The 104,333-nt window shown below is 39.6% G+C and overlaps 1 protein-coding gene and 2 long non-coding RNA genes across 17 annotated transcripts; 1 reads left to right on the plus strand and 2 right to left on the minus strand.

Moving 5' to 3' along the window:
* Positions 1-311: 311 nt before the first annotated feature.
* mast4 (microtubule associated serine/threonine kinase family member 4) lies at positions 312-97,977 on the minus strand. 15 transcript variants are annotated; one of them, XM_035991155.1, is made up of 31 exons: positions 97,442-97,977; positions 78,251-78,404; positions 68,731-68,864; positions 48,806-48,837; positions 24,295-24,383; positions 21,895-21,964; positions 21,592-21,612; positions 21,078-21,156; positions 20,070-20,206; positions 19,897-19,972; positions 19,596-19,805; positions 18,813-18,914; positions 18,192-18,324; positions 17,045-17,106; positions 16,833-16,924; positions 16,346-16,554; positions 16,104-16,242; positions 15,320-15,452; positions 15,064-15,229; positions 12,801-12,902; positions 12,058-12,180; positions 11,477-11,586; positions 10,718-10,839; positions 9,699-9,913; positions 8,772-8,972; positions 8,089-8,315; positions 7,585-7,719; positions 7,272-7,408; positions 6,405-6,589; positions 2,623-6,313; positions 312-2,507 (listed from the first exon to the last, which is right to left on the minus strand). In XM_035991155.1, exons 1-31 carry the CDS (start codon positions 97,649-97,651, stop codon positions 2,480-2,482), a joined length of 7,524 nt encoding a protein of 2,507 aa, XP_035847048.1. In that variant the 5' UTR covers positions 97,652-97,977; the 3' UTR covers positions 312-2,479. The 15 variants fall into 15 exon arrangements, with proteins under 15 accessions (XP_035847048.1, XP_035847047.1, XP_035847052.1 ...); XM_035991154.1 differs by having other exon boundaries at positions 7,597-7,719; positions 20,070-20,224; XM_035991159.1 differs by having other exon boundaries at positions 6,495-6,589; positions 20,070-20,224.
* Positions 70,374-87,553, plus strand: LOC116062770. Its single transcript, XR_004108091.1, has 4 exons — positions 70,374-70,384; positions 74,953-74,956; positions 75,587-75,595; positions 87,169-87,553. It is a non-coding gene; the product is annotated as an uncharacterized LOC116062770 (long non-coding RNA).
* LOC116062769 lies at positions 80,309-84,487 on the minus strand. Its single transcript, XR_004108090.1, has 3 exons — positions 84,398-84,487; positions 80,574-80,576; positions 80,309-80,320 (listed from the first exon to the last, which is right to left on the minus strand). It is a non-coding gene; the product is annotated as an uncharacterized LOC116062769 (long non-coding RNA).
* Positions 97,978-104,333: the final 6,356 nt, after the last annotated feature.

Genomic DNA, 104,333 nt, shown 5'->3' on the forward strand with positions numbered 1-104,333 from the left:
ATACATTAACTATCTAATGCGAGTAAACATCAGACTACTTTAACATTAAAATCTCTGCAATCAATCTCACGTTTCAGTTTCCTTCTGGGATACAGTATGCTATTTAGATAAACTTTATTCTGTGTCATGTTTAACTCATCAACATAAGAGTATACGTAGTAGACAAGAGTATTGTTTTTACATAGCCAGCACAACAGAGAAAATACTGCATTACATACCTAATGTCCTAGGCTACCTCCTGGTTGTCATTTAGGGTTTGCAATTTAAAGGCATCTACCGTATAGAAACACGTGTGTGTGTGTGTGTGCGTGTGTGTGCGTGAGTAAATTGCAAAAAGTGAATGCAGATATACGACAGCCTATACGTATAGTACCAAGTATTTAACATCAAATGTGTGTTGTGCATGTGAACTACGCAATGCGAATAATCAGGATTCATTGTATAAAATCTTTATCCAGGTGAAGCTTTAAGCCAGCTGCTGCTCATTATGAAGAGTCCTTTAAAACATCGAAACACTCACACACACGACTTAAACAACACAGACCTAAGACCTGACATCGAAACCCTGACGATGAAGCTCTCTGTGTACTTGTAACCTTATCTTATTCACGTGATTGATCTTACATCACTCTGCACAGACGTGGACATAACCAGGGTGATGCCTAAAGCCTTCAGAAACCTACTACAGTAATTATTGGCAAACAGAACACCTGGTTCATCTCATTAATCAAACACAATAGTTCATATTGTACACTCTCTAAAGGGATAGTTTGGATGTTTTGAAGTGGGGTTGTATAAGTTACTAATCCATAGTCAGTGTATAACTTACAGTAAATGGCCGTCGGCACGCCAGCAAGGAGGAGTCCCAAAACAGAAGCTAAGCTGTGGACAGGGCCACACAGCAAAACATTTTATTAAGACACCTAAAAAGAGCATTATATTAGAACCTTACTTTCCCTGCTTTACCTTGCTGTCAGACAGCCCTTAACATCGTGGGAAATGAAGCTGTTGTATACATCTATGGTCTTTTCAAAGCTACCAGACTTCTTTGACAAAAAACATTTTACCTTGCATAGAGTTGCTGGTCTACCGCTTCCTTGAACAGTTCATTTGTTAGTTTTCTTAGTTCCTAACCCTCTAAAACACAATAACAAAAACACAAACTAACCGATCAAGGCAGCAGTAGACCAGCAACTACAGAGGTACAACTACTGTTTTTGTCAAAGGAGTCTGGTGGCTTTGAAGAGAGTGATGTAACAGCTTCAGTTCCCCATTGTAAAGGCGCTGTTTGACGGCAAGGTAAAGCACTGAAAATATTCTAAATATAGTGTACACTTAAATAATATTGATTTTGTTAGGTGGTCCTTGTTTTTAGGTGTCTTGAAATACGTTTTGCTGCTCTCCCTGTACACAGCACTACATTGCTTAGCTTCCAGTGTCTCCAAACTGGGGGCGTGCTGACCGCCATCTACTGTAAGTAATACACTGACTCATACAACCTCACTTTAAAAGTGTACTATCCATTTAAACCGTGGTCAGCCAGCAAACACATCAACAATAAAGACATTCTTGGGAAAAGCTGACAGCCCTCACAGTTTTCTTATATAATGCTACATTTTTAGAAAAGCCCAGTTACCCCCTGATGCCTTTTCTTCTCTCTTGACAAGTTAATTTTGGAACATGTGAAAACATGTTAAAAGTCACAAAGAAGAGGATGTCTTTGACGAGATACATCACAGTAGCTTACTTTAGACCACAGAGTTATCAAGCAGATACTCTTAATATTGAGCATACAAACAAATGGCATCGCAAAATCTATACATATAATACAAACGACAATCATGGAAGCCCATGAATCCCAGTTTTACAGTGTTATCATATTTACACCATATTGCATAAAAATCAAAAATTTATGTACAGATGTCAAAGGAATGTGAATAAACACCACACCTTGCTAAGAACAGCAAGTTTTTTATTTCCCATGATTTTAAGGCCCCTTCACTAATTTATGATTTCTAGAACCGTGAGAGGATTTTAGGTTAAGTTTAAGGTGAAACGCACAGGACATTCCCTCTGTGTACCACTGCACAAAAACCCAACATAACAATAATCGGATTGTACTGAACTGAATTGCTGAGCAAAATTGAGTGGTCTTCGGCATTAAAAGACTTTAGGTCCTCCGAGTCTAGAAGTAAGAGTGCAATTAAAAATTATTTATGGCACTGACTCTACAGTACATCCCAACCTGTGTAAGGCTCCTCCCTGCTGCCTCTGACATACTGATTGCACAAAGCAGAAACAAAACTTCCAAACATTCATCTTGATGTAAAAACTACTAGAAATGATCAGCAAATGATTGCCTACATTCAGACCTAGAAACATCTACACGTGTTGTCATACGTCATCTTATTAAACACACACACACACCCACCCACCCACACACACACACACACACACACACACACACACACACACCTCTCTACCAGCATGTAACAGCTTGCCCGGTCCTCAAAAAAAAAAAGAAGGCATGATGATGTTTGCACAAACCATTTTCTATCATTATATTACATGTGGATTCTCTGGAGCGACAATGTCGGACATTATTTTAACTTCCCTCCTTACTTTTTGTTACTAGAACTACGTGGTGACTCCTTCTGCTGCTTCCTGCCAGTGTCTCTGTCAGGGGCAGCAGCTCTGGATGCGTTTTTTGCGTTTTTCTGTGCAGACGTGATCTCTTGAACAGCCTCTTTTTTCTTCCTCTCAGCCGGCTCCTTCTTGCTGGAGGACACCTGTTTATCAGGGGTAGTGGTTTTGGTATCCGGGCCCTTGTGACTGTCCGGTTTGAGTGTTTCAGACTTGGGGTTTTCCTTGGATACCTTGACGACAGTCTCCTGGGGTGCACAGCTGGAGATCCTGCCTGAGAGGACGCCACTGCTCGAGGTTTCTTTTTTCACTGCAGGTTTCGGCAGCACTGGTGGCGGATCAGGCTGGGAGGGAACATCTGATGGCAGCAGATGTTGAGGTGCAGTAAGAGCTGAAGCAACTTCTTTTGGTTTTGAGCCATGGTTGTTTCCAACGACCGGGGCTTGATTTTTGGGTGAGGGGTCTTTATGTCTGGCATCAAGACTTTGTTTAATAATTGGCGTTGGAGGTACAGAAGTTTTTAGAGTTGACGATGAAGGGGCAGTTTTAGGAGGGGGTGATTTTAGCTTTGAATCTGTGTTTTTTTTAACTGTATGAGCTGAGGTTGCTACAGAGCTTTTGAGCTGGGATTCTCTTTGCTTCACGTCAGCAAGAGTGGTAGAATGTGTCAGCTGCACCGATTCCTCCCGCTTGGATGGCAACGAGGCTTCTTTCAGTTTAGAGTCATGGGTTACTTGAATGTTTGAAGTGGTGAGTGCAGATTCTTTAGACAGATCTCTCTGTTTTGAATTTGGACTGCCCTTGACTGCTGGGACGGGAGGAGCCGCACTGTGAGATTTCACTTCAAGCGTTTTTGTCTCCGTCTTCACAGCGGTGTGTGGTACAGGCTGTGGGTCAGGCCTTGACTTACTTTTGGGAATCCACACATTTTCATTTGCAGTTGCTGAGGATGAACATTTCTGTTTTGCAGCGTTTTCTTTCACACTGATAACTGTTTCATCTTTTTTATTGGTGAAGTATTCTGAATCAGATGATTTGTGTTGTGCTTTTTCAGCTGGATAGTTTTTTGATTGCTGCTCTGAATGTTTCACATTGTCTTTATTCTTTGTCTTTGGTGAGATGGGATCCTCTTTTTTCTGCAGCAACATGCTACTACTATCTATTGCACCAACAGCGTCATCCTTTTGATTTACGCTCAGTGTAACATTATTTAATGAGGCGACCATGTTTACTGTAGAAACTTCTCTCTTCTGCTCCACTTTTGGGTTTGCCTCCACTTTTGCAAATGCGACACACGTGTTGACGTCCTTCTTTGAGCCTGAGCTGCCTGTATCACTGACCACTTTCACAGCTAATCTGTTAGATTGCACACCGTTATGAACGGATCTTTCCGAGCAGTCCCGATCTTCTGATTTTAAACTGCAGGTTTTATTTCCGTGCACAGAAGCAGATGTGATAGAAGCCTGCGTTTCTGTATTTGAAGAGCAGATGGTCAACGGCTGCTGTTTATAAAGCTTGTTCTCTGAAACGCGTACAGATGCAGAGTTGTTCTGTACAGTCACTTCAGTAACAGAGGTCAGGTTTGAGCTCTGTGCAGTAGCTGTTTTTCTCTCACAGCTCTGATGCTGACCTGTATCCAAACCACAGTTTATACTCTGCTTCGGCAACACAGGTAATGGTTCGCTGGCAGCTGTAGCCGGAGTCTCCGCAGTTTTAATGTCCACCTCCAGCTTTGCTGAAGTCAAAGAGACTACTGTCTTGCAGCTGTCGGTATATGGTGATGTAGTGTGTGGTGTGACTTCCTGCTCCACTTCATCCTCCTGATCTTCATTGCTGACTTCCCGTATGGAGGGTGTTTTTCCACAGGAGGAGAAGTGGGAGCTGTGTCGAGGGCCTCTGTGTTCATGAGCCAGTGAGGAAGTGGACTTCATACCCGCCCTGCTCTCTTGTTTAACAGTAAAGCTTGAGGCCTCTACTTTACTGGTTTGAGCCTTTACTGATTCACTATGTCTATCCTGTGTTTTCTCGCTACTTGTACTGATTTTCACCTCTGTGGCAGCATTATTTGACTGATCTTTGGAGGCAACTGTGCTGTTTAAATAAGAAACAGCTTCAGGGCTTGCCGAACAAGTCAGGGGGCTCTTCAGCTTGTCTGTAGTTTTCAGTTGGGGGATGGTTATTTGTCTCTCAGCAGGGGTCTGGAGCCAAATTGGAGGACTCAAAGCAACACCGTCGCTTGTGTTCTCCGCCATCTTAGATAAACAGGTTTCTGTTTTCGAGACTCTGGGCCCTGAGAGCAGACCAATATCCAGGGTGCCTTCCAGAGGTTTGAGAGAGGAGACGTGACGTCCTTCAAGTTTATATTCAGAAGATGTCTTTCGAAGCGGAGACTCTGCGGAGGAGATGAGCTGGAGTTTTTCCACAGCGCTCTCTCCTCTACCGGAGAAAAGCTTGGGGGACAGACCTTCCGGGATGGAGTGAACACTTCCTAGCCCTGCTTTCATGTGCTCATGAGACATGGCCGTGTCCAGCTGGAGGCTCTTAGACCTGGTGGAGCCAAAGTGCAAGTTCTCGTGGATGCTGGAGGACAACCGACACATGCAGTCTTCTCGTTCTTCAAACGACAGCCTCTTCCTAGTGAACTCAATATTGGGAGCTTTGAAGTCCAATCTGTCTGGCTTCATGTTATCTTTACCCTGTCTGGAGTGCTGCCACTCGGGGTGAATAGAGCAGAGAGTTGATCTGAGTCCTCCGTCATTTTCACAGCAGCCGCCAGATGTTTCAGCGATGCCCTCAGAGACACGTGTGTTAAGTTTCTTATATAGCACATCTTTGAGGGTTGTGCTAGCAGCTTTGGCCTCCTTAGGGCCAGAGTCTGGGATGCTCTGGGTTTTGTTTTGGCCTCGAACCAGAAAAGTTTCATCCCTGTCATCACCACACAAGGGGGATGAGTCAGATTCACGCAGGGCATCTTGCTTCTGTAGAGACTCCCTCCTCTCTGACCAGTCCTGTCTCTTTACAACCATCTTAGACTTAAGCTTTTCCTTGTCAAGCTCCTCAACAGACTCTTGCCGGCCCATCTTGCGACTGACGGGCCTCTTTAAGCATCCCTGCTCAACAGGTCGAATACGGTTGATTGCCAGCGGCTCACAGAATGTTTCTTCCACACTCTGCAAGATGGTGTAATCCCGCTCCGCAGGCCTCAGTTCCTCATCGTGCACCTCCTCTTGGGTCACCTCCAGGCTGTGTTTTCTGGGACACAGGTGCTTCTTATCTCCTGTGTAAGAGGGGGACAGCTTCTCCTCAGACTGGACACGTTTTAGCAGGGGAGAGCGAGGTGGCTCAGCACTTTTGGGGCGCACAATATGACGTACAATTGTGGGTGGGGAATGTATCTTGGCTTGGTTTGTCTTGGAAATGGCAACAGGGTGCCCACTGAGAAGGGGAGAGGGTGAGCGCTGAGGAGATGTTGGCTGGGGGGTTGGTGAAGGTGTGCGAGCCAAAGGAGAAAGGGGAATGCTGCTGGCAGACTTGCGGCGCCCCTGGCGAAGCCTTTGACCTGGCAGTTTGGGGCCCAGGCCATGGAGGGTGCTGGGACGAATGTGGCCTGAGCCTGCAGGGGAGTTTGGAGCACTGGAGCTGGGGGAGCTACTCTGGGAGGAGTTGCCACCTGGAAGTAAAAAGGACAAAAAAATGGATATCAGTAATTTAACATATTATATATGAAATGAAATGAACAATTTCTTAGTTAAAATCTCCACCTGACTGGGTGAAGTCTGGTGTGTGGCGGAAGGTAGCAGTAGGGGAAAGAGGGGAGAGACTGTGGGTGGGGGAGCCAGGGAGACTCTCACCAGATGACAGAGAGTGGTTGAGAGAGGAGAAACTGCGGCTTGTGTGCAGGAGAGGAGAGGGCTGCATGGCGAAACGCCTGAAAAGGGAGCGGCGCCTGGAAAAAAGCAAAGTAAGACAACGAAAAAATAAATCAGTCCAGACTCCTTTGCCTGTTGTTAAAAGCCTTTATAAAACAATACAACCACACAACTGTAGAGTATAATAACTACTAATAAAGGACATTAGTACTACTTAATATTACTACTAAAATGACCTTCAATTACTCACTACTTCCTTACATTTTTTGTAATGAATTACTTCCTTAATTGATTTTAGCAGTTGTAGTTGCAGGAATGAAAAAAACAAACAAACATGCAGTACACAAAACAAACAAAAAAAGAGTTAGAGTTGCATTATGACTCAACATAAACATGCTCCTTTTGGTTTTTACTTCATTTCTTAGAAAGAAATTATTTGTAATGAGTAGGTACAATTTTGCCCTTGCATTTCTATATTATTGCATTATTTGCTTTTCTCACATCATCTTGCACATTTCCAGTCTCCTTTAATCCTTGATCCTGTAGGCACTCACATGTTCAGCTAGATAACACTGAGGGAGTGTTATCTAGCTGCCCCCTAGAGGCTAAAAGGAAACATAGTAATGTCTACACACTTGAAATCAGATCATTTACTCCCCAAACACAGAGGTATGAAAAAGGACATTTAAGATTAAATCCAAAACAATTTTTTTTACATCTACAGTAAATAAAATCTATGTTTCCGTAGAAGATTTGTACCTTTCTGGTGTCTTCTCCTTCTTGGGCTTTTTGGCACATCTCACCATCTTGCTCCTGTAGCTGTTCCTCCTGGCTGGACCAGTTTTTATCGAAGTATTTTCAAAGGGGGTTGTGGAGATGGCCACTTTGCTACCACTCTGAAAAGGAAGGATGAAACTTTAGAGGACATTTTTTATCCAAAACAAGGTTTACTACTGCATTATTGTGGTTTATGTGCATATTTGAAAGATTAAAACTTCAGTCAGACTACAGGACTGTTCAATTTAGAGTTTTTTAACTGAATTTGTGAGCTGCAGTTTAAGGATAAACATACATTATCATTTACCTTGAGCAGGAGCTCCACCACTTCAGTGTGGACAAGACCGTGAACTGGTTCTCCGTTCACATGAGTAATGAGGTCTCCAGCTTTGAGTCCTGCTTTATGTGCAGGACCACCGTCTTCTACATTCTGATTAACAGACACATAAGAGACATGTATTATTATCATCATCATCATCTATTTTTCTTTAAAGCCCATTAAAAGTTTAAAATAGTTCGGTTCATTTGGTCCAGACTGAGGGAAAAAATTGAAAACATTGTTTGTGTTCACACTGACTTAATGCAAACAAACCAAGAGTTGTAAATATTAAGTCCAGTGGACTGACAGTTTGGACATTAATTGGACAGTTCTGGCGCCCGTTATCCTGCATCATCATCACTACATGGACCCATGAGGGGGAATCAGATTCCGGTGACTGACAGCACTTTACTGAACCATATATGTTTATGTATCTTCTCTGGTGTCAGTCAGTCTACTACAGGCTGAAATACTCCTTACCCAGACCATATGGTAGACGGTGTAGATGTCACCGTCACAAGCGTACACCCGGATTGCCCTCAGTGTGAAGCCGAACTTCTTCCCTGAGCTGTGGATGATGACGGGCTGCCGTGGGTTGGTCGTACAGAGGGAGGAGTCTCGGCTTGGAGAGGAGTCTCGTGAGGACGGGTCTGAGGAGAGGGAGTACGGAGAGAGGGGGCTGGCCAGCGGAGACACCCCGAAGATATCTGGAAAATTAAGAGTTCATCACCACCTGAGCAGGTTCTTTTATTCAATCAATCAGACCTTGACTAGCCCTCGAGTCCATAGTGCAGTGTGTCTATAAAGCTCATGAGCCCAGTTTATGCTGCTCCTGCTGTGGGTGAAACTAACAGGATTTCACTCTTGCAGCAGTGAAGACCTCTCGCTCCTGCCCTGCCTGCTTACTTTCCTTGTTAGCGGCTTGTACTCGGCTACTTGCCCGCAGCTTCTCTGTAAAATGGAACTCCCAGCAGGTGTCATGCTGGGCCAATTTTGCACAGATCTATATAGCATGCTTTTATCTATTATTCTTTTTGAACAAAGTCTGTTGCTCTTATTGTAATTCTTATAACGTTGCTCTGACATACTTCAACCTTCTACAAAATGCATCATATTTTTGAGTGTACACGTGTCTGCACGTCAGTGTGTGTTCTTCGTCTTACCCCCAGGGATCATGAGGGACAGGGCACCAGTTGAGACAGACTTTGGGACTTTTGCCACAGCTCCGGTCTTCTCTGCAGCACTCTCAGGCCGCAGAGAGCTAGTCTGAGCCCCCTGGTCTGCCGAGGTATGACTGGTACTGTCGGGGCTCTCCACCACCTCACCTCTGGGTGTCAACTGGTCCAGATGTTCTGAGAAGCTTCCTAATTATTACAAAAGATGAGCATGGAGTGAAGCACACAACTATACCAAACAAATGCTGACAGTATTTAGCAGTGGTTGCTGCTAGAGAAGCATCCTGATCATTTGAATTTCACTTTTTAAATATTATTTCATTGATTAAAGATATAATTCTTCCATACTTAAAACAACAAATATGCTTATTTGCTTCCTTGTCATAAGTTAGATGAGACGGTTGATACCACTCTCATGTCTGTCCGTTATATATGAAGCTACAGCCATCAGCCGTTTAGCTTAGCACAAAGACTGGAAGCAGGGGGAAACAGCTAGCATGGCTCTTTCTGAACTTAACAAAATTTCCAAAGTATATTATTTGGCTTGGAGTTAATTATTGTGGGACTCCAAGGAGTCACAGAAGTTGGATGGAATAATATATTTAATGACTATTGCTTCATATTTAGAGAGACAATATGAAAGTGCTATCAATCTTCTCATCTAACTCTCGGCACAAAAGCAAATTTGCATTGTTACAGAAACATCAAACTATTCCTTTAAGTATTCCTAGACTATCAAAGTAGCTTGACTAAAAAAAAATAGTCAAAATGCAACAAAGAAACAACTGAAGGCCATCAATATAAACATTATATTCTACACTAGTCCTAACAGAATACACTTCTGTAGTTTCATTGTTTCATGGACTTTAGAACTTGCATGAACATGTATTATATACAGTAGTTGTCATTTCGTACCAGAGAGCGTGGCTCCACTGTGAGTGCTGCCTGGAGTGGTAGCGTCAGGCTCATCCTGCAGTAGCTCTCCGGTGGAGAAGGAGGTCTTGCTGGGGTCACCGAGGCCTGAGGTCTCGTCTCCTTCACTCTCTGCTGAGATGGCAAACTTTGGCAACAAGTTGGGAAGAGGGCCCTGATTCAGACCGTCTGCGTCTGTAGAGTGGGACAGCGAGGGCCTGGTGGAAGGAGAGAACAGATTTTTACTTCCTGTAAGAAGTTTGAATATACTGTTTATCTTAATGTCATGGATAGCTTTACTTGAGAATGACTAGACTACTTTGACAAAAACAGTATTTTTACCTCACAGAACACTGGCGTTGCTGGTCTACCTCGATTGGCTAGTTTGTCTGTTTTATTGTGTGACTTTGGTAAATCCAAACTAACCCTTTAAAACACCAAAGTCACACAATAACAACACCTAACTAACTAAAAACAATCAGTCAATCAAAGGAGACTGGTAGTTTTGAATAGATGAATATAAAGGTTTCAGTTCCCCATCGTAAAGGTCTGTTGGATGGCAAGGTAAAGCGGTGAAAAATATTCTGAATATGACATACACTTAAACAGATATGTTTTTTAGGCAGCTAAAATATGTTTACCTGCTGCCCCCGTTCACAGCAGTACATTGCTTAGCTTCTGCACTCCTGTCTGATTCTCTAAACTGGGGGCTTGCTGACCACCATGTACTGTAGCTAATACACTGACTATGCATAAGTACCTCATATAACCATGTTTCAAAAGATCCAAACTATCCCTTCCAATGCAAAGGTCTTCTTTTAACCAGCAGTGGCTGGCCACATTCTAAAAAAAGATTACATTTCTGTTACTATTTCTGTCTGTAAACAAAAAGGTCTTTTCATCTGGTGTTTAATGTGATATCTGAATTCAAGCTTTATGTACTGAACTGCTTATTTAATCTCTGCTTCATTCTGTATTGTGTTTATGTGCAGAGGTTTAATGAACGCAAGTTTCAAGCATACATTTCAGCAAAGTCTGGTGTCCAGCTGAGAGAGTCAACAGTCAGTGGGCTCTCACTCTTCTTCCCCTCCGTCTCTCCCTTCTCCTCCAGGTGCCCACGGGACAAATCCAGGCTGCTGTAAACCTGACAACCACAAAAAAAACAATGATTCACGTCAGTACATGCAGGCTATTAAGGCAAAATGATATTTAAAAACACACATGTTCAGAGGCAGAATTAGCTACAAAGATTGATTGATAAAATAATGGTAAATAATGTATACATTTATAATGAAGAAGCAACCAGAAACACTGTGCTGTCTGTGTTTATGCAGACTTCATCATGTCTTACAAGCATGGAGTTTTAGGTGCAGCTGAGGAAAAAAGATTCAGTGCAGCTCAACACTTCCTCCAAGACGCCCCACTGCTTTTTGAGACACTGTAATGCTTTGTTTTGATATGAGCGGGAAGCATACTGCAATGCAGCACAACAATGACTCCCAGCTTGTATGACTGTATTGTGTATTGTGTTCCACATTACCAAAAAAGAAAAAAGAAACAGATCTGATTAGCAAGCGGAAAATATATGCAAAGCCGAAATCTACATTTAATACTGTAGGGGTGGAGGGACAGCGGGTTGTGTTTTCTAGACTTGCTCTTGCTTTCTTTCCCATGAGAAAAGGAGCAGGACAGATGAGGGCATCAACTCATTTACATTACTAACATCTTTGGCGGTAATGATGATGAATATGTGTTAGTCTGAGAAATTTGAGGAGACACACCTTAGAGAATCTGTGAGAACAAGAGGAGAACTGCCGCAGCTCCACATTGAAGTCTTCATCATTTGTATCCTCTTCCTCTGTCTCCAGGTGATGGTATCTCTCAGAGCGGGCTGGGGATGATGGGAGGTTTAGATTTTAGATGTTTATTTTTTTATTGCACTCAGTTGTTTCAGGTAGTGCCAAATGGTGATTTAAAGCTTGGTGTTTGGATGGTTCTTGCCAAAATGCACCTTGGGAGTCATAGGTAACTTCTACCTTGGATTTTGTATGTACACAAGCTTGCATCTTTAACTTTTTCATCAAAGAAACAGATATTTTGTGGTAATATTTTGTACTGATATGTAATGAGGATACAAGCCATAGCAATGATCCACATAATATTGTCTATGGGAAACATTAATGGGACTTTTACTTCTAGAACCAGGTGTGACCAAAATAGCAAATAGAAAACTTCTAAACATGATTATGAGGCGAGATCGTAAGTTATCAGGAGCGTATATTTTATATGAATTCTAAGCGGCTCTATGGACACAGTAAACTAATCCATTGAGAAAAATTGATGATTTGATTAGATGACTCACTGTCGAAGTAGCTGGTGTCATCTTCAGACTCCAGCTGAGGAATAAACTCAGCCTTAAGCCTCAGCAGGCTGTTCCAGTCCAGGTTGTCGAAAAACTGATGCTGCTTCACTTCGGCAACTCCGCCTGCAGACAAAATAAGTAGAAAAAGTAGTTTGAATACAATTTTTAGGACAAATGTTAAAATTGCTGGTGAAGAAAACACTGGGTCTCAACAATGAATGGCTCAGAGAGACACAGGAGGTGAAGAAACGCTTACGCTATGTTTTCCTTTTCCCTTGTGGCTGCGGGCCAAACGCATATCATGACTATAAATTATGCAGGACAATTTCCTGCCTGTGACCTTTCGTGGAACAGCTGGAGACTTGGTGAATGGTAGTCTGTCGAGGGGAGAGCTACGTGAACAAGAAGGTCAAGCTGTCCCCGGACTGAACCGGCTATGTGCATCCCTCTGATTTCCCTCTTTGTCCCAGGTCATGGCCACTTTTGCAGTCCACAGATCTACACACTTTTAGTGCCTGATCATGCAAGGAACTAGATTCATGGACTGGCAAGGAAATAATTGCAATTGATCAAAGGGAAGAGGTGAGGAGGCCACAGGATAAACTGCTCTGCTGTTGGATGACCTCAATTTCTTCCCGGGTGACTTGGAATTATGAGTGGTGCTGAGGTGGCACAAAGGGTCGCATGGGAATTGATGGTGGCCTGCTGAGCCTCTCTGGTCCTAACCGAGTTACTGTTTGTACCTGAACCCATCCTTTCCAGAGGATTCTGTCGGAGGAGCAAGGTGATGAGCTCCTGAGAGTCAGGAGGTGGGGCATCCTCTCCCTCAGGCCAGTTGATCTCATCTGTAAACACAATGCACGCAATCAGTTTGAATTAAAAAATATTCCGACAAACAAGAAACCCATGAAGCTCAATTGCTATTATTTTAGTAAGTTGTGGTTTTGGAGTTGGACATCAGGCTTTGCTCAGGAAATACATAGATGTGTTTCAGAGTAACGTCACCTTAACAAAAAAAAAAAAAAAACAGGCTTTAATGCCTTACTACAGAACATAATTAGCGGTTTGCATTTAGCAATCTGGTAAAAGGTGGTGAATTTGCACAGAAACTGATGAGAGACAATGTTTTAATGTAAGACAGCTCACACTGTTAATATGTGTTTGTAACTGTTAAATAAATATAGCAAATGTTTGTCAGGCTCTATAACCAAGTCTGGTGATTTGACATGAGTTGAAAATTTCAGTGTGTGACTTGGTGACAAGCTGATAGAGATGCACACTGATGGCTTTTTAGGGAAAATGCATCACCTATACTTACAGGTGTGCAGAGTCTCTTCATGATTCTGTGTGGCTGAGAAATAATACTGGTTAAATTTAAATTCTACGAGGTTTTGAACTTACGTAACAGATGTGGCATATATCTAATTTCTGGTATAGTTTGACAGTCAACAGCAGAATGTTCAGACATGCTGATGTTAAAACATGTAATATCCAGAATATTATATCAGTTACTTGTGCAGCAGGTAAACAACAGATTTTGTGGTTTGGGACACACAGGTTATTTCTGTAGAGCTGACTTTGTGTAGTCTTGGATAGCATTATTACTGCTACGAGCTGCTATTTACGACTAGAATTTTATTTGTCATGTTAGCTAGCAAGAGCAGAGACAGATGTCAATATAAAAATGTGAAAAGCGAGGATGAGTGCCACATATACCTTTACATCTAAGTTTGCAGCAAGTTGTTGATTTCTAAGCACTGAGTTTTCTACCTCCATGCTGTAAGCGCATCTTTTATTGTTTGTAAAGAGAAATCTGTTTATAGGAACAATAACATTACAAGCATAAAGGTATGTAAGATTTTATAATTCTATTTTATTTAATACCTTCACCTGATTGTGACATTTGTAACACTCTACTCTGAAGTGCTCAGTTCAAAATATCTTCACCGACAAAGTCAGACAAAACTAAGTTAGTGCTAAGGATTTGAGCATAATGATGAATGAGACAATTTACATGTGCTCTAGCTTTTAGTGAAAAGCCTCATGGATAAGCAATGAAAAGGGGAGCAAAGTATGTCTGTGTCACGCTGATTGTCTGCTCTGTGCACCATTTGTTTTAATCAAATTTGGGAGGGGAGCTATGAATATGTATGCGCGGCCTGAGGCCACGGTGGCATGCATTCAGTGTGTTCAGGCCCCTTTAATTAACAGTCACTCTCAGAGGCTTGGTACAATTTGATTGAGATAGATAGAGGCTGTTATCCATCAACTCCAAATAATACAATTCATCTGAGCCACACCGCTGACAAGATAAAAGCTCTTGTTTTCAAGATTAAGATTTTCTCTGTGCTGCTTGTCACCATGAGACTACAAGAAGAGGACAAAGTAATATTATCAGAATTATTAAAACTTCAATTGAGGTCTAAAGTCAAGCTGAATCCACTTACTGCCATCTGTTTTGCTACTGGCCCTCAGGGAAATCTCAGTCTCCAATAAATTGCGAAATATGCACACCGACTAATTCCATGTGGTCACTATGTAAATGTTTAATTCATATCTGAATGAGATTTGGGAATTCCTCCTCATGTGCTCAACAGAATCTACGAGCCAGATGCTGTGAAACTATTTAAAATATATTCGGTAAACTGACATAAATACATAAGTATAGTTAATTTTCATCTTTAAATACAAACATCAAAGAACAGATTAGGTGATTAAAAATAAGGCAGTTCATTTTTATTTTAAACAATGTATGTCTCAGTGAAATTTCATGCTATGCCCTGTAGTTAAAAAAAACAACATGTAATGGTTGGGAGAAATAAAAAAGCTTAATTTACTAAAATCTGCAAGAAAATCTGTTTGCATCGAAGGCTAACTGATAGCGTTGGACTGTGGATCATACATCTATCAGTAAGTTTTCAGCATCAGTCATTGTTTTACAAAAATATTAAAAGAATATTACAGAAACGTTACATCATCTGAGAAGAAAAGGGAGGTAGCACTGACCACTGATGACCTGTCCGAACAGCTCCTCTGGTGTGTCTCCAAAAAAAGGCACACAGCCCACAAGGAACTCATAGAGGATGATGCCCATCGCCCACCAGTCCACCGGCTTCCCGTAGCCTTGTCTCAGGATCACTTCTGGTGCAATATACTCTGGGGTTCCACATACCTAATAATTAAAATACAAGAAATATTCTAAACATGATGTAGTTTGTGGGAAATGTATTGTCACTACTGTCAGTTAAATTTAAAGATTTACCTGCTTATCAGAGAACTCCCTTGCATCTTTCTCTATATGTCCCTCATACAGGTTCGTGGTCATGTTCATCAGCCCAACTTTGGACAACCCAAAATCTGTCAGCTTAATGTGTCCCATTGATGTAACCAGCAAACTGTGAAGAAGACAGATGTGGGAGGAGGAAGGAGGACAATAATGAAAACGTTACAATAAATTGTGATAATGAAAAACAACAGTCAGCAAACATTTAGGTAGTCAAGGTTTCAGACAGTGATCATTATCAATGGCTGCACAGGTTACTTGTGTTCCTAGCATCATTAGTAGTATTTCTTGTATTATAAAAATGTGGAAAAAGTGTTAGACCCTTTACTTCAGTAACAGTAGTAATACCACAATGTAAAAAGTATTCTATTACAAGTAAAACTCCTGCATGCAACATTTCATTTAAAGCTATAGCGCATAGTTTCTGTCTCCCCCATGAGGAATTCTAAGTAATGACAACAAAACTGCCAGCGCATCCACATGATACACAAGCCTTCCGTGATTGCGCACCCCCCCAACCCTCCTCCACAAAGTTGCTAGTAGCCAAGGAGGACACAGAGGATTAAAAAAACATGATGGACTCTACGGAAGAGGTCATTATCTTATAGATGAAACTATAGCGAAAATAACAGTAATTTTGCGAGCCGGAAAACCAAAACAATGAGATGAAAGACACTAAAGCGCTCTGTAGAGCTGTAGGGAACTGCGGAGATCAGGTGATAATTTTTTATGGGTTCATCACTAAAATTTTGCGAGGTCTCACTTGTCTGGTTTGAGGTCCCTGTGGACGATGCCATAGTTGTGGAGATACTCCAGAGCCAGCACTGTCTCTGCAAAGTACATCCTGGCCATATCCACAGGCAGGGGACCCATGTTCTTCAAAAGGGTTGCACAGTCTCCACCTGTAAAGATCAATGGACTGATGTGATTGAGAGAACACACAGGAGACATTGTTCAAATTGCTTTCAGCCGCAGCACTATGCACTAAAAAACCTAGCTGCTGACCTTCAACATATTCCATGACCATACACAGGTGCCGCCTCGTCTCAAAGGAGCAGTACATGGACACCACAAAAGGGTTCTCGGCAAAGGTAAGGATGTCTCTCTCCACAAAGGCTTGTTGTATCTGATTCCTCAAAATCAGGTTCTGCTTGTTGATCTTTTTCATGGCAAACCGCTGCTTCGTTTCCTTGTGCCGAACCAGGTAAACAGCTCTGTGGAATAAAAAGTTCACTGTTAGCTGGCGGAAATAACAGATGTTAAAACCACTCCACTTGGAAGAACAAGTTGTCCAATTGGGGTTGATCAAATTTGTTTTATTGTCTATTATTAATAATGTCTGGTGGACACAGAGAGGGAAGAGGCAATATGCAAGGGAGATAACTCAAAACAAGTTGAGAAAAAAATCTGTTCTAACTGAAATTGTTGGGGCTGTAACAAACCATATATTATCAGAGATTAGATAATCAGATATAAAATAAGATGTCCTTACCCATAGGCACCATTGCTGATGAGTTTTGTCATCTCAAAGTCCAATTCACAGGGTTTACGCCGGCACCGCAAGGCTGTGCTGAGGCTGTGAGACTGAGGGCAAGAAGAGAGACAAATGCTAAAACAAATCAAAAAGATAAAATCTGGACTTTGCTGATACACTGGCGGTAAAGATGGATGGAGTAGATCAATGAAAACAAATTGAATGCTTACAGAGTCGTCCGTTTCTGGTGTTTCTGCAATACCGCTGTCACAGCTGGTCAGCTGAGCGATTTCTACAGGAAAATAAATAAAGAAAAAGAAGCTGTTTCAATATAAAAAAAAACTAGTTGCTAGTGTATCATAAATCTATAACTTCATGCGAGGCCCATGTACATGTTCTGCAGTGCAGTTTTTGAAACAAAAGTTACATAAATGCTGAGAAATCAGGACTTATCAACAAAACAAAAAACAGCAGCCTTTATTAACCTATTAGGTTTGAGGTGCTGACTCCAAGATAATCTGAATTGAGAATAAATGGGGCGGAAATAAGATGTTGCAACACAAACACATTTTGAAAATCACCACTCTAGAACAAGTGCTCATTAAAAACCACCTTGCATCTTTTACTTTTTTTCTGTGTGTTTGTGTGCAATCATGCCAAAGTCAATGTGTGTAGTTTCACAGTGGGGTGTTTGTCTTGTCCCCAGAGAGCCTGTAAACACATTTCCACTGCTATTTAACATCTGTCCTTCCTTGTAAGGTTCGCTTCAGGCACACAAGGCACTCGGCAAATGAAACACAGGAGACACTCGGGGGAAATGAATGGAGAGATTGGCTGATGAGCCAGCCTGTGTGGATCTGTATAAGGTCTTTGGGGAGGCCATTCCTTTCTAATTAGTCATAATGAATGTTGTTTGTTACTGAATCTAGAGAGACAGAGGGTCATTAGAAAGACAGTCTGTTTAGTACAGGACATTAGTCAAAAGTATCTTTGTCTTTTAGTTCCTTCATTCCTTTACAGCCACACCACAACGGTTTCCTGGTGTTCCTTTACAGCATCACTGACAAATGTAATACTCAGCACTTCAATGGATGGTTATATAAGATAAGAGTGCAATGAATGCACGGATACTTCTGGAAGTACAATTTATTATTTTTATTCTTTACAAACCCTAGAGAAGGAACTAGATTACTATGATTTGCTTCCAACTGCCAAATTAAATGCATTAATGGTGGAATAACTGAACTTTACCCCATTTTTCATAATAACATTTCATGCCGTTATGCCATTTAAGCATCTTGTTTGAGAATGCCAGCAGCTCTAACCAGAGTGGTTTGTATTGTATAGTCACTGATGAGGACCATACACTTCCCATACCTTCCAGAGGATCTCTTGTGAGTCCCAGCTGGCTGATGATGTAACGAGGGATGTCCGTTTTGATGCCTTGGCCCTCTTTAGCGTGTCCTTCTGCGGCCTCCAAAAGGTGGTAAAATTCCTCTGGGTCAAACTCCTGAACACACACAGCAGCACACTTTAGTATATGAACAATGTTTTAAAATGAGGTAAACAACAAATCTGTAGTTTTTGTTTTCTGTGGTTTTTACTTGTTTTTTTAGACACACTCACAGATGCCTTTTATAAGTCTTAGTGAGCAGTTTGAAGGTTTGATGAATGATGACATTATCATAGTTTATGTGAATTATACAGTAGGATGTCTAAGGGATCAAGTGGCAGCTCTGCTCAAGGTAGATAAATACACCTTTGCACTGCTCTAACATTGGCAGGCACACCTACTAGCTATTTTAGTTACACACGATAAAATATAAAATTTCTGATCTACTTCCTGTTTAAAAGCGCTCATGAAAGAGACATCTAAACCTGTAATAAGAATATAAGAGTTCTATTCAAAAATTTAATACAAAAGATCCGTGGAACACGATAATTACAGGGGTAAACATACAGTAAATTTCAGAAGTTGTTCAGTGATACGAAACATACCAGGCATTCCAGCAGTCGAGCAGGTCGGGCTATGATGATGAGGATCTTCTTCACCAGCTCTCTGATGAAGTTTACCTCCTCGCTTTCTGATCTTTCTGTGGACTACACAGCAAGATACAAGATCTCAGTTTTTAACATGTTATCGTGGACTGGAAAAATGCAGCATGTTCCTCCTGTATCACAGTTTGTGCCTCTCGTGTATGACTGTCACGTTTGAGCTCTAAACATCTGATTTATCCAGTGATCTTTGAAAACCCAGAAGGTCATTTAACAACACTTACTATTCTGAAGTTATTTCCAGAATCCTGGAAGCATCTAGATGATGCAATTATTCTGTCTGTGCATTTTTTTACTTAATCCAAGCAAAGATGGTAGCCAGTAATAACATATGCCCTTGCTCAATTTGTTCAATGTGAAAAAAAAATAAAATAAAAACATTTATATTATATTACTATATATTACTATTTTGCTTATGTATTCCTTAGAGAAAGTACAGCTACCTGGAATAGAAAACATATTTGCAACCTGAGTAAGAAGTTCATAACCTTTTTTTTTTTATCTTGCAACAGACTAAATATTTTTTCATCCAGATGGTAAAAGAAAAATTTGGATAATTATTTTTCCCAATGTCAAATGCTTAGTTCTGTGAGTCAAACACAAACTGGGGCTTGGTCCTCCTGCTGTAAAGATCTAAAACGGCACATTTTCCACAACATGTTCATGCTTTTTTTATTGGTGTAATGTCTTTGAAAACATCTCTATGATTTCAGAAGACGTGCTTACCTCCTGAACAAGCCTCTCCAGCTTGTCAGTGAGCTCGCAGAAGTAGCTGGAGGTGATGAGTCCTAGCCGGCTCTTCTCCAGACAGTCACGGGCCAGTTCAATTATCTGGTGGTGGGCAAAGCCAAGCACACCATCTGCCAAAGGGAGGACGCTCTCTGGAGAGTTGCTGCGGATGATGTCCTGAATCCTTTCCTCCATCTGAGCTGTGGCCTGCAGGAAGAAAGGGAAGGTGTCAGTTTGGTAATGTAAAAGATAATTAATGGCCAGACCCGGCTGTAGCAAACATATTGTGAGCTCTTACTCTAGGAAACCGCTCCTTGTAGACGTGATTCATCATGATAATCTCATGGTCGAAACATGATGGAGATCTTCCAGGGCTGAAATATAAATTGGAGTAAAATCAGTATCTGAGTGGCAACGATGTCCAACGAATGCATTACCACGTTAGGATGATCTGCAGAGGTAAACAAATACCTGAGACTGCGTGAGCGGGGTCGCATGGCCGTCGCTCTGCGGCATTCATCCCCGGAGATACTCTCAGTGCAGAAGTGCTTGGAGAGAAAGTGCAGTTCATCAGGCGTAGGCTGGAAGGGCAGCTGGTGCAGCTTCTCCTGTGATGAACAGGATGACTGGAAATGAAACACATATATATTCAACATGAAAAGAAAAAAAATAGATGGCATTTTTTTGTGTGGATAAAAAAAAAACATCAAGTGGCAAGTTTTTCCCAATTCAAGTGGACAGATACCGATAGCTAGATTTCAAGTACTCCGTTATGTTGATATATTTTGTTCTGTTTAGCTGAAACTAGTGTGGTGCCCGCTCTAAATGCACCTGTTTGGAATGGGCCAATTGCTTGGCCTGTGGTATTGCTAAGAAATGGGGGAAGGCAATGAAAATAAAGAGTTTTAGTGTTTTTTTGTCTTTTAGTCAACAATACATTCTGATATTGCCACAATCAGCGTTTAATGACGGCGGTGCTATACTCGTCTCGCTGGGTATTCTGCCGACGGTAATGTTAGCAGCACACTTAATTAACCCGACCCAGGGTCAGTCTGATGAAGACTGCTGTCTTTGCCCGGTCAGCTTCGAGATAGTCTTGCATTGCCAGACCTATCTCCACGCTCCGAGATTAAGTTATGTTCTGCCGTCTGTTTAGAAGTGGTGAATTTACAGCTCACAGCAACTACATACAATATAGTGTCTGGCTTTTGTTTGATATTTAGTGTTGGCAAAATGGCTTATTATTGAGTTTCCTCTTAGTGAAATGCTCTGAGTGAACTTAAGCTGGGCTTTTATTGTGAAGGGCAGACACGGAAGAGCCAGCGTTATAGTAGCACCTTTTTGAACACAACACAACAGCTGCGATGTTCCTGTAAGCTATCCGCTCTTACTCCAGGGGAAAGTGAAGAAAAGTTTGGTTGGTAGAGGATGGATTAGGCTGACCTGTTGTGTCAGACTGGGTGAGTGCATGATGCTTACAGAGACGGTGGAGCTGGGCGTGTTGGTTCCATATCCAGAGGATGGAAGGGAGGCCAACGACCAGCGGCGACCATCAGTCCTGTCACACAACAGCAAAGAATGAACTGAATCAATAAATGAACAATTAGTTACGATGCTAGCCAGTGACAAAAATGTGCTTTGTTCAAAGACAGATTTGCCTTTAGAAACATGAAATATGCATAATTTCCATGTTTGTATTCAAAACATGTAAATTGCCTTCTACAATCCTAATAAAAACATGGTTATAGATTAATCTTTGCTGTTGTCCAAAATGATTCTATTAGTAACACGACATGGGAAAGCAGAAATGAGAGAAACAAGAACTGAATGTAGAACTGAAACTAGATGCCAGAATGATTTAAAAGAAAACTTCTTATGAGACAAACTAATGAGGGGTGTGTGTGTGTGTGTGTGTGTGTGTGTGTTATGAACCATGAAGTCATGTGTGACAAATGAAAATTCAAAGGTAAATAAAAGCCTGACATGAAGTTACCTGTCTGCTCTGTAGCAATGACTGTGGATTGTAATAAAAATACAATTACATGATATCATGTTGAGAAATGGTATAAAATAAATAACTGATGTTTTTGGAAGTAGAAATATACTAAATAAGCTTAACATTTAGAGAAAATATGAAGGCCTTTATTGGCTAACATTGTTGAAGGGCTACAACTCAGAGCACAGCATACTCTCTTTTTTTATTTTGAATGAATCTGTATCTGATAAGTCTCCCTCTGGTCTTTACTGGCTGATTTGTTCAGCTGCAAATCAAGTAAATATTCATGGTTGTGTATACCTTCGTGCAAAGGAGAAATGAGCAGAGGCACTAGGAGAGAAATTTCTAGGACTGTCTTGTGGGCTTGTTCCTGCAAGAAAAACACAACATAAAACACATTTTGTGGACATTTTCTAGAAAAACAGAAAGCCTGTTGTCTTAATGTCAAATGTCATCTCTTATCCTACCTTCCATTTGCTAGTAATTGTCAAACAGTATGTTTTAGCGAATTTGTTTTTAAATGCCTCACAGCATGCCAAGATGTGTCTGAATGTCAAATGTGTGATGCCTGATGGCAGCGTACGGGGTAGTTTAATACGCTTCTCACTGATCCTAAACGGTTAAACTTCTGAGACATGTAGTGATAGTTGTAAACCTGGAAAAGGCACAAAACTTATCAAAACTGCCTTGATGTTGTTATAAAAACTCAAGTGCTAGAGAGATAAAAAGGCTGGTATTTGATGTGGGTTTTGCTAAAATGCAGCTTCAACAGTTTATTTAAAGTGCGCAAGAGTATCTGCACACGTTACAGGTTAAAATAGAACATTAGAAATACTACGAGACTTTACATGTACAAATACACTAACATACAGGCAGAATCCCAAACATAGAGGCGATAATGTTAATATAAGAACAGGACTTTATTAAAAAAAAGAAGAGCTTGATAAGCAATCTTTTAAATCTACTGTAGGAACCTTCAAATAATCATTATCAAGACAACATAAAGGACGTCATGGTGTAGTAAGAAAGCAAAGACATCAGGACAGGTGTTATATGATCAAACTTCTTAGTTTTAGACCCAATGCAGACCTTTTATTGTCATGGGTAGGCTGGGTGGGTTAGTTGATGCTGGAGATTAAAAGCAAAGTTGAATATTTTGGCTATATTATGTCAATTAAAGAAGGCAGTTTTCTTTAGACCTGCACGATATAAGGGAAAATATCTAATTGTGATTATTTTGACTGATATTGCGATTGCGATATGATTCACGATATTGGAGAGAATGATCATTTTTGTATCATTATTCTCATTTTCATTGAAAAATCTTAATATATATGATTATAGTGTGATTTTTGTGAGGATCTGTACCGAACGAAGATTTTAGTCTGTAGGATAGGACTTCTAGGCTGGGACGTCTCTGCAGCACCACGATACTTAATTCAGAATGGTTTAACACATATTTTGCCTTTAACAAATATTGCGACCCCCTGCGATTTGGATATTGCACTAGTCCATATTGCGATTTCGATAAAATTGCTATTAATTGTGCAGCACTAGTAAAATATCTATATATGTCACTATGTCCTCCAATAACCATGCAGGACTCCCTCTTTTTAATTAGACATTATCCATAACAATGATAGCGCCATTGACCTGGTTAGTGATGAATGTCACCTATTTGATTGCACCGTAATCTTAAACACAGCCTATTAAAGATGATTACCTCCTCCTTTGGGAGTTAGACTGTACCTGAAGAGACAGACTATCTACTGACTGTTAAGAAGTGAGAGGAATAACAGGAAATATGGTTCAAGCTAATGCTGTTTATGAAATTATTCATGATCATGAGCAAAGGTTTGATCGGTTACAGTAGAGTACAGAGCCAAGAACAGAATTCAGAAGAAAATCATCAAATCTATGTAGAAACTTTCTTAAATATATTAAAGTATTCAGTGTATATGTACTCAGGTATATGCCTTCTGTAAATGGAACCGAAAAGGGTTTTTCCTTACCTTTGGTACCAATATTACGACTGAGTCACAGTGTTAGGTCATCCCAGCGCTGAACACATTAATTAGCAGAAACTTGGCTTTCTGAGTCCATATTAAAGACTGGGTCCCTTTGTTAGGTTGAAGTACAGACCAAACACTGTGAGTTGCGGCTCTAACTTTGCTGACCAATGCCAGGAAATAAAACGCCCTGTGGTAAATGAGGCCTGCCCTCCCTCTGCTCCTGTGCATTTCCTCCCTGCAGGCCACCACTTCCTCACCCAGCACAATCACTGCCCTTCAACTTGCCACTGTACGATTTAATTCTCACCCAAACATCACAGAACTGACCTGACAAAGATTCTCACAATACTATTTTAATAACAAGCCTTTAGAGCTTTGCTCTCTGTCATTGCTTTTTGTGCCAGACAAGCCTCAGCATCCCACGTTTAACTTTTTAGCTTTTGTCCATTTGATGATAACAATATTCTAGGAGTGTCAGATAAGTGCTGGTTTAAAGCTATGAAGAGGGAAAAAGCAGGAGGATTATATTTCTACTTGCATTTTCTGGTATTTTATATTACATTGGACTGCATTCCTCTTAGAGAACATTGTGAATTAATGGCTCACCCTCTGTGCACTTACCAGTATGTGAGGAAACAGTGTATACACATTCATTAACAGATATGCATGTTACCACACATAGACTTACCTGTAAGAGATGAGAGAGGGGAGTGAGGTCGCTGTAAACCTGAAGACTGACCGCTTCCTATCAGGCTTTTTCTGTTGCTCGTTCTGCAACTGTAAAACCACAGAGTCAAATATTAGGCAGGGCACTGGACAAAGAAATTATTTATAGCATAGTTACTTATTGACAACATTGGCAACATCTCAATGTGTTCATATTAGTATTTATATTTTAATTTGTACTTTGGCAAATTTGTCTTAATTTCAACAGAATATTCTGTTGATTGTTAAGGCCTTTCTTTGCTTCCATAAATATTATCTCAACACATTTGTGTCAACAGTAACTAAATGACAAGCTCATGTTTTATTTGCTCTGGCAGATGCATCTGGTCCTCCCCCCGTTGAGACAGATTTCCAGCTGACCAGATGCTGGCTGGGCCAATCACAACCGGTTATCTCACATGGGGCGGGTTTCAGATGATGACAACTTGCAGTCTTCGTGCGCTACGCAAAATACAAGACATGTCATTTTTGACTGTGCACCCACGCGCTGGGGACACTACGGCGAGCATGAACATAGCTTAGTAAAGAAGGGTGCTGCTGAGGCATTTTCAAAAACAACCAAGATGGCTGGTGCTGCTGTGAAACTTTCTGTTGAAGTACTATTTTCAAATTCTGATGCCAAAACCGGCAACACCTGTTCACAGTAAATATTGATGTTACACTATCACATCTCATATCTGCACACTGTGGTCTGTTTTACATTTGTCTGTCGCTCAGTGCTATGTCACGTTTCATTGCTCTGATTGGTTGTAGGTCTATCCAATCACGTCCAGAGGTATTTAGCCATTAATTACGCCCCTTGGAAATCGAAAATGAACCAAATCAAAAATGCAAGTTAGTCTGGTACCTAACTCACATTTGTGATTTAGTCTGGCGATGTCAGGCTATAAATGACATCTATGATGACCAATGACATTACTGTATCACTTCAGTTTTGCAAAACAATTTTTCCTCTGTGAAACTAAATAAAGAGAAAATGTTGACTTCAAAATATTGGCTTTTTTCCCTTAAGTGCATTTAATAAATTATTTACACACATTTTTGAGGCATTTTTGCATGCCATTTTTTTTTTTTTTTTTTTTTTAAACCTTTCCTACAATGCAAAAAGAGCCCCCTCTACAGCCACCACCTCTTTACACATCCAACTACACTTATTACAAACACAAATTACATGTATTTCTGACCACATACTCTATTACAATACCAAAACATGGCTTCTAACACTCAAGGGTCAACAGTAAATATTGGTGCATACAGTGCCATGAAAACAAGAGACAAGGACATCCTGATTCAGTCACCAAAAAGCAGGTTCTCTGTGCAGCATTCAGATTTTTTTGTTTGTTGATCATGTTAATGCAGGACTGTGACTCACCAGGGACCACTGTGATCAACAACATGTGACTCATGTAAGCCCATTTTTAACCTTGAGAGAAAAATGAACTATTTCAACAAAAAACGGCAGCTTCTGTGTTCAATGTCCCGATTAGTCGTGGGTTTATACTTTTAAATTAGAGGCAGAAGAGTCAGTAGAAACACACAATGCCTGAAAAGCATGAATTCAATTCAAGGTCAGAGACTCAATGACATTGTTACATAACCTCCTCACAGAACTGAACCATTTCCAACTGAATTTTTAAGATGTTATTCAATAATAATTCCATCCTGTGCATAATACAAACACAACTAAAACACATTTACTCTCCAGTTTCTCTCAGTATTTGAATATTGAAGCTTGTGTGTGTGTGTGTGTGTGTGTGTGTGTGTGTGTGTGTGTGTGTGTGTGTGTGTGTGTGTGTGTGTGTGTTGTGTGGCTGTGCTCCTGGATTTTACTGCAGCTTTTGACGACCATAGCCATAATAAGAGTAGGTAGTATTGTTATTGCCAAGCTTAAATGTTATAGTTTTTCACCTTTGAGTTCTTGCTCAGATGAAGAGTTACCTCTCTGGCAAAAAACAGTGAGATAATTTCTCGATGGCAGTATAGGTCAAACAATAAACTTGTTCTGAATACTACAAATGTTACTAGAGTTTTACCTCTTCAGATTTTTCCCTTCTCCATGCACTTTGGAAGTAGGTGTCCCTACAATAGCATTTTTTTCTATTAAAAAGAATCTTGCTGTGTTCCACAAGGGGCTTTCATACAATGGCGTATTAGGTCGGTTATAAAAACAACAACACACAGTCACAGGTGCAGCTTGCCTGTCTGTGTGTTGCAGGATTGATCACACAGAATGCTTAAATGCAAATGGAGTTCTGTAATGATGCAGAGATGCATGACAACAGATGCATGAGCAGGCGGCCTTTATCTCTTTGTCGAAACTGCTGAAGAGCAGCTCCTACAGGTGCCACTGCAGAGCCCTCATAGCTTCAATGTCACATCAGCAATAGTTAAGAGCTTGGCAACTTTTTACAAGTTGATAATGATGTGCAAAAAGCTCTTGACACTCGATGCTATGCTCCCAAATACTTAGAATACACTAAGACTAGATGTTTTGATAGTTTGCACATCCTAAAAGTTGTTTTTCTACCAACAACATCCTGTAGCTTTCCTTCAGCAGATCTCACGTTAATGCAAAAATGTATGTTAGTACATGAATAAAAATATGAAAAACAATAAGATTTAGCCTACCCTTTCATAATCAAAAATTGCAGGTTATTTATTTTGGGGCCTGTAGCTTCATGGAACAGATTACAGTATATCTACCTCAATAACACCGATGTATTAAGGTTAGCTAAATTTGGGAAAAAAGTAAAGATTTAAAGCGACCTCCTATTTATCTCCTATTTGTTCTTTGTGCAGTGAGTTTTAGCTACACTTCTTGCAGTGCTTATCCCTTGCTAGTATTTTTAAGTCATGTATTATGAGTACATTTTACCAGCCAAATACACAAACCACACCTTGCTAGATATTATTTACTCACCAGCTACAGTAGCTTTAGAGCATAGTCAAGACAATGCTGTTTTGAATCAGTGCAAAAGATTGATACAAGAGGCTTGTGGATGATTTTTGTGCTCCTGTTGCTGTTGATTACCTATGGGCAATTTCCCACAAATTTGATGCATGGATTTAACGACACCAGAAATATCAGTAGACAGAGGGAGAAGCCTTCCTCCTGGCTAATGGCTGAGCATTAGCCACACAGTGATGTCTAATGTGATGATAAATAGATGACAAACAAATGTGCAGATCTATTAACCAATCAGTGGTTCCCATGGCTCAGTGCACTTATGATTATAAATACAAGAAGAAGATACAAACTTTTGATGATGCTTGAAGTTGCTGAGAAAATGTCTCGTAATTAATAAGAAAACAATTACGTTCAAGCAGGTCAGTAATATCTGAATTAAAAGTTCAATGTGATGTGACCTGCCCAAAGAGAAGGCTCCTTATGATCACAAAAACCAAATAATCAAGAAATATGATTATTTTGCACATTACGTTCTGCAAATAACTCTTATTTGGTCTTGAAAAAAAAGTTCAAATTGGAAAGGTTTTAAGGGAAATTTTACAGATCTAGGCATCACTGTTGATTTTTTTTTAACTCTTTCACTGTTTTAAAGTTCAACAATTGCAACAGCTTTCCAAAAGTCAACGAGTAATCATGGTAAATAATAGTGATTTCAATACTGAACAAAAAATGTGTGATTATGATTCTTTTCATAATCGAGCAGCGCTATAACTAAGGCAAACTTAATGCAAAATTATTATTCTGTTAATCGTACCATTATCATCATCATGACGTGCCAATTTACTGAGTTTTTTTAATGTTATTATTTTTCGCATATTTCGGCACATAACTTATACATTTCAGTAGTTACTCTAACATTTCGCCTACTGAATGGCGCCGCAGAATGGCGACACGGTGTGTTGGAGCGCTCTGTTTTGTTTTGTTTTGTGTTTTAACTTTGTTTCTTGTGATGGTACCCGTATCTCATTCACAAGTGAAGAGCTCGTGAACTTCAGGGCAACAACACCATCAGACTTATTTCCCACTTTTCTTCTCCCTTCACTGGAAATTTTGGACATTCTGGTCAAAGGTGTGCTCACCTTTGCTCACGCAGCGAAACGCCGGAGGAGAGGGAAACGGGCCGGTGCGCTGGTGCGTCTCCGCCAGCGAGGATCACGCACACCGTTACCTGGAATATTCCTCTCTAACGTGCATTTGTACATTCTGGATCACTGTTACACCACAGTCAGGGATGCCTATCACGCCGTCCCCCGTGCTGCACTGGGACACTCTGACCACGTCATGGTCCACCTGATCCCCGCCTACAGGCAGAAACTAAAGCTCTGCAAACCTGTAGCGAGGACATCAAGGAAGTGGACCAGTGAGGCTGTGGAGGATCTCCAGACGTGTTTGAATTGTACTGACTGGGATGTGTTCAGGACTGCTACCAACAGTCTGGATGAGTACACAGAGGCTGTGACGTCATACATCAGCTTCTGTGAGAACTGCTGTGTTCCATCAAGCACCAGGGTGAGTTTCAACAATGACAAACCCTGGTTCACAGCCAAACTCAGAAGGTTAAGGCTGGCTAAGGAAGACTCGTTCAGGAGTGGGGACAAAGACAGATTTAAAGAGTCAAAGTACAAATTTAGCAAGGCAGTGAAGGAGGCTAAACACCGGTACTCTGAGAAGCTCCAACGCCAGTTCTCAGCTAATGACTCTGCGACTGTCTGCAAAGGACTTAGGCAGATCACCAACTTCAAGCCTAAAACCCCCCACTCCTTCAATGACCGACACCTAGCCAATGACCTGAACGAGTTCTACTGTCGATTTGAAAGACAAAAGGACAGTCCTGACACCATTCCCCACGACACCTCCCTACAGCTACAGCCACTGTGCATCACCTCCACCTCGCCCACCTCAGCAGGGTCCTGGGCCCCCCCACCAATGCCCTCCTTAAAGGTCCCCTCCACCTCCACCCCCCCTCCCACCTCAGTGACGACTCTCTCCATTCACGAGAGGGACGTCAACAGACTCTTTAGGAGACAGAATCCCAGGAAAGCTGCTGGACCGGATGCTGTCTCCCCATCCAGCTTGAAGCACTGTGCTGACCAGCTGTCTCCAGTGTTCACAGACATTTTTAACACCTCACTGGAGACATGTCACGTGCCAGCTTGCTTCAAGACCTCAACCATAATCCCTGTCCCCAAGAAGCCAAGGACCACAGGACTTAATGACTTCAGACCCGTCGCCCTGACCTCTGTGGTTATGAAGTCCTTTGAGCGCCTTGTGCTTTCACACCTCAAAGACATCACCGACCCCCTCCTGGACCCCGTGCAGTTTGCCTACAGAGCCAATAGGTCTGTAGATGATGCAGTCAACCTGGCCCTCCACTACATCCTCCGGCACCTGGACTCCGCAGGAACCTACGCCAGGATCCTGTTTGTGGACTTCAGCTCTGCCTTCAATACCATCATCCCAGCTCTGCTTCAGGAGAAACTCTCCCAGCTTGGTGTGCCTGACTCCACCTGCAGGTGGATCACTGACTTCCTGTCTGACAGGAACCAGCATGTGAAGCTGGGGAAACACGTCTCCGACTCACAGACCATCAGCACCGGATCCCCCCAGGGCTGCGTTCTTTCTCCTCTGCTCTTCTCCCTGTTCACCAACAGCTGCACCTCCGGTCACCAGTCCGTCAAGCTTCTGAAGTTTGCGGACGACACCTCCCTCATCGGACTCATCTCTGATGGAGACGAGTCCGCCTACAGGTGGGAGGCTGACCACCTGGTGACCTGGTGCAGGCAAAACAACCTAGAGCTCAACGCTCTCAAGACAGTGGAGATGGTTGTGGACTTCAGAAAGAACCCAGCCTCACCTGCCCCCATCACCCTCTGTGGCTCCACAATCGACACTGTGGAGTCTTTCCGCTTCCTGGGAACTACCATCTCCCAGGACCTCAAGTGGGAGCTGAACATCAGCTCCCTCGTCAAGAAAGCACAACAGAGGATGTACTTCCTGCGGCAGCTGAAGAAATTCAACCTGCCAAAGACAATGATGGTGCACTTCTACACAGCCATCATTGAGTCCATCCTCACATCCTCCATCACCATCTGGTACGCTGCTGCCACTGCCAAGGACAAGGGCAGGCTGCAGCGTGTCATTCGGTCAGCTGAGAAGGTGATTGGCTGCAATCTGCCGCCGCTCCAGGACCTATACGCCACCAGGACTCTGAAGCGTGCTGGAAAGATTGTGGCTGACCCCTCCCACCCCGGACACAAGCTCTTTGAGCCACTCCCCTCTGGCAGGAGGATGAGGTCCATCAGGACCAAAACCTCACGCCACATAAACAGTTTTTTCCCCTCCGCCACTAGCCTTCTAAACAAGGCTCGGAATCCATCCTGACTCTCTCCACACCCCACCTCTGGCTCCTCATGCCACTGTACCTACTCTGCTGTAGCGTCCCTTTTCACTACTGTGAACTTATTTTACTATTTATTTAAATTTATTTTATCGTTATTAATACGTACTGTGTGTATATGTTTATACTTATATTGTTTATATATTTTTATCCTTCTTATATTTGTATGTGTGACATGCTCCAACAACACCATGACAAATTCCTCGTATGTGCAACGTCCTTGGCAATAAAGCCCTTTCTGATTCTGATTCTGAAGGCATGGACCACTTTGTTTTTACAAGATGTTTTGTTTAGTGTCTAACTTCATGAAAGCCATTCTCTCTTTATTTCTATGGCGCTGCTCTGATGACATATTGAGAGCTGTACTATTAATATTTTCCAACCATTTTCAGGTCCTCTAATACAACTACCGAGACTGCTAAACTTGTTATTCTTTTGTATAAAAGCTTTTTAGTCTGAAAGTCTTGTTTTTACTCTTTGGTAACATTTCTGTGAATGAAACTTACCCGCAAATAGGAGCGGACCACAACGCCATCTATGGCAATTTTTTTAGGAGCATGTAATATGCTAATGATTATAGATATAGTTTGTCTTTTTAAGAGACTCTGGTGAATCCGACTTGAAACCAGGGCTGTAGTCAAGTCCAACTTTGTTAAATCCAAGACTAGAACTAGTCGAAACAGAACCAAGACCAAGTCCAAATAGGTTCAAGTCTCAGTCAAGACAGAGTCCAAATGAGAGACAGTCAATACTGAGACAGAAAAAAAAATCCTCTTTAAGACCACTTACTTACCTGTTTATAATTTATGTGATGTGAGAAACAATATATCTTCTAGTTTAAGATAATTTTGCGTTAATATTTGTAATAATCAAAAAGCAAGTGCAGAGTAACACACTATAGGATTAAAATAGGCCATATTATTTACTTAAAATATAAATGGAAATGTTTCCATTCTTGAGCTTATTACTTGTCCTGAAGAATCCATAGTACAAAGTGCTCGCTGACATTGTGTCTGTGGCCAAAATAAAAATGATTGATACATGATGATTGAGGTAGCCTAATGTATATGATGCAGCCAGGTGTATACCAGGCGACCAATATCGATGCCTGTTCTAGATGGATTTTGAATTAAACTAATAGCTGTTTTCTGAACGAGCATGCTTCATCAATGGTTTTATTTTGAAGGAGGAAGTTACTTCAGAACATAAGCATATAGCGCTGGACTCTGTCGAGACCAATTAGAACATTGGTCGAGTCCAATGGCCGACTCAAGTCCGAGTCCAATAATTGGTTGGTCCAATACCAACGAGTCCAAGACAAGTCAGAGACAACAGAAAAGTGTATTGAGTCCAGACTTAAGTACTACAGCCCTGCTTGAAACCCTTGAACAAGTAAACCTCACAGAAAAATTAGGAGATTTAGGATAAGAACACAACACGGTTCTTGCATGAGGCAATGACTGGGAACAGAATTAACCCAAGCTGCTTGTAGCTCTCTGCAGTTCTGTTGCTGCCCCATTGTCACACCTAAATCCAAATTAATCACACTAAATCAGAGGAGAAACCCTGTTTTGACTGAAATCCAATTCATCCTTGTTTACTCAAGTGGTTTCCCCTGCAATCAAGAGTGTGGACATGAATCATTTATCCTGATGGGGAGGGAGTGAATAATATCTGGTACACAGGTGCTGAGTTAAAGAGGATCACATTTAACGAGATCTATTTATACCCTCTCACTGTGGATTAGGCCAAGAGAATGCCACAATGCTGCCCAATAAATCCTCTTGTTGCTTCACGCTTAGAGTTTAGATTCTCTGCCCGAGCCTGAACGACCCCGTCCCGACCCTCGGGCCGGGTTGGGCCGATATTTCCCGCCACTATCCTTGGGCTGGGCCGGGCCCTTGATCAAGCATTTGTGTTGTTTTTTTTGCTGTATTGTGTAGCTTAAGTGCAACATGGAGCTTGAAGATGTAAAGAAAAAAATAAAAACAGGAGAATTAACTTTGAGCAAGTTTGGAGGAAAGTCAAAGGTACGGAACCATTTTAAACAAGTCGTGGGCAGTATGACAACATATGTGTTGGCTTTGTCGAGTGCATTAAGTGTGGCACGCTGTTCACCTATGACAGCAAAAAAACAGGGACTTCGCAATGAACAGACACATGAAGTAGGCTTGCCATGGCAGAAAAGATGAAAGTCAGCCTTCAATGTCCTCTTTTGTTACTTCTCCAAGCATACCCCTTCTAAACAGATTTCTGCAATTCAAACAACTCGGAATTGTAGTTGAGAACGTCAGTTATAACGGCCCACGTATAAAAAAAATTGTCGGGTTTAAATCGGGTTCGGGCTCATAATTACAGTTAATGTGTCGGGCCAGGCCGGGCTCAGACACAACGTGCACGGGCTTGGGTAGGGTCGGGCTTGATTTTTTGGGCCCGATCTAAGCTTTATTCACGCTATCATTCCCCATCCCAGTGTTTGTACCATTATAACCCCTATTAGAGAGTGGAGTGCCACTATAAGACATTAAAATGACTGCTTCTCGATTACTTTACAAAAAAAGACAGTCACAGTTTACGATAGCAAACAGGCCATCTTCTTCACATTTGATATTGAGGCACCTATGCGGCCAGAAAGGCTGAGTGAGGGGGAAAAACCGCTATAGAGAAGCTTTAAAGGAGGGATAAAGAAGCCCTGGGCTTATATGATAGGGAGAAAGTAGGCCAGTATTGTAAGTTATACTGCAGATGTGTGAGATTCCTGGAACAGATCCATAGGAGGGTTTACCAGTCTCGGTTATATGCAAAACCCTCAACCTCATCACACCATTGTTGTATTACACATGAAATCTCCACAAGCGTAGCTACAGATTCAACGACTAAAAATACTCTATAAAAAAGGTGCTTATCAAACTTCACATATCATGGTTAAAATATTTAACAGTACCTTCAAGTTTACATTTATTGCATTTCTACACTGACCTACTTTACTGTAACTCTTTATTATTACAAAGTAATCTCAATCTGCCAAAAACAATTTCTCAGATTTCAGTTTGATTACTTATTTTGGATACAGGAAGAGGCAAAAATAGATAAAAGCCTTTGATTTACAACTCTCTAAATTCAGATAAATCTGAAATGTCTGATCGTGACCGATGTCAACAAAAAGCCATGATGAATCCTTTTCACTTTTGTGAGTTTTGCTCCCTTGTCAGAACTGTCAGGTGAGCTGACAAAGCGCAGTGCCGCTCCTCACTGACAAACACAAATTCAAAGTTACTCATATGACACACACGGCTCTATTAATAGTATTTAAAAACTTGGTGCTTGGGTAAAAGCAGTGCAGCTTTTTTCCCCTCGCCACTAAAAACTGATTATCTACATCTGAAGATGTACAGTATTACATATATTTTTAGATTCAGCTTTGACAAATCTCTCTTTTTTTGTTTGTCAGGAGCTTATATTTTCACGTGAAGTGCATTACTTTTACTTGGTACTTAATTGTAATATGGTCATTAGTTGCAGCAAAGTTCTTACATTTTGCAGTTCCTAACATTTTCATAACTTATTACAGAATAAAGTTTACTGCATTTTCTTTTCTATTTTGACTTTAAGAATACAGATGTGTCACCTTATTATTGAATTTACAGTGGTTTGTTTAGGATAACAATTGTGTTGAATATCATGAGCTCATATCAAAATATTCTGATCATAACTAAAAGAAAGAGGAAAAAAGGACATTATTGTAATGACATGGGGAAAATAAGTGGTCTACATGCAAAGCACTTAAAAGGGTGACATCCATTCCGGCGGATTTCATTTCAGTTAGGGGAATCACTGGTGATCTGTAATGAAACTTCCCATCGGTATGTATTCAATCAATAATCAGTTCATTTCATTTACAGTCAATCATCAAATTATTCACAAACACAGCAGAAAAACATGTCTGTGATCTCTGAGATTGTGCTTTTACAGCATGAAGCTTCTGTTTTCAATATCCACTAAATCTGACAGCGGTTTTCAAATAAAAAAATATTTTTGCTCTAATGCAAGCTGTCCAAAAGCAGCCAGTTTTTCATGTTAAGCTGTTTTGCACTATAAAATGGGTCAGGACAGGGATTAAAGATAATATCAGTTATATGGGCATCACCAAACCATATACAAAAAACTGAGATCAAGTGGCTTAGCTATAAACCAGTGGCTGAATCACATAAACCAATGAAATGTTTTTAATTTGGCGATGTTAAAATTTGGACAGAGGACAGAAACTGTAACATCACCAATCAGTAACAGAAATCTAAAAAAAACAATCAGCATTTCCACTTTCCAATCTTGACTATGGGGATGGCATATAGGAAAGTACACATCCTGTGTAAGGAACATGAGCTTGCTTCAACAACAAACATTCAATTACCATTTGACTCACAAAGCAAATAATACACAATAGGCTAAGGGCAACACCCAGCTTCTTATTCATGTTGGCCTCATATAACATCTCTGCTGACATACTGTAAATACAAGGAAAAACATCCCTCCTGCCAATCAGAGTCATTGGGAAAGACAAATTTCGGTGTCTGATGCCCATTTGCAAAGAAGCCGGTCTGTAAAGCAGTATACCATATTGCATAAAAGAAAATACGGCAATACTTCAAACTGTTAAAGGTTACCTCTTGGACCGGCGCAGGCGGGCTCCACTGAAGAAATGTGGCATGTTAAAGTTGGACAGTACTGTCCACAGACTAGAATCTGACATTGTGTCCGAGTCATGCCAGAGAGGGAGATGTAAAGGGGGCTTCTGAAGACCCAGTGAGGAGAAGCGACGGCTTTCAGGGTTCAGGAGGATGCGAACCCCAGAGCAGTCCTGACACGTATTCCTACAACAGCTCTCCTTAGGTCCAAACTTCCTCTGCACAGGCACATCTGCAGCCAGCTGCGGCATATAAACACAGGCAGAGAGGGCACCTTGTCCTCCTCTGTCCTCAAATAAAAAGCAATCCAGGGAGGATCCTGAAAGGCACACAGTGTGTGATCCAGGTCAGGCGTTGACAGCCTCCACTGTTGCAGGGATACGACACCTAACACCAGCTGACTTTTTGTTTTCCCCTCTCACTGCGACTGTGCTCCATATCCCAAACACTCACCCTGCTCCCTTAGCTCAACATGCTTCATATCATGTAACAGGCATCTACCACTTCACATCCTGTGCAGGGGGGTTGTGAGACAGTGGGGTGCTGCATCATAAGCAGATGCTGCTGTGCACTTGCAGCGTTCACAAACTGGCTCCCCTCCAAAAGTTCGGGGGGGTCAGTGTATTAAGCAGGACCTGTTTGAAATGGAAATGCTTTGCTTTTGCATTGATTTTTTCTGCTACTGCATACATTCTTCCCTCAGCTGTTCCCTGCATAGACAGTCCTACCTCAGTCATTTGATGGCAGCCTCACCTTAACTTCATCACCTTTGATCCTTGACTCATGTTTCCTGGTCGGCAGATAAGCAGCCAAACACAAATGACTACTGAAAAACATGCAGATCTGAAGTTTAATCCTCATTTACAATATCCATATATATTTTCAAATATTGGTAAATCCAATTTAGCTGTGATAAAACTGCCATTTTAGAAAAGAAAGGTTGGAAGAGCTAGACTCATGCATGCATGAAAACTGGTGTTTTGTCAGTCTGGTGATGAATTTGACGAGTCCTGCGTGTGTGTGTGTGTGTGTGTGTGTGTGTGTGTGTGTGTGTGTGTGTGTGTGTGTGTGTGTGTAAGATAGTTTAGAGTCAGCTGATTATAGTGGCCCGTGGGGAGCAGACAAAGTCTCTGAAGTAGCTGTCAGGGCTTGGAACAAAATAATATTCCAACAAACCATATGAACCAATATGAGCACAAATAATCCAACTTTAAGCCATTGATTACTTATATCCAATGACCATTCTCCACAGGAGAGAGCAAAGTTCAGCATGCTGTAATAACAGAACTCAAAAGCTGCGATAAGAGCACCTCTGTGAGGTGCAGAGCCTGAGGTTGCTGTAATCACATGATTAATTGAGAAAGGTAAACATGTTACTTTCATAATCCTGCTTCAAACAATTCATCTTGTCCTATAGAGTATAACAAAAAAAGAAGTATCCATTGACCTCATATTAGCAAATAAAAATGAAGATAATGCTAATCATATTAAAAGCCAGATTGGCAATAATGTGGTCTAAGGTCTAATATTTATGGACCAGTGAATTAAGTCAATTGGTTTAAGTCATTTGTAAAACAAAAAATTACCAAAATAACCTGTGTAAAAAACATTTAATACACTAAAACCCAAGCGATTAACCAAATAATTTAAAAAGTAATTGTCAGATTACTCAATAATAATCATTTGTTGCAGTCCTAGTCCCAATACTCAAGTGAATATACTCTGGTAGTAAAATGTCTCTACTACGTTGCCTTCTTGGCATGTCTAGCATGACAAATACTGAAACTGTCTTGTTTGTTTTTGTATTCTTGGCCAATTTCTTGTGTGTGTATTATTTTAAGTTATAATGAACTAAACCAAACACAGCTGGAAAGACTCATTATTTCAGAAGTGACACTGACTTCTAAGCACCAGCTCGGTTGTCTTATAGATCATCTTTCTTGTGAGTTATAATACCCACATTGAACAGTAGAGCAAAAGAAGGAACTGAGGAAGTGCACAGTCAGACCTGAGGACCATCACAATGCTGCAGATTAGTCCAATCACTTGCCAAGTGGAAGGGATTCAAAAGCTCAAGAAGAAAGACAGAGAGCGAAATAGACAAAGGAGGAACTCTACCATGACTGGCACACAACACAGCTTCTACTTGCGTGTAATAAAGTGTTCCAGAAGCCATTTTGTCAGTATAAAGTCACTGCGTATGTCTGTGTGTGCATTCCCTCAGAGTGGCTCGGTCCGGCTCCCTACAGGCCAGTGTGACAGCCTTCACTCTAATTATGGCTCTGCTCTGTTTCTGTGTTCCACATAAGAAATAATGCTTCAGATGGTTCAAAGTCAAACTTGCATAGAGCAGCATGAATAGGGAGGTCACCGGCTACACACTGACATCACAAGCAGAACAATTTGGGTTGCTGTCCTCTTACTATCATATATGTTTCTGGTTATGATGTTAAGATATGATAATACAGTATGTGCAGCATGTTTTGTATATTTACAGTATTTTTATGCGCAAAGAAAAACTAACAGTGTTACTGTATCCACAATCTAGAGAACAGTTAGTGCTTTCATATAATAAAAAAAACCCTACCGTAATAAAACACGGGATAAAATGCAACCTTTCGCAGCAAATTAATTAGCTCAAACAACAATATTTTATTCATATTCATACATTCGGGGAATGAGACATTATGAGCAGGTGACCAATTAAAGGTATCCTGTGGCAATTTATTGTAACAAAGGTTGGGTTTGCATTCACTGTTTCTATTCAAAACACATTGTGTGTATGGTTGAGGTCTAACACATGTGATGAATGCACTTTCTTCCTTATAAAACATACGCAAAGCTAGTTTTAAAATATCTTGAATCGTGTGTTTATTATTTATTATCCATTTGTGCTAGCTTCTTCTTCCTTGTCATTGTTGGCGATTTCTTAGTTTGTTGGCCGACTGTTGATCAGCACAATAATGTGAAACCGACAGAAGGAATGAGCATCGCATCCTTGTGTGCGTGCATGATTTAAACATAGTGGGGACCCACTTGTAAAAACATTGCTCGTCAGCATTACTAGTGGTCAAAAACTCCACAGGGTATCTTTAAATTCCAAGCTAGTTTTTAAAAAAAATTTAAGCTATAATAGGTTTAACAGATAAGCTATACTGGGTAAACTCCATCAACAAATTTGAACCTGGCTCAAGTTTCACTGCTAGCTTCTTGTGTTGGCCAATCCAAAACACATTCCTGGTAGATTATTTTGTAAAGTGAACAATTCATTTTCACACAATCCTCACGACGAAAGATAAAAACATGACTGTCACTATGATAACTTCTCAGAGTCTGAGTATTTCAAACTGCTGTGCAGAGTTTTGGGCTTCTGATAAGCCTTCAAACTCCTGAATCTGTTATTTAAACTGAACGTCCTGGATCATATTTCATGTCTCAACAGTACCCAACTAGCCTAGAAATCTAGACGCACCCTAGTGGCAGCAAATGTAATTTGCAGGCAGGGTCAGTCTAGCAACTTTCCGTTGGCTTGCGAGCTGGAAAAAACAAATTCTGGTCAGGCCAATCACATTGTGTATAGAGTCGGTGGGCGGGCTTAACATAAGGACAGCAGAGTTTCGACGGTTCCCTGCTACTTGAAAACAAAGAAGATGGCTGTTGCTGCTGGTGAACAGCGGTCTTTCGAATCTTTTGGTTTTGGCCGCGACTCTGGAAGACTTGGAGTTAAGCACTGAAGTCATTCTTAAAAACGGAAGATGTATTTGGAGTTTTGCCGACCGGATACGGCAAAAGTTTAATCTATCAACTAGCGTTGCTCTGGTTGGCTATGAGTGCAGAGGGAATTTGAAAGACAACCGTTTATCCCGCCCCTCAGATTAAGCCCTGCCAATGGTGAGTTCCCAGACCCAACATCTTGATGTGGGTCTGGCTTGTCAGGCTAGTACCCCACCATTGCAGCCTCTTGTATTTTTTTAAACACAGGGCTGTTTACAAGTCTACCTTGGCCTGGTGGTCTTAGCTGAACAATAGCTACAACTGAAAATGTCAAGAGCAGTAAGCCACCTATTGACTGAACTCACAAAAATAATACATAGGTAATCTATGTATATTCATTTATGTACAAGCATTAAACAAAGCCTGAAAACAATATAATGCAATCCATTGGAAATCCTGACCTAAGAGTTCTATATCAAAACAGAAACACACAGCCTCAGCAGTTTAATTTTCACCTGTGGATGTCAAGGTTTACATGTGCACCTGATTTTAACACCTGCTTGGACAAAATCAAGTCCCTGGGATGACAAATACTGCAATGTCACGCTAACTTTGCCACCAACTTCTTTATGGAACATTAATCAGTCACTAACACCTTTCTGTCATAAGTAGATTAGGTTGGTTCCGTGCTGCTTTAGGTGTCGATGGTCCTACACTGTGGTGTATTTATGGTGTAGAAAAATGTCCTCTATAAACACAAGTTGTAGTTTACTGCATCATTATTGGAATATCTCAGATCATACAGGGCCATGCATTGGTATATGATGGAATAATGATACTGAAATTGTCAATAGAACAAAACAAAAAAAACAGCCAGTAAAAAAACATCTCTACATTTTTGTATGGAGCTGACTCACTTAAATGCCTGCTCCACTTGAATCTCTATGAAAGCTGTGCAGAAGAAGAGATCAGAGGTGACTATGGGTGGGTGTTTCATGCTATTCATTGATACAGAAAATTCTTTAATATTGAGTGTTTTGAATGAGATGAAAAAAAATTCATTCCAACTATTTCTCTTGACCAAATCTCTTTCAGAAGCAGCTTGAATAAAGCCAACAAAAACCGATAGAAAGCATAGGCTGTGACTCTCTTTCTTTCAGTAAAACAGACATTTCTTGAGCAGTGAGCTTTCCATTTTTTAAAAGTCCTGTTTCTTAGGCAATTAATCTAATCGTTCATATCATCAAAAGGCACTGGCCACCTTTTATCCATTTGTCCAACCAGACAGTAATTACATAAACAGCAGCTAGGCAACACAGAGCCACAACAAGATGGCTTCAACCTTAATGACCTATTTAAAAGTGAAACCCAGATTGAGGCTTGGCCAAGAAAAAAAAAGACAGATTCAGAGCTTCTTGGCGGGTGAAAAATGGAGTTCGAGGAGAGGACAAGCTATCTCAGACATCACTGATGCACATTAACTCCCAGAAGAAATAATCTTTTCAGTGACACAAGGATAAGAGTCTTCATGTACATATATTCATCTTAAACTCTATTAGCACACAGATTTTTAAATACTAAATCAAAAACTAGTCGAGATATAAGCAGTAAGCTTGGATAGGAAACCATTTTCAATACTGTTCACTCCTAAATGAATCAATCCAGCTGGGATTCAGACTGATTGAGACCATTCTTTACTTTGATGTATTGCAAATGCCACAAATCCTACTTAGCACATGAAAGAGGAGCATAAACCTCAGACCAGAGAGGGGCAAGATGGGGGAAGGAGGGGACACTTTCAACATTATATAAGCACTGTGTCATCCTCTTTCAATGTCATTTCAATGGCAGATGATTTTAGGAGGGCAAACTAGATATCCAGTTCAAGCCTCATGATGCACGATGACAAGACTGACTCAAACATGCAATAACAGGCCTTTCAAAACAACATAGGCATGGTTGAAGAATGCTCGCTTACCTCCAAAAATGAAATGCGTGCAGCGGGCTGCACGGACTGCAGGGGCTAGTGGGAGTGGGGCTCAAGCTTCGGGGAGTGAGGCTGTAAGTTAAATGGAGTGTATTGAATAGTTGTCTTTTATCACACACAGGACAGAACCCCCCCCCAAGCTCTGACACGTGCCCACATGAATACTGCAGCATCATGAAGAGTAATGACCCTTCTCAGATGAACCAAAATCGTGTTTAAAGAGCAGGTTCACAAGGCATTTGTCTGGTTCTACAATGTTTGTTCCAAATTGGGGAAGTCTATCCACATAGGTAGTTTAAATTTAGACTAAATTCAAAGAAGACAAACAAGCACTTACCCTTTAAAAGCTAAATATTATAAAGTAAGTTACAGATTAACCTGCTTTCACATTCTTTACTGGATTCTTGTGATAACGTTAGAAATATCTTATCATCTCCTGTGATTCAAATAATACAAAAAGACTTTCACTTTGTCTATGTGATGTCATTGAATTGAGCTCTATTTAAACTGAACAGGGGCACTGCAGACCATTAGGTCATATAGAGGTGAGTAACTTCTACTGCAGTGGCAGTCCAAAATAAACTTTTTAAAGGACAAGTCTGGTGATTTTTCTATATTTCTTTTTAAGATATTTCATGAAATTTATTTTGAGTCAATTCCACATGCACCATCCTGCTGCAGTAAATACTCAGTGGCACAACTCAGTGGATTAATCCACTGATGAAAATACTCCCTGACAAATGCAGTATTTCCTACTGTTTGAGTAACGTTTGCTAAAAACTAGAGTAGCAAGGTGTTTTCGGAAATTACTGAGCCTTTCATAAAAGTGAAAGTATACACTCTTGACTAATTTTTAAAGATTTACGTCTTCAGTAGGAACAATGGGCTTGGGAATGTAAACCACAGAACGGCTCAGGAAGTCAGAAAGTATTGAGAGCAGACTAACACGTTGTTGGTTTTGGTCATTTCACAGGATTTGTTGACAATTCAAATAAAATAGAATACATCTGTATATTTAAAATATACATAGAAATAATTGATGATTTTAAAGCAAATTCAGCATCAGTCCAAGTGTGCGCTCTGAATTGCAGGTTTTAACGCCTCAAATGGAGGGGACCATAACAAATACCTTGTTGACCTAAATACATTTTTTTTTTATCAAGTCCAACAAATGACTGTGGCTTTGACAAAAGGGGAAACCTGCCATGTAAACACACACTGATTCACTGCTTTTCACCTGATTTATCATATCCAACACTGCTACTCATCATAGGTGTGTTCTAATGAGTATGTGCGTGTTTCCTACGTGTGCACTGTGTGAACGTACTCAAGTGTGTCACAGCAGCAAAGACAGCATGTTGTGCAGTTGCGGCACTCCTTTGCGTGACACGTTATCTGTCTGTCTATCTATCACACAGACGTGCATGAAAACATAAATGTGTGAACACACACACACACACACACACACACACACACACACACACACACACACACACACACACGCCTCTGTTGCCTAGCTGTGAAGGATTTGACATTAAGGTTCCTGCTGCAGATGCTAATGCTAACGCTGCACAAGCAACAGTAAAAGACAGCAACAAATATGACACAGAGACAGATGAAGCTACACACTGCAGAGGAGCTGCCTCCCCAATAGGATAACGGAGGAAAATACTCACTCTAGCGTTAGCCCTGGAATTCTCAGCCTCTCCCGCTGGGCTTTCATGGCTGAACTGTGCTCGTTTGCTCTATTGTGGTCATGATATGCATTCACACTGCCTGCCTCCCGCCCCCCCTGCACTGACAAAGAGCCAAACCCAGCCACCACAGTGCAATGAGACGGATTGGTTTTCTCTCCCACCACAAAAAGGGAGGGGGCAAAAAATGGGGGCTACGGTTCTTGTTTTGGTCTTTTCACTTCCCACCTTGAAGCTGTCAAATAAGATCTTCAGTTGCCTGCAGAGGGCATGGAGGCAGGACAATACCACTTCTTCCCTCCCCTAACACACGCCCCCTGCTCCTTCACAAACGCATGCACATGTCTATCTCTGCCCCCCCCCCCCCCACCACCAGCTGGTGACTTGCTACGTAGCAGAAATGAATGCAATAAATTAAATCTACATTTTGTCTACTCCTCTAACACGCAGTCACCATCACAGATGCTAATACAAGGCATGCACCATACAATGCAATGTCACCACAACCACAGGAATGATGTCATCTTTGAAAGAAAAACATATTGCACCACTATACCTGCCAGTCCACGTCAGTCACTGTACAGCAAGACAGAATGCACTCACACCTGGCGTAAAGTCCTTTCTATACAATAATTAATACGACTAAAGAAGAAGAGCTAAAATAGGAATTTCGCAGTGATATTTGTGTACAACATCTAACCCTACAGGCAAGTATCTACATGAATTGAGTGTTTGTGGTTAACGTAGCGAGGGGTTTGAGTGTTGGCTGTGATTGTGGAGTCAAAGACTATAACCCAAAGTAATAAAGCATGATGACGCAGCAGTGTCCAAGCCCCTGCAGGGATTTAAAAGACCCTAGAGGCTACTGATTTTAATTAGTTAAGTCACCCATGATGTATTTATCCACATTTATGTTTACGCAGATGTTTTATTGTCAGACCATCAAGACCGCAAGATTTCAAAATCAATCAGTGACTCACTGGCAAGAAATTGTCCAAGGATGAACTACTGCATGACAAAAGAGGGGCCTTATTCAGATAATTCGACAACACATTGTAAAAAAAAAAAAGAAAAATAAAAAATACACTACTAAAAATGTGCAGTATTTGCAATGAGTCAGCTACGGTAACTGCTGTATGATGATGGAAGAAGTATAGAAAGCCGACCAGACAGACAACCCTCTGACTGACTGACTCACCGAACATCCGAGTATAGTAATGAATTCTTTATTATGAGCATGTTTGAGGAGCAAAGAGACACAGCAGATGACACCAAACACTGCATTAACCACAGAACCACAGTAGTTGAAGCAGGCAGGAACTGGAGCGTAAGAAGATGCAGAGTTGTATCTAGAGTAAAGCAGGTCAAGAGTCAGCAACAAACTTTCAAGTACACAATATCGCCCCCATATGTTGATCTGTAATTTTGAGGCATTTTGACGCTGAATTTGTTTTGCTTTTTATCTTTTTAATCTGATTTTCAGATTAATTTTTTTTTTCTATTTTGCATCTTGCCGTGTAGGTTCAATAAGCTGACTGTTGTTTATTGACTTTCATATATGAATGCAGGAAAATAAAATAAAATCTGGACAATCCAAGCGAGCCTAGTTAAATCATTCAAGCGTATAGAGCAAAACCTCTGACCCATGACTTCCTGTCAGTACATGGTAGATTGAAGAAGATTTTTTTTCTTCTTCTGAAAGTCAATGAGACATAACTACAGCATTTTTAGGGTAGGGTGATAATGCCCTCTGTCCTAAAATGTGTCTTGGAATATGCAGTGGATTTAAAAAGAGTATTAGCAAGATGTGGATAAGGCAACTATTGCAAACAACAAAATAAAAATATAGATAAATAACATTGTGATAATTGGTGCAAGAACTGCCTGGAGAAATGCCGTGGACATTTTCTGTTCATCGTGAAGTAGCTACTCATTATCGTAAATGGTTTGGAACTACAGTTTTCTTTTTTCTTTTTGTAAATATTAAGCTATTATTCACAGGATGTCTTAATATAAATATCTTCAAAGATAATCATGTTATAGCATTGATTTTTCAACATCCCAACTAATAAAAACCATGTAGTCAAACACTCCTGTTTGGCTTTGTCCTTTTAAAACTTGAGTTATATTCTGCCTCTACATTGACACTGACAATCCTTTAGACAATGACAGAATCGTGGCTAACAATGCCGAATAAGAATAATTGAAACACAATGTCTTAGTGCTTTCATTTAACATGTATTGAGTAATTTTTGACCACTTGGGGGCAGTGCAACAAGCTTTAAACAGTGTTTTCAAATTAATAAGTGGACATGACAAAATTGTTAGTAAACAGTTGCCTATTAATTCATCCAGCAGATACGAACTAACATAAGCATTCATTTAAAGTCACGTTTGTCATCCTGTTTCCACGCTCAGCGGCGAAAGACATAGCCAAAACAGCAAAGTGTGGGCTGCAAAACCAAAACAATGAAGTAAAAGAAGGTGAAAAGCTCTGTGGAGTTGGGGTGGAACTGCAGAGTTGAGTGATAATTCTCATACAAGCGACCCTTTGAGCATAATATAACAATATTGAAAAGTGCAGCTTTAAAACAGAAATCCATAACCTTATGCACATGTTAATTAATAAAATTAAAGTTTAAGATGGCATGGTTGTGGAGGCAAATCAGCCTTTGCAAATTGTGAAAATTGAGTACTACTGAGCCTACGCTTGATTTACATGCATAAAATATTATGTGCACCAGTTTTTAAGAGAGAAATTTTGCCAGTCTTTTGCTCAAAATCAGAAGATTCTACCACAAGTTACATTTGTACTATACGGATTCTGTATTACCTTGACAAATTAACATTTACATTTATAATTTACATTTATTCATTTGGCAGACGCTTTTGTTCAAAGCTATGTACAAAAGACGTACTAGCCAAACAACAGTAGATTAAGGAGGTGATAGCAGGAGCAAAATAGAGAAGGAGAGCATGTTAGGTGAGTAGGTACTTTCTGAAGAGACAAGTCATCAAGTGATTTTCAAATGCAAAGAGGGAGTCAGAGTCGAGTCAGGTAACTCATTTCACCGCTGAGGGAGCACACAGGAGCCTGGGCTAATCAATTCAGCAACATCATATGCTGTCAACAAATGTGTGCCAGACCCAGGATGTATGTCATACTCCAAAAAAAAGAAAATATTGTGTATATAAAAACCTCCAGAAGGACTGCAACAGCAAAACTACTTCTCATAAATCTCAGTAAATAGCTAACCTCTGACAACAACTTTATCTGCAGTGATCATGTTCATGAAGTGGGGCTGACAGCATCTGTTAAATTGAATATCACCATAAAAAGACCATGTAACAGAATCTACAGTCAACAATTCCTCTTTGATATCCTGTTACATGGCAAAGCAGCCCAAGGAGTTTAGCAGCACAACAGCTTTGGTCCTTCAGAGACTGAAACTGCAAAAGGCTGTGTTTTTGTGCTGAAGGTGAGGTATAGAAATCTAACAAAAATGCTTGACAAAGTTGCCAACACATAAAAATGATTGCTTTTAAGTTATTTAATTGGACCCAGCAAAAGACTTCCAGTTATTAAGGTCAGCCTATAAATAGGTTCTAGTCGTCATCACACAACTAGAATGACTCATGTTCAAAACAACTTCACATATGACCATCTTAAAGATAAAATCCATCACTTTTGTGGCTGTGGAAAATAAACAACAAAAATAAATGCCCCCTCAAGATGTAAAGAGTTTGTGGAAAAGGCTAACCTTGGCAATTAACTACCATATTGACACCAGCAAGCATGTTAATGACTTCAAATGTTCAGTAGATGGCTCTCTGTCACAGGGAATCAAATTTCAGAGCTCTGTATTTCACAAACACTGAGCCGACATGGATGCAGAGTTTGAAGAGTTCCTTTTGCATGTACTCTCTTTCTGTGATTAGAAGATACCTTATCAAGCAAATACTCCAGCAAATACTCTATATGTATGTGTTACCTGATGCTCACTTTATTTGTAATGTGACAAATTAGTCTAAACATCTATTTGCCATTTAAATCTGCAATTATGATGAATTTGAAGCAGATATATCAACTCTGTCATATCCAAACATCATTACTATGGTTACCAAGGTCACTAGATGCTCCAGTGCACTAAATATAAACCAATGAAGTTGGTGATCTCACAGCAGCCGTTAGTAATGGCTCACCTCTATTACAGTAGGTGCCCCCTCTGGTGAGGTGCCAGTGAGGGCAGCAAGGAGTCATGGGTAAATCTTTCTCTTCCACCATGAAATATATCAAACTAAACAAAAATCAATAACCAAGAAGTCCATTATGCCTTCACCTGGCTTAAAAGCTGCATTTCATGGTCAAAGTATCATCTTTTACAACATATTGAACAGAAATTTGACCAAACAGGACAGCTTCATTCGTTGTACAAAGCCTCTAAAGGTTTAGAGGTACACCATTATAAGAAACACATTATGTATAGTAATACATTATGTATTCCATCCTAAAAAAATTAACTCTGCTTTCAAAATGTTGGAATAAAAGCAAATCCATCCACTTTCTGATCCTAAAAGCAACTAATTAATTCAAATGTAAAGTACATCATATTTATCAAGCAATATTTGAAAAATGAAAATGATTCTGTGCTAAAACATTGAACCATTTCATAAGCAAGGGATAGTTTGGATCTTTTGAAGTGGGGTTGTATGAGGACTTATCCAGTTAGTGTATTACCTACAGTAGATGGCGGTCACCATCAGACTCCTTTCAGAAAAACAGTAATTTTACCTCGCAGAACACGCAGAGATGCTGGTATACCGTTGCCTCGATCAGTTAGTTTGTTAGTGTTATTGTGCAACTATTGGGAATCTGAACTAACCCTCTAAAGTCTTTTATAATATTTCCGCTAATTTGAGTTTCTGCACTAATAATAGTCATAGGTAGCGTCTCAACTAAATGTTAAAGCTGCAGAGGGTAGAAAGCAAAAAACAAACTCTTCCTGCAGCTCCCCATCTCTCCTTCTGTCCAAGGGGATAAGCCAGCCTCCACGAAGTGTAGCTCCTATGGAGCCATTTTGTTGCTATCAAGCCATCGCCCCCCATTAGCATCCCATTGACTGCCATTCATTTTGGCGCCACTTTGACAGCGAATAACTTTACATCTGAAGCGTTTAAAGACTATTTGTCCATTGTTTATTTCTAAAGAAACATGACAATGTATAAAAGGCTCCACTACCTTGTACCTCACGTTATGGCTCCGTAGCAGACGTTTTTGTAAAAATAGGCTAATGATTGTGTCATAACCACGCGACTTACTGTCGCATAGTAGAGGAATTACCGTATAGTACAGGAGAAGCTCTCAGACAGTTTGGACTTACATTAGCTGTTTAAGTTTAATTACTAATGTTAACTAGCATTTTAGTTAGCAATAATTACCCTGTGCCTATGTTATCTCCTAACATATATATACACTCTCCGTCTCTGCAAAATTGGGAATGATTGAGATTTCTCTTGGCACAGCTACCAGAAGACTTACAACTTTCAGACAGGTTGCTCACGTCACATTTACGTCGTCTCTCTCAGTTGGAGGCTGCGCAGTAACGCTCAGCCATCACCGGAAAAGTGCTTCTAATATCCTTCACTGGTCTCCGTCCAGAGTCTATGGGGTCGCTGTGTCCTTTTTACTGTCTATGCCTCTGTTGCTTGGGCAATGCATGTGCGGAACAGCCAATAGGAACACTTTATCTCTCTAAAATGACCTGTGATTGGCCAAAGTCTCCCATCACGGGCTAGATTATCTAAAGCCTGAATACAGAGCCAAGAGGAGGTGCAGAAGTTTTCTCTCAGACCACTTGAACTACAATATGCTGAAAGATTACTCTGGAATTTCTGCCCAACAAGGCCAAAAATAAATTGCCTACCACAGCTTTAGGTTGTTTTTTTTTCACATGGTATTCCTGTTAACCAACTTATCAAACCACTTTCACAATTTAAAGCAGAAGTTATAACATATCTGGGTACTTACAAACTGCCTCTTCTGGGAAGACTCAGCTCTTTCTGTAAATGAAAAGAAAAGAGTTATAAGTACAAAAATGCCTAACTTCAAATAATACATCAGTTCTGTGGCATCACTAAATGAAAGTCACTTTACACAACATATAATATTGAAAAGATTATTTATATAAAGCTGGTTAATTTGCCAGATTCATGAAAGCTGCTGTTGGTTGTACCAGACCTGATGATACCAACATATATTTGTATTTTGTTAAATAAATGACAAGCAGGATTGTAGAAAATTTTAGAATTATTGTAGTATAATCGTAGCCCTGGAAACACCACAATCCTTAAATAATTGGTATGTGTCTTCTAAACACCTCTAAAACAAAGGAAAGGTCCATTGATTTTTAAACCCTACTTTTACAACAAAGAATGTACTTTCTAAAAAAAATTGCTATTTCTTGTCCACAACAAAATGCTGCAAATGTGCTACTGGGATTTTATTGGAAGTGTTTTATCCTCCTGCATCATCTGCTGGTCGGGTAATGCTACTGAGGCACAGAATACGACTGTTCAAAAAACTGCAACAACGGCCAACAAACTGTTAGGGGATTACTTTACAAAGTATGGAATGGATACAAACAACATTGTGGATGACCGGAGGCATGCACTTGCCTTCTCATTTTAACAATTGCAATATATTGGCCCCTTCCATTCACTAGAAATAGATCCAAGTTTTAATTTGTTCCACAAGCTATTACGTTTTTGAAGAGGTAATACACTCTATCTATCTATCTATCTATCTATCTATCTATCTATGAAAATAAGGGTAGAATTGAGGTTCTGTTAAAAATACCAAAAAAACTCACTATCCTGCTTCTGCAGCTTTACAGCCTCACAAATAGCCACCATATGGAAATATATCACAGAGCAGAAGTGAAACTGCTACATCTTATCCCAGAGAAGTGGGCTAGAAGTTTAAAGAAAGCATCTGGATTTAAAACTGTTCATTTAAATCACATAACAGCTGAAGCAAGTGAACACAACCCAGATCCAAAGAATGAACCCTGACATGTTTTAATTCATATTTTAAATTTAATATGAATAACATTTTAATTATATTGCTGACGTCAACTGTAGAAGGCAGAGTTACACAGAGGTCAGGGTTTACATACTGAAAATAGTCCAGAAAAAGCACCAACAATGCCCTCATTGATTTCTTGAGGGATTATGCGCTTTCAAAGGCTTCTTACTTGAAGGATAATACTTTGTTGTTTTGTTCCTTCACAGAAAAACAATGACATTTCATTTTCAAAAGCTGCCAGGAACAACTAAGTAAAATACAGTGAAGCACAGCTGCTGCTGCAGCATCTGTTGATTTGTCAGTGTCACGTGGAAAGGACCAACATGTGTGAATGTGTGTTTAATTACAGTAGTTTCTCGTAAAGAACCAGGCTGTTATATCGGCTTCACAACATTTCCCTGTGCTCTTTGATATCTTATATATATATATATATATATATATATATATATATATAAATAATCTTCCCTCTCGCTGTAAAAGAGCACTGATAACTAACCAGGCTTTGGATCCGTTTTCTTTAGTGACAACAAATTCCACTGATTTGATCATTAGACATTTCATTGTCTAATAACCTGATAAGGGTGAGGTCCTTTGTGTCAAACAGTGTAGGACATTGAGTTGATGTGTATTGGTTGCTCCAGTCAGCAGAAAAAGTGCTAAGCCCCACTCTCCCTTTGCTATCAATTAGGGCTTAATGTCCTGGCTTCCCCTGCTGCCTACAGAAGACCAAGGGCAGAGAGTTTCCTTGGGAGACATGACCGCAGCTCACACAACACTAATTACCAAAAGGGAATGACTTACACTGGTGGGGTTTCCACCAATCACAGCACACCAAATAACAGTGTGGAGTAACAACCATTTCAGAGCAAACACATTATGGTAATGAAGTGATTTGTTGAAAAATATATGTATTCATGTGAAATCAATTCATGCCTCTGGAAAATATTTACATAAAGTGGAATAAATGTTTTTGACATTTTTGACAGCGTTCTGCGTAAGCAAAGCTTGTGTAGAGAAAGTGGGATATGACAGCAAGTGTATTCATAGTTCACTGTGGGCCATGGTTTTAATAAAACAAGAGTGGTGAGACACATACAAACTCTAGCTCTACTGCTGACTAAAGTTTGGATTTGTCTTTGCCTCAAAATAAGGTTTCCTAGTATAACTAAAACTAAATACTCTTGTAACACCACAAAAAAGGTCTATTTCAAAAGATTATGCAGAACAATAATACCAGAAACTTTAACCTTATAGAAACTAAATAAAAAAATTCTGAAAAAGATAAAAGGAATGATGATAAACTCTAGTTAAGGTACCTACATACTACATGACAAAGTTGTCAGATTGTGCGTATCTCAGATGGCGTCTTTGACAGGGCAAGCCCTGATTTGCCTCTGATCTGGGACTTTAGTTGGCGATCTCTAAAAACTGGCAACGAGCATAAAATCAGGGTTAAAATTTGGGCTAAAATCGTGTTACAGCCCAAAACCATACTTGCCACTCAGATCTTCAAACTCATCAAATCCATCTCATCTCACAAAATTATACATGCTTGTAATGCAGCATTACGGTTTGTAGTTTTATTTGTTTATTATTATTATTTATTTCTTTAATTTTACTTAAGGCCGGCGACAGACTGGATGCGTGGCGTGAGCGTGGCGTTTCTGTTGCGTGTCAGCTGCGTGGATTTACAGTGTGTCTTTACACACCAGAAACGTGTCTGATGCGGCGCTGCGGCTGCTAGCCTTGTCTGTACACATGTATGTTTCCCATTGATTTACTGCACTCAAGCAGTAGTATACTTCATGTTAAACATAAATATATACTGATTTGATTACAGCAAAGACAACGTCGGCAGTAGTGACGGCAAAATAGGCTACAGAATATTTCGTTCGTATTGACAGGTGCAATATTTGAAAATTAATTTTTTTTTATTACATTATTATTTATCTGCATTTATGTCAAAACCTAGAGGCTTTCAAACATCAACATGTCATTTATTAATATGTATTCGTGTCAAAATGACATATAAACATCTTTTCCTATTCTATTTTGCCTGGAAATGCTTCCAACACGCTTGTGTGTCACGTGAAAAATAGGTGTCGGTTCTATTTCTAGCATGCACGCGTTTTCGGCGCGCCTGAGATGTGCGTGTCACGCAGGCAGTGCGTAAGCTCTAACCTGTTAACATGGGAGCCGAAATAAAAACGGACACGCCACGCAACTGTCATGCTCACGCGACACATTCAGTCTGTCGCCGGCCTAAGTTATTTAAGTTACTGCTAATGCAAACTGAACATTCCCAACTGCTGCTAGTTCCATATTTAAAGGCTGTGGTTAAACTGGGTAGCATTCACAGACATTGTGTAAACATTTTTCTTTTCTCCCTTTTATCATTCAGTAGACTTCACATCTTGCTTCCACATCCCTTAGAGACATTTCTCTTCATGTGCTCAGAGTCAGAGTGGAGCCTGAGCTGTGTGTCAATGTCATGGTCAAACAGTGTGTCTGACTCACGCTGCTGCAATATCGACCAAGACCAGGCAGGACAAATTCATTCAACGAGAGACTTGTCATGGGAAATATATGTGCAGTACTCTTTCTGCATACCCATTGTGTAAATTTACAAAAATAATTTTTACTTACAATTTCAGATCTGTGAATTTCTTTCTTTGGATAATAATACATGCAGTGTAGTATACAACTTGCAAATTTGTGTGATGCATTTGTCTTTTAACCAAGTCATTTAATTGAGTTAATGTTGGTTCAGCATATTCTCAAAGAATTTTAAAACATAAAAAAACTATTTAAAACTAAATACAAACATTGCATTTATTTATTAAATCCTTAGTCTAAGGATTATAGTTTACAGATGATATCTAGCAAGATTCTAGGCATGACTTCTGTGCACAAATGACAAACAAAACTTAACTGAAAATGCCTACATTTATGACATTTAAGATTAAAATAGTCCCCAATTGTGTTTTTCAAAATCTGCATAAGGCTAAATACCATAATTTCCATTACATTTCATGATCCTCAAGGAGGTCGAAAAGCTGTCAAACAGGCAATTCAAACAGAGTAATTGCATGAAACCTTTCATCTTTGAAAGTTGTCCGTCAGGAAAACAAACTGGTGATGAATTTAACCCTTGTATGTTTAATCATTTGTTTATCCGGTAATCTTTTCAGCGCTCGAGAGATAACAATTTTGACACGATGAACCTGAGAAGGTTTATTGTTCCACAGGGTAAATGTAAAAAAAAAGAAGGTACGTTTCATCTCCAATATGCAGACGACATCAAAGCTGCGGTATTGCTCTTGTATCAAGGCCTATGTGTTACCCTTCATTATGTATTCCCTTTGATTCATTTTTGGACTTTCCTACATTTCAAGATCAAAAGAGTGCTTGGTTTTACTGTGGTTTGCTGCTGACTGGCAGGAAACCCCCTAATCTATATTAAGACATGTCGTCAAACCAACACCTTGTGTAACATCAGAGTAACAAAAGTTAAATCCTCCTTCTCTTTCCTATTGCATCTGGATGCTAGTTCCATTAGTCTGTAATTATCAACCATGCCACAGTGATAGCTTAGGATCACTGACCAGATCTACTTAACTACCTTGTAAGCAAAAGCTACACTGATTCAGTATTGGCAACTCATCCAATACTCACACAAATTGCTACCTTGGGCTTCATGTAATTTTGACAGTGAAACAAACAATAAGCTGTAGACGCAAAAATCTCAAAACTACTGTTTTGTCTCTACAACACTGCTGTTAGGATACCAGTAATAACCGCTCATGGAACAACCTGGAGCCCAGTTATCAGAGAAAGTGACAGGATGCAGTCTTTATTCTATAAATATACAACAACAACAACAAAAAACCTCTGCCTCGCTACAGTATATTCAAGAACAGGTGAAGAAACTGAGACCGGAGATGTTACATTGTAGCAAACTTAAACCTTTTTTTAAAAACCAGCGATGTAAAATGAATTAAAAAAAGGGTCCTAAAGACTTTACTCAAAATCCAATCTTAGCTTGATCTAACCTATATTCTACCTCAAAGTCTGGAGATAAGGAGAGATCAAACAGATCAATAAAGCTGGCTATCTGCTCCTGACACATGTGTAATTCAGGAAGTAGACAAACTATACATTATAAAACTGATTAACGATTGTCTCAAAGTGCATACATTGACCTCAAGTAGCAAACAAATAGTCAATGACTTGCATTTTGATCATATAGAAACTATATGTAAGCAGCGGACCTCTATTAACGATTACAACTATATCAGTAAATCCAACTGTCTGAAGTAATATCTTCCACCATTATGCCCAGCTGATCTGAAAGATATTGATTTCTGAGCCAGCAGGGGGATTCAACAGCAAAGCACACATACACTATTAGAAAGCTTTGCTGATTAAATCTGTTGGCATCCTCAAATTTCTCCTCGTAGCAGGATGTTAGGTGTCGTAAATGCTTAATCCACTGCCTCATCCAATGTTGTAAGAGGGAAACAATTCATTTCAAGGCTGGCACGGAGCATAATGTTCTGCTGATTTGACGAGCCGTCTTTTTTTAATGAGGAGTTCCTTTTAATGTCATGATAATTTACCCTTAAAAGCTAAAATAAATGAATGAAGTTATTCACAACTGTATTTAGTCTAACCTCTTCCGATAACTACAGGTTAGAAGTTGTTTCTAATATCAGAAATGTCAGTTGGCAGCCGGTCTGGTTCATTCATCATCAATATGCTTCGGGCACGGGCTACTACAATTTAAGTACTTGACAGGTTCCATCTAACCAGCAACGTGTTGACAAAACTTTTCTCAGGAGTTGCCAAAATGTGTTGTTTAATATTGTTGGATTTGAGATATATAAACATATACAACTGTTTGGTGATATATTACTGTTCATCTGTGTTTTGCTAGGTCTGTAAATGGTTCTTGTATTCATGCTGTCTCACAGTTTGGTGCATGCAGCAAAACACAGAAAACACAGTATGTAGGTTGATGCACGTAATGCGGAACCAAAGTTCAGAGTATAATCCCACAATGGGGACATTCACAATGTTGCAGCAGCAAGGGATAGTGCAAAAAAGTACAAAAAAGACACTCTCTCTCGAGCACAAATGCAGGCTCCTGGTCAGCTACAACAACAATGGAGAGAGTTGTGTATAAGTCGGCGTGAGTCGGCGTTGCTCCACTGTTCTTGGGTATGTGAAAGGAAACACAACCAACCTGCTAACGCACATTCGACCACATCACCCAATGTGCCGATCCCGAGGATGATAAATGTTTGGGTGGCTTGAATGTTTAAATATAGCCAAGGTGGAGATAATTGAACCACTGCTCCTAATGCACAAGTTGTATTATTATTTATTATTATTATTATATTTATTTTGTATTTTCAATTTTGTAGCATAAGGGACGCTTTTCAGCATTGTAGTCTATTGTTACCTGTTGCATTCTGGAAAAATGTTTGTCCAGTGTTTGACAGTGTAATACAGAAGTGTTTGAAATGTTGCTTATTTTTATAATGAAAATAGTTTACCAAAGTTGACAGTGGGCTAAATGCTGCCTCAGTCCTCAGCAGGAAGATTGTCTCGGTCTTTGACACATACTTTTTTTCTTTACCGAACTTGCGCTGAACCGTTGTATGAACCGAACCGTGATGGCTGTGTACCGTAACACCCCTAGTGTTTGCACATTTCATTGTTGATACACATTGTATTGTTGCTTGATAATTGCCACTGGTTGTTAATGAAGTCCTATTTGTCAAAACGCCAAATGTATATTGTTATATAACAGATGTCTATACTCATTGGTGTCTGTTAACGTTCTGAGCAAATGCAAATTACTTTTGTTAATAAATGCTATTAATGGACGCCATTAACAGTACTAACAGATCCTGATACATTAAGCCTCTAGTTGGGTGTCCCTTTATTTTTGAACTGCATGAAAAACGTTTTGACACATTTTTCCCATAAAAAAGTTTCACCAATATACATTTATCAGATTGGGATTTATTTATTACTAGGTAGACAATAAAAACCAGGAAGAAAGTCAATGCCATTGTGAGAATATGACACGAGTTTAAAGTTGAACGTCAGAATGATAATAAAAACTGAGAAATGGACATAGAGCTTGTTAGATGAGTAGATGTGTACACAGCTAATAGTCTTTATACAACTTTAGTCTGCTACAAGACGTATCTTCTGGGATCCTCACCAGAGGCTGCTATTGTAACCAGGTTTCCACATGATTACCAACAGTTTTGTGAACACCATTTTTTAATTGGTAACTCATTAATGTGTTTTGCTACTGTAAGCATCTGGCAGTGTACTCTATCCCCTTTCATTTCCCAGTCATGACGGACGTTTTCTTTTGCGATTATCATTCCTCAAGGAGAACTTTATCTTTTAATCTGACCCCTTTCCACAGCATCAAAGAAGTGCAGCTGGAGTTGAAAAAACTCGCTGTCTTGCACAAGGACACTTCAGCAGAGAAAGAAAAGGTTGTCCTATTCACTTGTCCCTCCTGCATGAGAGATTTTTTCTTCAGTAAAGTAGTTGTTTGTTGTCAAATTAGCAACTCAAAACATCCCAATGACTGCCTCCTTCTTGGGACTATAATTTCTTTTACCTACAGGTATGTTAATATGAACAAGATTTGTGGACTGGCCTTAATAAAGTGATCAAAAATGTGCCCCCCCTGAAAGAATGACAAAATTATATAATTATTACTATATATTCGAAAAAAACAATAAAACGCATGTGCGAGATTAAGCCGTTTTCACACAAACAGGCAATTCGCTTCTCGTTCCTCACCTTAAAAGTTCAATTCATTTTAACTTAACGGGCTGGCTACATTGCACGCGTAACATATGTGGAGCGGACCATCCAACATTACGCTTTCACCATAATCAATGAAACTTGCTACACCGGGCAAGCGTGAAAATAGGACAGTCTTCTATTTATATTTTTTTTGCGCAAGGTGTGTGCGGCCCACACAGAAATAGATCATAGTGTAATTTTTTTATTTTTATTAAACTACAGATATACAGGAAACGACTCAATGACTGTCAGTGAGCATATTGGCAGTTTTATTTTGAGAGTTTCTGTTTCTATTTCTTTTTTCCCTCAACTGCGTCCTCTGATAACAGCTTACAATCCCAAAGCAAAAGCTCTCCATCTCGCCTGTGACTCTAACAATGCGCCGTGTGTGCGCAGCAGGTGTAGCCAGTTAAAACAACATTCCGTGGCACATAGCCTACTGTACGCTCCGCTAACGGTCCGCATACTTTACACGTTCAATGTAGCCAAAGTCGCGCAACCTTGTCCCTATTTTCAACTGTTACTAACTGTTGCTAAATAGTTGTGTGATGTGTAAATCAATGTGGTTTTTATTTATTTTCAAAAATGATGTGCACTAAACCACAATTGTGCAAGTGGTCACACCGGTAAGTGTTTGGACAAACTCAAACCCCTCCCCCAAGCATATATACATATAACTTTTCCTTATTCTACTCAGTGTCAAATCATCCAGACAAGCAAACACAAGCTGAGAGACATTCATACCGAGCGGAGCTGAACAACACACTTTAGCTAATTTATTTAGAGAACTCATTAATGGATCTGATACTGGGAAATAATAAATAATAATTCTCCTGCGTATTGTTAGTCTGCTGTTGTTTTCAACAAGTCAGAAAATAAATTCTGCACACTGTCACTTTCATTAGGCATCAACATGAACAGCAAAGCTTTCTCTTCTTGTTCTTAATGATTGAGGATCAAGTCACAGTTTTGACATTTTCTTGCTTAAGCTCACCAAATTTTATTTTTCACATTTTTATAGCAACACAAATGTGCAAGTACCAGTATACCCCATTATTGGTTGTTAATTAGTGTGGACATCTTTTCTACCTATTTCATTCTGTTTGTAAATGTTGCTGCTTAGCTTTCCTGGATCATAATGCTGTAAAGTAAACACACTGTGAAGATAAATACTTGAGGATGTTGTGACATACCACTAAAGGTTCGACATTGTGGGAAATACGTTTGTTTGCTTTCTTGCAAATAGTTAAAGGCAGAGATTGATACCCCGACTCTCATGTCTGTTAGTTATAATAATAACAGCCAGCAGCCAATTAGCTTAGCTTAGCATGAAGACAGGAAGGATTGCTTCTATATTCCCCCGTAAAACCACAACTTGTCATTTCTACAAAGTGGGTTTTATATGAAATAAACAAACAAGATTTACCTTGTTATTAAGAGAGCTTTAGAGGTGCTGGTAGGCTTCATGCCTTGTTATCTTTGGACAGAGCCAGGCTACAGTTTCCTCCTGCTTCCAGTCTTTATGCTACACTAAGCTAAGCTAACCAGCCGCTGGCTGTAGCTTCATATTTAACAGACAGATGGGAGAATGACATGAATCTTCTCTTAACTAAGCGCATTTGCAACTATTGCTTTAATAGATTAGATTAGATCACAAACAGATTTGAACAGATTCATTTTACTGACTGAGACAGGCAGACATGGACATTTAATATATAAGAAAGTAAACAAAATGTATTTCTAAGACCATCAAGTTTGACTGAGACAAGTTGTTAAATAACTGAACCTAAAAGCGGTTCTTCCTCTCGCCAAATTTAAACAAGCATATTTATTTCTTGACAAAAAGGGAAACAGCAAGGTACCTAAGACTAATGCAATGAAATATGTCTTATCTTTTCCTTGAGGCCAAAAGCACTGACACCCTCTGCACTGTTAGTAGTGCAGTTCTTGCCATCCACTCAACGTAAACAATGTCTGACTCAAATGATGTCATCCCTTCCTGTCCTGTGAATGAATGGGAAATTGTGGAACTAAACCAGCTACATTAATTTGCCTGGCAAACTAACTTCTGTGTTTCCTTTTGAATATGAAAGTAAGAGCACTACAGGAGCCTAATCACAGGAGTGGCCGTTGTGTGGTTTAGCTGGTGCGTTTTCAGGCACATAAAGAAGTCTTGTGTGTAGAGGAGAGAGACCATGGGAGGAGTGTCCAATAAAGGAATAGAGAGCTTAGGGCAACTGTGCACAAAATTACTGTTCGGAAGCTTTTAATAAATGCAATTACAAAAAAATGTTATTGGTTTCTCCAGAGAAATCCATTAAGACCATGAAAAAAATTCATAGAGAATACATTAAAATGTCAGAATTTCCGCTGCCTAATTTTCAGAAAGATTCATAATCACAGAGGAACACACTGACACTGAAAGTCAAATGTTGCCAGCTTCAATCTTAAGAATTACTCGACAGCTAAATAAATAAAATATAGATGAAAAATGAGTTTTCAAACGAGCAAAACTCCCCTTTGTTTATTATGAAATAAATGCTGGAGCATAAAGCAGTTTTATTGCCATAGTGCAGCCTTATTAAAACAAATGACACATGCAATGGATTGCAGGGAGTTTGTGATTTAAAATGTATGCAGTAGTTTGAGCTGAATTTAAAAAAGACTTAATTTATCAATTACTCTGTAAGTGGCACTAACTAGAGTAAGCTAAATTATAAATCAAGCCCAATTTACATTTTACTATAACACCTACTGCAGAGTTTGTCAGCATCAGCTAGAAAAAAATATTGTCTGAAAGCTCTTGTGGTGTAAAATACAAAAAAAGTCATATTGCACTCTCTCTGCCCTTCCTTTCCACCTGCATTTATATCTCACATTAGGGCAGAGTGATGGCAGTAATAATATGATTAAGTGTATTAATTGTTAGGACTGTTGTCCTGAACTCAGCTTACACCTCAAACAGGATTTCTGACAGAAAGGCAAAAGCCTCACTGTACTCGATTATCATAAAAAGTCAATTCAGCATGAGTACTCCTCTCTCATTCATCCTGCCGACAGCTAACACAAATCATACATGACAAAAGATTTGATGTTTAAAAAGTAACTATGTTTGAACACAAACTATTAATTCTAAATCTGTACAAAGAAACAAAGTATTGCGGATTAAAGCATTTGCAGCCTGTTTTTAGTCAACTGTTAGTGAATATCCTAATTATCCTCTTTAGTACATCTATTGAAAAATGTCTTCAGCTCTGCCAAGAGATTCTCTCACATGCAGGACACAAGCACACATCAACAGCAGAGGCAGAATGTTGCTCACTCTGTCTGTACTGCCAAGTGTTAACACAAAAAGGTCTCAAAGTCCTAACTGTGTTCTGTTAAAAGAGCATGCATACATACTGTAGCGTACAAAGTCACCCTGGAGCGCAAACACACACAGCTCCACGGCACATATTCTTGCCTACCTGTAGCCCACGTCTCCTCAGAATGCTGGACTCGTCCATGGTACAGAGCCCCGACTTATCACGCCTGCCTACCAGCGCGTAGCCATGCTGCACTGCCTAGCTCCAGCCTCCTCCTGCTCTCTCCCTCCCTGCAAATCTGATCTTAGCAGCTGCTAAACACTTCCATCAGAACTTATCTGATTGGAAGGAGGCAGTCAGCTGACACCTCCTCTTGTTCCTCTCCTCTGTAACTTCAGGAGTGAAGGAGAGATGGAGCGAGAGAGGAAGAGAGAGAAAGGGGGGGGGGGGGGTAAGGGAGAAGATAGGCAGTTCTAATTTAGCGTAGCAACGGGTGGGGGTGAGTGGGTGGGGTAGCAGGGACAAGTGGGAGCCCCAAGACTCATTTCTCTGAGCAGCCACGTTTTTTGGGCACCCTAGGTGACCATGAAAATGAGAGGATATCCTTCCAAGCATTGTTCTGCTCCATCCTTAACAATGAATCTGGCATCCTGTCTGCGGCAGCCAGGCTAACCGACCTCACTGGTCTTTTTGCAGTCAATGAGTCATATGAAGACTACAAAATACACACCTGAAGTTTAGACCAGTAAGGAAACATAATGGCTGTGACTACAGTTAACATTAAATGTAGAAGAGAAGATGGGGAGAGAGTGTGTATTATATGGCAGAGGAAGAAAATAATTCCAAGGCATGCTGTTTAAGTAAAAAATGTGACTGACCAGGACCTTTCAAACCTGCTGTGAAAATGTCACAAAAACTGCTGTGGGCTCATTTGTACATAGGAAATGCTATCCTCGTTCCAAACAACCAAATACTGAGTCATTATCATGCTGAAATCAACCGCACTTGCCTGCACAGCCTGTTCTATATACCACTGCATAACCTGTGTCAATTTTCAACAACTCACACGCTGCTTCTTGTCTCTTCTTTGAGTTGAGTTTTTTGAGCCAGTCAGTGAGTGACCACAGATCTTCACACTCACTAACTCAATGTTCCCACACCCTCCTGAATGATTAGGATTTGGATAAATAAGTTGTTTCCGATGCCATGCTGCCAATTCTATCCTGTAATTTTGCATTCTGTTTCAGTCTGTGTTTTTCTTTGCCCCCCCCTTTTGCTTTCTCTTTTTTCACCCTCTCTCACTCATTTCTATTCACTGTGGTACTGCTCTGTGAATATTAAGTGGGCCCCTTCCATTCTCCTCATCTCCAGCCAAGCTCAAATGATTCCTCTTAGAGAGTTTGGCTTGGAATGACAGCTACCCACTACCACAAGCTGGTGGAGGAGGTGCACAGGACTGTCAGACAGGTGACCACTACATCAACTTTTCTCATTTTGAAACCTGTACAAAATAATGCTGATGGAGTGTTGCAGTGGCTGGGGTGACAGTCATTTGTGCTGCTGTGCTGATAAGAAAGCCAAGAGTAGACAGCTCAGGTCTGCGCTCGGGTAATCAGGCTGTTTTTGAATAAACCCCTCAAAAACCTCAGAGGACGAGGATTACAGTAGTCAACTTTTTTTTCAGCTAGAACAATGCCCTCCAGATTACCTGAGGAAATTGAAGAATCCTGTAATGTTCAACAGACAGGTCTCGAGTTATTGCTCAGTCTAGGAACAATTAAGAAATTCCACATTGGACTAACAATGAAGATGAGAAGCTGCAGGAACACTGGGGAGGGATCATTTGTCTTATTCAATAGAGAAAGAACTTCCTCTACTGTATAAAGTGGCTGTAACAAGTACAACATATAAAACAGCTTGGTGCTGATACAATAGATCAATCACAGAACACTTTTGGCAATCACACAATAGTGCAACCAATTTATTAAGAGTCTGTAGCCATGTTAGCAGCCATGTGAGGCTGTACTTATAGGCACAGCAGTGACAAGTATGTTAGCCTGACAACATTTGCTAATTAGCACAATACACAAAGTATAGCTGAGGCTGATGGGATTGTTATTTGTTTTGCAGGTACTGTACCAAATTTTGTGCAAATCCATTGAGAGGATGTTGGGATATTTCACAGAATAAGTTCAAACTTTGACCTGCTGGTGGCGCCAGAAGAAATGCCAGGAGATGACCAAAGTCATTAGGATTATACATCATCTAGATACCATGAATGTTTGTACAAAATTTAATGGCAATCCATCCAATAGCTGTTTTTCAGCGGTGAACCAAAGTGGTGCCATCCGTAGAGCCAGGCATGGCTAAAATGACCAAATATTTTTTGGCTCAAGCTTCTCAAATGTGACGCTTTTGCTGTTTTTTTTCTGTACTTTATATCATTTTTAAATATTTTTGGGTTGGATAAAAAAGCAATTTGAAAATGTTGTCTTTGAAAATTATAATGGACGTTTTTATAGACCAAACAATATATAGTACAAATAACAATAATGTAGTTATTTGTTCAAGTCCCATTGCTAGAAATAAATAGTAATTAAAAATAGTAGCCATAGTAGTTTTTAGTGAAAAGAAACACTGCTATGAGTCAGGTTAAGGGCAGCTATAAAGACAGGCATCTTGTGCCAGTGGCCTTGGAGCATAGCCATAGAAAAGCCTTTGGGTTGTCTGTGAATCATTTCCTCCTGGCAGGTGGGCAGCTCAGGTTGTTTCCTTTGCTTTTGGAGAAAAAAGGGAGCGCTTGCACTGAAAGCATGCAGCGAGTTCTGATTGAGTGACCAACAGCCTCTGCTCTGCTTGAGCTTATCAGACCAAGAGGCGACCTGCAGATGTGAGGCCGGCAGAGGAGGGACATGGGCCTGTGAAGAGCGCGGTAAGGAAAGAAAGAATCAATTCCTTCCATACAAAGCAGTGCAAAGAATCCATTTGACCAAAGCCAAAGGAGTGAGAATATCCAGCCATGTTAAAACCCTGTAGAGCCAGCCTCCGAATGGACGAGGCAAGTCTTTAACCTTGACAAAAACCGCAAAGATAGTAACCAAGAAGAACCAAAAGCTGCAACGACTCACTCTCAATTCCTCTCTGTTTTTTTCGATTTTGAATAAATTGCAATAGCCTAACAATTGCAAGCATTCATAAAATGAAAATGTCATCTTGAGTCCACTTGGACAATCCAATAGGCTTTCTTTTCAATTCATTAACCTCAATTTCAAATACTGTAAACACAAAGTCACACTGTGCATAACACAAGGTCACATTTGAATCTCAGAGCAGAGAAAATTGTATCTCAAACATAGCGGATGACAGGGTTTGAACGTCTCAACTGCAATTACTACTACAGGAGTGACAGTTTCATTTATATCACACCCATATATTTACAGTAACTCACCGCACTATATGTAACTTTGGGATGCGTTTCCAAAGATATTCTGTGGAACATAACAGTGCAAGGGAATAACAAAAACAGCTCATGAACATGAGCTAAATGTTTTTATGCAGTAAGGTAGTATTACTATTGTTTATTGTAATTCAAATGTTGCTGAAACACAGACACACAATCTCTTGTAACTAAGTAAAACTCGCTGTTTTGTTATAAATTCAGTTGGAGGGTTGATTCAGCTTTAATCTTTTCTTACTCTAGTTTTGTGTGTGTGTGTGTGTGTGTGTGTGTGTGTGTGTGTGTGTGAGTGAGTAACAACATGTTACATATACAGACTATGGGTCAAATTTAAACATTACAATACACGCAGCCATGCAGGGACCACAAAACAAAGAAAGACACCACAGACAAACAGATCAATAAGGTGCAGCTGAGTAATTTGTTTTCCACTCTCTTGTTTTCAGCTGGCTACTCAGGCTGGATAATCATATTTTTCCATTTGAGGTGGGTTGAACAAGGCAGGTTGTTCAGTGTTGAATGATTATTTTTTTGTATTTGTTAAAAAACTTGATGGTTTTTCTGACCAGACAACACCTTCTGTTTGAACACACATAAACTGCCGTTCCTTCCTGTGCAACAACAAACTGCTCCAACAACAACGATATCAGTGAAGGACATCACTGACTACCATTATGAGGGAGAATGAGAGTCACACAGGCACAACATCAGGATTATGACAGTCTTATCTCCATATCACACCTCAAGTGAAGTATTGATTTTCTGTCAAAGATCATCACAGTCAAGAGAGATGTGCCACGCTTGTGGAAGGGCCATGCACGCCCAGGGGCATGATGGGAGAGCATAAAGGAGGGGAAAAGGCAAAAAGCAATAACAGGAGGGGGTCAAAGCATGGCTTTCTCATTGTAAATTAAATAGTTTTGTTAGTCGTAAAACAAATAGCACTTTTTTTTAACCACTGAATGAAGGAAATTATGATGGGCATTTTTTACTACTTTATGACATATTATAGACCAAATGAGTATAATTGATTAAGTGAGAAAAATAAATCAGAGCATATCCAATTAATTGATAATGACAATCGGTAGATACAGCCCTAAACTCAACAGACCTGAACAACTGTAAATCTTACAGTAAATTAAGTATTTCTGGGTTTTGGACTGTTAAATTGGACAAAACAAGACATTCAACAACATCAATTTCGGCTTTATGGTATTGTTATAGCAGCCAACAGAATTTTTTCGATAATGAAGCACTAGAAAATTCATCAAACCATAGTTGTAGTTTTTTCATCACACGACAGTTAGTAAAAACAAACAGGGAGCCATTACTTAGTGTGCAGAAGTGTTCACTGACTGTGAAAGATCAAAATTAACAAGGTACAAGTATTATTTTTACCTCATACCTTAATACCACCTTAAAAACACAAGTCAAGTGCTCAGACCAACTGTTACATTAAGTATCTCCATGTTTTGGACTGTTAATCGGACAAAACAAGACATTGAACAACATCAACTTGGTCTTCCGATTTATCGATAATGAAGCCCTACAAAATTCATAAACTCCTCACAAAGCAGCAGTGAGGCCATCTACAATCATGTTCACAGTCAAGGAGCCTCATGCAGCCACTGTCTCATTCTAGTTTTAAATTAAGGAATATTTGTCTGTCAAAAGCTTTGAGAAACAGTACCTTCTCTACAAAAATTTAACAACAGAAACCCTTTGGTTTCTTTAGTAACTCTGGAGAACTGTGAAGCAATATAAAGTGAATTATGCCCTGCTACATAATAAGAACCAAATGATGAATTAAGCTCCACATTTTCCTAAAAGTCCTTGCAATTAATGTTTTAACAATAGTTACTTTTCTAGTATTTTTAGTGAATAATAAAACAGTAATACAGCCTGAAAGTAAACATCTCAAATTTGCCCATTTAAAACTAAACTATGAAAAGCCAAATCCAACAGCCAATTCAATCTCTTTAAACATTGATATATCTGCCAAATATGGCTTTGGTCAGAATTGACAGCAATGCTCAGCGCACTAGATGCAGTACGACAGTGAGTATGCTGGCAAACCTCTATTCATTCATTGTCATTATGGTCAGGGACTGCTGTGCTTCCCAGTTATATAACCGTCATTATGACAAATACCACTCTGCCTGTAAGATAATAGACAGGCATCATCTTTTTAGTTTTAAGTACACTGAAGATGAGGACTCACATTTAACAAACTACTAATTGTGAATTACAAATCTGAGAAGAAAACAGCAACTTCCATTTAGAAGCTAGTAGCTGAAGTGTTTGTTTCTTTTGCTTCTTTCTCAAGGTCAGCCAATTCACAATCTTTTCTAAGCTTGTTCTGAGAGGCAGGATAATACAGTGGATGTAGTTGAACCCCTTAGGTGTCAGAGCAGCCTACTCCAAAAAATACCATTAAGATGTAGCAACACATCAGCCATTTAGCTTGTTCCTACACAAGACAATATCTGAGCAGCAGTCACCAGCATCTCATTTTCTCACGGCGCCAACAACAGAGTGACCAGGGGCACGCAAACAGTGTTGCCAATAAGGACAATACGACATTGAGCTGCATATTACAGAAAATATTTGATTGCATACTGTATGCATTCAAATGAATGAAGGGAAGAGTGTGGGAAGAGAAAACACAGCATTGGCAATCATTAGTTTCACCAAAGGAAAGTCATTCTACGGGCCCGGGCAAAATTGCAGCAGATAGAGGACTGGACTCATCCTCAGAAGAGCTGAAGGCGGTGTGTTTCAGTGTGGAATCTCCTACAGTAAGGACGTGCAATGAATTTTCTCACATCGCAGTGGATGCACTAATTGCTAATCTGCCCCATTATTTCCTTTTACATGAAAACTCATTTTTGGAAGTGGAGTGGTGCAGCACGGCATGTAGTAGAGGGGGAATGTCATGCACCACGGGCGTGCATTGCAGCCCAATGCTCTTTCTAGCAAAAAACCCAATTCCAACCATCTATCTGTGGTCCCATTTGCTGAATGAATTCTGATGAAAAAATGTGTCTGCTGGGTCCCCATGACCTTACGCTTACAGCCTCATCTGAGAGGTGAGTGCAGAGTCATTCACGGCTCAGAGTACACTAAGAGCACTTACACCAAATACTCTTACTACTTCTTAATGCTGTCCAATATGATCTGATACAGAGAAGCTCTCAGTACTGTAGATGAATGTAGAGCGATTTATTCACGTATTACTAAACAAATTAAAGTTTTGAATGAATTCCAGGATATATTTTTTGGTTATATCACTGTTATGTGACCCAGATAATGTAGTAACACAGGTACACACAGCCTATGAAGTAAACAACTGCCCTTTATTATCATAAAACATTTTTGCTAACTGTATCCCCTCTTGTCATTTTTGTTGCTATGAACATGTATAAGGACAAGTGCCAACAACTAGCATAGCTTTAGCTCAACAGTCCGACCATGGCGACCAATAACCACTTATAGAATTACAATTTGGCATATCTAAACAAAATCAACAATTCCCATCAACATACCTCTTAGGACCTTAGCTAATGTTAGCAATTAATTGCGGTTAAACAAAGAACACAAAGATTACGTTAAAAAAATTGACAATTAGACAATGTTTCCTTGGTGGGTAGAGGAAATGCATGTGGCTAGAGACCCTGAACCTCTCCTGCTGAAGTGTCCTTGAGCAATATACTGAATCCCTACCAGCTCAAGGAGTTCTGCTGTGTAGCTGCTCGCATGCTCTAACCTTCCTGTGATGGATGGCAATTAAAATAAATGCCTATGGGGATCAGTAGAGCCTTATTATAAAAACACAAATATCTTAAAATACTGGTGAAAATGTTAAAAGACTCATTCACGTCATCAAGACATAAATTGAACCAACACATCGACTAGAGGAATTATCCACTGGAGGACAATTATGTTACAGGAAATCATGTATTCATTCACTCTGCATGGCACAATATTCAAAGGGATTAATGTCTGGCTTTTAAAAGCACAAGGATACATGGGTTTTAGTTCTAAACACTGAAAATGCACTAGCGCCCCCTAGTGTACAGAATTAGTTCAGATATTTTTGTACCTGTCTCACAAACTGTATTATGTTATTAGTGTAAACAGGGTCACTATGATGTCATGAGCCATCTGAGAAATAGTTCAGGTTGCCGTGCCTTTTTCTGGGTTGAACGACTCGGATCACTAATGGTATAAGTGTCAGTTACTAAAATAAACTGTCAGTAAAATCACCCACACACAAGCACAGATACACATATTTATGCTCACACACATGCACGTTTTTTTATTACATTAACCTTTTCTCTAACTGATACCAAGCACGCACTAGGAATGACTCATATCCTAACAGCATTGGATTAGCCTCTGCTTTTGATTGTATCTCACTACTGAGACAAGACAAGATCACGATATAGCACATCAGAGTATCTGTCAGAGTCATCTGAAAGAACACGCTGAAGGACACCTCTGTCTTCATGACTTCATTCTGTTCAAACTACAGCAGGGATGCACTTGGACTTCTTCAAAATGTGGCTACATTTTTAAGTATGTTTTTCTTAGTCATATGTGTTTACATTTTTTAGCCTTTAGACTTTAAATGCATTTCTCTAACTCTGTAAAGACATGCACCAATCTTAAATAGTTTTCTTTCTCAATGCATTTAATTATTGTTGATAAATGTGAACACTTGTTATGTTGGATGGCTTTTTATGTTTTGTACCCAGAGAAATATATACATTTATAAAGTATTTTACAGCAAAGTGCTTTAAATCTGCAGCAGTTACAGATAAGAGTCATACAGGACATTCATTAAACCAGAGTTCAGCTACAAACCAAAAATAAAACAGGTAAAAATAAATTATAAATGCATTTGATCGCAGTTCACTGTTTATAGGCACATACAAGAGAATTTTAGTGTGTTGCATGTGTGCCGGAAAATGTTTGAACATGACCATGTTGTTTGATAATTTTATTTTTGTGTTGAGTAAATGAAATATAATTTGTCTAGAATTATCCTCTTACTATCCTCTTATAAAATAAGTTTGATTACCATAGAGTGTTGATTTTTATTTATTCAGACATGGTTATAAGCAAATTACCTGTCCCCTATTACCTAACATCTTCAACTACACAGAGCAGCTTTTGTTATGAACAAACTGTTCAGGATGAGGTAATGGGAGCATAGATCAGGATGCAGAATATCGTTGTGGGGTCATGATTTAGGAAGTACTCACCATGCTGGAGGTGAGGGAGGGGTCCGACTTTCCGAGGTTCAGGGAACACATACGGACCAGGTTAGACATCTCAGATGACGGCTGCCAAGCTGTGTGTGTCTGCTGGGGGTGGGAGGGTAGCAGAAGGTACTTTCCTGCAGAGCAACAACAGGAGAGGTTCAGTTAATGTTTTGCATTTTGGCAGTCTCTCCAAAGAGTGATTTACCCCCAACTAAACTTCTCAGAATTCCTAATTTGTATAACTTTTCAGGGTATAATTAGAGGTGATATTATCCATTATTTTACAAAAGAGCAAATATAAAAAAAAAAAAAAAAAAAAATAAAAAAATCTATAAAATCTTTTTTTTTTCCCCTTCATTTCTCTTTCATTAATCGTCTCACTGTGCCCAAGATTCATCTTGTGACCCTTTGGAGGGCCCTGACCTCTAAGTTGAGTACCACCGCACTAAAACAACTGTGAATAAAGTAGTAAAAACTAGTGCCATCTCAACCAGCTACAACAGTAAAATGCTGCTTACACATCGATGCATCAGTTTTAACTGTCTAAGGATGTGATACACAGTAATATATCAGTCAAAGGGGCTGTTTTTCTTCAGAATAAGTACTTTTACTTCTGATACTTTAAGTACATTTTGCTAATGATTCTTCTGTACTTTTACTTTAATTATTGTTTACATTAATATATTGGAACGTTTACTTGTTACTTACTTGTTTTCACCACTGTGCAGTTGTAAACAAGCTTTGTCATACTACAGCAAATTCAAACTGCTGTCACTCTCCACCACCCCTAACCCATAGGAGGGAGTTAACGGGGAAGACTGTACAGGTCAAATTACTGTTCATACCAGTAACATAAGATAATCAGAGCTGTCTGTTCTTGTTAGGAGTATACAGCTGAAGCCCCTGACCCTGTGCAGCCAGGCAGGATGTCAAAGGGTTAAATTAGGCCAGAGGGGGAAAAAGCCCATTAAGAGATCACTGACAATCCCAACATTACATAATCAAAGCACCAAACAAAGTCTGATGATGGTCAGTAAATGGCATGACAACATGAGTTCTGTATAAGAATATTGTTTGTAAAACTTAAATAAAAGCTCCCAGGGCTGGCACCTAGATGGCACCAAATATTGCTATCATCTGCCCTATTTAATCCTAAAATCTCAGTACACCAAGGCAAGACAAAGATTAAATCCTAACATAAGCAGCCTCAGGATCTGAATCATCAGCTCTTATTGCACCGCTGGCACTCCATGGATTGAAAAATCATTTGTTTAAGTGTTGTCACTCTTCATCCACATGTGAATATTTCCATTTCCTGTTCAAGTAAACACTCGAGGAGACAGAGAAGAGGATTAACCATCTTGGCACAGTGAAGGAAGGGAAGATAAGTAGGTGCTCAGAACATAAAGGGAATATGTCAAGTTCAGATGGCCTAAAGCCAAACATCATCGGATGTGTTAAGCTTTTATGAACTGGATAAGGCTGGGTTATAAATTCACTGTCCTGCGAAGAGCAAAACATGAACTGAAAATGCAGATTTCCAACACTATTGCTGTCTTAAAGACATGCAAGTTAATTTAGAGTTGCACTTAATGCGATCGATTTAGCTATTTTTTGCAGTGCTGTTGGCTACGTCCTGGTTCGATTGAAGAATGTGTTTTCTTGTTTAGTTGTCTTAAGAGTTTCTCAAAATTGACTTACAACCACCCGTAAAGCTGTGTTAATCTCATCCACGCCACATTATTGTGTCTATTTTTCTGTCGCATTTTTCCAAAGATGTACTGTAGCTAGATAGCAAGCAACGACTGTATATATATAGCAAGCTATGCAGGAAGATGACGTTGACATTCTCAATCCCACCTCCACCACTCCGATTAGTCGACTGTTCCTCCAACCGACGGAAAGAGCCATCAATGGGCACAATACCAGACTTATCAGACAAATCAGAGATATGGGTGAAAGGCCTGTTGTCAGGTAAAAATGTCACTGTCAAAGAGCCTGAAGCCAAAAGTTGATGTGGAAAACCCAAGCTTTAATGATGAATGGACTGATAAGCAGGCTACGCATTCGTCTTGTATGCCTCATTTGCAATGAAACGATGGTGTTGCAAAATAATACAACCAGCATCATCAACAAGAATGAAGAACGCGAACATAACGATTGCGTCATTCACGTGGACATTAAGTAGCCACATGCATATATTGTGGTCTAATACTGTACATGCATAGATTTACCGCTCAAGCGGAGGATTGTTTGTTCAGCCAGCAGTTAAGCTTACAAGATTTTGTCCAAATTTCAAGATTCGTGGCAAACTAAGATAAACAGTTAGACAACAAACCGACAGCTTTTGTTTTAGCTTGTTTGTAAAAATTCGCTATTTGCAGAGTAGAGCTGTGTTTGCGTAAAACAGCGCGGTGGACAAGAGTGGACTGTGCAGACAGAACAGATTGAAATATCGCTTCCTACATGTTTATGCCTGTAGACAGGTGAGTGCATTGATAAGTATTGACTTTTACTCACGAAGGTTTTATTTTAGCGTACTTACAGTAACAAGCTTAGTGTTAGTTCATCTGCACCAGCGGCCGTTGTTAATCCTCTCTTTATTGTTCCCAGTCAGGTAGTTTGTGTTGTAACGCACACACCTCTTGGCTCAGCTGTGTGTGTGGAGCGAGGGCATCGCTTTACAGAATCCCGGAATGTAAATAGAGATTCAAATACAGGGGGCTGGGTTTGTGCTCTACCTGTGTAATGTTACCTGCTGTAAATGCTTGAAATGCTAAATACCAGAACATTTTTTACTGTTCACATTTTCTGAATTCATGATTATTCTGCAGGCCGGACTGAAAGCTTTGACGGGCCGGATGTGGCCCGTGGGCCGCCAGTTACCGATGGCTGCCTTAGGCCATCGAGACCGCTTGAGACCGGAGACCCTTCTTGCGTTTCAGTTCCTATCTTTTTCTTCCCCCATTTCCTGTCAACTCTCTACTATCAACTCTGTCTCAATTAAGAGGCATGAAATGCCCCCAAAAAGACGTAAACAGCTTGAAGTTGCAGTAGTTAGCCTTTGTACTTTCAAAACACAAAAACCGAGACTGAAAAGTTAACACTGCCTCTATTCATTTTAGCCGTCAGTCTTCTTTCTCACCCCTCTGCAGATGATACACACTACCAACATTTTATCAAATCTTATGAAAATAAATCTCTGTTTATTCTTGCAATTGTCTTTTCCACTGCTGACAAAATTATAAGGCTCAGTTCTGGACCTGGATCTGACATATACTGTTCTACAGTTCACTCATAGTTACACTGTAATCACTGTAGTGAAATTAAGAGGATTAAAGAGAGACCAAACAGGATGAGGAGGGAAAATTGTGGTCCTTCCTTCCTTACCGGCAAAATCTTTCCTCACTAAAGCCCATCACATCCCAGCATTAAGGAAATCTCTCTTCAGGCAGTACCCAACACTATTAGAAAGGGGGGTATCAGGAGGTAGCAATGCTTTTTTTTTTTTTTTGATTCAACGCAGTTATTTGCAATGTCAGACCACTCTGTTCCCAACCTTGTGCAGATGCCCCATGTTTCAAGCACACATCTGCTGCATGAATCATAATGTGAAAAATAAACAAACAAATCAAAAGTCTCTACACACACTGTCACTGTTCTACTGGGTTTCATTCAGTTGGACATTCTATATTCTCAGCCAAGGTAATCTGTGCTTACTTATCCTTGCCAAATTCACCAAAGGGTAAACAAGGCTCTCTGGCCTTCCAGGCATGTTATGCAAACTCAGGGTTGTAAACCATTAAAACTTTAAATTTATCACACTATCATCCCCTCACAGAGAGAAAACTCCTCATTCCTCAGGGGGGTTAAAACACAAGCACTTTTGTTTTAAATGTATTTATAAGCTGAGAGAAGTTGTTTTATTCCAAAATAAAGATGTTATTGTATTAGTCTTATAACATAGTGTATAATATGGATTTCAAATTTCACAATTTCAAAGGAACAGCATTTGATGCCCCAACTACAACATTTGAGCATTAAAGTCTGTGGTTGTCCCTTACTTTCCTGGTACATGACATGAGTGAATTTATAGGCATGCTTAGGCTCAAACATATACTTGTCTGACTATTTAAGTTTCAATTTTTAAGTTTGATCATTTGATAATAAATTATTGTGTTATTTATAATGTTAAAGCATGTCTTAACCATTCCAGTATGTGCCCTCAGGTACTGTGCCAGCTGCAAGCACAAACTAGCTATACTATAACACAAAATAAAATAACAAATACAATTATGTTGAAATCAATACCAGAAAGAAAACCCAATCTAACTCATCTTGCTTTAGTAGCACAACTGGATCAATGGAAGTTGACTTGCTTCAGGTCAATGTTTGTTTATTCATCTTGTTTTTATATAGACCGATTAGTACAGAGTAATGCATTCATTCAAAGCTGCACCTGATGAAAACACAATCTTTCATTGACTGTGAAAAGGTCAACATTTTAATCAGTGAGGTGAAAGTCCTCACAAGGAAAAATAGGGGTCTGAATGGAAGCAAACAAGGCTGCAGTCACTATAAATGAGCCATAAATCTGTAATTGTCCTGAGACAGGAATGTATCTATGCTCATGTGAGCCAGACACACACTCCTCTAGCCAGAGGCAGAATAAAACTATATAGTTAACTCTTTTCATGCAGCAATGTTCTTCTCTTTCCCCTGTTACTGGAACCTGGATATAACTTTGATGTGCAGTATGTTCTTGAGACCTTGAGAAGTCATATAGTAATTCCAACTAAAACTAAATCTGTTCAGGTAGTTTGTATTCGCCAAGTAAGTTTCCTCTGCAGGATTTGCTACCAAATCTACCAACTTAAACCCTCAAATCATCACACACTGAATTGTACAATTCCAAAAGGATATCTCTCTGCTGACTTTACACATTCCTCATCACAGGAGCGCAGTCTGTTTCATTATCATAGCACACACATAAAGCAGTGCCACTGACAGTAAAAAAACAAGTGATAAGCTTGTTAGCTCATGTATTCTTCCTTATATCCTGAGACTAAGTGTGGCTGTAGACATTCAAAACCTACATTTTCAAACACAGTCCACACTTCAGCCAATCTTGTATGGAAAACAATAGGTTTGGGAATCTCTGGGCACCATTTGATTCAGAGGGCTATGATTAGGGCTGGGACGGTTACCGCATTACCGCGGTCATGTTACGCCTACCGTGGGTCTGAGCTCGTCACCGTCATCACCGCAAAAAAACATTGGCCTGCACGTGTGCACGTTGTGTCTAATGACATGGATTCATTGATTCTAACAACATGGTTTGTGTCTGATGACATTGTGTCTTACATGGATTCAAGGTTTTCTAAACAAAACTTCGTTCAAATCCGACCATTCGCAAGTTGGGGAGCGCAATGTGACATAATAACATTCCATTCGTGTTGACTATTAGGCCTATATGCGAGAGTACCTGTGTAATGTTCACAGCTGATGTAGACACATTAACTAGCTTAACAAGCTGCAGTGTTTACCACTGCACATTAGCCCAGCAGCTAGCGGAGTTTCCTTCTGTTTATAGTAGGGCTGACAGCGTTAACGCGTTAATCGCAATGCGATTAAGGGCCGACGCGATGTGGTTAATTTTTTTTAAATCGGATGCCGGCATTTATTAAATTTATTTTACACTTCACTCGGCTTTGCGTCGTGCCTAACAGGCTACTATTTTGACCCTTTGCAGCATTGTTACTTATCATCAAGCTGCCACTTCCTCGTAACACATCTTGCTGCTGCAGGCTGCAGGCATGATGGAGAAAGACAGCAGCAATGAAATCCTGAATGGCGCTTTTTATTTTCCAAAACTCCCGGACGACTCGTAGACAAGTCGAAAGCCATATGCACATTGTGTAAAGCCGAATTAAAATATCACCGAAGCACGTCAAGCTTGAGCTACCACCTACGGAGCTAAGCATAGTACAGTTAACGTGATGCTACACCACCGGCCCTCGGGGGGGCGGGGGAGAGATGAATGTTCGGAAATAAGAGGTTGCTGTGGCCCGCCGTACAGGTTAGTTTGACCAGCGGGTAGCAGCGGTGGCCGGAGCGAGCAGCAGCAGCTGCGGTGGCCGGAGCGGGCAGCGGCCGGAGCAGGCGATCACGGGGGGACATCCTCAGCGGTGAAACGTGAACGGGGGCTGGAGTATAACCTAGCTAGGTGGAAAGCTAACGCTAGCCGGCCACCTGTTCCATCAATCCTGCTTGCAAGTGTCCGCTCATTAGACAAAAACTGGACTACATCCAACTTCAACAAAACTCCCAACGCGAGTTCAGAGACTGCTGTGTTTTGGTTGTTGTGGAAACAACAGTGTACCGGACTATCCAGCCTGTTTCTCTGTTGCTGGGTAAGAGTGGAGATGGGCTGTGTTAACACGGCAGAAATGAGCTGCTTATTAACCGGTGATCACTGGACATCAGTGAGTAATCAACATTATTACGAGTTACTAAACACTATATTGACTCTGGTAAGGATAGGGATTTTTAGTTTTTTAGTTAGGTACTTGGAGGAATTGTGCAATAATGACAGATTCACACATTTTTCTTTTGTTTACAGTAAATAATTACAAATCTTAAAATCAAGTTCATAAAGTAACTTTCTTTGCATTCATTTGATTCCCAATCAAGATACACTGGTAAAACTTGCTTTCAATTGTTAATATGTACTTAAAAACTGTTCTGAAATGCAAAATAATAGAATTTTAATCATGTGATAAAATATGCGATTAATCAGGATTAAAAAAATTAATCGTTTGACAGCGCTAGTTTATAGCTTTATCCCGATAAAAAGGTTTGAACGGTTGAATTTCAGCATGCATGCACGTTTCATAGCCTAAAACAGAGTGGCTTATATTGGTAGAGAGAGCAACAAGTTAGCGAACTGCCGAGTCGCCCTCTCTGCTCTCTGTCTGCTCAGCTGCACTCGGCATTGTCGGCAAACTACTTCATTTATATTTTACTTTATTGACAAAAGAGCTTTCTGAACTGTCTGTGGAATGGATCAACTGAAATGAGAGAAACCATTGTGTCCCTAAATGACAGCAAAACTCAGTAAAGACTCACATTGAGCTGACATGGAAACACTGTGCTGCAAACTTTTTATACAGTCTATGGCTGCAACATATGTTGTAAGGTTTAAGCCTATGTTTATCGGGGGTAACGCCATTCACTTTACCGGCAGTATTGACAATAGATAAAGCCACCGTGTCTTGAGAAGCTCTAGCTTGTTGTTTTATTGTTCACTTTTAACTCACTTTACATCAACTTTGCTAACTCTTTTTCCTTTCTCTTTTCCTCACAGCGGCACTCATACGCTACTCTCGTTAACGCTCGCTCTCCTTGCGCGACCACGCGGGCACTGACGTCACTCACTTAAAAGGTGCTGTAGGTAGGATTGCGAAGATACAGGACTTAGCCAAAAAAATTTGAACATCGACAACTTCTCAGTCCCTCCCCCTCTTCCGCTAAAGCCCAAAACGGTCCCCTAAGCCCCCCCCCTCCACAAGTTACATGTAACTCTACATCGAAACGTTAGTCACTGTTTTGCACCTTAAGTAATAAAATTATCAAGTAAGAAGACATCTGTCCGGCTATTTTTTGTCACGTTATACCGTTTTTGTCCAGCCTTGGTTGCACCGGATTGTTGTGGTCTGCAGAAGCGCAGAGAACTTTCCCTTTTTTATCTTAGTTTTATAAGTCTTGCCTACTGCACCTTTAAGGCACCCTGTCATTCTTGCTCTAACTTACGCTACTCTCGTAAGGGGGTTGCAGTATACCGCGTGAATTTCTTGCTTTTCAACCGCAGTAGGAAAATCCATACCGTCCCAGCCCTAGCTACGATGAGATTATAAAATGATTATTGATGCATAATGTTTTATTTCTATACATGATTTATTTCATGTCACTGTGTGACTACTTGCTATTTTAAAACAAAGCATATTTGTAATGATTCACAATTTAAAAAAAATGAAAGATGAATTTACTTCCATTATCTTTCATTAATTCAAGAAACATAAAATATGGTTTCTCATGTTTGTTGTGTTCCCAAGCTCTTAGTCCAGGTCCCGTTTCTCTCAACTTCATAGAAGACAAAATGTTTCCATACACTAGCTTTTAAGCCAGGGAGAGCAAGTCAGATTGTATCCATCTGCAGTTGCTCACACTCAGCCATCCACACCAAAACTAAAGAAGTAGCATCGATGCTGCATCTCAAGAATTGCGTTTAAAATTTCCAATTATTGACTTTTCTGCATCAAGACATAATCTTACAAGAGAGAATCGCGATGCATCTAAGAATAGGTTTTTTTCTGGTGATGCATGTACACTTATAGGTCAATTTTGCCAACAGTTGCTGAGAGAATTACCTGAACGACCCGATTGTGCAGTTTTTGCTCAAAGTCCTTGTAAACATGGTTTCTAATTTCAAGTATTGTTCACTAACATTAAATATGCATGGCTAATTAAGCAGTCAAAGTTGAAATTTGGGGGAAGAAATATCTTTAGTTATTATTTAAGAGTTTAATCCATTAAACGACTTCCATGCTCAAACCCCACAACGGTCATCTCAGTTTGTTTCAAACTGCTATATCCTGATTGGTGCTCTGAAGTATGTGACATCACCTTTTTCCAACTGTTATCCCATCATTCATGAAATATGTTTTCAGTGATTTTAAATCTGTAGCAAATGTTGGATAGAAAAAACAGATGATGATGCAATCCTATTTGCTTAATAAAATGTATCTCTGATGCACTTTTGAATTGCGTCCTGCCAAGTGTGACACTGTCATTGTTGCTTTCTTCTCGAAGCCGGGTTTAAGTGACAGATGGCAAGTGTTTTTCACTACTTGCTGAAACTGAAAACAGTCATACATTCGAAGGGGAGTTTTTTACTTCAAAGCCTGTCCTTAGGGAACTATTTTCTCTAAAAAAATGTAGGAAACACTAAACTGTTCACAACAGGATCTGTGGATTATTCTGATTATTCTCTTCTCTTCTATTTTTCCAAGTCATTTTTCATTGCTTTGAATGAAACCACACTCACTTCCATTGTACTGGGATGGTGGCACAAATCAGTGAGATCTCGAAACCACAGCAAAAAAAAACAAAAGATACCCACATAAAACTGGCTGGATGTCACTAAAGGTAAGAGGTCAACGTGTTTTTGATTTGTGTGAAATTACTCTTTAGACCCATTAAGGGGTATTAATTCTCCATTAAGGAGCATCCACGTATTCTACAAGTGATAGATGGCCGTTGGTTTGTGGCCATTAATGTGATAATGATTAACAAACCGTTTTTCACGTGGATCATGAAAAAGGCAGCTGTTATAGTGGCAACTTTCCAAACCCAACAGTAAAACAGTGGCATGGAATCAGTTACTTATAAATCCATCAATCTGGTAGTCTAAAGCAGCCCGGATACTTGCGAGAACCTAAAATGGGAATGAAATTATTACCTGTGAGACCACCTCCGAGACTCCGTCTTCGAACATGTTTTCCATCGTCACTGAGATGTCGCTTTAATTTGAGAGCAGGACTTAATCCCCGAGTCAACTCGGGGTTACTGGACTTCCTGAGGTAAGCGGAGGGAGGGTAAAGGATGTTGTCCAACTAGAGGAAAAAATAGAAAACAATCACTAGGTTAAAAAAGATATTTAATGGTACTTGAAGTTTTTGTTATAACCATATATAAATGTTTCGTTCAATGAAAAAAAAAGCACAAGAAAGCCCAACTTTCAGCTTGCAAGGCCTAGCTTAAATTTGTATTCTCCTAACCAATTAACCAGCCAACCTAAACCCAGACTAACCCAGAAATCAGAGCCATGTTTCCGTGGTAACAAGTGACACCAGTGACACCTGCTGACGATTGGCACCAAACGACAATTAAAAAAAGGGTAAGAACATGGCTCATATAGTGGTTTGCCAACTTGTTGTGATGCAAGTAATGAGAGGGTTTTTAGAGACCACAGCAACCTGGAAACATACAGCAGTGAGATTTGATCTGATCCATAGTCAAAGTCTATTTTTGTAAAACCAGCCATCAGGAGGCCTGATGTACCGAACTATGTAAATTAAAGCTGCAAATATATAAACCGCAGGTAACCACTCTGAGGGGAGGACTCAACTTTCTGAATGATCTCTAGGAGGGGGATTCCAAGGAAGATTATGTTCAGCTTATAGTTTGGAACAAAATGTAGTTCATGAATCACTTTCGCAATCCAAGACTTGTAATGTTGCCACACCCATGGCTGTTATGACTTTTGAATGAGTAACAGGACACTAAGCAATAGGCCAGGCTCCCAAATGACAGTATGCAGATTATTAAAACAGATATGTTGTCAGAGAGAGCAGTAGCAAAACATATTCCCATACAATGCTAGTGAGAAAAGTAATTTGTCTACATGAAGGAATATGGACAATTAAGAAATGCATTATACACATCACAACAGGTTGCACCATCCCATTTGTATTCTCAGAAGATAATGACCTTGCAAGAAGCTCAGACCACATAACAATGCCCGGTGGTGAGGAAGAGGCCCTTCCTGAGAACACAAAGATATACATGGCTCAGAGCATTCTGTGGAAGGAAACACACTCTGCTTCTCTACGGGAGGACTCATGATCCCAGTACAAGTCAGGACAACTGAGACCAATTCTTTGTGGGGTGGCTTGACCTCTCAATCACTGCAAAATGTAGGAGTGACACAGTGCAGACTCAGAAAAAAATAATTTAAGTAATGCATTATCATGGTCCCAACTATAGAAACACATAATTGTATGCAATAAAGTTGATCTTCAGTCATCACTTATAAGTACAATAATTTGAGGCAATTGTTTGCAGCTCCGCACAAATACACTGTAAAATCAGGATCTCATGACACTGACATGCCACAGCTCCGCAACAATGTTGTTCATTGTTTCTCTGAAACATACTATAATGTGATATTTCTGTGCATATACAGTGAGGAAAATAAGTATTTGAACACCCTGCTATTTTGCAAGTTCTCCCACTTAGAAATCATGGAGGGGTCTGAAATTAACAGACTAACAGGTCTTTGAGGGTCAGAATTCTAGCTGATAGACAGGTGTTGAAATACTTGCAGCTGTATCATACAAATAAATAGTTAAAAAATCATACATTGTGATTTCTGGATTTTTTTTTTTAGATTATGTCTCTCACAGTGGACATGCACCTACGATGACAATTTCAGACCCCTCCATGATTTCTAAGTGGGAGAACTTGCAAAATAGCAGGGTGTTCAAATACTTATTTTCCTCACTGTAACTACAATCCTCGGTGTGACCTGTAGTAGTGGTACTGAGACACACACACACACACACATGAAGAAAGGAAAAGAAACAGGAATAGTGCAGCAGGATGGTGGAACATAAATTACCTCTCAGCTATGTTTAAACACAGACATCAACTCTATTTCTATTGAGTTGGCATATACAGTACATGGTCACATTTCATGTACTTAATTTAATGCATTTACTCACAGAAGACATTTGCTTTATTATATAACCTAATGCGGTAATAAAAAAGAAGACGTGTGAAGAAGTGAAAACTTTCCATCTGTGCAGAACAGTGTAAGCCTCAAACAAGTCGCTTACTCAGGAGTAGCTTATTTTTTGAATAGAAGAGTTTATGCAACATTGCAAAGATGCCCCTGCAACTTGTTAAAACTGTATGAGTTGGGCTGTAGTTGGGCTCAATAAAAACATTCAGTGTTTCCCGCACATAGATTAATGTGTGGCGGTGCGCCGCACTATCAACACCGGCTGCCGCACATTGCGTTTCATTATTCATGTTCATTATTTATTTATTTTTTTTAAATGCTATTTAAAACACGTTCAGCTGCATTTCCTTTCCCTGCTCTCCTCCGTCTCTCTGTCACTTGCGTCTCGCACACACACACACACACACACACACACACACAGCGTCTGTCTCCATAAAGGAGAGAAGACGGCTGGCGAAATTCACAAGTTCACGAAAGGTTGGTATCTATCTCGTGAACACCTTTACACAATCACACATTAAAAAGTGCTATAAAAATATTTTATAGTCTGAATACAATGTTGTCATTGCGTTAATGTTGGAGTCCCGACTGACTCTTAGCAAACAAGCGATTTTGCCCGCTTTAGAAAGTTAACTAGTCGCAACAAAACACTAGGTAGCAGCTGTGAATAAAATAAACGTATTATAAATAATGTTATGTCATTTTGTTACTCTTACACTGAATGTTTGCTGCTTCAATCCAGATGAGTAGCCTATTGAACAGTATTTTCTGCGACAGGGTCAGGGAGAGAGAGAGATAGATAGATTTGTTAGGCATTGAAGTAGGAGAGGAGGACAGCATCCAACAGCGTGTTGTTATGAAAACAAATTTCTTTTTTAATCTGTGGGAAACACTGACATTCACACAACCACCTTCTAATATTTGACCAATAACACTGTTGAGGCTGAGATAAAGAGCTGTGATAGCCAGATGTTGATTTGCACTTTTGTTTTTCAGAAGAAAAAGAAATTGAATCAACATTGTTTTTAACCCATAGTTGCAATTATATGACTAAATGATAATTTTCTACAGAATATAATGACTGTCATGTTGTGCAAAAAGCTCAGTTTTGTCAGTTGGTTCAGTTAGCTGTGCAGCATTTACGCCGGGCTAAATATTTAGTAGCAAATAATATCTAGGTAGGAACTAGTTTGTGTGGTGCAACCCATATTCATTTAGTGACGTGTAAATCTCTATTTATTAAACATTCAAGCGATAACTAAACAGAGTTTGAACTTACGAACAGCTGTGCAACTGTCTTCAGGTACAGAACATAAAGGCAAATACATTCAGATTAATCACAATGATAAAAGAATGGACAGACTGTTATGTTATTTTAAAGCTAACAGATAATAACCAAGCAATGCCTTTATAATCAGCTTAGAGTTATGATCTGAAACAATCAGCTCCTGCATCATTCAGTCACATCCTTTATAGACGGAAGCAGCTTTCTCAGGACAGGTCGTTACGGTCTTTATGCCTGAACACCATGGACCACAGTGATACATGTTGCATGTACTATGACCCGATTAAGCAGAGCTTAATCGGGTCATAGTACATGGTAGTGTCACCATGTGTAAGGTTTCTACATCACAAAGAAAATTAGATGCATTTTATAGAAGTGGCTGTAATTCACTGTCTTTCTTCATCTTCTCTCCTTCAAGGCTGTTGCTGTGAGAACTTTGTGCAGTATTTTCATTAAGGTATTTTGTGTTTGGATTATTGCATACATTTAACAAAGACATAAGAAGAAATGTAATGTTTCTGTTTTGTTTGTTTAGTTGTTTTATATGCAGATCACATAATATTAATAATCACCAGCAGATGACTTTAAACTGATAAAATCAAGTATGAAAATCAGCGATTGCATCTTGCTATCTGTGCACTGGGTCAAAGTCTGAAGTTTAGAGGCGTGCAATATATTTTGGTGACATTTGCTTTTAACTTGACTATGCAAACATGAAATATCAATGAATCAATATATAAAAAAGACAAACAACGCTACTTTAGGAGCAGTATGTGATGCAGCCTTTCAAAGGGCCATTAGGTATACTTTTGCTGCCTACTTAGAATAACCGGTACGGTGGCATACAGCACAATCTGACCATTTTAAACCCAAGACAACAAACAAACTGTATAAGCCTTGGATTCCTTGCAACCTTTTGCCTTCATCCTCCTGACTCAGTTGGTGCACCAAAACAAAAATATGAGCCTGTAAAAACTGTGGAGGGCTGCCAAAGCTGGCCAGAGTTTCATCTGATTTTTTTGGTCGGCTGAGTTTGGCCATCAATATCAACCAATTCTAAAAGATCATCTGGGTAATCAGTAAACCAATTTATAAGAGACCTGACAGTAAGCGCTGTTATTAGTAGGGCTGTGCTCGATTGAAGAAATTCTTAGTCGACTAACACTCATTCAATTGCATCGACTAATCGATTAGTTGATTTAATCGACAGATCTGTAAATCTGAGTTTCTCTGCAAAGAGTCATGCAAAAGCACCACTTTAATTCTTGTGTTTACCAGAGATGTGCTCGTACGTTTCTTGCATTCAGCATGAAAAAAAGCATAAAACATGACTAATTGACTAAAGAAATCTTAGCTGACTAAGACCAAAACGACCGATTAGTCGACTAATCGACTAAGAGGGAGCAGCCCTAGTTATTAGAAGATATTAGTCAAATTTCTGTTGGTCCAACACATCTGCTTTGATTTAAAAGTGGGTGCCAGCACTTTAAATGCAAACTTGCTTACATGGTAGCGCTGCAGTATAAGCCAATAACAGTTGGCTCTCTGTGTGCACAGCGGGTAGCACACACATTGCCGTTTGGGCAGAAGCCAGTGCCCTTTCACCTACCATTCCTCCCCTGCAGCAGAGAGCCACAAAGAGATATTTAGAGCAAGATCAAACCTGACCTGCCCCTACTTCCTCCAACCTCTTTCCACCCTTTCACACACAATGACTAGTAGCAACAACCCTTTTTTGTCAAAGCAAAGAATAGACAGCAAGCAAGAGAAACGAAGAAGGTGGATTGCAATACACGAAAAGTTGATTGTGTTTACCAACTGAAAGATGAGGCAACCTTAATTTGCATAGAATGTGTCACAACCGGAGACATTGATGTGCTGTTGCATCATCAACTTTCTATTAAGAATACTGAGTCTAATATTTACAAAAACAACCCTGATGCCCCTGTGGTAAATGATACCATGTAAACCACAATATCCGTTTAGCTGGAAACAAAACACACCTTCCTACTCTATCACTCACAAACACATGAGAATAATCCATTATACTAATCACTAATACATTAAACAAGCAATGACTGCTTCTCTGGGGGGGCACAACACTGACAAATCACTGTTTTAGTTCATATGGCAAACTTAGCAGAAAATAGTTACCTATTCACAGTATCCAGCAGTTAAAAACCAACATTAGCATTCGTGTTTCGGACCAAGTGGTGAATGTAAGTCCAATATTCACTCCCTTTTAGCTCTGTTGGTTTCTACCAACTCCTGAGGGAAATATCTGGCTCTCTAGCTGCAAGATGTAATAAAGTAGATCAGTGGAAGTAAGGAAAAGGAAAGTCAGAAAATGTGCAAGAGAAATTATGAGAAAACAAAGAAATAAAATGTAATGTACATAGGGAACGGTTCCAACATACTGTGGATAGAGTGCAGAAGGCAGAGCAAACCCTCAGTAGACGTTTTGCTTCTACTGTTGACCTTTACCAGCCAAGACTACAAAAACTGCATACATTGGAGGTGGGTAAAGACAATCAGCTTTAGACAAGAGACACGTTTTCTATACCGGTATATACACAAGCATGCACAGCTACCTAAACAAGACAAGCAAAAAGAGCAGCAGGAAGAACTGTGTATCCTCCAACGCAAATTCAAGGCTGAAAGAGCAAAAAAAACAAGGCTGCACACAGGGACATTGTCCCCAAGGACAAGTAACGAGTACTCCGACAGTGCAAGGCAGTGCAAGGCCAGAGAAGACTGGTAGGAGTGGTATTCACATGCTTTATTGCTGTCTACACTACCAGATGGCTAACCAGACTGTCCATCTCCCGGGCTGTCATCCGTTCTCTCAGCAAAGAAGTCTCCCTGCGGTGGGAGCGAGGCGGAGGGACCACACTGCCCCCCACTAAACATGCCATCATGCTACACTGGTTACAGAAAAACAGCCGGGCAAAGTTGTCACTCATGTGGCGAAAGCAATGTGCTTTCCTACGATGTGACAAGAGAGCATGTGAATGAAATCATAAGTTGTTACATTCTACTAATTTAGAGGCCGGCCGGCCGGCCGGCCGGCTGGCTAGTATGCTAGCTTGCTTGCTAGGGGGCTAATTGTTTAGAGGTGCAGACAAGAGCTGTCAATCTTCCTCTATAATACCGTTCAAATTTCATATTATTATTCGAAAATGTAATGTTTAAATGCAGCCTGTTATTAAAATGTACTACACTACTCAGGCTTATGCATTGTCAATGCCACTATAAGTATGTGGTTGTTGTTACACGTTCTGTCCACTAGAGGAACTTTCAACATTAGCCTGAAGGGGGACCTACGTCATGGTAGATGCTAGATCAGATCTGCTAGACGTGTCGACGTCACAGGACGTGGCTCGTGGCCCACCTTATTCTGCCTCTGATTGGCTTATCCTGTTATTCTTACCCTAAACCGTAACCAATCCACACTCCTCATGCCTAAACCTAAATATGTCGACACGTCTAGCAGATCTGATCTAGCCTTTACCCTACCTCACAATGCCTTGTGTTTCTTACTCCCGCTAACTCATTGTTCATCAGACGTGACATAACAAAAGCTTTCTGTTTTCACAAGTGAGTAGGCCAAGGAGAGAAGAGGGAGATTTGCTAACGTTAGCCAACACATTTATAAAAGAAATCACATTCGAATAGTAATTTCAGCATTTGAATAGTATTGATTTTTTTACTATTCAAATTATATTTGACTTTCGAAATTCGTTCCAACAGCCCTAGCGCAGACGGTGCACAGAGAGGGAGGACTATTACGGTCTTTATATTAAATTTCATGGTATAGGATATTAGTTTATTAACGTTTATTTTGTAATGTGTAGATATGTAGATCTTTTAAAATAAATGCTATTGTTAAAATAAACACACCTACACAAGTAGTTATGTATCTCGTTGTATATACGTTTGCCATCTTATGGACATAATGTGCAAAAATTGTTATTCCAATCGTTCAAACCTATGTGTTTTTAGAAGGAACATTCAAATGTAATTTTTGGCCAATTTGACAGCTCTTATGTGTATTGGATTGAGCAGATGAGATGAAAAATGAGAAGAGCTTTCTGTGTGCGCTCTCACGGTTGTTTGTTTGCTATCATCACTACCGTTTTTAATCAGATGGATTGGCTGTTCAGCCGACGGCCGACGCTTTGGACTGGTGCGGGACACACCACACAAACTAGGGTGACGGTCGCTCACCATCAGCCCAACTTGGACTGATGGCCGCCTGAATTACAAAGGTGAAGAGAGTTGAGTCATGATTCCCTCATTAAAAAAAACAAATCTAAAGCAGTTGTACAAAGGGAGAATTAGCAAACGTATTCACACCTGAGGATATTAATTCCCTTTGAGGGATTTGAGAGGTGTCGTTTATCATTATACTGAGATTGGAGAAAGGAACCTTTTACGAGTGTGAACAAATTGTTATTAGTGTCTTTCATTGGTTGCTAAGCACACATTTACAGTAAAACAGGAAGACAGAAGCCATACATCAAAAAGGCTTTTACACTTTGCCTCTTTCCAGTCATCGCTGTCCTTTATTTCACTCAAAGCTCTCCCTGCCATTGTTACTCTATCATATACTATTCAAACCAACAATTGAGAATAACACAGACTGGTAATAATGAAATCACATTTTTCACACATGCTAACACACTCATCTAAAATCATAAACTCAACTGAGCATTGGTACAGTAACACAACTTCAAGAATCCCCCCTATCACCTAGTTTGGTTTTCATGGAGAAATATCCTGTTGATGAAAAAGTCTAGACCCTCTACACTGAATTACAAAGACATGGCAAAATTCAGCTTTGAAAGCCCAAATCTGTAGATGTCCATGTTGTTGCATGTAAAAGTACACCACAGACCGCAGAGTGGTGCTGTTACATAACTTCACTCATGGTTGGTATTTCACTAACATAGTGTCATCAACCAACAGGGCATTTTAATCAAAACAAGTCATTTTCCCATTTTAGTTAGTCTAAAGCAGTGGTTCTCAACCTTTTTTGTGCCAGCGCCCCCCTATACATTATCCAGGTCCCTAACCGCCCCCCATCAAATAAGATGTAGGCTAATTGCCCCAAATATTAATGATTACGCCCTACTATTAGGCCTATTATTGTTACTATTATCACAAATAATCAAAAAATCATATCATTGAATGACAAACAACATATTTATTAGTTTCCCAGATATCAAAAAAGCCATGTGAATATAGAAATTATATTTACAGGTGTTTAAAAAAATGCAACCATTTGACATTCAATTTAAATAACAGCAGCCAATCAGAACGACTAGATATGTACCATTCAAACTTTAATTAGGTATTACAAACACTAACAGTAGCCAATCAGGAACAGCTAGCAATTTAACATTCAAATCTATTTTTCATTCAAATCTAAATCTATAAATCGAATTGTTCCAACGGAAAACAAGCTGGCACTTATCAAGGGGTAAAAGCAGAAGGATTTACTTCCGAATGGAAATAAGTTTGCAACCTTTGAAAGTTAGTGAGAGCCCTTTGTTGATGCTTAGAAGAGTATAGGTTTGCTATCGCCTGTATTGCGAGTAAATAGCAGAAAAAAATGTTTGGAGAAACGCAACCCCACATCGCGCTGCGTTTTGAGGAGGTGTGAGAATCCCTTACAGTAAACAGTTACATAACTGCCTCTATCGCTTCCACAAGAAAGTCCGGGAGTTTGTGAAACAGCTAAATGTTTGCCAAACAACAAAGCACAGTCGATGTCTCTCGCTCATCTCTTTTCTTTCTCTCTTTCTCTGTGAAATGAAGCGGCCTTTCAGGTGCAGTAGGAAACGTTGGGTTCTATAAAAGATCTGACAAAAAACTGTTACTGTGAAATATAAAGTCTACTTATGCCACATTGGGGGGTTAAAGAACACAACAGGACATCGCACCACCCTGCGGCGATTGCTTTTTTTTTTTTTTTCATCTGATCTCATGGTCCGACATGATAATCCTTTTTTCCATTTCCTTTTCAGTAGCCTACAAAACAAACGCATGGTGTGATTATACAATGTGATGGTCATTTCATACAATGCTTACATCTTGGTGAACTGTACTCAATGAAGTCTTGAGATAAGGAACATGTTCATTGCTCTTTTTCTCAGGGTCAACTGCAGTAGAGCAAACTATGTTCTGGTCGCCCTCGTCACACAACATCTGTCTACTTCAACTCTCCCCGAACTCCACTCTGGCCCAAATCTCTCTTCCCTCGCTTTCTGCACTGAGAATCTTTACTCATGAGGAAAACAGCACGCTTAAAAGTCTCACGGCTCAAATTCAAATACCTCTTTATGCTCCGAATTCACATTTCTGTCACCCAATGGACACTTTATTTTTCTCCTTACACTGACACTGTCCTTTCATTAACTAAAGAAAATCTCCGGCTTTGAGTATTTAAACTTTGTGTGTTCTCAGGGGAATTCAGTTTCCTGTGTTGACATGATCTACAGTTGGAAAAATACAGGATTGCTTTCCTTGTCCAAGTTCATACCATTGACCATGTTAGGATTTCTTATCTTCTGCATGTAAAGAATTAAACCATGCATTATGTCTTCCACCAAGGAAGTCATGTTTTCCTGCATTTTAGCAGAGTGCCTTGGGAGATTATTTTATGCATTCTGTAAAACCTGGTGTACCGATAGGCCGGAGGCCAGGGAAAAACTGATACAATTATAAACATGATGTGCATCTGGGAACAACTAGGGTTGTTTTTGCATCTCCGATTCAACCATGACATGAGACATACTGTTGTTTTTAAAAGCAATCTCATTTGGGCCCAACAAGTGTAAACAGCGGCTTCATGTTGCAAGACATATTCAGCCAAGAATCCTTTTTAATTCTGCAACATGGGTAAGAGGGATATTGTCAGGAATGAGTGAATTAGGGCTGTTTGTTTGCTTCAATAATCTTGTTGTGTTAGTTTCCTCATAATGTGCAAATCATATCTCATCAACATAAGACTTAAAATTAGATAAAAAAAAAAAAAAAAAAAAGAGTTGTGTTGATCTGTCGCACCCATAAACGCACCAAAGAGGATCAGACACTGAAATTTCCGGTTTTCAAACTGGCGGGCAATGATCTCGATGTCTGTAACAGAGTGAAATATCTAGGGCATTTTGTTACAGATAAAATTGTGGATGATGATGATATTTAAAGGCAGTGCTGTAAGATTTATGCACAAGCAAATATCGTTGCACGTAGGTTTAGTATGTGTTCTGATACTGTAAAAATGTCTTTGTTTAAAGCATATTGAACACCTCTGTACACTGCACACTTGTGGGTTAATTACAAGAAGGGAAGCATGAAAAGATTACAGGTAGCATATAATGATGCTTTGAGAATAGACTGCATTATATATATATATATATATATATATATATATATTTATTATTCTTCACCAGAAATCTGTGCATCTCCCAGAAGCAAAATGTAAATAATATTCTACTAAAACTTTTCCAGAAAGCATGCACTGACAAGGACACATTACTCTAATCACCCTGACTGGCAGACTGCTTAAATAAATGGCTGTTTATTTAGGGGCACAGCAAAGGAACAGAGCTATTGCAGAGAGAGTTAAATATTGTCAAACAGAAGCAAATATTGATACACCAAGAGCACGAGTGCCATGCATGGCAGTTGCCCTTCCGACTTTAGGGAACAGGCCCTCTAAACCAAAGATTATGTCAGATTGAAACAGATGGTAGAAAGGAAATAAAGACTAACAAACAGCTTGACTTGGTTGTTCAAAATTAGGAATTAAATTAGGAAGACCACCAAAATGTCATAATTTAAATCTGTGTTACAAAAAAAATCTCCGGTAGAATCACCAATTTCTTAGTCGTATCACCAAGGTCCCGTTGGTTTTTACTGTTGCCCCTACATCAATGCAAAATGACTGGCAATTAAGTATTTAAGAAGCAGATTCAAACTAGGGGTGCACCGATCTGATATTAAGATCGGATATCGGCCCCGATATTGACAAAATAGCTGGATTGGGGATCGGATCCAGTTTTTTTTTGTTTTTTTTTCCCCTCCGTCGTAGCACTGGGACCCCTGTTAACTGCGTACCCTTCTCACTCATTGTAGTAACTTTATAACACAACAATTAATAACCCACAACTAACTTTCTTTAAAAGGATAAAACACCATAGCACATAACAATTTGTGACTTAAACAGTATCTAACACTAATAATTTTACATTTACAAATGTAGCTACACCACCCAACGGCATGCTGGGTAACATTATAGCTGCGGAGATACACCAGAACAACATATGCTCAAGAGAGGAGCCGTCTGTTGTTTCAAGGTTTTTTGTTTCTAAAAAAATCGGACATAATTTAGCCACTGTTGTTGCCCGTCGCTCTAACGTTACTCGGCCGTGCTAACATTACCGTGGTAACGTTACCGTGCTAAAGCCTGGTTCACACGGGACGATTTTAAAATTGTCGGCCGATTTTCCAATCCTGAGAGACCCCACAAACGGCAATAAAAAATCACGGGTCTAACAGTTTTGGTCGTCAGTGTGTGATGGCAGCACACGGCAAAATCAACACATCACACACAAACCGATTTGACTCCCGAGCATTCCCAGGTCAGACGGGAAATCTCGCAAAATCCCTCGAGATCAAACGTGACTTCAGAGTAAACAATCATGGCGGACGAAGAAAATGCAGTGGCGATAGTTTGTAGTTTGTTTTTAACCGAGAAAAAAAACGTTATCCAAAGAAAAGGCGATGGTCAAAGAAGTGGAGACAACGCGAGCATGGACTATACTTGCTATACTTATCTCCGACGTCCACCGGACTTTCTGGTGCGCCGTGCCCCCGGCTGTTTTGATTTTGTTTCCCGGTGCTTTCCTCGCCACCTCGTCACCTCGCTTTCTGATTGGCTACACGCCACAGTCCACAGGCTGCGTGCTCGTTTGTCCCCGGGGGACACCACACACGAGGAGAAATCGGGCCAAAAAAATCCAACATGTTGGATATCCCCGATTTGAGATCGGAGCGGTCCCGACGTCCTTCCGAGCAGACGAGAGCAGTCTTAACACACCACACACGGCAGGAATATCTGATCAGATTATTTTACGATAATCGGAGCATCCTTAAGATTGTCGGAAGGGGTGAATCGGGGCTAAAATCGGCCTAATTATCCTGCCGTGTGAACCAGGCTTTACGTTAAAGACATGTCACTTCAAGCAGGCAGCAGAGCAACATTATGAACGCAATCCAGCTACGATCCCGCTACAGACCGTTGAGAAAGACGGGTTCAGAGCAATGATTAAAACACTGGATTTAAGATGCCTTGCCTCGCTGAAATACGTCCGCCAACCTACAAACATTATTCAAACAGCAAAGGAGGCTGACAGCGGCGCTACGCTCAGTCGCCCACTACAACCACACTACAACCTAACTTACCTGTGGCCAAGCTAGTGTTTATACAACTAGCTTACAACTATTTTGTTTTGAAAAGGGAAACAACGTTAAAGTTGTTTGTATGTGTATTCATTCAATTTGAGTTTATTTTACTACTTTGCAGAAAAAGAAATAGTTTAGATTCTGTAACTGTTTCATGGATTCTCCTTCATATAACGTTATTGTATAATGTTGATGAGCCAAGCAAAACCTTTAGTAATCAAAGCTGAATCCAGAAACTGTCCTTGAATTCTTAACACAGCCAGAGACCAAATGAACATGTCTTTCGTGAGATAAATGAGTGTCCTGCTAACCTAAACAGAGCAGCTCTAGTTCAACAAAGCTTTCTAGTTGTTAAAATCATCCAGTTAATGCAGTTTGCTGAGTGCCAATTGTCACACATGGTTAGTTCTCATTTGAACGAACTCATTACTCACTGCAGAATGTGCCGGTTTGTTCAAACTAAACTGCTCCGCAGGGAAGTGCTGAGAAAGATATTTCCTTTTAGTAGAGACATTTACTTATTTCTTTAATCTCTGTATATGGGTTGTTGTGTTTTTTACAGCCCTCTAACCTTATTGATTTTGCTTTTAGGGAAGTAATTTGCTATTTGGCAGGTGCAGTAAATGATTTGACTGCTCCATACAGCACATCATTCAGTGTATTATACACGCATGGGTAAACATGGGGTTGAATCTATCAGTTGACAGCAGCTGCCTGTTGGGTGGTGGATAAAGATGAATGGATGTAAAGTCAGTGTAATAAATTCAATGTCACAAAAATGAAGCAAATGAAAAGAGTGTTACAAGCAAACAAACCTTTAAATGGTACAATACATTTGATGGAAAGACTATGCTAGCTGCCAGGTAATGAACAGTGGGTTTTTAAGAGCTAATACACAAGTATGTTATGTATAGTTATTTAGTGTGCTTGCACAAATGCAATTTGAAACCAAAACTAACCGGATTAACGTGAACCTTAGTTTGGACTTTCAGGTATGATAAGGCCCTATAAACTAACTTTACCCGTGTTTTGCTTGGATGCTTGGGTGGCATTGGCAGTGCATGATGCAATGCATTTTCCATCTCACCCCACCAGCGAGGAAGTCATTTAGTTGATGGTGATGCTCACTCTTTGTACTGAAGATAAGCCACCTGATTGTCAAGTAATTACTGCACTACAAAACACCTGCAAGACTGAATAAGTAAACCTGGCATGTAGAAAGACAAGAAATAATCACTGTAATATGTTCTCTGATCTATGCCAAAGTGACCTGCCCACTACAAGTTTGTATTACTTATCATACTATGGTGGGAATACTGGTTTAAAATATCATACAGTGCTAAAAGTCTAACATTTAAGGCTAAACACAGCTTGATCCTGATCCTCTGTGGTATATGCATTTGTTGTTGCAGCAAATATAAATGCAAGAAAACCAAATAGGAAATGGTGGGATTAAGCAAAACACAACCGGCAATTCTCGTACTCTGCTATCACAACATGAGAGGTAGAGATGAGAAAGTATGGGAACAGAGGCTTTATAATTATAGGGGGATACAAAAGCAGCAGGACATATATAGACAAGTAATACAATGATTAACACATTGATGGATTGTGTACCTTGGCAAGCAGTGTGCCAAACTCACTGTCTGTTAAGTATTATCTAAAACCTAGAACAATGTGTAATAGTCCTACATGCAGGTAAAGCATAGAATAAGGGTTAATTTACACTAGATCAGTCGGCCCAGCTATTCACCACAGAGTTGTGTTGTTCGTTGAACTACAAAGCCTTTTGTAAATATAGAAAATGTACAGTATATCATGATAATATCTGAAAACTTTTAACAGATCCCACTTTGAGAATCACTGCTCTATAGTAAACTCAGCTTTAAACAAACAGACTAGAGCTGCAACAATTAAGCCGATTAATTGATTGAAAGAAAATCATTTGCAACTATTTTGAAATGCCAAATATACTCTGGTTCCAGCTTCTTAGAAATGAGGATTTTCTACTTGTTTTTGTCATATGTCACAGTAAATTAAATATCCTTCGATTTTGGAGTATTGGTCCGACAACACAAGTGATTTAAGGACATCACTCTGACAAGTTGTTATGGGCATTCTTCAGTACTTTTTTGATTCTACGGGGGTGCCACAAGGTTTGATTCTTGGGCCGACTCTTTTCTCCCTATACATCAATGATGTGGCTCTTGCTGTTGGGAATTCTCAAATCCACCTATACGCAGACGACACAATCCTGTACACATTCGGCCCCTCTTTGAATACTGTGCTATCAAACCTCCAGGAGAGCTTCAACACCATTCAGCACTGCTTCCGAAACCTCCAACTACTGCTTAGCTCTTGCAAAACCAAGTTCATGCTTTTCAATCGTTTGCTGCCATCTGATTAGCATTACCACGCTCGATGGGTTGGAACTAGAAAACGTGGCGGTGTATAAATACTTAGGTGTCTCGTTAGACAGTTCCCTCTCCTTCCAGCAACACATAACTCACCTTCAATCTAAAGTTAAGTCCAGGATAAGTTTCCTATTCCGCAACAGGGCCTATTTCACCCATGCTGCCAAACTCGCCTTGGTGAAAATGACAATTTTACCAATTCTCGATTTTAGTGATGTCATTTACAGAACTGCCTCAAACTCTCTCCTGAAAAAACTAGATGTTATCTACCATTGTACCATACATTTCGTGACTAGAGCCCCTCTTAACACCCACCACTGCTTACTATTATCTTGATTAATCAATTAATTTTTAATTTTATAAAGTAGAGCAGCAATGATGTGTCGATTTATTGGTTAATAGTCAATAATTTTTAGCCTTTTTTTTGCAAAAATGCCAAAATGTGGTGGTTTCAGCTTCTCCAATGTGAATATTTGATGGCTCCTCAATGTAGTTTCCTACGATTATAAACTCAATATCTTTGGGTTTTGGATTGTTGGACTCTATGATAGGCCTTTTCTGACCATTTTAGGACATTTTATGGACCCACCAATGTCAATTAGTCAATTGATTGAGAAAATAATCAACAGATTAATCAATAATAAAAACAATGGTTAGGTTTAGCCCTAATATGAAATATCATAAAATAGTGAAAATACCTGCCACAATTCCCTAAACAGGGGACGTCTTCAAATTACTTGTTTTGTCCGACCAACAGTCCAAAGATATTTAATTTACAATAGAAGAAAACAATTCAGAAAAATAATCACAATTGAGAAGCTAGAACCAATGAATGTTTGGCCTTTTTGAATGTTTTGGCTTTTTTGGGATGGGATTTGCTGCCGAAAAATATGACTTAAACGATGAACTGATTAACAGGAGCAATTGCTACTGACACTAATATTAAACTTGCAATGCATCATAATTGACAGCAGCAGTTCATATCCAGCAGCAGTTCCTGGGCCAAAATCCATTTATTAATCTGGACTGTATGCTTTCCATTCTAATCAATTGCTATTATTCTATCGTGTGCATGTAAGAAAGCATTATGTGTGGGATAATCTCATCCTGGCCATAGGTAATGTTCTCTGTCACTGCCCACGGCATTGGACAGATTTAGATGTTTGGGATTGACAAAGATGCAACCACACTGATTTTGTGAAGATAGGCATCAAACTAACATTGTGAAAAACTCCATGAAGCACCACCGTAGTAAGTCTCTGATTCCTTAAAACAAGTCTGGAGACGTCATGTGAGTTCTCAGAAGTAAATAAACGAAATAAAAAAATAAATTAAAAAAAAGTCTTTCCTTCTTTAACTTCACAGCAGCAAAACATGGGTCAAGTGTCAGGATTCCACGATTACCCTTGTAGCAATACCACTGGAAGGCTGCTGGCAGGTTACCTAAGCTGCTTTCTGGTGTTTTGGCCAGTGACATGTCTATCTAGTGCAGTATAACAGGTCAAATTACGTCTCCTCTTCTGTGGCCAGCGAGAGGTCACTGGTTTTAAAGAAACTTCAAACTGACATTTCAAAAGGGATCAGGCGCAAAGGGCACACGTTTCAATGCATGCTGCTCTGGCCCTTGCTTTTGAAGTCTGTTTAAATTTGGTTTAATTTTAGTAAAACTATTTTTGGGAAATCGTATTTCATTTGCTGTCCAAAAAGGGCAAAAAAAAAAAAAAAAATCACACATTTCAGTCAATTAAATTTTATTTATAGGGTCAAAGCATAACGGAAGTTATCTCGGGACACTTTACAGATAGAGTAGGTCTAGACCAAACTCTATAATTTACAGAGACCCAACAATTCTCCCCAGTTGAATATTCAGTATGTGTTCTAATCACGTAGAATAGTTCACTTTGAAAGAGAATGAAATAAGAGACCGGTATTAGTCCTTGCCCTTCATCTGTGATATCTAAATTCTATTTAGCTAATGGACTGTTAAACTGTTATCCAGCCAAACCAAATTAGTTAAGCACCAGTGTTTGCAACCATGACACCACCCAGGGGGTATGTTCCAGGGGATGTGGGTGCATGCTGGAGAGTCTGATACGCTTACAAATACTGATTTAACAGTCATAGCGTGGAGAAACAAAAGGAATGAAATTAGTTATATTCCATGTCTGCAGGTCTGTGCAAATCCAACTTCCATGACAAAGGGGGGTGGGGGTGGAGTAATACCTGGATAATGATGCAACCTTCTGTATTCTCCAACTGCTTATATTGGACTTTATAAGAGATTACAGTACGCCACACCTACAGCCTGAAGTCATGCTGCATGATATTAAAATTGGGAAAATGTTTCTGTAGGTCAGGTGATAGCTTGAAAGCTCAAACATACCCTGCATGCATCAGGTGTTCATTGTGCTCATCCGAGCCAGTCAAACCAGTCTGCAGCAGCATCAGGGTGTTCCCTACAATTATAGGGCTAACACAGCACCCAATCCGCTTTGGGCCGTACCACCTAGCTGAATAAATATGAAATCAAAGTGAAGAGCATCAAAACTAAATTACTTTTTCCATATCTAATGTTTGTAGTTGGTCGCCAGTGGACTTCTTTAGCAAGTTTTGTCTTTAAGCTTTTTGCGTGTTGTTTATTTATTATCTGCTCTTTTCCAACTTTTTATACAATGAGATGCTAAAAATGGTCCAAAATATTGTAAAAATGCATTCTATTTAAATTTTAAAAAAAAGATCTTCATGGGAAGGACCCCCAAACCTGTCACCAAAATATGTGCACCTAAGTCTTCCAGAAAACACTGAAAGCGTTATATAAATTAAAAAGCTGAGACATGAATTTTGTCTTCCTCATTTCCCCATCTGTTTCCTGAACCAACACCACAATATATGCATGCTCCTCTACAAGATTAAAGTGTAGCTAGCCCCAGTTTGTGCCTCCCATGTATTACCATTACATTTGAGTCACAGAGCTAAACATCAGATTTTCCGAAAAACCAAACACCCAGAAGGTAATTTACCAACACTTAACGCTGTTATGAAGGTATTTCCTTAAGAGCTTAAGCTTTAGAGCAGCTGTGGTTTGTGGTTCTGTTGAATTATGTTATGTTATACTGAGTGGTGTGTCGAATATTTAGTCCACCCTCATTGATAGAAATAAGGTGGACAAAATATAAGAACGTTGTATTAGACTACTGATAATACATTTATTTTTGGTTCATGTTGAAAACATTGAGTAACAACACACACATCATTTCTGGCTACCATCTTTGTTTGGATTAGAAAAAAAAGAGCTCAACTTCACAAAACAGGTTATAAATCTGTTTTTCAATTTGATTCAATTCAAACAAATTCAATTTTGCAGTCAACCAGTCACATAAACATACATGCAGCAGATGGAATATTTTTTTCATCCAGATGGTTAGAGGAGGGTTTGAAGAATTTGGTAATACCTTCAGTAATGGTAATATATGACAGGCACACATTGGAGCTAAAGTTAGGCAATCAAAAACATGTATAAGCAGTGCTCATATGGCAATCATCCACTACAGTTGACTGAATGACTCAGGACTCATCATAGTCAAAACAGAGAGCAGTGCAGCACTTCACTGTATTGGAAGACTGGATGATAAGTATAACTTGTAAATGGAGTGGATGAAGTCAAACAAGCACTTATCATGAATTATACTTAGCCTGCACTGACTTCATGACATGTGCAAGACTACCAAACAAGACTTCAGCCACTGAGCTTATGCAGATGGTTGTTTACAAATATTTTGACAGCAGGAGCTACAATAATAGAGTGTGTAATGCTGTCTTCAGAAGTGTTAAAGGGATTAAAATGATTACTGGCACGCATGAGTGTGAGCTAGTTTGTATTTAACATGAGCACACACTTCAAACAAACCATACGTTTGAATTTTCACCTCAAATTTGCAGCCTAGTAGTTTGGGTGTTTACCTTTTCGTCTTCGTCCTCACTTTCTTCTTCTCTTGGTGTCTCCTTGTCGCCCTCCACTTCGTTAACACTTTCAAAGTCCGAGTTGTGGCCGTCATCTCCATCTCCAGAAACTTTCCTGTCCAGGAAGGGCGTCATTTCTTCTTCCTCGGACAAGGTGCTCGAACCGGACGACGACGACTCACTTCCACACGACAAACGTTTCTGCTCCATTTTATATTATCCCCAATTTTCAAAGCAATAACAACCCAATTCAAAGATTAAGATAAATTAACCTGTCAACGCACCTGTCCAGTGAGTTCATTTTGGTTATAAGTCGCGAGCCTATAAAAGGATACCCCGGGTAAAAACAAAGTCACGACGTTGCGGAAAGTCTGTGATGGCGATATTAAAATACTTATCGACCCAGTTAAATATGAATGTACGCGTTAGGCTGAAGTCTCCACTTCAGTTACAAGTTGCCTCTCTTTGGGTTTTGTAGTGCATTACTTTCCAAACAGCGTGAGTCCATGCTGTCACTGCCTTCATGAATGCACAAGTCGAGCCTGCAGACACAAGATAAACCCCGCCCACAACGTGCTGGGGCGGACCAATCAGATTACTGCAGCTTCAAAACCAAACAGAGGCAGTTATAATCACCTTTAGCTGTTCAGTCCATGCCATATCGGAAGGGGTCAGCAATTAAGTGCGACCAGTGGTGGAACAAGTATTCAGATTTTACTAAAGTCAAAGTAGCAATACCACAGTGTAGTAATACTCTGTTACAAGTCCTGCATTCAAATTCTTACTTTAATAAAAGTACAAAAGTATGAGCATCAAAATATACACAATGTACCAAAAGTAAAAGTAGTCTTATGGGTAATGGCACATTTCAGAATCATATGTATTAAATTACTGGATTATAATAAGGGATTCATCACTTTTTTTATCTCATTTGAATTGAGCCGTGACATATAATGTTTGTTAGTTTAAAAGATAATTTTGCACTATTGTATTCTTAATTGCAATTTACAGCAACAGTTTGCCTTGCATCTAGTCATTGTTTATTGTTGTTCATTGTTGCTTTATATATATATATATATATATATATATATATATATATATATATATATATATCTTAATTTACGCATTTATTCTTCATGTACTTCTATGTACATTATAGTTAAATTTTTATGTACACCTATCATTGTTCAGCTTTGTTGTCCTTGTTTTTTGTCTATTTCTATATCTTCCTGAAAATTGTTCTTGGGACTGTGTGTTAGTACATTGCAAAGCAAAGTCAAAGTCAAATTCCTTGTATGTGTCCTCATACTTGGCCATGTTTCTGCTTCTTACAGTTTTATAAGATCTTATCCAAGTTTCTGAACAGGATGTGATGTTTACATGTGCAACACATACTCGTGTGCATGTACACACTCAGTAACTGCTGTTCTGAAGGAACAGAGTCCTAAAAGACTTTTCATATCAGGATGAATAAATATCCCATCTGATGCACAATAATAAAAACGGTTTTAACCCATTTCTTAAATTGCGACTATATTTCCTTTTCCAGATGGCCAGAAATGGCATATGCCCCTGCTCTTTTATGGAAAACACAAAATACTAACATGTTATTTTGAATGAAAGTATAAAGTATTTGAAAGGAACATATCAACATAACTGATAGTAAGATGTTTAATTTTGTTTGTTATTTTGTTTGCATTTTGTTTGCAATTTGTTCACAGATATATGCATTTTCCGGCTTCCATCTTTGTTTGGATTAGGAAATCCAATTTGGGAAGCTGGTTGTTTTATTATGGACACAAATATTTGCAATTACGGTAAATCACAAAAAGGATATTATACTTTAATGATAGAAAATAACCTGTTATTTCAAAACATACACTCAATCTGCAGGGCCTTAATAATAAACATAGCTGGCCATTTAGTCATTGCTTATATAAGGAAAGAGGGACAAAGGCACCACAACAAGAGGGTTTACTGCATTGATCATTATTTGAGATAGATTTTCTTCTCTGAGCTCATAAACAGGTCATTAACACATCCAAAAGCAACACACAAGATGAAACATATATTTTATAGATTTCATCCATTCAACCATCTTCATTTAACTTTAATTGGAAACAAACTTACAAGAGTTCAGTCCCAGAGGATCCCAGGCCACCAGTGAATGTATCATCATTACTGACTCTGTTAAAGGTGCAGTAGGTAAGACTTATAAAACTAACTTTCTGTCATATTTGCTGAAACTGACCCTATGTTCCAGTAGAACTACATTAAGCAGGTAATTAAAAAAAAATCCAGCTCCTCTGGCTCCACCTACAGCCTGTAGTGTGATTTGCAAAAATCCACAGCTCCCTGTTCAGATGCTCCAATCAGGGCCAGGGGGGTGGGTGTGTCTAACTGCGTGTCAATCACTGCTCATGCACATGCATTCATTCTCCCTTGTGGGGGGAGGGCGTTTTGGGCTTTAGCGGAAAGAGGGGAGGGACTGAGAAGTTGTTGATGTTCAAATGTGTCGGCTAAGTCCTGGATCTTCCCAATCCTACGCACAGCACCTTTACTACAGTACTACTCCCACATACTGTATGATGTCAGTGGCTACACCCGGAGAACATGTCTTTGTTTGCCAACATATGCTCATGATTTCCCACCACATTAATCCTGTCACTCAGTTTATGGATCAGTGTTCATAAGCAAAGGGAATCTTTTCCATTATTATTAGTAGAGTTTGTTTATAGTCTCTCTAAAAGACACTAAGCCCGATAATGACATACCCAAAATAAAGTGGTATTTTTGCTATTGCGCTATTCTTGAACCCTTTTCATTTCAGTCCTGATCCTGGTCTCCTCTGAAACGAGACTCCTTTCAGTTTCAATTAAAAAGCCAATATTCATTTAATTGATATTGAAACAAATTTACAGAGGCACAAACATGGTAAACATGTAAGGCTGTCTCTTGCCTATTTTGTCTTTTACAATTTTATTTATCTTTTGACTATTTTGTTTTGTATGCAGTTCTGTTATAAAACAAGCAACTTTTGTCGCAGTGATTCTGGGATCTTAAAATGGTTACAGTGGAACATCAAGGATTATTTATTGGTTGATTTAACAGGGACAGTGCACATTAATAAACGTTTTTAGTACATTAGTAGTGCAGCAGTTAACACAGCATGTACATGTATTTTGTGATGTATTGTATGGAAAACACAATAACCAATTTCATCTTTTTTGTCACTTTTGTCACTTCAAGAGCATAAAGTAGAGTTAAAAATCTAAGATTGCACACACACACACACACACACACACACACACACACACACACACACACACACACAGCCTAAATTGACAAAAAAACTAATTCTGAACCCTATTTATCCAGAGCACGTTTACAGTCAACAGCACACACTGCCCTCTAGCTTTACTGTTCATGCAGTGGACCTAAAAAAGCTTCCTCCCTTCATAATCCGTATCTACCACATCAAGTCATGGTACAGTACACTGAGCTCCATAGAGTAAACAGTCTACTGAGGTGTTGAGCCGTTATACAAAGCAGCCAGTTCTTGATCTAGTGTTGAATATCTGACGTGTCAACAGCTGAGAAAGTGTTGACATTCCTAAAGATCCTGTGTAAATTGCTAACTTGCATGTCTGCTCACCAGCCTCAACACTTGTTGTCAGACTCAGCTGTTTTTCTCAGATTGGTAAACATTACACCTGCTAAACATCAGCATATTCGAAATGCTACCTGAATAAGCATTTGCTTGAGTTAGAGGCGTTGTCAGTGAACATAATTATTTTGCAGATGACTGTATTAACTGAATGACTGACAAGTGCTGTCTGTCACTAACATCAGTACAAACCCTCCCTGAACCTGGTTTAATAAAACACTGACATTTCACTGAGCTATCATTGGTTTTTGATTCAGGTTGGAAGTTATTTTCTATCCACTGAAAAAAGGCCATCCAGTCGCAGAAATACACCTGTTTTAAGTAGGCTTGACAGTGAAGAGACAGCGCTCATTTAACATTTAAAATACAGCAGTGCGTGTTGTCATTATTATCTAAACCACGGAATCACTTCCCTCTCAGTGAATGTTTTCCAGACTCTTATCTTGCGGTGAAAACTAAGCTTTCAAGCTTTAAGGCTGACTGTAAAAGGCTAAAACTGTCATTTGGCCAGCGTGATGCCCGAGGCTCACCTCTCCTCTCACCCCTGCCTTTTTCTCTTGGGTATAAAAATCCCTTTTTCAAATGGCAAATCAAAACATGTTTTAGTCACATCCTAAATGGCACAAAACAAAGGGAAAAGATAGGAAAGAAAAACTGGATGAAACTAAAGACAAATAAAAACGATACCCAGAAAGACGTAACATTAACATTTGAATGTGTTCACTACGTCTGTATATGACCAACTGCCTGCAAAACTAATAGCAATTCTCATCAGCATCAGCTGTATTTAGTGCTTATTAGCAAATGTTAGCATGCTAACTTGCTACACTGAGATGGTGAACATGGTAAACTGTATGCCTGTCAAACCTCACTCCACTTACAGATAGCTTATGCTACACTAAATAGCAGTATCAAGAGGACAACAATAGTAAACACATTGTCATACTATCTTTCTCAGCATTTTTTTTATTTTTTTTTTATTTTTACAGAAACACTAACATTTTTGTTTAGGTTGTCTTGACTGTAGCTTTAAGTCAAAATAGTTTTCGAGGAAAACACGTGAAAGAAAAACACCAACAGGTCATATCTGAACTTCAGTTCAGATATGACCTGTTGTTCCTAGTATGACTGTTCATTTATGAAATTGTGACCACTTCTTTAAATTGTATGCATGTCTTTATGGATTTGAATGTGTATCTTGAAATATACTGAGATACAATCAAAACAAAGTGTTGCTCATTGTGTCTTGTTAACATGGCTCAATGGTGTTTTAAGCCCACAACGTCGACTTCAAGGCAGCGCTGCATGTTAACCAAACACCGTTAACATGCAGCATGTGTCTCTCTACCAGTGTTTCACACTGGTTAGTTCACACACACACACACACACACACACACACACACACACACACACACACACACACACACACACACACACACACAGATTCTCCACAGGTGGGCACTGTTTGCTTATGTTGAAGAAAATGTTTTGATTTGACTACTTTGCAAAAAAAAGTGATTCTGGGATTTTAAAATGGTTAAACAGATAGAATCACAAGACTATATGTTTTCAAACAGTGTATAGTTTGTCAGGGTTGAGTTGGTATTCAACTGGATGTCGCCCAAATAAGAGAACAGACATCATCCCAGACTATATTTATTCCATCCCTGTCAATCTTGATACAGTAACATGTACAGACATTGCTGCAAATGACTATCTTAAATTAAAGTGCTCATCTTATACTTTTTGATTTTTCCCTTTCCTTTACTGGGATATATATTTTTGTTTGTGCATGTTATAGATTTACAAAGTGAAAAAGCCCAAAGTCCAACCCAAAGGGACTTACCATCTCTAACAGAAAACACTGTTCACAAACCATCAGGAAGTTACCTCAGATCAGAGTTTCTTCTTGAAAACACCACTTGTCAAAGAAATGCAAATTGATTACAGTCATGATAATGTGTGCAGCTGTCTTCTTTTACTCCATCCAACCACAAACAATAAAGTATTTCACATAAACATAGTGTACAAAAGTGGTGTATATGGTCGTTTGTATTACATTGTTTATGAACTTGTAAAATACCTAATTTCTTACATGATTACATTTAATGACTTTCAAAAAAGCTTGCTTTGAACAACATTTTCAGGTTAATTCTGTAAAATGTAGACTCAGATGCATTTACAGAATGGAATATTTCATTAATCACGTACTGCATGTTACAGAAAAAATGATGAACACTGGTTTACTGTAGAAATGACTACCAAGCCTGCAATGTAAAACTTAGGTCAAAAGATTTTGATCAAAGCAAAACACAATGAGAGGAACCCACATATATCAACTCTCGTAGCCCACAAGTTTGTTGCTGCTCATTGCTGATCTTAGAGACGATAAGAGTAAAGGTGGGGAAATTTACGTAAGTGAAAAACACGAGTAGGCAGACATCTTCATATTTAGCGGAAATTAGTTTCCTGTTTCACGTTTCTTAAAGATAATCTTTTCACATTTTGATCACTGCTTTTGATTTAAAACATTTAATCCTTCTGCTATTTCAGTTCCCTTAATTGAAATACTGTGAACACCTGAAGCAAGAAATTTCTGAGGTAGATATGTTGTAAAAAAAAAAAAGAAAAAAAGTCTTCAAGTTAAAATAAGTACACCAAATGTTAAAAACATGCAAAGATGGAGATCAACAACAACAACTAAGGTTCAAACCTTGCTGTACAGCTGACGCAAGTGTTAACTGGTAGTGTTAAGATCAAGATTGAGATAAACAGCGTTAATGATGTTCTTTAGGCCTTCTCACAGAAGTCAGTGAGGTGAGAACTGAACTTCCTGTGTGTTCAGAAATGAAGGAGGAACATGCAGCTAAAAGCACAGGTAGTTACAGTACATATGATAACACATTAATGCACTCGTACATACTTGTTGTTATTGTGTATCGTGTCACTTTTCTTAAGGCTTCCCTAACCGAGCACAGATGCATTTTATCCTAGTGCAACTCTCCGAAAGCGTAACAGCCATCTTGCCTAGTTTAGTGAAGGGCGGCATTTCCAGGCTAAATACAAAAACATACCATACAGTAAATGATTATAGGCAGTAGACTTTTTCGAAACAATGGTGAAAGACATCTCTTAAAGTGCTCATATTATGCTCATTTTCAGGTTCATAATTGCATTTAGAGGTTGTATCAGAATAGGTTTACATGGTTTACTTTTCAAAAAACA

This window comes from Sander lucioperca, chromosome 14, assembly GCF_008315115.2.
Source record: "Sander lucioperca isolate FBNREF2018 chromosome 14, SLUC_FBN_1.2, whole genome shotgun sequence".
Classification (NCBI taxonomy): domain Eukaryota; kingdom Metazoa; phylum Chordata; class Actinopteri; order Perciformes; family Percidae; genus Sander; species Sander lucioperca.

Bases quoted from the DNA above. Each gene is read 5' to 3' on its own strand.
- mast4 (XM_035991153.1), bottom strand. From the start codon at position 97,651: ATGGAGCAGAAACGTTTGTCGTGTGGAAGTGAGTCGTCGTCGTCCGGT. The intron at 17,107-18,191 runs GTATGGGAAGTG...ATTTTCCTGTAG, and splicing joins CACAAGAGATCCTCTGGAAG to AAATCGCTCAGCTGACCAGC. The intron at 7,720-8,088 runs GTAAGGAGTATT...TCTGTTAATCAG, and splicing joins CCGTCTACCATATGGTCTGG to AATGTAGAAGACGGTGGTCC.